The sequence below is a fragment of the Sturnira hondurensis genome, unplaced genomic scaffold (genome assembly GCF_014824575.4).
Source record: "Sturnira hondurensis isolate 20B ecotype Veracruz unplaced genomic scaffold, ASM1482457v3 Scaffold0002840, whole genome shotgun sequence".
Lineage (NCBI taxonomy): Eukaryota > Metazoa > Chordata > Mammalia > Chiroptera > Phyllostomidae > Sturnira > Sturnira hondurensis.
In genome coordinates this window covers 33,520,580-33,664,758 of record NW_028075471.1, presented here as the reverse complement: position 1 = coordinate 33,664,758, position 144,179 = coordinate 33,520,580, and the positions used below count along the sequence as shown (strand labels likewise).

At 43.0% G+C, this 144,179-nt stretch overlaps 3 protein-coding genes, 1 long non-coding RNA gene, 1 other non-coding gene and 1 pseudogene across 17 annotated transcripts; 2 read left to right on the top strand and 4 right to left on the bottom strand.

The window, feature by feature from the left end:
• Positions 1-78,422: 78,422 nt before the first annotated feature.
• LOC118983601 (uncharacterized) lies at positions 78,423-83,328 on the bottom strand. 2 transcript variants are annotated; one of them, XR_005065750.1, is made up of 3 exons: positions 83,155-83,328; positions 82,334-82,430; positions 78,423-79,584 (listed from the first exon to the last, which is right to left on the bottom strand). It is a non-coding gene; the product is annotated as an uncharacterized LOC118983601 (long non-coding RNA). The 2 variants fall into 2 exon arrangements; XR_005065751.1 differs by lacking the exon at positions 78,423-79,584 and adding an exon at positions 81,343-81,772.
• Positions 83,329-84,885: 1,557 nt separating this feature from the next.
• Positions 84,886-115,652, top strand: NFE2L3 (NFE2 like bZIP transcription factor 3). Of its 4 annotated transcripts, XM_037041262.1 has the most exons (6): positions 84,887-85,718; positions 107,512-107,682; positions 111,109-111,192; positions 111,659-111,742; positions 112,535-112,618; positions 113,317-115,652. In XM_037041262.1, the coding sequence occupies exons 1-6, from the start codon at positions 85,146-85,148 to the stop codon at positions 114,571-114,573; spliced, it is 2,253 nt and encodes a 750-aa protein (XP_036897157.1). In that variant the 5' UTR covers positions 84,887-85,145; the 3' UTR covers positions 114,574-115,652. The 4 variants fall into 4 exon arrangements, with proteins under 4 accessions (XP_036897160.1, XP_036897158.1, XP_036897159.1 ...); XM_037041265.1 differs by lacking the exon at positions 107,512-107,682 and having other exon boundaries at positions 84,886-85,718; XM_037041263.1 differs by lacking the exon at positions 111,109-111,192 and having other exon boundaries at positions 84,886-85,718.
• Positions 90,660-90,750, bottom strand: LOC118983704 (uncharacterized; annotated as a pseudogene).
• On the bottom strand, positions 102,847-103,025 carry LOC118983739 (small nucleolar RNA SNORA23). The gene has a single exon (XR_005065792.1). It is a non-coding gene; the product is annotated as a small nucleolar RNA SNORA23 (small nucleolar RNA).
• Positions 115,653-118,677: 3,025 nt separating the features above from the next.
• On the bottom strand, positions 118,678-129,262 carry HNRNPA2B1 (heterogeneous nuclear ribonucleoprotein A2/B1). 7 transcript variants are annotated; one of them, XR_005065749.1, is made up of 14 exons: positions 129,063-129,262; positions 126,179-126,214; positions 125,970-126,080; positions 125,646-125,792; positions 125,171-125,381; positions 124,935-125,036; positions 124,776-124,856; positions 123,845-123,907; positions 122,505-122,624; positions 122,135-122,257; positions 120,971-121,054; positions 119,902-120,129; positions 119,482-119,614; positions 118,678-118,952 (listed from the first exon to the last, which is right to left on the bottom strand). XR_005065749.1 is itself a non-coding variant. In XM_037041269.1 (12 exons), the coding sequence occupies exons 1-11, from the start codon at positions 129,066-129,068 to the stop codon at positions 120,993-120,995; spliced, it is 1,062 nt and encodes a 353-aa protein (XP_036897164.1). In that variant the 5' UTR covers positions 129,069-129,262; the 3' UTR covers positions 118,678-118,952; positions 120,971-120,992. The 7 variants fall into 7 exon arrangements, 5 of the variants coding, with proteins under 5 accessions (XP_036897164.1, XP_036897163.1, XP_036897161.1 ...); XR_005065748.1 differs by lacking the exon at positions 119,902-120,129; XM_037041269.1 differs by lacking the exons at positions 119,482-119,614; positions 119,902-120,129.
• Positions 129,263-129,420: 158 nt separating this feature from the next.
• CBX3 (chromobox 3) lies at positions 129,421-139,750 on the top strand. Of its 3 annotated transcripts, XM_037041273.1 has the most exons (7): positions 129,421-129,517; positions 129,903-130,053; positions 131,490-131,540; positions 134,685-134,827; positions 136,840-137,002; positions 138,141-138,235; positions 138,584-139,750. In XM_037041273.1, the coding sequence occupies exons 3-7, from the start codon at positions 131,517-131,519 to the stop codon at positions 138,708-138,710; spliced, it is 552 nt and encodes a 183-aa protein (XP_036897168.1). In that variant the 5' UTR covers positions 129,421-129,517; positions 129,903-130,053; positions 131,490-131,516; the 3' UTR covers positions 138,711-139,750. The 3 variants fall into 3 exon arrangements, with proteins under 3 accessions (XP_036897168.1, XP_036897169.1, XP_036897167.1); XM_037041274.1 differs by lacking the exons at positions 129,421-129,517; positions 129,903-130,053 and adding an exon at positions 130,175-130,367; XM_037041272.1 differs by lacking the exons at positions 129,421-129,517; positions 129,903-130,053 and adding an exon at positions 130,176-130,330.
• The last annotated feature ends 4,429 nt before the right edge of the window (positions 139,751-144,179 follow it).

Here is a 144,179-nt window from a genome sequence, read left to right as displayed (position 1 = left end):
ATCTAGACCCCCTGCTTGTTTACCCATCTCCCCACACGTCCTGCTTTCTAATAAACACAGATTGCAAGCCCTATGCAGGCATCTTGTCCATGTACTTCACTGTACATTTCATTTATTGTATGCAGGTAGAATGTGCTTAATAAGTATTTTTTTACTAACTGAAGGGGCAAGAGAGAAGGTTTGGGGGAGAAATTCCTCCCAGCACCTTTTAAATTACACCCATCACTGCAGTCAGTTCTCTCAAGGGGCAACTCAGCCAGCCCTCTGAGGAAGCGAGAGTTAAACGATAGCTTCCAAGTACATGTAGTTTTAGAAACTACAGGAAAAGAAAATACACTAGACATAGTTCCAGGTAATGAACTGGGAGTTGTGCGGGGAGAACAGTGTGAAGGGATGATCAGAGTCATGTTTCTGGTTAGAGAAGGAAGGAAAAACATTGAATACCACGTGCTATTCCAGAGAAATACCAAGAACATTCAGATCTTTCTTTGCACACTCCAAAAGGAAGAGCTGGGAAAAATAATCCTCAGGAAGTTTGGAGCTTGTTTTGACCTTACTTGTGAAAAAGCGTAGAAAACAGGGCGGTGCAGATAAACAAGCCCAAACTTCCCCCACCCCCAGTTCAAAGACCATTCACAACCCATTTGACTAGAGTTACACTGGGCTGCAAAGGTGGGTGTGGGGAGCAGTTTAAAAATTGAAATTTGTCCAGAGGAAGTAAGAAACAGTGCCCCCTCTTCAAAGTAATCAAGAAATGAAGAAGGTGACACGAGACAATCCATCAAAGGCACCCAACCGTTTTCACTGGAATCCAAGGCCATTTGATTGTCACATGTGAAAAGTTGCTCAGGATGACACCAAGGAAAGCAGGGAGGCCCAGAGTTTCCTGCTGTGGTCTAAGGAGGAAAGTGGGACAGTCTGGTGGAAGCTTGCAACTCCAACAATGACCGCCATGATGAAGGACAAAGCCACTGGTCCAAAGAAGACTCTTGTAACCACACTTCATTGCCCTTCCGCCTGGTGCTGGGCAGGGAAGGCGTGAGCCTTGAGCACTATGGGAGAGAAGCTGAGTGGTTACATGGACTAGTTAATAGCCCCAAACGATCTGTGATGGTTATTTCAACTTCAAAAGATGCTAGACAACATTCTCCACCAAAGGCTGTTGAAGATTATAGACAGAGGTGTTTCTGAATCAGGACACAGACTGTGGATATGGCTAAATACATCTGTGGGCTGAAAGATGGAGCCCTGTGGAATGTGAGGAACTTNTGAGTGGTTACATGGACTAGTTAATAGCCCCAAACGATCTGTGATTATTTCAACTTCAAAAGATGCTAGACAACATTCTCCACCAAAGGCTGTTGAAGATTATAGACAGAGGTGTTTCTGAATCAGGACACAGACTGTGGATATGGCTAAATACATCTGTGGGCTGAAAGATGGAGCCCTGTGGAATGTGAGGAACTTGGAGGCCAAATCTAGGCCAAATGCCCCCATTCTGCCACTTGTTAGCCATGTGGCCTTGGGCAAGTTCCTCGGGATGACCACGCCTTCAGTCACGCATCTCTAAAGTAGTGATGGTAATATTGGCATCATGGGGTTTAGTGAGCATTATAAGAGGTTTAGTTATCTCCTAGCACATAGGAGGGGTCCGGGAAGTTGTAGTTCCCTTCTCTCTTGCTTCATGGAGATAAGGGATGAAAGAAGCCCTGACCAGTGTGGGCCATTTGGTTGCGTGTCATCCTGTGAAGTAAAAGGTCACTGGTTCAATTCCCAGTCAGGGCACATGCCTGGGTTGCGGGCCAGGTCTCCAGTTAGGGACACACAAGAGGCAACCACACATTGATATTTCTCTCCTTTTCTTTCTCCCTTCCTTCCTCTCTGTCTAAAACTAAATTTTAAAAATTTTATTTATCCACTGAGCCACATCAGTCAGGGCAATAAATTAAAAATCTTTAAAAAAAAAGAGTTGAAAGCAAATCAGAGAGAAGAGACCAGAACAATGAGAAGATGGTACAATTTCTATACATGAGACAGACAGGAAGGGCTTGGATGTATCTAAGACAAAAGTTTTAAAGCCATGGAAGGGACAGATGTGCAGGTCAGAGCTCTGCTCTCTAAACCTTCAAACCCTGCAATGTGAGAGTATGATTTCAAGTTTGAAAAGATTAGCTTTTGGCTCAATACAAGGTAAGTATTATTTGTAGAAAGCATTACCCCAAAGCAGACACAAAATGAAAATAGCAACAATAGACATGGATATCAATTTGAAAATGATGGCGCAGTGACTGTGTGACCTGAGAGTCCAGGGCCAGGCCTGACCTGCCACGAAACGCCCCACAAGGTCACTGCAGAGACAGAATGTGGGGCCGTGGGTGGCCCCTGAAGCGACTCAATGTCACATTGGTGATTATTGTTTTATTCCTTTTCCATTTCCTGAAAGCAGTAAGACCTCTTTGATAATATTTTAATCACGTGCTCTAGGTTCAGATTTCTTTCTTCAAAATAGATCATTTGAAACCATTTGAACTTGTTTGTGTCGTTGCTTCAAACAACATCTTATTTTTCTAATACTGCTGATTGCTCTCCTATTTGGTAGTCAACAAATCTTGTGACTTCTGGGTGTTCTCCTGTTGGATATTTTTATTTAGTAATTGTATTTTCCAAAGTTACTCTCAAAATTGGTTGTACCAGAATTAACGATACTGTCATCTCAAAGATTCGGGCTGTACTTCATTTTATATTCAGCTTTTGTTTATTTAAACATGATCCCATCCTTAGTTCAATCCATGCATCCAAACCATACCTGGAATAATCATCTCTCAAGTGGTTATATCGTGGATGTACTAATATAATGGATCACATTCTCAGGGACATTAGCACAGCGTATACGTATAATCATAATAGTAAACTACTGTACACAGAGACATCACTGATGAGGTCATGAGGAAGGCACATGCCCATCACTAACTCCTCTCCCCACAGCCCCTTAGAATGCTACCGTCTTTTCCTCTGTATATAGAAACAAAGCAAAACACTTTAAGACTCCATTTTCTGTTTGATTCTTTCCGAACCCTTAACACAAAATTTCTTGAACTAAAAATTGTCTGCCACCTTGGTTAAAGCATCTAACAGGGAGGAGAGCCCCTGGGTGCTAGACGTTGAGCTGTTCTTTCATTTCACGCTCCCGTTACGGGACCCCCTCACCCCACACCCACCCCACTCCTGGTGACGTGCAGGGAACAGAGCTCACGGACCTCACTTGAAAATGTACTCAAATCGATGCCATCAATGGACGAACAAATAAACACACGTGGTATTTACACACAATAGAATACTTTCAGCCTTAAAAAGGAAAGTCTGACACATGCTACAACATGGATGAACTCAGGATATCATGCTAAATGAAATAAATCAGTGACCAGAAGACACAAACTGTATGATTCCACCTATACGAGGCACCCAGAGCAGTCACATTCGTAGAGACAGAGGGTGGAACGTGCTGACCAGAGGCTGAGGAGAGAGAAGTGGGAAGCTGTTGTTAAACGGGTACAGAGTTTCAGTTTTGCAAGATAAACAGACTCATGAAGATTAGTGCCACTGCAGTGGGAATGTACTTCATGTTACTTAATGTACTTAATGACTGTACGCTTAAAATGGTTACAATGAAATCAATTTTACGTTATGTGTATTTCACCACAATCAAAACTGTTTTAAAAGATGGTTTCAATGTACTAAAGTTGCACAAAGGCGTTATCTCCATGACAGGCTATAGCATCTGCATTTTTCTCAGACAGCCACATTAGCCACATGGCTTCTCAAAGAAAATGTTCCCGAGAATGCCACAAAGTGTGAACATGAGTGAGATATAGAAAGGCTCCTAGGGAAAGACAGCAGGTCTCTGTAATTAGAAAACTCACATTTAAACGGATTTCCATATTTTGAATATATCAAGAAACTGATTCTAAACTTTACATGAAGAAGCAAAACACCCAGATTAGCTGTCACTATGCTGAAGGGGGAGAACAGGGAACGGGAGGACGGGCACCACCCGATTTCCAGGCTTTCTGAGCTATAGTAAGCTGGTCAAGGCGGGGTTGGTGAAAAAACAGCGGGCTAGATCAACGGAAGGGCGCAAAGAATCCGGAGAAGACTCCCATTAATACAGCCCTCTGATCTTTGACAAGGGAGCAAAGGCAATAACACAATGGGGAAAAAGGACTTTCAACAAGTGGACATCCACAAGGAAAACAAACAAACAGAACAAAAAAAATGCAATCTAGACATGGACCTTACACTCACTGAAAAAACAAATAACTCATAATGGATTATAGACTTGAATGCAAAAGGCAAAACTCCCAGTAAATAACACAGGAGAAAATCTAGATGACCTTGGTTTTGGTGATGACTTTTGAGATACAACAGCAGAGGCACAATCCATAACAAAAGAGATGGTAAGCTGAACTTGATTAAAATGAAAACTGTATGCTCTGTGAAAGACATGGAGAGAACGAGAATACAAGCCAAAGACTGAGAAAAAATATTTGCAAAAGACCTATCTGATGAAGGACTATTATTCAAAATACGCTCAGAGCTCTTATAGCTCAACAATAAGAAAATAACTCAATTTTAACTGGGCAAAGGATCTGAACAGACACTTCGCAAAAGAAGATGGCCAATAAACATGTGAAAAGATGCTCGGTATCATGTGTCACTGGGGAATTGCAAATTAAAGTGAGATATCACAATATAGCTATTAGCAGGGCCAGAGCCCATAACACTGACAACACCAAAGGCTGGTGACCACATGATTTCACTCACGGGTGGGATATAAAACTGAAACTCATAAGCACAGACAGAAAACAGAAAGGTGGTTACCAGAGGGAAGGAGGAGGGGGCTTATAAATAGTAAAGGGAGCCAAATATATGGTAACGGGAGAAGATTTGACTTTGGGTGCTGGGCACACAAGCGATATACAGGCAATATATTATAGAAATGTACACTTGAAATGTATGTGACCCTATGAACCAATGTCACCCCAATAAATTTAATAAAATATCAAAAAAGATTGGTTAATTTTGTACCCAGGATAATGCTAGATTCTTTAGTTTTTGAAGGGTGTGGAACTATTACTCTGCATGATGCTGGATACAAATAATAGTGGATACAAGACATGATACTTTTGTCCAAACTCATGGATCTGGATGCTTTATGTAAACTATGGGTTCTAGTTAAGAATAATGTATCCAGCCAGCCCTGGCTGGTGTAGCTCAGTTGATTGAGCGCGGGCCTGCAAAGAAAAGGATCGCGGTTCGATTCCCAGTCAGGGCACATGCCAGGGTTGCAGGCCCGTTCCCTGCAGGCCAGTTCCCAGCAGGGGACGCACAAAAGGGAAACATACATTGATGTTTCTCTCCCTCTCTCCTTCCCCTCTAAAGATAAATAAATAAATTAAAAAAATAAAGTCTATTATTTTTTTCAAGTATCCTTCTGTCACATGGCTGCTGCTGATAACCCGCTGCAGGTGCTCTCTGTCCTTCCCCTAAGAGTGGAGGAGAAATGCTGCTCATCTCTGATCGTGTCTCCCTCCCTCCTTCCATCCCCACGACAGGTCATCTTTACCCCAAATTATGCCTCATTGCCTGTCTTCCTTTTCAGTTCTAATGTCTATTCTAAACAAAATATCTCTCGGTTTTGCCTGTTTTGGATCTTTTGATGAAAGAAGTCATGCTTGCCTTTCCTCTCTCATCCTATGACTTTCCTTTTCTTATTCACCGATGTGTTTTTGAGATGCTCCTACATTAACCTGTAGCTGCACTTCATTCACTTTCTCTCACTGCAGCATGGTTTTCAACTGAATGGGCATACCACAACCTATGTCTTTATCCATTCTCAGGATGGTGGTCATCTGAATTGTTTCCAGATCTTCGCTGTGAACATTCTTCTCATGGCATCTGGTTGTATGGGCACAAGTTTCTCCAGATCCACCTCAGAGTGGGATTACTGGGTGCACACGCATTCAGCTTTACTCAGGTAATTCAACTTGTTTTCTGAAGTGGTTGCACCAATCTATAGTCCCATTCTATACATAACAGTCTTCATTGTGTCCAACACTAACCGTTGTCACACTTTTAAATTTTTGCTCATTGGGTGGATGTAAATAGTATCTCACTGTGGTTTCAATTTCCACCTTGCTGATTACTAAGGTTAAATGGCTGTTTATATGTCATAGGCCATTGGCGATTCTTGTGTGGAATTCCTGTCTGCGCCCTGTGCCTACGTTTCCATGGGACAGTCCACTTTTTCTGCTCTCTTCTTGTGCACACTCCATACATTCTGGATCTAGCCTTCTGTCAGTTATCCGTACAGATATCTTCCCCCAGTGTGCAACCTGCCTTTTCAGCTTCTTCTTGGAATCTTTTCTTGGACATAAATTCTTAATTTCAGTGGAGTAAAATATATTCATCTTTTCCATTATGGCATGATTATTTTAATAAAAGGTTGTGATACATTTCTCTTAACTGGTAAGCCATTTCTTTTTTTGCAGCCTATGTTCCACTGAGGCTAAGCTATGAGGCTTAGTGTCCCGGGGAAGACAAGGCCAAGTCCCACTTAGGGCAGGGAAGGAAAGCAGAAGGAAATGATGTGCGGGGGAGTTCCCACTGTGCAGGATGAGGAATGAGAAGCCCTTCCAGGGGAGGTGATGGTAATGGAGAGAGATCTGGGGAGAATCGGGTAAATAAAAGACTACACCTGAAACTCTCAGGGACTAGGCACTGCCTCCTCCCTGGACCTTACATGGACCGTAAGATTACGACACAGAGCAAGAGAAGCTGGAATAGATGGACCCACACTACGTCTTCTGCAGGACCGCGAATGAGAGTCATTTCACAGGTATTCCCTTGCTGAGATTAGGCCAAAAGAGGCCTGAGCCTCTCCTTGTAGCATGAAACAAATTTACATGATGCTGTGGGGTCTCCAGTGCGGAACAGACTTAGCTGACCACCGAGGGCCAGCAGGACCGCCACAGTGCTGGCATGGCTGCTGTCACAGCGACCCTCTGCAGAGAACACAGAATAGACCCTCTGGGCCAGTCCTGGATGGAGAGCGAGAAGAGAACCAGAGAATCTGCAGAAGCAGCGAGGGCCCATGGGTCGGTCAGCCGAAGGCAGGCTCCCAGCTCCTGATCAGGCTGGGATAGGCCCGGGGTTATTCAGCTGCACACTTCTGCATCCACGGGTGCAAACAGGATGCCTGGGGGGATGAAGTGGAATAATGTGCAACAATGAGGAGGCCAACGCAGGTGCCAATGACGGCACAGCACCAGGCTGCGAATTAGCCATCGCCCCTCATTGCTGTGGGGACACATAAGCCTTCCCTCTATCTGGCACAGTTTTGGAAAGGAAAGCAGGGGAAAGAAATAGCTCTCATAGGGAATTGATTCTTGAACTGGATTGACTAAAGACCAGGTCAACTGGACACAATTTGAGAAGTTAGGTTTCATTGTCAAGTCTAAGTAAACCCTCCTCCCCCAAGCACACAACCATCGGCAGGAAGGGGCCTCAATCTGAGATGAGGGCACTTAGAGAAAATAATAGAATTCTAGTCTGCTTATTACCATGGTCCTTATTGTCTGTGGGGAAGCCAGGCATGCAAAAAGATCACCATGCCATTTAAACATAGCAATAGAGCCATGGACTGCACACACAGTCTATAGTGGGGGCAGAAGTAGCTACATGACTTAGTTTTCCATCATTATGTAATAGTATTACCACAACCTAAGCCATTTAAACAATACACATTATGATTTTACAGTTTCTGTGGGTCAGAAGTCAGGGCGTGGCCTGGTTGGGTCATCTGTAAGGCTTCAGTCAAGGTGTTGACCAGGGTGGGCCTCACCCAAGGCTCAGCTGGAGAAGGATCTACGTCCAGGCTTCCGTGGTGTTTGGCAGCGTGCAGTTCCTTGTCGGATGCTGGACTCAGGGCATCAGTTTCCTGCTGACTTTCGGCCCCGGGCCACCTCAGTCCTGCCTGTGTGTGCCTCCTCAACATGGCTGCTGGCTTCCTTCCAGCCAACTAGGGAAAGAGTCTCTCGGCAAGACAGACATCACAGTCTTAGGTAACGTGGTCGTGGGGGTGACATCCCATCCCCTCTGCTGTATTTTATTGGTTACCCTGGCCACAGCTTCTTCCCACACTCAAGGGGAGGGAATTACAGAAGGACACACATACCGGGAGACAGACTGAAGGAGCTACCTGAGTGTCGATCGCCATATTCCGTAAGACAGGTCGGTGGGAGAAAACATGCCAGATGTAAATTCTCGGAGGAGACACAGCCTGAGCCAGCTTTTGTAGAAGGTTAAGGACCCAGACATTGCTTGGCAGTCACAGAACCTCATGCAGCGTCTAGCATCCCGGGACACAACAGTAAATGTGAATGAATACTGGCATCAGGAGACAAGTCCGGTTAGCCCAGTACAACAGAAGATAGTGTGGTACATAGGACCAAAACAAGAAAAATAACTGTCGGCTCTCATCTCACTCACAATAACATTAAAGACCTTCCAGAGGCATTAAAGCAGGAGAGGCCACTGCATTAGTGTCTCGGCAAGACTCCCCGGGAAAGTGGAGTGAACGTCAAGGGCACTAAAAGGTCGGGAGATGATCTAATGCAGGAAGCTCCCCAAACACTATATTTGTACAAATGATAAATAGGTTTCAAGAAAGGAGAAACCAACGAATGTTGATGACTAGGGAGCTAAATTACATTAGAACTTTACACTGCGGTAGCATCTTTCATCTGGGATCCTGAAAAGCTTTAAGAGTAATTAAATTTGGGTGCTGCATAAAAGTAGATCCACTTTTTAAACAAAAATATGAATTTTATGCCCTTCGACAGAAGTAGCACATAATGCTCTCACAGATAACAAAGTGCAACCTGGATGGTTTTGTGGGTTTTTTTTTTTAAGAATGTTTTGCAATAGTTTCCAAGGTTCTAAATTCATAATTGGTTGAGTCTGAGGAAATGCAGGGTATAGCCACATTTCTTTCTGCACAATCAAAAAAAGACAGCAGTGTTAGCCCCAGTGGCGTGGGGAGGGACTGATGGTTAGAAACAATCTGGATGGAAAACTGCCACGGGTAGCAGGAAGCAGCCTGCTGGTCCAGGGAACCAAGAGCGGCAGAGAAGGGACTTGACCAGAGGTATGTAGAAGTAGCAGTTACAGGTTGACCAAGGAGCAAACCCGAGTCGGTCTGTGACTAGACATGTAGGAAACAGATTTTGGAAGAATGCTGCCATGGCAATGACTTATTGCAGCAGGACCGATGGACAATGAGCGCGGTGGGTATTCTCATAAATGCAAACATGATAATAAAAAGGTGCAGTTGTTAGGTTGTTTGGTGATGTCTAAAGGCTACTGGCAATCAGCGAAGATGATTGTTTCTGTTTTCCAGCAAGTGGTTTAAGAGGTTTCCGCAGGGTTTCCAAATACATGAAACCAGTACAAAACCATACGGTTGTGAGATGAGCTAAGTTAACATTCTGTTGAAATAGTAACAGCCTGGTTTACTTGAAAACACCAGTCATCAAAGGGCATCTGTCAGTGGGTGGGCAGTAGCCACAAGCTCTCTGTGAAGTAACCCTTTACAAGTGAAAGTGATGCTAAGGACATTCTTAAAGCATCTAGTGTGTCAAACCCTTTTCTGGTTTTACAGTATTTTAATGGAATATTTCTGCATCTTAAAATCTCTACGTTTATCATGTCGCTTCCACATCCAAGACACGCGCGTCCACTTTTGGTTGTGTTGGAGCGAGCACCTACTCCTGGCCGGTGGTCTCGGTACACTTCAAGATTGGGCCATCTTACGTTTTACGTCAAATGAGGTTCTGTGGGGCAATGCTGAATGCACTCAAGACCTGGGGTGTCTGTGGGAAGCCTGAGTCTCTTCCCAGGAAAGCTAACTCCCCGTTGGGAGGCTTAGTCATTCGAACGGGAAGTTTCATCTCCCAAGCCCAAGTCTCTCATTTGCTCCCTTCCATTTCTACTTCTCTTTCAGGTTGTGTCCACCAGCAGGATGTGGAGGTGGCTTTCAGTCCCCAGGTTTCTGGACAATAGCACAGGACCATCACATGAACAAATGGTGCAAAAGCATAAAACCCCTTGACCATCAATCTGTCAGAACAGAGCTGAGAAAAACAAAAAACAAAACAGAGCATGCCACATCTGAAAAAAAAAAAGCCCAAACCCCAAATCTTGCAAACTTGAGTGAAAACTATCCTTGTGGATAAGGAGGATGCAAAAGAATTGGGAACACAGACACCATTTATTCATTCATTCCTATGAGAAGAAATTACTTTTGAGTGAGTCAACTAAAGTAACCTGAGGAAATACTACTGAAGTTTAGACAGGGAGAGCATTGTGAATGGGGGAAGATACTCAGTGAAGTTTCAACTGTGTCCGACATTTGATTTATTACTATGGATTTCTGTCTGGGCATCTAACACACAAAGACAGGGAACCATAGCTCCAGTACCTATTACTGATCCAGACTCAGCCCTAAAGCCACGCCAGGCTCCAAGGTGTCTGAGTCCCATTCGTTCTACAAGACCCACCTGCACTGACTTGTTCCCCAGACTCCTCACCTATAAGGAGTCTACCTTTCTCTGAACTCCCTCAACATTTCATTTGCACCTCCCTCGAGGCGCTCATCTCTTTCTCCATTCTATTTCAGCAATTTGTGTACATGTCATATCCCCTTTCCAACCGTAAGTAACATGAGGCTCCCAGCACTGTGCCTAACACATGGTAGGTACTCAGTAAACGCCTTGGAACGAATCAACAGCCACTTAATATTTACCAAAATACATTGACCTTCCACTCTAAGCACCTCCATATCTAACTTTTGAACTGCTGCCTTTATGCTCACAAGAGCTGCCACAGTGCTAAATAACTCTGGGTTATACTGTGATGTTCTTGCTGGAGGAACACCCAAACTTCAGCCTAATTTGCTTTGATCCACTGGATCAAGACCACAGTTTCTAGAAAGAGATGAGTATGGGTCACAGTCATTAGTATTATGCTTTGTAATGATCTTAAGCCTCTTTCACATGTACCTTTTCTGTATGCAGTTTTGGAAGTTCTCCGACACAAGGAATTGTGTCTGTTTTATTGATGTCATTCTTGCCCACACAAACTGACTGCCTGGTAAGGATCTCTACCCACAATGGGCAAACATTTTCAATTGTCAAAACATATTATTTTATTTTAACACAGATAAGAAGCACTCCATTGTAAGGAACAATATTCCTTTAAACAATAGCTGTTGACTTCCTGTCAAGATGGCAATGTAGGATGACATGGCTCACCTCTTTGCATAACCACAACAAAATTATAACTAAGATATAGAACAATCATTGCTCAGAACCGACAGAAATCGAATTGAATGGAAGTCTGACAACTGTAGAATTAAAGAAACCACATCCATCTAGACAGGTAGGAGGGGTGAAGACACAGAACAGGCTGGGCCCACATCCATGTGTGGTGGATAAAATTTTGGGAGGCATATCCTGAGAGTGAGGAGTCCCAACCCCAAACCAAGCCCCCAAGCCTAGGGTTGCAGTGTCAGGAAGATAAGTCCCCAAAACTTCTGGCTGCAAAAATCAGTGGCCATTGAGTCAGTAAAAGAAACTGCTGGAGCCCCGAGCAGTTCCTCTTAAATAACCCACACACAGACTCACCTACTCAGACTCACTTCCTCTGGTCTCTGGCAATGGGTTGGTGGCTTGAGGGACACCAGTGCTATACAGGGAGAGGTGGAGGTGTCTGGCATCAAGCTGAGCAGAGGCCATTTTTCCTTTTCTGGGGTCTTCCCCCAAAGAGCTGGCATACTGGTGCCATATCTAAAATCCCATCAACCTGCGTAACACTGTTTCATTCCCCTTAGAAATGCTCAGAGACTCTGCCACACCCAACTTACTGGCCCACCCAAGCTGCTTTTCCATATGCATGGTTTGGGCTCTTGCTTCGCAACTTCCTAAATCCTCTCAAACAAGCAACAGTTGGCCTCAGTGAGCACCAGACCCAGCGCTAGCAGCCTAGATTCACAATTTGGCTTCACCTGGAAATCTCCAAGTCCAGCCCAAGTAGCAGCCATCTCAGATTGCTTTATAACTCCGGCAGGGTGGCCCTGGGGCAAAACACAGGTGGGGGCTGAACTTAGCCTGTACCACCTGGCAAACTCCAGGGCCAGTGCACCCAATGGAGAGCTACAGATCACGTCAGAGGACCACAACCCTGCCCTACACAGCTGATCTTCCATGAAGGGCGCAGGTTGGTGGTCAGTGGTCACAGCGAATTTTTGCAGCTGACTGGCCTGGGTAAATCCCTCCCATTGATCTGCCAACAGCAAGCAAGGCTCAACTACAAGAGGAGGGTGTACCCAGCCCACACGAAGGGTGCACCTCATGTACCCAGCTTGGATGATAGCAGAGGCTGTGCCACTGCATCCTACAGGGCACCTACTGCATTAGGCCACACTACCAAGAAATGGAGTCAAAGCAGCTCTACCTAATGCATAGACTCAAACACAGGGAGGCTGTCAAAATGAGGAGACAAAGAAACATGGCCTAAATGACAGAACAGAATTGCAGAAATTCAGAAAAATTCCAGAAAAAGAACTAAATGAAATGGAAATAAGCAATCAGATGCAGAGTTCAAAATACTGGTTGTAAGCACACTCAAGGAACTTAGTGAGGACCTTAACAGCATAAAAAAGATCCAGTCAGAAACAAAGAACACACTAATAGAAATAAAGAACAATTTACAGGGAAACAACAGCAGTGTGGATGAAGCCCAGAATCGAAACAATGATTTGGAACATAAGGAAGCAAAAACAACCAATCAGAATAATAAGAAGAAAAGAGAATCTTGAAGAGATTCTGAGTTAGGTTATCAGACTCAACACACACTTTTGCCTGACCCTTCAGTCCATAGGGTTCATTTCTACCTGCCTAGAGTCAGCAGTTTCAATTACTTTTTTCCAAAACTAAAAAATCTGCATACCTGGGCTGAATTTGGTTTGCAGGTTGGAAACTGAGGGTTGCAATGAAGTATTCTGTTTGTTAAAAAATACCCTGATAGGCAGCCTTCCCCATCGAAGTAAGCAATGCAGTCCGAGTCCTTCGCTCCTTCCTTTACACGAATCCATTTACTCTGGTTCACTTACAGAAGGTTACTGTGGTTTTTCCAGGAAACTACTGCCTGACGAGGGAGGCAAATTTTCTTGTGCACAAAATTAAGGATCATTTGTACAGAAACAGACATGAGTAACAGAATATTAGCTGTATTAATATCCTTACAATCCCTGGGCCTTCCCAACAGCGGTTAAGTGTTGCCAAACTAGCTTTGCTTTGTGTTGGCACAGCATATGCCATCCTATATAGCTCTTTTTGTCTTGGCAATGAGGCTGGTGCTGCTGCCAGAATCTAAAGGAAATGGGCCAGAGACAATAAGCCCATTCAATTGCATTAGCAATGTCGTCCAGTGGGGATTTTTCAATTTTTAAATTGCTACAAACTTTAAAACCACCCTATTTTAAGCAGGGGGACGATGTATTTTCTGAAAGAAGATGTTACATTTACCAGTGGAGTTCTGACATCTGTCCCCAACAAGATACATTATATTGCCAGGTTACTGGTCAGAAAGAAACAAGCACAGAAACACACCCTTTTCAAGAGGATACAAACATGAATTGAGATGGACTGGCTTTAGTCAATCAGCTGGTTAATCTGTGGGGCTTAAGCACCTACATAAATTTACGTGGCTGCTGTGCTATTGTTCCACTGGTTCCACACATTTTGTTTATGACAACAATGCATCTTGGCGAATGAATGTAAAAGAGGAATTTCTAGCATCAAAACTTACACCCTTCAAAAAACCCAAACCAAAAAAAAAAAAAAACCTTAAGGAATCACCTAGAAAAAGCAAAACCTGTTTGCTAACATGAAGTTTGACATTTGCTTGGGTTGGCAAAATCCTACTAGGGGGCAGGGAGGAGGAGGTGAGTGTTTCTGGTTTCATGGAGGGAGTTTCAGGTAAACTACTCAGAAGGTGGTACTTTTAGGCTACCCTGAATTCAAGAGAGTAGAAGAGCCCCCTGCTGGCTGCAGGAGGCAGAGCCTGGGCAGTCATTTTGAGTCTATCCATTTTCCCCTAATCTTCCATTTGGATTCATGCAACCAATATTTGTTGAGGCTTCCTATATCCCAGGCACTATTGTAGGCTCTGGGGATGTTGTGTTAAACAAGACAAACAAGATCTTTGCCTTCTTGAAACCCTTACCTTGCTAAAGGGGAGACAGAAAGTAAACAAATAAACATGAAATATAGTGTCTAGTAGGGACCAATACAACAGGGCAGGGGAAGGAAGTAGAGGATGATGCGAGGCGGACACTGTTTCAGAGGGAAGACTGAACACTTGAGCTGAATGAAGTGGGGGAGAAGGTTGGGGGAGGACTGTGGGAGGAGCATGCCAGGTGGGACACAGAGCAAGCTTGAGGCTTGGAGGTGAGCTGCCCTGGGCAGGTTGGAGGAAGATTCAGAAAGTCAGGTGCCTAGAGTGAGGGTTAAGAGAGAGGTAGAGGCCCTGGCTGGTGTAGCTCAGTGGATTGAGCACAGGCCTGCGAACCAGAGGACCGCAGTTCAATTCCCAGTCAGGGTACATGCCTGGGTTGCAGGCCAGTTCCCTGCAGGCCAACTCCCAGCAGAGGACGCGTGAAAGGCAACCATACATTGATGTCTCACTCCCTCTCTCCTTCCCCTCTAAAGATAAATAAATAAATAAATTTTTAAAAAAAAGAGAAAGAGAGAGGTGAAAGGAGCCCAAGGAGGTGGGCTCTTCCATGGCAGGGATTTTGGACTTTACAGAAACCCATGGGGGGAGGGGCGGGGGGAGTTGGATGGAGGATTAAGTAACTCCCCTTCCTGTTTCGAATGGGTCACTCCGTGTGCCACAGGGAAAATTACCCGCATGTGTGAAATCTGAGAGGCCCATCAGGAGGCTACTGACATGGTCTTTCAATCAATGAATTTTACCAAATTCCTGCTACTTACAATGAGGTTCAAAGAATCAGGTATGATCTCTGCCCTGGGGAAACAGCAGAGATACCCCGAGAATCAGTCTTCCCAGAGATAGGAGTGCGGGTTTGCTCAGCCGTGCAGGCAAGAAAGATGATGAGAATGATGATGATGCAGCAGAGGTCTTCAGCCGGCAAGCACCAGCTTGAGTCAGTTTAGCTTCATGGTTAAGAGAACGCGCTCTAGAACCAAGCCTCTGGGGTCATAATTCTGGTGCTGCCACTTACCAGCTGTATGACCTGAGGTGCGTGATTAATCTCTCTGTTCCTCAGCTTTCTCATCTGCAGAATGAGTCTAACAATAGTCCCTACCTCGTGGAGACGTTAGGAGGAATGTATCAATGTTATGTAAAACATGCCGAGATCAGTGCCAGGTGCTTATACATACTACACAAATGAAGGACCGTCTCCAAAGTCACACTGCCATTGTCTTTATTACTGCTGTTGTCCTGATGTGATGCGTTCATAGCCTCAGCAAATATCAGTTGTGAAAATGGAATTAAAAGGGCAAACGTTTCTAACCAAGGAACTTACAAGGATCGGTGGCCAGACCAGAGCTCAGACGAGAGATACGGGCATCCGTCTGGATTTCGCGTCCCTTCCTGTTAGGGCTGTCCTTGATGCCGGGGACAAGGACCGCAACAAGCAAGAGAAAGGTGGCTCTAAGAATGAGGCTCAGGAGACATGAGCGTAATTATGGATTAAGAAGGAGGCCGATGAAAGACAGGGCAGAAGAAGCAGGTTAGGGACAGAGGCAGATGATTGAAAAAGATGGAGACGCTACGTCAGATGCTGCTGTGAGGTAAGGGGATGACTAAGGACGCCTTTGGATGAGGTCCTGATGAAGTCATGGATGGAGTCATAGAAGTTTCCAAAGCGCATGTTACCCAGAAGGCCTCTGCCATGCACGGGTCAGGAGATTTTCCCTGCAGGGCCCACGTTTCATTCCCCAGGGAAAGTGGTAGGCTGGCAGTTCCCAGCTGCCTCATCTGGGGAAAGACACCATATCCAAGGCCATGCTCCTTCGCGGGGCAGCTTGCATCAGTGAATGGTTGACCTGGGAGTATAAAGACACAGCCCTTTCATACAAATAGGAACCACTCAGAAGGGTCACCTCACCTTCAGGACTCACCATGGAATCAGCAGAGGCCAGCAGAGTGACTGCGGCACAAGCCGACCCTTTCCCACTGGACCCTGCTTCCTCCCTTCCCCTGCACAGGCCCCCAGGAAACTTCCCACGGCTGATGCCCTGCAGAGCCCAACCACCGTGCTGACTGAAGTCAGCCAAAATAAAAATGACGACATCAGGGGATGCTTTGACACTAGGAGATCCATATACTAACAGTATCTAACAGATCTATGAGAATTGTTTCTTATAAATAAAAATTCTGGAAGTTAAAGGAATCAAATCTGAGGGAAGTTAGCAGGAATGGACTTTGCTCCAGATCCCTGGACTCATCAGACTTGCAAAAACAAGAGGATGCCATTTGCCTTTGGTGACAACAGAGTCCTGGGTTGGTGACCCGATTGATGGGGCTGTCACCCGCACAACCTCACAATCTCTTTTAATCTCCGCGTCTTGTCACTTTGCTGCCATCTGGAGAGAGGATTAATTTCATTTGTCCCCCACGGAGATTAATGCGTCCTCCTGCGTTCCAGCACACAGAGGGACACTGCTCTCTAACCCAGGAGCGCCGATCTGGCCTCGGCAGCTGCTTCAAGGCTTCCCTGCCCTTCATCCACCATCAGGAACACAGTGGTCTCCAAAAGTCATCCACATTTTCCCCACAGCTGGGGGGTGGGGGTGGGGTGCAAAATTCCCTCCAACTGCTCCCAAGAAAGAAGAACCTGTGAGGACTGTGCAACCTGTAAAGTCCTCTTTCATATTGTGCTGTCTCACGGGCTTCCCAGAGTCGAGAGAGCTCTCCACGAGCCAGTGCGGGGCAGGGGCAGGGAATTTCTTACTACGTAAGAGAGTATTCATTCATACAACTGGTTATAGTACCCAGCCTCTCATATTCTGGGACAGGCGGGAATCCTGCCCCCGAGAACCCTGAGAAATGCCTAGGTACAGAGTAGGTTCAGTGGATGTTCAATGGATGACTGAAAAAAAGGGTGCAAGGTAGATTATTAAAAAAGTAAATAAAATACTCAGCAAATATAGGTTATAAAGACAGCTGGGCTCCATGTAAATCCTGACTCAAGTGGACTCCCTTTCCTATTTCCTCAGTGCACGTCCATCCCTACAGCTCCCTCAGCAATCCATGGTAGGCACTAGGTAGAAACCTTTGGAATGAGTTACGTTACTAGGAAACCTTCTGATTGGGGTCCCAAATGCCTAGGCTCTTATAAAAAGACCTTCATTGGTGCCAATACTTCATAAGAAGGGGAACTGTTCAGCACAGAAGGTATGAGAGTTACAGGCAAAGAAAGAGAGAAACATTTTCTAATGAGAAGAAACAAATCCAAAGGGTAAGATTTTAAGGAAAATAATCAGTGTTCCACACTAATGGAACCGGTCTGTTAAAGCTCAAGAGTTTGGCCTGAGGGACCTCCATGAAATTGGCTCACAATTCATCATCATGAAGTGAAAATAACACGTTAGTGGTTCTCACTGTGCTGAGGACTTCACATGTGTTCTCATTGGATTTTCTCGATAACCCCCTGCCTTAGGTTTACTAGTATTGCCACTTCCTTTTTTCAGATGAAGAAACTGAGGTCTGGAACTGGTAAGCCATGCCACAGATACTTGACCCTGGACAGTTGGACCCTGAGGTCCATGCCCTTAACCTCTGTGCTGTACTGCCTCCTGGAAGCACACACACCACACCTTCTTTTCCCCCTTTGGACCCACAGGCACATCCACGTATTTATTATCTGGCTTTTACACTGGTTAGGAAAAATGCTCTTGGGCAACAATCACATGACCCTCCTTTAAGTCCTGTTGGTAACTAAGACTGCACCTCAGCTCTGAAGTTCTAAGGAAGCATATTTTTGTTAACATTATGGGTGTTTAAAACAAAACAAAGCACAACAAAACAAAACAGAAAATAGACTGTGTTTGTGGGCAGTGGTTTTTGTCTGTTCACAGCTAAACCCCAGGTGCCTAGAACAGTGCCTGGCACAGGACAGGCACTCAAAAATATTTGCTGAACTTGTGGTTAAACCAAAAATGATATGTACAGCACCCCCCACAAAGGTGCCACATAAATTTTACAGCACAATTAACATCCGGCCTGTGGGTTCTTGAGAGACCCTAAATTGCCAAGTCTCACTTTCTACTTGCCTTGTATTTTATATTAGAATTATTCTGTGAGATGCTTTAGAGCCAGGGGTGTCCAACCTGTAGCCTGCAAGCCACATGCAGCCCAGGATGGCTACGAATAAGGCCCGAGACAAAATTGTAAATTTACTTAAGATATTATGAGATTTTTTTGTGATCAGGTGTTGCAATGTATTTAATGTATGACCCAAGACCATTCTTCTTCCAGTGTGGCCTAGAGGTGCCAAAAGGTTGGGCACCCCTGGTTTAGGCAGCTTTGTGATGCCCCCAAAGTTACAACTTGCTAGGGGAAAAAAACAAGGACTAAAACAGAGGTCTTCTCAGGTGGCCTATGGCAAGGATGCAGATGGAGCAGATGTTTTCTTAGCCCCACGAGCCCAGGTTCAAGAGTTGCTTTGTTAATCACTTGGTGGCTTTGTATGAGGCGGGACTATCTCGTGATTAAGAGGCATGGGCTGAATGACCAAACTTAGGCATGTTTCTTAACACCTCTGAGTTTTTGTTTCCTCGTATGGACAAGCTGGGTACCACGGTACTTACTTCCATCAGTCAGCTTACAGTCGGGAGAGAAGAGCCACTCCAGACATTTCAAGGAGAGGGCACTTAACAGGGAGAATTGGTTGTCTGGGTGATGGAAGGGCAAAGAAGCCCGATAGGATGGTGAGGTGACCGGAGCTCTGCTGTATCTAAAAGCTGCTGCCAGCCCTCGCTGGTGTCCGAACAGGTAGTGAGGCCTGCTGGGAAGCCAGGGCTAGTGGAGCTGGATCCTTGAAGGAGACCCAGCTGCTCCTGGAGCTAACACCCATGTCAGACCAAGCAAGGACACAGAGCCTTGCTTCTTCCCCCTTCCTGCCCACCAGTCTTTATTTACCAGTGCCTCTTACTGGCCGAACCTCCCTAGAAGCCAGGGAGCCCTGGGAAGGTGGTACAGAACAAAGCAGGAAAGGGCAGAGAATGGATCTGGGAGCAGCTAGGCCAGCAACCAGCCCAGGACCTGATGGAGCGGCCGTGAGATTTAAATGAGATACTTAGCCCTGTGCCTGGTACGTTGCAGTGCTCCATGAAAGGTACCATGTGCAGACAGAGGGCCCTAGGCTAGGTGTGGGCAATAAAAAAGACGTGGACTGCACCACCAAGAGCGAGCAATCTGGTCACTGCAGCCCATTGTTAGCTATGACACCCTCAGGCCTTCTCTGCAGGCCTTTGGAGAGAAACTTCTAGGAGCGTTATCCCACCGTACTGTTTAGGGGACCAACTTCTGAGCATGAAACTCACCCCATAGGGGGCATCAGTGACGCAGAGAAGAACAGCCCAATGTTGGCCTATAAGTTCTTATTCTCCTAGAAGAAAAGTGAGTGTTAAAATGCAAAATATCTTTATGAGAGACATAAAATGATCTCTTCCTAAAATAAACATCAGCTCCATCATCTTCCCTGATAAGAGAGTGACTCCGTGAATGTTTCCTTTGTACCCCTGACTGCATAAAGGAAAGTACTGGACACTTTCCTAAAAAGCCAATGGCTTTACCACTGGAAGTTCAATTTAAGAAAGGGTTTTCTCAGATAAAGCACGCTGCTGACCTGGAGCTTGGTTGCGGGGATCATGACCCTGGTAATGAGAAGAGCCCATAGATGCTGCTAATCAGAGGCCAAGAATTCTTGTCTCTCCATCTCTTCTTTATCCAAAGCTTGTGGACTGACAGAATATTAATGATAGAACTCAGAGAATACACAAATATGTTTCATTAAGATGTAGAAACTACCCTCAAAACACCAAAGACAAACACTGCTAATATTCATCATTAGCAAGAAGATCAGGTAGGTTGAGATAGTGACTTGACCTTGGCAATGGAGCACAGCTATACCAGGGAAGCATCAGATACACCCTGCCTTCTTGTCCTGCCCCCATCTGCTCAGGGACATGTAGAAAACTGGCCGTGAGGGACTCTCATACTCTTCACTTTTGAACTAATAATGCCATCTTCCTTGTCAGGCATCCTGGAGTATTTTAATTAGGTGGGAAGGCACCAAAAAGTATAATCTGTACCTTCCATAGGGTGACTAAATGAAATAGCTGAGAGCTTTTAACTCATTTTCAAAGGACATGCATGAAAATAATATTTTATACAGAGACATAAAGGGGAAAGATGGGATGAGGGTCCAAAAATTACAGGTAACATTGAACTGGGTTAATAACCTCTCCCCCACACAAAGTAAATCAGCTTGACAACTCAGTGACTCAGAAGACACCACAGGGTCTGAGACAACAGAACAGCTTTGCCATTCTCAGTGCTGATCAAAAACCCTCCAAAGAGGAGAGTGCCCGGACACAACGAATTTCCTTCGGATACTGTTTCCTGGCTCTGTTTTTCTGGTCCCCAGTATAAATAATGTCACCCTTCCCATTAGTTAGTCTTGAGGCATGGCCAACCCATAATTGCAAATGCCTCCCCAACCCCCCCCCTGAGCATTCTGTTATATGGAGCTGTCAGAGAATTTCGTCCCCAAATTGTAATGGCACTCTTTGCTTTATTTAGGACTGGGTGATACAGGATGGATGCCCTTCTAGAAAAGCATGTGCATTTAAGATGGCAGAGCAAGAATGATTTATACAGGGAATAACTCCTAAGTCTGTCAAAGACCTGGCAGAGTCTTCCTGGGAAAACTAATTGCAACCAGTTCTTTCCACGGCTCAGAGACGAACTATCGGCACCCCTGGCTATCGTAAGATGCAATCTGCCAGCCTTCAGAAGAGAGGAAACCAGATTCCCCATCCTCAACATCTGTACATGCCTAATAGTGCTAAATTACCTGTAAGCCAATTACTAAGATTTGAATGTCCTTTTTACAAACATTCACTATTTTCCTTTGATCACTACAAAACCACACGACCTTTCGGATCCATTTAAGATGCATGCAAAGATCATTGGTCACCCTTCATCCACGCTGACAGGAGTGCTGTGAAGGTTGGGTCAGGGATGCTATTGAGTTCTTATAAAAGGTGGAGATGCAGGTTGCTAATCCAAAGGTAAAAGGCAAGGAAAGGGTCTGACCTGAACACGGGAGATGTTTCACCTGAGTTCTGAGAGTTGTCCTGTTTACTGACTGTCCTCCCTATTCTCCTTGTCGTGGTTCCTTCTGCCCTTTAGTCTGATAACCACACTGGACTCACTGCCCATCCACTTAAGTTGGTGGCACTGATGTTAAGAAAAGAGCCACAGTGCAGAGCATCTCCCGATGAGACCAGAGCCATCAGAATATCCCCGGGTTCTCCTTGGGACAGGCCCAAGTTCAATCCTGTCTGATTATCTAGACCAGTAGATATCAGCAGGGGTGATTCTCCTCCCAGGGGACATTTGGCAATATCTGAAGACAGTGTTGGTTGTCACAGCTGAGGGTAGGGGGTGGCACTGGCATCTGGCATGTAGAGACCAAGGAAACTGCTAAACATGCTACTATGCCCAGAACGGGCTCCCACCACAAGGAGTTGTCCCACCCAAAATGTCAGTAGTGCCAAGGCTGGGAAACCCTGATCGAGATTTTTGTCGAGGTGCGCAAATAAGACACTTCACACAAGTGTTTCTCTCTTCCAACTGGCACACACCCAGCACAGAAGCTACACCCCTACAGGAACTTGGTTTAAGCCCCACATTTGCCTGATTCAGCAGATCACACTTTAATAATGTAATTCAATTCTTCCTCATCTTTTTAATGTTATTTGGGCCCTTTAATATAATTTGGCAAGCTATTATAGTTGTTACAGCTGCTAGTTTTGCCCTCAATACTGATTTCACTTATGACCTCAGCCGGAATAAGATTTAAAGTTTGAGATGATGTAAGTGAATAAGGATTATTAGATTTATTCGTATGGCAATTTAAATAAGAAACTGACTGGCCTAGAATAAGTGGTAAATGAAAAATGCTAGTGATTTATAGACCTGTCCATTTTAAAGATTTATATGATGTGGGGGATGATTAAGTAAGAGACAGGCCTGATTATGTGAAATATGTAATTTTTGTAAATGCAATATTGGAAGCAACCTGCTAAACAGTGCTGCATAGCAACTCCCGGCTAAGCAATTTCCGTTCCACTATTATTGTGAACTGGTGTGCAGAGTCATGTGCAAATTACAGATGGAGTCCTGCTCTAATTCTCTATAGCTGGGTGGGTGTGTGGTTCCATTCCTCTATAGGAAAAGCATCTAACTTCAGGCTTGAAACCCCAGTCGCATCGGTACCCCAAAAGGCAGGGCCAGCTGGCAATTTCAGACCTGACTCAGGGACTGTGGGCCTGAGCATCTTCTCTTGTAAAGGTGTTGGCCAGTCTGTTAAGGTTGCAGTTCCTGGACTAATGAGATGGCCTGGACTTATGAAATGGAGACTATCCATTTGTCATATTTTGTGACACACTTTGGGGAAAGTACTCATGGCTGTAAAGTACTGCAGTCAGAATGAGACATGCTGGACACAGTAATGTAGTTTCCTTTCCTCGTTACGAATCCTACTCTTACCAAGGTAGCACCCAGAGCCTGAGCACAGGGAGGGCTCCGAGGGTATTCATGGGTTTCAGGGTGCCTCCCCTTCCAGGAACCTCAGGATACCCCAGGGAGCTGAGGCCCAGTGCCAACCTGAGGTTTTGTACCTAGTTCCAGAGTCAGCCAGAGGGTTGCTGTGGAGGAATGAATGATGGAATGAATGAATCGATTCTTATCTCTCAAGTAGGGGAAAATGGAAGAAAAGTTATCAATATTTAAATTACTTTGGTAGCTGCTTGGTACAAACAACAAGGCAAAACACCTATTTCTAAGAAAACAGAGAGACCTAGATAACACTTATATTTCTTCCACAAAGTGATTGCAAGACCTTGGGTAAATTGTCCACCTCTGTAAACTCAGGATTAGAGGTTCTTGATCCACTTCACAGGGTGGGTATCAGATGCTACAGGAAAAATGGAAAGGAAAGCCCTGCATAAAGCAACGGTCAACCTGCAAATGCAAATGGAAAAAGAGACTCAGAAGACAAAATGGAGGATAAAGCGGAAACAGGAAACAACTTCGTTCAATAAACGTCTGCGAAGGTCCACAGACTAACCAAGAGCAGTACCCCATGAGAACCTGGGGAGCGCAGGGCTGAGTTAGGGGGTTATCTAAACTCTACAGTGTTTTTCTGACAGATGAAGTGTTGAGGGTGAGTATAATTCACTAGTAGTCAAGGGTGTTGGGGTTGTAGCAAAGCAGAAAACTTCACGAAAGAAATAACACCTAAGCCAGCCCTTGCAGAATGTAGAGGAGTCAGACAAACAGAGACAGGAGACTCCTAGTCCACCCAGACATCTGACTAAGCTGACCCTGAGGCCCCTGTGAGGAGGTGAGGAAAATGTCCAACATGCATTCGGTGGGATATCAGGAACCAGGAACACACGGAGAGTCAATGTGGAGGAGAGTGACCCAACGTTCTGTGAATCTAGAAACTCTCAAAGTTGGTGGGGATCAGAAACTCTTATTTAAACCTCACATTTAAATCTAATATCTTTCATAAAATACATCAAAATTTTAATGAATTATAACAATTATACCATTCTTTCTCTGATATGGTGTTTGTATCATTCACAGATTAAATATAATTCTTTTTAACTTTTTTAATGTGGCCATGGATTTTTAATAGCTAATCAGAATTCCATAGCAGTGATTTTAGTAAGTTTTTTTAAAAGATTTTATTCATCCATCTTGGAGGGGAAAGGAAGGAGAGAGAGAGAGAGAAACATCAATGTATGGTTGCCTCTCATTCGCCCCCCACCGGGAACCGGGAACTGGCCTGCAACCTAGGCATGTGCCCTGACTGGGAATCGAACCGTGATCGTGTGGTCCGCAGGCCCGCGCTCAATCCATTGAGCTACACCAGCCAGGGTGTAAGTTAGTAAGTTTTTTTCCATTTAAATTATAACTATTTTGGTCCAGAGTCATGATAAACTGATTATTATTTCTGAAAGACATGGTGCCCATCCTGATTAAATGTAATGGCATAAGGAAAGGTTGATCTTATTTATAACAAATGACTTGACTCTTTAAAAATTAAAAAAATACAGCTGATATTTTAGCCCTGCATCTCTTTTAATAACCTTGAAATCTTATTTCCTGAGTCCCCAAGATTAAAAAAGTATCATAACAATCAAAGACACCTGGGCTGTCAAATTATGGCCCTCCTCAGTCAGAAAAGAGAAATATTTCTTGTTGCCAACTGGAGACACCACCATGGAGCAAAAAGTTTAGGTCATGGGAGAGAAGAGCACATTAAATAATAAGATGCATTTGTTTGTTAGGACTTTATCACCCTTTTTAAAGGCCTTCTTATCCAGCAGAGGTAGGTTTTAGATTTATTTTCTAGTTACTACATTAACAAATCCCCTAACATTTTCCTGATCAGTTTTATAAATTGATTAATAAGGTAATCATGGTTTGGGAAAGCTTTTATATACCACTTGATATTGATGTCATCTATAAAAAGACAGCCAACAGAGCACCTGATATCCAGTAAAGGCAGGTTCAAAAATTGCAGTCTTAGAAAGATAATGGAATGACCATGACCTCAAGTAGTCTGAGCCAAATAGCAACTGTCAACTTCTGATAGCAGTATTTGACCTCAGAGGCAGTTGACAGAAAGCAGCCTGAAACAACCATTTTCTCAAATTCTGTTAAGGATAATAAACCATGTTGGGTAAAATCAGCCACCTGAGTGAAGAAGCCCCTTGTAATCAATGACCCACATTTTAGATGGAAAATATCAGGCGCTAAAGGATTCTGGGAGTTTGTTGCTTTAGAATGAGTGTCTGCTAGATTTGGGGAGTTTTTGGGTTTAGTTGTTGGTTGTCCTTTTACCTTTTTTCAATTCATTTTAGTTCTTCTCAAGGGAAATTTCAACAAACATAAAAGTAGAAAGAACTCTATAATATATCCCCATCTACCCACCATGGGGCTGCAATATACCAACCTGGCCACTCTTATGTCATCGATATGAGAACATTGTATCATTTCATCCATAAATTTTAAATAAATATTTAAGTACATATTTTTAAAATATTTATGTATACATTTTTAAAAATAAACTTAAAAAAATACAAGCCCTGGCCAGTGTGGCTTAGTTGGCTGAAGCATCGTACCATAAACTGAAGGGCTGCGAGTGTGATTCCTGGTCAGGGAACACGCCTAGGTTGCAGGCTCAGCCCCTGGCTGGGGTGTGTACAAGAGGCAACTGAGCGATGTTTCTCTACTTTGCTCTCTTCCTCCTTTCCCCTCTCTTCTAAAAATCAATAAGCATGTCCTTGAGTGAGCATAAAAATAAAAATGAAAAGAAATGCCCTGGCTGGTGTGGCTCAGTGGATTGAGTGCCAGCTCGTGAACCAAGATATTGCTGGTTGGATTCCTGATTGGGGCACATGCCTGGGTTGTAGGCCAAGTCCCCAGCTGGGGGCATATGAGAGGCAACCGTACATCGAGGTTTCTCACTCTCATTGATTGATGTTTCTCTCCCTCTTTGTTTCCCTCCCTCCCTCCCTCTCTCTCTGAAAATAACTAAATAAAAATCTCAAAAAAAGAGAAACAAACAAACCAATCCAAAACCATTATCACCACTAAAAAATTAACAGTAATTCCTTAATTTCATCACATGTACATTCAATGTTCACTTTTCCTTATTGTTTCTTAAGTGCTTTTACAGCGTATCCCAACTGTCCAAATAAGGTCCAGGGCCCCCTCCCCCACTTCAATTTTCCTGGCCATTCACTTACTGAAGACACGGAGTCATTTGTCCTAGAGAGTCCCACATTCCGGGTTTTGCCCTCTGTGCCCTATTATTTTCTGAGAAGTGGTGGTTAGATCGAGGCCTGATTACATTCAGGTTGGATTTTTTGACAAGACCACTTTATTAGAGGTGTCATGTGCTTCCATCAAAGCGTCATGGTGTCTGGTTGTCTCTTTCTGTGATGTCAGAGGCCACTGATGATCGATGGTCTCTGTTAATAAAAGCTGTTTAGAGGAAAGCATTGGACCAAAACGTTTAGAAGATTTCAGCTTTTTTATTTTTAAAGACTAAAAATAATTTCATTCTCTGCCAGGCACTGTGTTCTACAGTACACAGTGTCTAATTTAATCACTATAATACCCTTATGAAGTGGTGCTGGGGGAGAATTTGAACCCCACCAGCCTTCCTCTAAAGTCCAGGCTTTTAGCTACCACAGAAACAAATCAGCTTGAGGGTCCCATGAGCTACAAAAGGAGAAACCCTTGCAACTCACATGAGCAGTTAAAAGAGGTGGAGGTGAAAGCGTAGCCAAAAAAAAAAAAAAGGTCAGATCTTAAAAAAAACACAGTACATATTTATCCTTTTAAACACAGATCAGAAAGAAAGAAGGAGCTCCTACCCTTTGCAACAGCGTGGATGGAACTGGACAGCATTATGCTAAGTGAAGTAAGCCAGGTGGTGAGGGACAAATACCACATGATCTCACCTTTAACTGGAACCTAATCAATATAACAAACAAGTAAACAAAATATAACCAAAGACACTGAAATTAAGAACAATCTGACAGTAATCAAAGGGGAGGTGGGAAGGGATAACGGGTTGGAGGGGGAAAGGATTTTCAGTAACAACTATAAAGGACACACAGACAAAAAGAAGGGCGGGGTGGAAGCAAGGGAGGGAGGTGGGAATAGCTGGGGTGGGGTGGGGGTGTGGTGTGGGGTCAATGCAAACAACTATAATTGAACATCAGTAAAAATAATTTTAAAAATAAATAAGATAGATCAAAGCACCAAATAACTGTTTAAAAAGTGGCAAATGCAATCATTGAGGGGACATATCACCTGACAAAGGTTGTGAGTCAGTTCTAGTCGCAGTGTCATTGCGGTACAGGCACGAAAAGAGGTGGAAGAGGTTCAGGACAGTGTGCACTGAACAGGGTGGAAATGGCACTACAAATGTTCCCAAAGTGACTGAATAGAAGCTACGATGCCCCGTTTAAAGCCAGCTCCGCCCTTTGCACAAATCAACTTAGAGTTATGTTATGCACTCTCAGTGTGCAAGAGTTGCCAAAATTAGAGCCATTTCATTAATCTCCCATGCCAGGGAGAGGTGGCTATATATATCACTCCCAGTTACAGTGACAGCAAGACAATAACATTACATTTCCACGGTGCATCAAATAGCATTTCTCTCAATTCATTTGCTATCAGAGTCTCTTTAAAAATATAACTAGAATGTCTGTCTTTCAGACTTCAACAAGACTTGCTTTGAGATAAACATCTTATTTTTTTAGTATAAAAGAAGAAAAGTATGGAAGCTTCACTCCAAATGACATTTCAAAGCAAATTTAAAAATTAATATTTTTTATGTTTGTCTCAGTCTGCTTGGGAATGGTGCTTCTGGATTAGGAGGAGAAAGAAGAGAAGGAAGGAAGAAAAGAAGGGAAGGAAGAAAGGAAGGAAGGGGGGAGGGAGGGAAGACTTAAACTTATAGTATTTAGGATGATAACTTTTATTGCAGTATTTAGGAAATTTAAATGTGTCAAAAACAATACTAGCTAACCAGATAAGAAGTGATGTTTTATCATTTGGATGCATTTTTTGAAAATAAAATGACTAAGCAAATTCAAAGTTTCTCCCTCTTCCTGTATCTTCATCCCACAGCTCACTTGAAATCACTGTGCTTTTGTTTAGGATTCTAGTTAGAATTTATAAGCTCTGATGGAGCAACCCCAACTTCCCCAACAGCAGTTATTAACAAGAAACTGTCATGGTAGAGATTTCTGTAAAGCATCCTCTGGAACAAGATTTTATTTATTTTTAGACAGAGGGGAAGCAAGAGAGCCAGAGAGGGAAATATCAGGGTGAGAGAGAAACGTCCATAGGTGTCCTCTCCTACTATCAGATGGAATTGAAGCCAAAACCTAGGCATGGGCTGTGACTGGCCATTGAACCAGCCACATTTTCCCTATGCAGAACAATGCCCAATCAACTGAGCCGCCCAGGTCAGGGCCCTTCCTCATTATTTTTAAAGCAATTTAAAATCAATCATATTTGATAGAAAAACAATGATCAGTTTTAATAGAGGATTATTAAACATGGAAACAGGATCTCCAAGACTGCATTGTAAAATAAAATTAAACACACACACACACACGCACACACACACACAGAGGCAGGAGGCAGAGCTGAGACTTGTGCTATCGTTTTACAGTTGTCACTGCAGCCAAGAAGTCTTTACATTGCCCAGATCCATGGATCTGGTTCCTTCCTCTCACACAACGCATTATGTTATGGGGTGCTTCTACAACCATTTCGTAAATGTTGCTCCTTGCAAACAGTCTTGCTGCTCTGTTAACCAGCTTTTTTGGTCTTAGCCCCATGAACCATTTCGTGTCACAGGATCATGAACATAAATTTCCATCACACTCAAGATCACTTAACTGTGCACTGAAGAAATCCTTCGGGGAGTAAAAATCCGCAAAGCAATACAACAGACAAGAAAACAAAGCCCAGCTGGTTCAGACCAGGATGCTCAGAACACTGGCTGCGGACAAAGGAGAACTCAGGCCCCCAGGCTGCCGCCCCAACCCTCCACCCCAACTCTCCTAGCCTACGGAACCTGGCGCATGCGCCTTGTTAACAGGCTCCGGTGGCACAGGGTAATGGAGTTGAAAGAGCAGGACCATCTAGTCTTGGGCAAATATTCTGCTCTGCTACTCACTAGCTGTGTGGTTTGGAGCAAGTGGCATAATTTCTCTTAGCCTCAGTTTCCCTGTCTGCAAAATGAAGATCATACCACCTTGTACAGTTATTGTGAGCACTAAACAGATACCACATGTATAGCTTCTTACTGTATGGTAGAATCTCAAAAAGTAGTATTTGTTATCATTTACCATCATAGCTCAGATCATTGTCCCAAATATGTAAGGGACATCACCATAGCAACAGCACTGTCCTCAGACTGATTATGTAGAAAACTAAATTGAAACACAAATTTAGATAATACCCATCCTTCTTTTAGACATTCTTTTAGACTTTGGGCTGTCTTCAAGTGCAACAATGTGGTTTATCTTGCCTATGTATTCACCGCTCCCTTCCTCTCTGTTCAGAGAACAGAAATTAAAATCTGTAAAGGACCACAGGTCTTTTGAAACCACATGGAGTGAACGGAGCCACTAAATGGTCCAGCATCAAAATGTCCATCACAATGCTGAAAACTCACGACCCCCCAAATTTCGTTACTAGCCCTCACATTCTGAGTTAACCAATCCATCCTAAATCCACACCTCTGAGGCAAACAAAGAAGCCAAATATAATACTTCCCCGACACCATCCAGTTTGGGATGCTGTTAAAATATTGGTGAGTTTTGAAGGTGGTGTGTCAAACAGAGACGTGACAGGGCCACCTCTGAAAGTCACACTTGATAGAGATTCCTCTGGAGAGAAAAACAGGTCAAAGACAGATACTCAGCGTGCACATTTCCTTTCTGAACTGCATGGAAATATCAAATACATGATTTCCCAGGTGAACTATTCATTTTGCTTTTTCTCTCTCCATAAAAGAAAATTTCTGGGATTATAAGAGTCTACCTACAAACTGACCTAACCTGAAGATAGAAAAAAAATAACAATAATAAAGATACAACAGTGAATTCCGTTGTTTCTTGAGGAACACACATACACACACCCTACACATACACACTTAGTTCACAAAAAATAAATTAGCCTATTGACAAAAAAAGAAATATATATTTCCCTGGGAAAATTCAACCCCTGTAAGGATAATGGTTGGGCATTTCCTTCTACCTTGTTATTCCTTAAACACAGCCTGTCAAATATTTTGCTTCTGTGGTTGCAGTTACCACCGGAATGGCACAGAAAAAGCTTTGAACAGACAAGGAATCTTTGCTGGATCCAGAATAAAAGGAGTCAGATATCCCCCCACTTTCCCAGGAAGGCTTATGACAAGGACCTATATGTGTTCTTGTGAGGTTGACATGGCTAAAAGAGAAAACATCTATAAGCAATTGAATTTGCTAGGCTTAGAAACGTATTTGTAATCAACACAAGATTATCAGTCACTCATATTTGGAGGCAGAAGAGTGGGGAGAGAACTATCACAAGACAGAAAAGACAAAACAGACTGACAGCACGCTCCCCTTTAAGAGGAGGGACATTCTGCTATGTCCAGGGGTTCAGACAGCCTCCACCACTGGGTGCAAATCAAAGGACCGAGGAGCTGCTACAACATCTTCCTGTGGGCTGTAAAGTCACTGAGGTGAGTGCCTAGAGTGGTTGGTACCTGGGGGAAATCTGACTAACTGGGCCGAGAAAGTACTGTCTCCAGCATCTGGTCCTCAGCTTATCAATCATCAAGCGTTAGTTCAAAACCAACTCACCCACTTCTACCTGGCTGGTAAAGAGCCCCTAAGGATTCTCACAGCATGTCCCCAACTGCCCATCACTTACCCACATCCAAGCTTAGTCCAGGAGACTTGGAAAGCCCCAGGTTTTCTGGTTAGGATCCACGTCACCCAAGACTGTCCAGGTGTGGTTTTAAGGGCGATGAGAATCTCTCTCTTGGGAAGAGCTGCCTCCCCCATTCCCAATGTAGCTTACCCATCTTCCCAGGCTACATGCTTCAGAGAACCCTATGTTGGAATTGTTCTGTCCAAAGCTTCCTCTAAAATGCAAATACATTAAGGAAAAATTTAAAAATACAGGATCTGTCCAGAAAAAGTTCATCCATTGTTAATATAATGAGAATGGTTTGCATGACAACATCAACATAACCTGGGAGCCAAGGAGAGTGGACTGGAATGCACATGTGTTCAATGATGACTTCACAACAATGATGACTTCACTGTTCTAGTCAGTTGGGGCAGTAGACACCACTGAATGAGCATGTGTACTGTGGGGCCATTGCATTCAAAATGACTGAGCAAGTAGAGCAATGAATCTGCATCAGATTTTGCATTAAGCTTGAACATTCCTCTGCAGAAAGTATTCGGATGATTCAGAAGGCCACAGCTATGGGCAACTGGTGATTGGCAGCTTCAACACAACAATGCACCCACTCACACATCACATCTCAGGAAGAGTTGGCGAAACATCAAATCACCCAGGTGACTCAACCACAACAGCCCAGATTTGGTACCCTGCAACTTCTAGCTTTTCCCAAAACTAAAATTTTCTTTGAAAGGAAAGAGATTTCAGGGGGAAGGATGGAGCATGGGAAGAGGGGACAGGTGGGGTGGGGAAAAGTGGTGGCAGGAAAATGGAGACAACTGCACTTGAACAACAATTTTTTTTAATAATAAAAAGAAAGAAAGGAAAGAGATTTCAGACCATCGATGAAATTCAGGAAAATATTATGGGGTAGCTGATGGTGACTGGGAGAACTGTGTAAGGTCCCAAGGTACCTACTTTGAAGGGAACTGAGACATGACTGTCCCATACACAATGTTTCTTGTATCATGTATCTTCTTCAATAAATGTCTCTATTTTTCATATTATATGGCTGGACACTTTCTGGACAGACTTCATATATTTTAGCCTATGCCATCTCTCTGAGGAAATGGGAGGCTGGGGGGAGGGAAGCAGGAAAGCTACCCAGGGAGAGGCAGCCTAAGTGGGGGACCCAGGAGAGGAGGGAGTCCCAAGGTGCTGAAAGAGAGGATTCAGGTGAAAAGTGATCAAAAGAAATGCAAGCATGAGAATTAGGTCAGATAAGGAAGGCCATGGTTCTCCCCATCTCTTCATTTTAGGGCCTGAGTAAAGTCCAGAAGGACCTAGAATAGGTACAGCAAGCTCTTTAGGAGATTTTTCATTTCTCCACACCTGGCCACATTTTCAACAGCCCAGAGGCCAAATCTGGTCCACCACCTATTTTGTATGGGTGAGCTAAATATTGTTTTTACTTTTTTGGTATTAGAGTTTTATTTCTTTATTTTTTATTATTTTTTATTTTTTATTGTTGTTCAATTACAGTTGTCCCCATTTTTCTTTCATTACTCTCCCTTGCCCTGCCCACCCCTCAGCTCCCACATTCAATTCTCCCTGCTGTTGTCCTTGTCGTGGGTCCTTTATACACGTTCCTTGACGATTCTTCCCCTTCTTTCCCCCATTACCCACTTCTCCCTGACCTTCTGGTCACTGTCAGTTTGTTCTTCGTTTCCATGTCTCTGGTTCTATTTTGCTCTCCTGTTTGTTTTGTTGATTAGGTTCCACTTACAAGTGAGCTCATATGGTACTTGTCTTTCACCATCTGGCTTATTTCACTTATCGTAATACTCTCCAGATCCATGTTTTTACATTTTTTAATGGTGGGCATAAAATTGAAAGAGTAATAATACTTCATGACATATAAAAATTATACAAAATTTAAATTTCACTACTTACAAATAAAGTTTTATTGGGACACAGTAACATTTATTTGTTTACATATTGCCTATGGCTGCTTTCTGAGGCTTTCAGATCCCTGATGCAGATAGTGATTAAAAGCATGTGCTCCGTAGCCAGTGGTCTAGGTGGACACAGGGGCACTTACTAACTTCTTAGGCAAGTCACTTAATTCCCTTATCTGTAAAGTGGGGACAAATCCTTGTAGACTGTAGGTAAGAACTCAACTAAGGGCCTTGCACAGGGTCTGGTCATAGTCAGCATTCAGTAAATGTTAACTATTAAGTTTTAATGTGATTAGACACTGGCACATAATATTATTCTTCCACACCTCTCTATGCTCTCTATACATCTTGTACTTGAACAAGACTCTGGAGAGTAACCCACTTCAGGGTGGTCAACACTGCCAAAAGATTTCAGGAAAAACAACTGCATAACAAGGGTTGACAATCATTTTGTACCAACCTTCAATCCCTTGAAATTCATCCTTGTATTTACTTCCCATGACTAGAGCGAAAGTAAGTAAATCATACAACCCCTTTAAAAGAAAAAGTTAATCAAGGCATAGAAGTGATATGACTCACAAATAATTCTGACAGCGTTACACTGACACAGGCAACATCACTAAAATGAGTCACTGCTTCAAAAGCTTTTCCACTGTTGCCAAAGCAACCAGCTGGAAGTTGGCTACTCTAGGGTGGAAGCTCTTGTGCTTTAATTCCAGAACTTCCAGTTTTTAAAGATACTCATCCATGTCATCTGAGGTATGTATGAGGGATTAAGTTAGAGAATAAACATTGGAAGGAACAAACTCAGAGTGCTTTGAGGGTAAAAAGGACACGGAAGAATTATTAAGGGGTGAGAGACTAAAAGAGGGTCAGCTCCTAATAAGGCAGCTGCGCTATCCTGCCCCCACCCAGAGGCTGACCTTCTAGGAACCACCAAGCTGCAAATGCAGGCTCATGGCCATCCCTGTCCATAGTTCTAGCCTGTGGGTTAAAATAAGAGAGCAAGGGACAGAATTTAAGCACCTAGGTCAGACAACAAAATAATAATAGCTCCCATTTTAGGAATTTTTACAATAAATGTGCCCAGCAGTCTGCTGAGTGTTTTGTATGCATTATCCTATTTAAACTACCCAGTCCAGCCAGGTGGGCCTCCATTTTACAGATGAGAAAACTGAGGATTAGGAAAATCAAAGAACATTCCAGAAGTCCCACCACTAGTAAGCAACAGAACTGGAATTTTTTAAATCTAAACTTCTTGACTTAGCAACACATGCACATGTACCTAAATTCAAAAGATGTACAGGGAAGAATGAGCAAGTCTCCTTTCTCCTATCTCTCCATGGAGGACATTTGCTACTGCTAGTTTCTTTGGGATTTGTCCAGAGAAATTTCATGCATTAACAAATGTGTGTGCATGCATTCTTTCACTCACAAGTGGTAGCAGAATAACCACACTAACAGCCCAATAGCTTGTTCCTTGCCCCAACCCTTAATACTATTTTTAGAGTTCTGTGTCAGTTGATGTGAAGTGGAGACTCGAACCATACCACCCAGCACCCAATCTGCACTAATAACCACCTTGCCACATCACCAATGGGCACGAGTGAGGAGGAAAGCAGAAGGTCTGGGTGCCAACCTCAGAGTCTGGGCTTGTAGGAATAATTCTCTGTGAGCATTTGCTGTTTGGGGGGCATGGTGTTAAATCCAAGGAGGGCCAGGCGTAGTCCTCCCCGCCATTCACTTGGAGTTAGGACACATCTACTTACTATCAGTCATGCCAGCAGGGTATTACCCAGCACAGACAGAAAACATCAGTGGGGCTCCGGGGAAGAAATCTTGGAAGGTGACAATCACTCAGAAGAAAAAGGAGGAAGCCTAGATGGGCTTGAAATGAAGAGAGGGTCAGCCCCTAATTCAGGTTGGCTGGGTCATCCTGTCCTCAAGCTGACCTTCTCGCTGCGCTTCTAGGAGTCACACTGCAACAGAAGTGGCAAATGAAGGCTGACAGCTATTCCTTCCCATGCTCCTAGAGAGCAAGGGATGGAATTCTAAGTACCTACAAAGGGAATGACCAAGGACAGTGGAGGCCAAGGCTCAGAAGTGGTTTGGAGGCCCTGAGGAAGGTGCAGCCCATGGTAAGTGGACCAGCTTTTTGGCCACGGTGTGACCACATGTTATTGGCTGTGGGATGTATTGCAAGAACTTTGCCATTAATAGTGGAAAATTGTCGGTGTTGTGTCCACTTTGAAGACACTAAGGTGGCTCCCCACTGCAGCAATTTTCAGAGGGTTTATGTCCCGTGCAGCCCCCAGGACAGGAGCTGAAGGTAGAAATCATTTGACAAGCTTTTCAAATCTTCCCATAGCAGAGAACCCCCACCTTGCCCTAAATAGTCTGAAGGTGCTTTGGGAGGAGAATGGCATACTTTTAAAATAATTCCCAAAGGCCCCACATAGCAACAGTGATCCTGAGAAAGAAGAACAAAGTTGGAGGGACCATACTATCTGATATCAAGCTGTACCATAAGGCCATAGTAACCAAAATAGCATGGTATTGGTATAAAAAACAGACACAAAGATCAAGGGAACAGAATAGATCCCAGAAATAAACCCACACCTTTATCATCAATTAATATTTGACCAAGGAAGCAAGCATGTATAATGGGCTAAAAATAGTTTATTAAATAAATGGTGTTGAGAAAATTGGGCACATACGTACAGAAAAAACCTTCTTATATCACACACAAGAATAAATTCAAAATGGATCAAAGACTTAAATATTAGACCCAAAACCATAAATTCCTAGGAGAAAACATAGGCAGCAAAATCTCAGACATTGCTCATAGCAATATTTAATCAGATATATCATCCCAGGCAAGGGAAACAGAAGAAAAAATAAACAAATGGGACTTCATCAAACTAAAGAGGTTTTGCACAGCAAAGAAAATCATCAACAAAATAAAAAGACAACCAACTGAACGGGAGAACAAACTCACTGATACATCTGATAAGAGATTAATATCCAAAATTTATAGAGAACTTATACACATGTCTCTTCCTCTCCCATAACACTTGTGGAACAAGATCAAATTTCCTCTAGTCACCTTAAATTATCAAAGGGTAGTGGCATTAATGAGGTCAGGGAGTCCCTCCGAGGCCCTTTCTTAAATCGTAGCAGGTAAAATGACTGACAGTCACAGAACAAGCTAGTGGAGTGGAGTGTCAGAGAGGACAAGGAAACCACATGGCCCTGCCTCGCGTTACGGTAGAGGAACTAAAGGTCAGATATGGTGAAGTATTTGCTCAGGGATGGGATCAAGACTTGAATTCAAAGCCTCTTTGATTAATATATTTGACTATACTGTTTACTCCAGATATGGATGACTGATTGGCCACATACGTAAAAAGAAACAAAGCTAAAACCAGCATCTACAGTAGAGTTTGCACCTGGAATGTGGTAGGCACTCAATAAATATTTGCAAATAGATTAACACCTTGTTTAAAAGATGCCTAACATTGGGTCAGATGGCTGTGAAGGGCCCAAGTCTAGTGCTTGAGGGCTTCTCTATGAAACATGGCCGATAACCAAACAACCGACACCGATCCCTTGTAGTGATAGCTAACACTTAGTGAACACTTTCTAGGTGCTAGGCACTTGCTCCACATACATAACTTAATCTTTACAACAAGCCTATGAAGTGGGAACTATCATTAGCACCATTTTACAGAGGAGGAGGCTGAGACGCACAGAGGTGAAATAACACTGGCCCTTACTTCACAGAACTTACTAGAAAAATCCAGGACAAGTATATTCTAACCGATGGCTGTTGGATGGGATTTCTTAGTGGGAAAGGAATTTAGCATCGTTAGAGCACTAGGCATTGGCTCCACAGGAAAAGTCATTCCAGGCTATTGAACTGGAGGTGGGATTGAGCTGCATCTTAAAACATAGGCCGGACGGAGAGATGGGAGAGGGGGCATGAGGGACAAAGAAAACAGCACAAACAAAGGCCAGAATAAAGAAGATATGCCCAGGGGCCTTCCTGCCTGGAATGCACACTGTGCCTCCAGAATTAGTGAAAAGTAAATTTGGAAAATATGAGGTGGAGTCAGGGTACTTAGGGCTTAGACCCAGGTGGGGGAGTTTGGCTGATTATTTAAGAAGCCCATCTAGTTGCTTGACTAGGAAATAGCCGAACAAGGGCATTAGCATAAAGAGTATTAGTTTAGCAGCTATAAGAAAAAAAGGAGAGAGCAGCAACTTGAAGGTCCCAGGACCTGCATTCATCCAGGCCTAGAGGCAGTAGAATGGAGAAAAGAAAGCATGTCTGTAAGACAACACTTATTTAAGAATAGGTAGCCTTGCTGAGCCTTCCTGCAGGCCAGGCCTGTGAGCTTATCTGCTGCTGCATCGTCACAGAAACTCTGGGAGGGAGTGTTATTGTCCCCATTTTAAAGAATTGAAAACCGAGGCCCTGACTCCAGAGACTGTGCAAGTGGTGAAATAAACAGATTCTGGCAACAAATCATAGGCCTGAACATCTTATCAGGAATGGCTCCTTTGACTAAATTCAAAGCCACTTGAGGGCAGTGAGGCAGCTGGAGTTGGTGAATTCTGTTTGGGGTTCACTGAGTCTGATCTAACAGTGCATTTATGCAGGGAGTTGAAAATACCAGATGAAGAACAGAGCTCATCTCTGAGCTTGGATGCAAACTTAAAGATGGAGGCTGTGGCTAGGAGGGTCCTTGGAGCCCTTCTCGATCATGCTTGACCTGTGCATCCAAAAATCTCATATAGTCCTGGCTGGTGTGGCTCAGTGGATTGAGTGCTGGCCTGTGAACCAAAGGGTCACAGGTTAGATTCCTAGCAAGGGCACATGCCTGGGTTGCGGGCCAGGTTCCCCAGTAGGGGACGCACAAGAAGCAACTGGACGTTGATGTTTCTCCTTCCCCTCTCTCTAAAAATGAAAAATAATTAAAAGTCTCATTTGACCCACATAAGAGTCCTAGAAGTAGGTAATGCTTCTAGGACTTTTGCGAAATAACACACTGAGAGTCAAGAAGCAAGCTGGTGGAGAAGCTGGGTTAGACCCCAGCTAAACACCTGCTATTCACAAGCTGCACACAGTGAGGATGTCTTCTGGTGAGACTAGGAATAAGCCACTCCTCGCACAGAACTGCTCCCTTCGGGGCCTTTCACTGCAGGCTGCGGATTCAAAGGAGTCCGAAAACAGAGTGGAAGCCTGCCTTTTGTGAAAGAGTTCTGGCTTTCGGATCCAGGTGCAGCCAAGAGAAAACCTTACCAGAGCCTCAGAGCTCAGTAACCTCTATGTGTAGGTTTTCTTCCCTTTTACTGAACATTCTTATTCCATGATTACACAACCACTCTCTTTAAAAGGAGACTTCATAAACTGCAGCAGGTTTGTCCCGGTATTGCAAATATTATTACAACTTCAGGGGCCTTCAAAGCATCTAGAAAGGTAAGTCTGCTGACTGACCAGCAGATGTCTCTGTTTTTCCTAAATGAATTGTGCTCCCTCTGTTCTCAGCCACTACATTTCAGATCTGATTAAAGGAAACCCTTTCTCAACTCGTCCCCAGAGATCCCCAAATGCTTTTGTCTAAAAGCAAAGAATTTCCTTCCTCCTTAATTTTTAAGTGGAAAAATATAATGAGACAGTTTCTATATCTACTAAAAAATCTGCATTCAAGTCTCATATACCTGTTTCTAGTAAGTCTTATAAAACAAAGTCTCTACTACAGAATGTACTACTCTCACTTCAGTCCTTACTAGAAATCCTACTCATTGTCACAATTTGCTAAATTGGCAGAAGTGGCCCAAGGATAAAAGTTTAAATTCTGGGCATTTAAAGCTTCTGAATGGACGACCTTTTGTTAATAATAAGCCCACCTTGAGTAGAGACAGTGCACTCTCTTTTGGAAGTCACTGTGATGGAAGAGATGCTGGAAAAGAGTTTAACCCAAGCATACAGACGGTGGAAGGGTGGTTACTAGAAGGCAAGGGAGGGAGGAAGAGGATGAAGAGGGTAAAGGGGTCAAATCCATGAGGCAGAGGGAGACTAGGCTTTGGGTAGTGAGCATGCAATGCAGTAGACAGATGATGAATTATAGAACTGTACACTTGCAGCTTATACCATGTAATTAATCAATATCATTCCAATTACCTTAATTTTAAAAACTGGATTAGTTAAAAACATTTTTAAAAGAGTGTAACCTCATGATAGAAGTAATTTTATATTTATAATATTCCCAAGGTACCATCCAAAGGTTCTATTACTCTTTCTTCTTGCTATGCCTTTTCCCCTCAAGAAATCAGAATTTTACAATTAAATAAAAAATCATTATTGCTACCTGCTGATATTTTTGTCCTGAAATAAATGGGGGTCCCTCCTTCAATAAATCCATGTGGGCCTTGAGAAATGGCTTCCCCAGGACAAAGCCAGGCAGTTCTGCAGGAACTCTCTCCAGTAAGCTTGCCCCTCATGAGGCAGAGAAACCCTCCCACTCAGGACCGCTGAAGGTCAAGGGCCAAAAACTCAAAACCCAGGCAGACCATTCACATCAAGATTCAGGTTTCTATAGTGACATAGTTAGACATCCTGACCACTAAGCCAAACTCACTGATTACTCTTTCATCACTGAAAAACACACATGCACACAAAGAGAAGCCCATTGGGAATAGATTGGCCCTCGGGGAAATAAAGTCTCAAGAACTTCCGATAATTACTCAGACAATCCAAGAATTCCACTTAAAATTCTGATCCAGTTCAACGAGTCAACTTAAATTGAAAAGCACATTTTAAGATGAAAAGCCCATCAGGAGTTTCAGCTCAAACATAGCTCTGGTCTTTTTCTAGCAGAATCTTGGCCTGAGCCTCCCATGACTTACCTCTCCTGTGTGTGGAAGAGAGAGTCACTCTTGCATGCAGCATTGATCCAATTATCCTATGCTAAGCATGTCTAGCTTTCACTTTTTCACTGTGCCCCATTTTCCTTTGTATTCAAGGTTAACACTGCACACCCCTGTCCTAGCTCAGACTGTACTAATGAATGACCAGAATTTACTGCCATGCTGGATGACAGGCCAGCTGTGCTATAGGTACCTCCTTTCGTGGAAATAACAATGAGAATGTGTCAATCAGCTGGTATTATGCCACCAATGGCATCTTACTATCACCTCCCCTTTTTTATTTTTAGCCGTGATATGACAGGTGAATACCACCCATCTATTTTGAATGCTGTTTCCCTTATTGAAGATTTTAGGGGAATTCAGAGCTGGTAAAAAAAAGTGTTAGCAATTGAGAGAGCCACAGCTCATGTTGTGGAGCTGGTCACAATGTTAGGACAGGCCTAAAATGACTCGGCGTTGCAGACCGCCCCCTTGTCTACACTGTTAGGGAGGGGGGAGGTGATTGGGGGAGGGTGTAAGGCCTCAGCTCTGTAGCTGTTGTATAAAAGAAACAAGCCTCTCCATGGAAAACCTGGCTTGTAGCCAAAGGGAAAACAGTTGGAGACCTAGCAGGGAGAAGTCTGGGGAAGGATGAGAAGTCATAGTCCAGGGGTCAGTGGGACCTCGTGAGAGCCGCCACCTACAGCCATGTGACCTTCAACGAGCCACTAAAACCCTTACACTTCTGTATTTTCATCTCAAAAAAGGGAATAACAAAAGCCATCTTGCAGGTATAATGAGGACACTTTTCTGCAAATAGTACATGGATACTTTCTTAGTAAATGTTTTAATGAAGTATAACACATTTATAGAAAAGTAGCACAAACTATACACTCAGTGACTTTTCACAAAGCAAACACACCAGATAGAGACAACATAACCAGCACCTCACTTACTTCCGAGAATAACCACTATCTTAACGTTTAACACCATGGACCAGTTTTGCCTGATTGTGAACTTCTTTTTTTTTTTTTTAAGAATATTGTATTGGTCCTTCTATTACAGTTGTTCCAATTCTTCCCCCTTTATCCCCCTCCACCCAGTACCCTCCTTTCCTCTAGCAAATCTCCACCCCAAGTTTATGTCCCTGGGTCATGCATTTAAGTTCTTTGGCTTCTCCATTTCCTATACTATTCTTAACCTCCCCCATCTATTTTGTATTTATCAATTATGCCTTTTAATCCCTGTACCTTTTCCCCCATTCTCCCTCTTACCCCTCCCGGCGGATCCAATAACCCTCCAAATGATCACCATGTCTATGAATCTGTTTCTGTACTACTTGTCTGTTGAGTTTCTTTTTGTTTTTGTTTTTTAGATTCAGTTGTTGATAGTTGTGAGTTTGTTGTCATTTTACTGTTCATAGTTTTGATCTTTTTCTTAAATAAGTCCTTTTAACATTTCGTGTAATAAACCCTTTGTGATGATGGACTCCCTTAGCTTTACCTTATCTGGGAAGAACTTTTTCTGCTTTTCCATTCTAAACAATGCTTTGCTGTACAGAGTAATCTTGGATATAGATCCTGGCTTTTCATCACTTTGATTACCTCTTGCCAGTCCCTTCTTGCCTGCAAAGCTTCTTTTGAAAAATCAGCCAATAGTCTTATGGCAACTCCTTGGTAAGTAACTGTCTCCTTTTCTCTTGCTGCTTTTAAGATTCTCTCTTTATCTTTAACCTTTGGCACTTTAATTATAATGTGTGTTGGTGTGGGCCTCTTTGGGTTCAACTTGTTTGGGACTCTCTGTGCCTCCTGATCTTGTGTGTCTATTTCCTGCCCCAAATCAGGGGAGTTTTCTTTCATTATTTTTTCAAATACGTCTTGCTCTTCCTCTTCTCCTTCTGGCATCCCTGTGATTCAGATGTTAGCACTTTTGGAGATGTCCCAGAGTCTTCTTACACTCTCCTCATTCTGTTCTTCTGTTTCTTCATTCTGTTCTAGTTGAATGTTTACTGCTTCCTTATGTTCCAAATTGTTGATTTGAACTGGGGCTTTCTCCCCTTCACTGTTGGTTCCCAGTGGACTTTTCTTTATTTCACTTAGTATGACCTTCATTTCTTCCCTTATGTTTTTGCCATACTCAATGAGTTCTTTGAGCATCCTTATCACCAGTGTTTTGAACTCTGCATCTGGTAGGTTGGTTATCTCTGTTTCACTTAGTTCTTTTTCTGGGATTTTGTTCCGTTCTTTCATTTGGGCCATATTTCTTTGTCTAACCAACTTGGCAGCCTCCCTGGGATTGTTTCTGTGTATTAGGTAGAGCTGCTCTGACTCCCTGACTTAGCACACCTGTTATGTTGTAAGGGGCAGAGCCTTAGGTATTTGCCAGGGTGGGGCAACCAGCTTCACCACTTTGTGGTGCTGTTGGGGGGGGGGCGGTGAAGAGGGGACAATGCCACTGCCTGGAGTCACTTCAGTCACTTCATCCACTTCCCGTATGTGACTGGAGCCCTTCTCGCTGCTGCCATGCTGCTGAATCCCAGAGTGGGTAGGTGTTCATACATTCTAGGACCATGCAGCCCCTTTAAATGGACTCTCCTGAGAGACCAGCAGTTTCTTCCACTGCCCCTACCTCCACTGGCTTTCACAGCCAGCAGTTGTGAGGCTTTGTCTCCCAGGTGCTAGAACCCTGGGCTGTGCAGTCTGGCCTGGGGCTGGGATCACTTGCTCCCAAGGTGTCCCTCCTGATTTTCACCCACCAAACATGAATGTCAGACTGTCCCTTCTGATGCTCCTGCTGCCACTGCCACTGCCACTGCCTCGGTGCCACACCGCGTCCTCTCGCCCCAGCACCCCAGCTCCCCCGCCCTCCTACCTGTCTGGATGAATGTGGCTCCTTTAAATCCTTGGTTGTTGGACTTCCATACAGTTCAATTTTCTGGTAGTTCTGGGTATTTCTTGTTTTGAGATCAGTTGTGATTCTTCTCGAGGTTGTGTGAGGAGGCGAAGCATGTCTGCCTACGCCTCCATCTTAACCGTAAGTCTGACTGTCAGCCTCTAAATGGAGTCTACAGGATGTACTCCTTTTTTTTCACTCAGTGTGATATTTCTCTGAGAAATATTCATGTTATGACAAGCAGTAGATTGTTCCTCCTCACTTTGTATAATATTGCATTGTGTAAATATATCAGTGTTTTTTAAATCCGGTTAAATCATAGTCCCTTGCAGTCTACTTCCTCCAAGGCCAAGCCAGGTGGCTTTTCTTTATATAACAGCTTTATGAAGAAGCGAGTCACATATCACACAATTCATCCATCTGATGAGTACAATTCAGCGGCTTTGAGTATATTCACAGAGTTGTACAATAATTACCACAGTCTTAGAGCATTTGCAACACCCCCAGAAAAGAAACACGTGGCTGTCACTGCCTACCCCACACCCCCCACTATCCACCCTCAGCAACTGCCAGTCTACCTTCTCTCTATGGACTTGCCTTTTCTGAACCTTTGACTGTTGATTTATACTGTGGAAAACATGCCAGGAAATGCCTAGAACACAAGCCAGTAAGCAACTTTGAATTTAAAATTTGTCTTCTTTTTATGTTCATGAATAAGACAATGTTCATGAAAGTCAAATATGGTTAAGAGATGAAAATTTCTAAACTCCTTTATCTCCCACTTAATATATGAAGAAAGATGAAGTGGGAAAGGGGTGAGAGAAGAGGGAAGACAAGCAGTCAGCTGCGCGCCCCCAAACCCCCCTTCCCTGGGCTCAGATTCCAAAGGGGAGAGGTGACTCTGTGAAAGGGGCGTTGAAGGCAGGTGGCATGGCATCCTCCCCTCTCCCTGTTAGTGCGCGGTCTCCTCAGGCCGCCATCCCAGTGTACGCGTGCACATCAGAATAAACGTAAGGTGCAGCACGGTCGGCCTGACACTCGCTTCCCCAGCTGCCTGTTACCCTGTAGCTTAGGCAGTACCCAGAAGTTCTCAGATGTCTCAGGTGACGTAGTCGGGAGTTGAGGCCCTGGCTAAGGAGCTAGTATATGTGTCACCACAGCAGGGGTGAGGAGCTTCCGCAGCCACGGGTCAGTGGACGGACGCTAGAACTGTCACAGCCAAATTTCAGGAGGATCCATAGTACTCCCCCAAAAAGGCAGGGTTTGCTCCACAGAGAAAGTCACCATGCCCTGAAAGAAGTATGGTTTAAACATTGGGAACTGCCTGGCTGGTGTAGCTCAGTGGATTGAGTGCAGGCCTGTGAACCAAAGGATCGTGGTTTGATTCCCAGTCAGGGCACATGCCTGACATTTCTCTCCCTCTCTCCTTCCCTTCCCCTTTAAAGATAAATAAACAAAATCTTTAAAAAACAAAAACAAAAAAACAATGGGAACTGACAGAATGGGGAACGGAGGTGCAACAACCACAGCTCACTGAACATCAACCAGCTCTCATCCAAGGTTCAACACCAGGCCAGGGCCATGAGGTTTCACAGGCCATGCGGCCCCTACAGAGATGGCATTTTGGAGATTTCTTGCAGTACAGTGAAACTCAGAAAGTCTGACCATTTTATCCAACAGATATGAGGATTTACCCAAAAAAGATGGTTTCACTTACTAAGTCAGAGACTAAGTTTAGACTTAAATATAGAAGTTTTTGTATACTTCATGGAATGAGGATAAAGAAGATCAGATCAGTTATAAAGAAAGATGCATTTCCTTGCATATATGAGTATCTTGGTATGAGTGGATTTGCAACCCTGATATAAAAGATGTTTTAGAAATTAAAGTGTTGAAAATGCCAGACACACAGGTACTAAAAGTAGATAATACTATTAGTATTATTATTTCACCAGCCTCATCATTGTTACCACTATAATAAGTCCCATAGTGCAAAGCAATTCTGTTCTCTTGGGCATATTAGGAAAGTACCTCCTAACATATTTTTGAGTCTGCATTTGTTCCCCTTCAAGAAATAATTAGGGACAGCGGTACTAATCCTACAATCTCCCCTAGGCCCTACCTTCACGCATGACCCCTCCTTCTTCCTCTGTCTTCTTCCATCCCTTTGTCTGACTCCTCAGCTCAAAGCATATGGGCTACTCCTTTTTCAGGGAAATGTGGTCTTTACTTAGTTAAAGAAAGAAATCAGAGGACCTCCAAGAAAGGGGAATTAGGTAGAGGGGTGTGTGTATGTGTGTGTGTGTGAGAGAGAGAGAGAGAGACTATGAAGTCTTCCCAAACTTTAGCAGAAAAGACAAAATGATGGTTACTTATGAGCATTGTTAATAGCAGAACCCCCCAAAATAATGATTTGCGGTCAAATTGAGCTTAATACATATTTGCTTAAATAAATCATTGCACACATAATCTGAATTATCAGAACTTCCTTCCCACTTCTGTCAACGAGCATCATGAATTTGTAATGTAACTCCTTCTCTTTTGCCTGAACTTTGAAGTCACCAAATTTTTATCCCCCAACCTACCTCACTCTCAACTCCTGCTGAGATGCAATATTGTTTGCCTTGGCAGATCCAAATTTTCTCTCTTGCTTATAATGCTCTTAAAGACACTTAAATGTCCTGTGCCCAGGGTTGCCATACACTCAGGATTTTCCACGACAACCCCAACATTGAATCTCTCCTCCATCATTTCCGCAAATTCATTCATATTTTTCCACACAATTGAACCTCAATTTTGGGTTCTGAAAATATGGTCCATATCTCTTTCTATGACCACTCACAGAGAGGCCACAGCAATTTTCCCAAATCCTGTGTAGAAAGAGAAGGGGAATGTTTAGGGGCAGATATCCGGAATCTCATCCCACTCTCCTCCCATCCCCTAGGGTGGCAGTTTAAAGGCCCATGTTGTGAACACAGCTGATCAGAAAATCAAGCCAAGAAACCAGAGCATTTAATTTACTGAGCTGTGACCCTGGAGTAGAATGAGTTACTTGGTGCTTTCGGTTGCAGACAGAGCCAGACTCAGCAGGCTGGCATCACCTCTCACTGCTGGCACCTCTGTAAGCAATGAAATCTTGCTCTGCCTCACTTTTCTTCTCCATCAAATGGGGCTAACAAGGGTGTCATGACACATAATTGCTGTTTATTGAGAGCCTCGACATCTTAGATGAAAGGTGTCAGAGCTGGGTAAAGCGTGTCCAAGACGAGTTATCGCTTTGATGAGTGGAGCCCAAGGAAGACTCATATAACGCACGTCACCTGAGAATTATCCTGCTTGCTGGGAAAAGCAAGGTTTCACTCTACAGAGGACTTGTGGGGATTTTTTGTTCTCACAGTCCTTGAATTTCGCTTCGGGTCTGAGGTTAGAGGAAGTTCTCAAACACAGGAGAAAATCCAACTCATTAGAACCATGGGACATTCCAAGCATCCCTTCCACATAGCCAGGCACAGAGTAAGTGCTGTGCCTGGCACAGCAGGAAAGTGCTCAGTAGGAAAAGTATTTACTCCATGGCCCAATAAATTACTCTGTTTGCTCTGTCTTAATGTCCATGAATTAGGTCCCAAGAACTAGGTTGGCATGACAATTTGAAATCACAAAAAGATGAAGAATCCTATAAAATTACATGGCATGATCATTTTGAGTACTAGAAAATGTTCACGCTCCATTAAGAATAATTTAGAGCCACACATTTAAAGCCTTATGCTGAAGGCTGAGCATAGAGACAGCAGCAAAATGCTATATGGTTCAAATCACTCGTATTTTTTGCGTCGGAAGAGACTCTAAAGTAATCTGACAGATTTTTAAACAATCACATCAAAACTTTCCTGTTCTCATGAGTGCAAACCTGAGGAGGCTACGCTCACATTCCAACAGTGATACCATTGCTTGAAGCATCTAAAAGCTCCATTTTAGAACCTTTATACAGAGCCCGAGGCCTATTCTTTTAAATATCTGCTACAGTGGCAAATCTTCATATTTGGAGGGTAAATCTGATTCATTGCAACAGCTAAAAACGCATTAGGAACAGATGGGTAATTGAGTATTCTAAGTTACAAACCGAAAAGAGAATGTGATGATGATGCGATGAGAATGAATTTTCTTATATAGCTGACAGACTGGCTCTAAAAGCAAATCCAAAGAAACAGTTCCAGAAATGATTTTTGACAGTTGATTTGGTAACTCTACTGTCTCCCCGACAAGGAACAAAACCGGCACGAAGAACACATCACAAGTGCCATTACGCTGAACACCCGTGCGTTAGGGTTTACCATTTACCACGCGCTTCAGCACAACAGGTCCCCCTCTGCCCTTCACAGCCGCCTGTGTCCCAAGTCTGAGTGAGGACCCACAGTAATATGGTACAGCCTCAAAAAACCAGCTATAAAATGCAATATTGAGACCATTTTTGCAGCGTCCTATGATTAATAAAAAATATTTTTAAGTATTCGATATTGAAAGTGTACCAAAAAATGTATCAAAAATCCTCAGTTTTGGTAAATCTCCCTAGCAGTTAAGGAAGTCTCCCCAAATCCACAAGGGCCTCAAGATAAAGTATATGATTTAGAGGTGAAGCTGCCAACTCAGAATCAGGAACAGGGAAATGAGCTTCCAGCAAGGTGATTGATGTGAGTGAAACTTCCACATCCTGTGTAAGGGTTGTTAAACCAACAGAACACAAGAAGAAAATAGGAAGTTAAGGACCACAAGAAATGTAAAATCCTAATTCCAAATTAAGTATCTTTGTTATTATCCTTGGAGTCATCATTCCTTAACATTTCTTACCTCCAATTGTCTCCTTCCAGAAACAATCATTGCATCAGAATACTGTTGTCCCTGCTTATCCAGTTTCGCCTTCCACAGTTTCCAATACCTGTGGTCAACAGTGGTATGAAAAAATTTCATGGGAAAATTCCAGAAATAAACAATCATTGTTTTAAATGTCCTACCATTCTGAGCATCATGACAAACTCTCACAATATCCTGCACCTTCCCAACTGGAACCCGGGTGAATTATCCCTTCCTCCAGCCTCTCCACATAGTGGATGGTCTTCCACAAGGCACTTAGTACCCCTCTTGGTTATCAGATGGACTGTACTGGCAATGCAGTCTCATAGTACTTGTGTTCCAGTAAGCCTTATTTTATTTAGTAATGACCCAAAGAGCAAGAGTAGGGATGCTGGTAATTCAGAAATGCCAAGAGAAGCCGAAAAGTAATTCCTTTAACTGAAAAGTCTATGTATGTATAGGACACAAATAGTACAGTTGTGATGACATTTGGATCAACCATGGACAACATGTACAAAAGTGTTTCCATAAGATTACAATGAAGCCGAAAATTCCCTGTGGCCTAGTGATGTCACAGCCATTTGAAGTTGCAGTACTGCGCAACTTAGGTTTGTGGTGCTGCCCCTGTAAACAAACCCGCTGCACTCACTGCCGGTCTATAAAAGCCCAGCACACCGCATTATGCACAGTGCATAACGCTGGATAGTGGTAGTGCATGACCAGGTCCCTGGTTTGTGGGTTACCAAACTATACTTTTATTATTACTGTAGAATGCACTCTTTCTGCTAATCAAAAAAAGTTTCCTGTAAAACAGCATGGCATGGTATGCCAGCAGCAGCCTCCTACATCTCATATTTACTGCAGCTCTTTTTTTGGGGGGAAGATTTTATTTATTTTTAGAGAGAGGGGAAGGGAGAGAGACAGAGAGGGAGAGAAACATTGATCAGTTGCCTCTCACATACCCCCAGCCAGGGACCTGACCCGCAACTCAGGCATGTGCCCTGACTGGGAATCAAACTGGCAGCCTTTCAGAAACTGGCACTCAATCCACTCAACCACACCAGCCAGGGCTACTGTGACTCTTAATTGCATAAATTTTCTGGTCTTTGATTTAATCTTGTGCTGTTTTATAAAGCTAATGTGGCCTAAGTGTGCAGAGTTTATAAAGTCTACAGTAGTGTATAGGAATGTTCTGGGCCTTCACATCTACTCACTCACTGACTCACCCAGAGCAACTTCCAGTCCTGCAAGCTCCCTTTATGGTACATTCCCTACACAGGTGCACCATTTTAATTTTTATACCATATTTTTACAGTCCCTTTTCTATGTTTAGGTTTGTCTAGATCAGTGATTTTCAACCATTGTGCTGCAAAAATTTTTAAAACATCCAATACCTGATTATTTAGTCAGGGGCACTGACCTCTTTCCCCTGAGACTGTAAAATAAAAACATGACAACAGCCAGCACAGCAATTAGCTGTCTGGTGTGAATGAATCAAACTGGTACCTGTTTTTGGCCAGGTTGGTAAAAAATACATTTTGGGGTGTGCTGCAGAATTGTAGTCATTCAATTATGTGTGCCGTGAGAGGAAAAAAGTTGAAGGTTGCTGGTCTAGATCAACAAATGCCATTGTGGGTGGTTGTCTCAGCCAGCGGAAAAATGACCTCTTGAATACCATTGCCCTTCAGCCTGAGAAAACCCAGAGAGCCCAGTAAATGCCACAACGACCCAGGCAGCAGATGCAAAGTTTGATACTGATGTGAAATGCAAGTTTCAGGAGAAATCTGGTTCAACTGCTGGAGAGATGAGCACTGTAGCAGGAAAAGCAGGGGGGAGAGAGCAGAAAACAGATATATCCTAGAGTTAAGAACAGGTACCCACTAACTACACATCAGCAGTGACTTCTAGGAGCATGAACAGGACAGGTACTGCCTGCTGATTGCTAAGAACAAGAAGAATATTTTTATGGATTATCACCTTACAATAGCAGGATCTAGAAAGTTAGCAATTTTTACATCAGGAAACACAATTAGGGAACCCTTTTGTTTTCTGTATTTCCCCAAAAAAGTGTTGTGTAGGAATTTCCAAATAATTGGGGCTTCAAGGAAAAATATCAGCATCCTGAAAGAAAAGTGTCATTCCCTTTTAAATCACATTTCTTTGCTCAGTAATTCTGGTTAGTTTAGAAAGACAGAATTAGAGAATCCCAGTCTTTAGAAAATTAGGAATAATATTTCTTTTCCAAAATATGAGAACAGGTCAGAAATAAAAATGTAACATTTTTCACTGATGCCAAAGCATAAGGCTGCAGCAGGAGCAAAGGCAGCCGGGGCATAAGGTAGGCTTATCCCCCAAATGTGGCGTGTGAGACCCTGGGGCCACATCCCACCTCCCACACAGGTAAGGGAAGTCTATCCACATAAGAGAAAGAATGTAGTACAGTGTGCTAACAGGGGTTAGGGGTGTCCAGGCTCATGGGGAGGGACATGGAGCATAGAACGAGCTGAAATGCACAGCTTCAGGGAGGCAGGCAGATGGCCTCATTCCCTGGGCAAAATGAGGTGCTAGGAACCCCAGGAAGAGCTGGGCAGCCAGATCTCAGGAAGGGTGGACAGGCAGAAGCTGAGGACTGGCCACTCTCTTTTCTGCAGTCTGCACTTTTTATGTTTCTTAAAACTCGGTATAAATTAAACAACTTTGAAATTAATTCAGATGTACAATACCAGCACCTAAGTTTTTGTGGCATTTCAGCACTCATCACTAGACTCCAAATTCCCAAGAAAGAAGCCAGCTCACGACTCCCAACAACAGCCATCTCCAGCCCAACCGACTGGGGTGGAATATCCTTGGGTCACTTAGCCAGTCATCTGCAGGTGGGAAGGGGAGTAGGACCCTGTGGACTCAGGGCAGGCAAGTTCCTCAAACTCAAGTGACCCCTGCAGCTCCGGGAAGTCCTGGAGGAACAAAGAGACAAATACCAGCACAGATTCTGACACAGGGGAACAATACAGGTACCCAGGGAGTAAAACTGGGGCACAAGAGGGAGGCTTAATTACAGGAAAAAGATAGCAGTCACTGAATGTGGGGCGCACAGTGAGGGGAGGGCTGGAGACACGGTTGAACAATCACCTCTCTTGCAGAGATCAGGCCCAGAGCTGCGCACGTGGTCGGAAATCAATGAAGATCCTTTGGCTGTTTAATTCATTAACTCAGTGGCTTACTTAGCTAAACTGGGCCTGCTGCCTCTCCCATGAAAACGTGGATCAGTGTGTGAGTGAGGGCCTCAGGCTTCCTGCACCAAAGTCACATGGGAGCTTGTTCAAAGTGCAGCTACCAGGCTCCAAAGGAGCCACAAGGAATCCAGAGCTCTGGGATCTCGGCCCAGGAGCCTGGACCACCCCAGAGGCTGCATGCTGTGGGCACAGACCATCGTGTTCCACTGGGAAGCTGTTGCATGTTGGACTGTTGGCCCTGAACCTCAGGTTAAAGTGAATTTTTCTTCAGTTGAACATAATGGAGGCACTGTTGGCATTCATACAAACACATCTGGTGTGTGAAAATAAAGGAAACCACACTTAAAACGGAGGTGGGAAGCCCTGAAGAGGGAGCTCCAATGGACTTAGGCACTCCTCGCAGTCTACATAAACATCAGGAAGAAGGAAGATAAGAATTATTTTGACAAGGGAGGACATTTTTCCCACAGGAATTTCATTTTAAAAGCAGGCCCTGCTTTTAAGAAAAGGAAGTTTCCTCCCTGCCCAGCAACGACACACCAACCACCGCTTGCAGCCAGTGAGAAGCCACCACAACCTCAAACTCTTGCTCTCCTCCAATTAACTTTAGCTCATAACAACCTTCCCCGGTGTCCTCCTAACACCATATAAAAGCTGACCTTGCCTCTGTGTCTTCAGACTTCCCTAAGGGTTGCCATAGCTTGCTTCTCCCAAACTGCAATTCTCTGCTATTCCTGAATGAACTCATTTTGCTGATAAATGAGTTTATTTTAGCCACCATTTTATTTTGGAGGTTGACAGGTGCGACTTGGCCCACTGAGATGAGATGTGGTCTGTGGGTGGAGGTTATCTCTCTGCCTGCCTGCTCACTTGACCGGTTTTCCCAGACTCTCTTTTACCCACAGGGCCCAGCTGCAGGGCCGGGCAGTCCAGTTCCTGCTGCAATTCCAACGGCAGGATCTCAACCCCACCCTCTACCCATTGTGCTGATCTCAACCCTACTCCTAATTAGTCCCTGAAGGTGCCCGGAGCCAGAGTGCCAGCCGTGAGCCCAGTGGGTCCACAAATCTCTAAGTCCCAGCCTCTTACCTACCCTTGCCATGTTGACCCAGACCCGAGGAACGGCTGCTGCCCTCATATTCCTTACTAGAGTCTTTTCTTCACTCACACACTTAGTGAGCACCCAACTGTACACCAGGTACTGAGTAAGCAAAGTGAGGGAGTCCTTGAATTCCCGGGGGTTTTTGATTCTCCAGGAGCACTGGTTGTTGTTATTGTTTCCATTTTCTGTTTTCATTTGATGATCATCTTTTTTTAAGCTGATATTCTGCCATATAATTCAGAGTTTATATTTATATTTGTAAATACATTCTTACCAAGTGAAAGCCAAACAATACTGTTATGATGAACAATGAAGGGTCCAAAATAAATCGAATAAGTTAAGTGGTTAGGATGCTGAATGTTTTGGGATCCACACTCAAAGGAACCTTGTACTACTCAGAACCACAGTCTCATTCTGCCCATAGACCCTCATTTGTATCTACCAGCTTGTGAAAGTTCATTTATTATGAATGTAGCAGTAAATGAACAGAAAGAACTTTTCTGATTCTCATTCTAGCCATAATGCAATTAGACACTCACTTAATGCAGATTTCCAGAATGTGGTGATACCAACTTTACTTTTGAATGAACAAGGCAATTCTACAGAGTTATCAAGAGCATTTCATTAAAACTGGCATTTCAGGAATGCTCAAGGGCAGAGTTGTAATTAACTATGAGTCCTGATTATCCTGAACTAGCAAATAAGGCCAAGCTAACAGGCATTCTCTGTGTTAGCATTGAACACGAAAGCCAAAGTAAATCAGAGTTGGACCCCAGACAACATGACCGATCAGTTTCAGAACAGCATCGTCTGTCACACTAAATTAATTCAGCTTCCTGGGATAATATTAGTTTTGCAGGTGTGTCTGTGCTGCATGTATGTATTGACTTTGTTTTTATAATAATATAATAGCTTGTGACTTCCGCCAAGATGGAGGCATAGGTGGAAACACTGTGCCTTCTCCCACAACCAAGTTTGACTATAACAAAGGTTTGGAGAACAAAGACACAGCCAAAGAACAGAAAATTGAATTATACGGAAGTCCGACAACAACTAACCGTTCAACTGGGACGGTAAGAAGGGCGGAGCCAGCAGCAGAGCAGGGTCGGGCAGGACAGATCCCCAGGCCTAGGCGCGCAAGTGGCCAGGTCCCAGTCAGGGTGTGGGGCAGACTGACCGTGGTTGCACATTCACGCACAGTGAGACGAACCATGCAGGCCCCAGGGGGCGAGGGCTGACAGCGGTGGCACACTCGCGTGCAGTGGAACGAAACGTGTGGGCCCCGGTGACGGTGGCAGCTGCCGCACCTGTGGGGGCCGTGGCGGAAGGCGGCAGATGGGACGCCATTGTTCCTCGTTGACCCCGCCCCCACATACAACGTCACAACCCAGCGACTGAGTTGCCCTGCTCAGGTGTACACCTAGGGCTCCGATCCTGCTACTTAACAGGCACGAACAGCCCAAAAGATGGCGCAAGAAGAACTCAAAGTCCCAGGGCCGATAACTCTAAGCGACCGAGAAATTGCCAGCCTCTCAAAAGCACAGTTCAAGACACTGTTTATCAGGATGTTCACAGAACTGGTTGATTATAGTCACAAATTAGAGGAACATATGAAGGCTAAACTAATTGAAATGAAGGGAGATGTCCAGGAAACCAATAGAGATGGAAAGGAAACTGGGACTTAAATCAATGGAATGGACCAGAAGGAAGAACAAAACATCCAAAGAGAAAGGAATGAAGAAATGAGAATTCAAAAAAATGAGGAGAGGCTTAGGAACTTCCAGGACATCTTTAAACGTTCCAACAACCAGATTATAGGGGTACCAGAAGGGGAAAAGAAACAGCCACGAGTCGAAAACATATTTGAACAAATAATAAAGGAGAACTTGCCCAGTCTGGCAAAGGTCATAGACTTCCAGGAAGTCCAGGAAGCTCAGAGAGTGCCAAAGAAGTTGGACCCAAGAAGGAACACACCAAGGCACATCATAATTACACTAGCCGAGATTAAAATGAAGGAGAGAATCCTAGAAGCAGCAAGAGATAAGGGGACAGTTGCCTACAAAGGAGTACCCATCAATCAGACTGTCAGCGGATTTCTCCAAAGAGACCTTACAGGCAAGAAGGGGCTGGAAAGAAGTATTCCAAGTCATGAAATCCAAAGACCTACAGCCAAGATTGCTTTATCCAGCAAAGCTTTCATTTAGAATGGAAGGACAGATAAAGTGCTTCTCAGATAAGGTCAAGTTCAAGGAGTTCATCATCACCAAGCCCTTATTATATGAAATGCTAAAGGGACTTATATAAGAAAAAGAAGATGAAAAATATGAACAGTGAAAGGACAGCAAACTCACAGTTTTAACAACCACACCTAAGACAAAAGCAAACCAAGAGGACAGCTAGATCAGGAGTGGAAACATAGAAATGGAGATCACATGGAGGGTTAGCAACAGGGGAGTGGGAGGGGGAGAAGGGGGAGAAGGTACAGAAAATAGCATAGACAGTAGATAGAAAATAGATAGGGGGAGGGCAAGAATAGTGAGGGAAATATAGAATCTAAAGAACTTGAGACACGTGGTTATAAACTAAGGGGGGGGAGAATGGTGGGGGAGGGAGTGTGCGGGTGGAGGGGAATGAAGGAGGGGAATAGAACAACTGTAATGGTATAATCAATAAAATATATTTTAAAAAAGAAAATAAAAAATAATATAATAGCTTGTACTCACTGAGAGCTTACCTCATGGTGGGCACTGTGCTAAGCACTTTCTGTGGATTAGCTCATTTAATATTCACAACAACGTTGTGAGTAGGTACTGTTGTCTGCATTTGACCAGTAGTGTACCGAGGCACAGACATTAAGTTGCCTAAGGATACAGACCAAGTAAGTGGTGGCTCTAGGATTTGAACCCAGGCAGGTCTGGCTCCAGAACCTGTGTTCTTAACCACAGCACTACACTGTTTTACAATTATATCATTTTATATATACATAATATGTATATATAATATGTATACATAGTATGTACAAACATAGTATATATATATATATATAAAGGGGGACTGGCATGGCATAGAACATATATTCCATATATAAATGAAAATATGAATTATGCAAATTGTGTGTGCAAAATTTTACATAACTTTGTATTTTACATATTTAAGTATTCACAGTAAAAATAATTTGTTCCAATATTCAGGTTGCAAGAATTTCCTTTCCTTTTCAATTGAGGTTTAATTGAAATATTATATTGGTTTCAGGTATACAACATAATGATTTAATAGTTGTATATGTTGCAAAATGATCACCACAATAAGCCTAGTTAACACAGAACTTCTTTCCTGGTTAAACAAAGAGAAAGTTCCACAGTCAGTTCAAGTGAGAGAAACGCTGGTTCAGTGGCTTCTGCTCCAGGGAACTGGCACGCAGCCCAAACTCCATCAGGAAGTGGCTCTGATACCCGCCTCAGCTCGGCAGGCCCTCCTGCTCCTCACGCCTGCCTCCCTCGCCTCACAGGCCAGCACCCCTCCTTGCTAGGGAGGTCCTGCTGTGTAAGGACCCCTGAACTCATCTGCTTTGATTCAGCGGAAGACAGTGCATGTTACTGCTCTGCCCAGGTCTCCAGTTCACCAGTGCAGGATTACAAAAGTGAATTATGCTATTAAAACCTCATGTCAAGGGAATCAGGAAGATGCAAGCAACAAATGCTGCTGTTTTGCTGCAGGGCCTGTGAATTACCATCTTCCCTTTTTGCAATCACAGAAATGAAGCATAATTACAAGTTAATGAAACTGAATTTTGCATGTGGTTTGGGAATTAAGAACACGGAGTTGAACGGGTCCTCAGATCATTCAGTCAGGAGTTGCATCACCCGTTGACAAATACAAACACTTTTACTAGCAGCCAGCACGTCAACCTTAAAAACTGACCCTCGGCGATCCCCATGCTCTCGGATAGAGTCCTGTCCTCTGCCCAGTCCCCAGCTTCTCAAGTGATGAAAGGTGGTCACAGTAGCGGTCCAGTGCCTTTCTGGTCCCTGGGTCACAGCCGTGGCAGTGTGTTCTTGAAGTCAGCTGTCCCTGTGATGATCTACTAATGGTTCGCCTTCCTGACGGCAGCTGAACAGGCAGCTTCCCTGGGGGGCCAGTCTGGGAGTGTGTTCCAGAGGCCAATGCTGCAGGCTGGAGCCTGCTTCTCCAGCCTTTCACTGATTTTTACGTTTCTAATTCCATGCATCAAGTTCTTCTTTTGCTTCAGATACTCAGAGTGGTTCTTGTGTCCTGGAAAGAGCTGTGCCTGCTTCATGTAATGCTAACAATCCTATAAGGAAGTACTGTTGTCCCTCATTTACAATATGAGGACACTGAGGCATAGGGAGGTTAACTAGCTTGCCCAAGATCCTTTTTAGAAAGTGGCAGAGCTGGGTTTCGAACACAAATGATCCATCTCTGCAGCTCGTACTCTCAAGCATACACTGCGTCCTCAGCATGCTGTCCAAAGTAGCAGGAATTAACGGCGCCTCACCAGGCTGGAATCATCTTTCTGACCTGATGTGATTCCACCTGCGATTAAAATTCCCAGAAGAGTCTGATTGGCCTGGCTTGGGCCTCAGATCCCACCCCTCCCCCTTGATTGACAGCTTCATCAAGACTAGAGTGGAGCAGGGTTAAGTTCCTCAAAGTAGTACCCGGGGTACCGTTTTCCAAGGGAAGGGAAAGGGACACTGAGCAGACCCAAACCACAAATGTCCACTGTAGGTACCCAAAGTGATCCAAATAAGATCATGCTCAAAAGTATCGTGGAAGAAAACACAGGCAAGTGAAAACTGCCCAGATGTTACATGGAAACTTGCCTTCATTCTGTCACTAAGTAGTCCCTTCTGGCTTTCTGCCTTCGGCTTGGAGGAGGCTTAGAGAATTTACATGAAGAATTTGCATGAGGCATTTAAATGAGAATTTACATGAGGCTTAGGTGCAACGAGAATTCAGGTTCATCTGCCACCAGCTGCTGCCACCAGCCGCTGCCACCCTGAGGCCAAAGTTCAACCCCAACAAGGTCAAAGTCACATACCTGAGGCACACTGGTGGGGAAGTCAGTGCCATGCCTGCCCTGGCCCCCAAGATCGGCCCCCTGGGTCTGTCTCCAAAAAAGGTTGGTGATGAAGTCACTGGAAGGGTCTGAGGATCACAGGGAAACTGACCATCAGAACAGGCAGGCCGAGGCTGAGGCAGTGCCTTCTGCCTCTGCCCTGGCCATCAGAGCCCTGAAAGAAGCACTGAGTGATAGAAAGAAGCAAAAACACATTAAGCACAGTGGAAATATCACTTTTGATGAGATTGTCAACACTGCCTGGCAGATGTAGTGCCAATCTTTATCAAGAGAACTGTCTGGAACCATTAAAGGGATTCCGGGACTGCCCAGGCTGTGGGCTGCAGCATCTCATGACATCAGAGAGGATGATAACAGTGATGCAGTAAATGCCTAGAAAGTGAAGAACCACAAAGGGAAATATTTCAGTTAAAGATCATTTAACAACCAAAAAAATCAAAAATAAATAGTCCCATATGGGCCTTGAAGGCCACTCAAGAAAGGTGTAGCCTTTTGTAAAACAAAATAGATATTGTCTCAAAGGTGCCGTGGAAGGAAGCCAGACAGTGAGGAGAAAATATGGCAGAGAGGTGACACTGAGGAGTGTGACCACTGGGTGCAGAGGTCACCCACATCGCACCCTGACCCTTTGCAGGGAGGACTTCTGGAGGGCTCAGGGTGAAGCCCCTGCAGAGCTTGGTGATGGCACTTCACATGCTATCACAGCAACTAGCTAGAGAATGTCCCTGTGCTAGAATTGAAAAGGCTTAGCAGTGCGCTGAAGCAGCCTGTTTGATAAATGAGAAGCCTGATCCCCAAACGCCCAAATCATTGCATGTATCTCTGGGTGCCTGAGGATTTCTTCCAATTCCCCGGAGATTTTGCAAGTTCATTTCAGGGGTATGTTTTATGGTGCACTTGAGTGGTTCCAACACGTCTTACTTAACATTTTTAAGTTTGTTTAGAGATTTTTTTCCAGACTTAAAAAATAAAAGCCCCTCGTTCTTTCTTTCTCTGTTCCCCGCCTTTCTCATATTCTTATCTCATGTAAATTCCTAACTGGTTTATGTTATAATCCCTTGCTCCCAAGACAAAAAAGGAAAACTCAGATTTTTAAAACCCCAGGCAAGCACTCTTTGCTGCTTTTACTAAGATTTTCCCATCATCCCCTGAGACTTCTCCGCTGATCATTTTCCTTGGCTATTCTGTGCTTCCTGTGGAAGGTTGATAACATGACCAAGAGTTGAGTGCAAAAACATGTCCCTGAATATCGCAGTTTCCCAAAATTCTGCCCTTTTCCTAGTTCAAGTTTCATGTTTTTACTTTGGCCTACAACATAAGTAATCTCCCAGCTATAAATTCATAAAACCTCAGTGGTGGAGTCTTGGCTCACCATCTGTCTGGTCATTCCCTGAACTGACCGACGTAGGAAGGTCTTAAATGTCATTTTGGGAAGACCACCTTTCCTAGTGATGAGACCAAAGGACCCAGTGTAGGAAGGGGAAGAGGATTTATTTTAGGTGAGGCCAGCCTCCTGCAGCAGTCAGCAAAGCAGCTTATCTCTAACCAAAGGGCACCAGTGCTTTATCTGCCTGTGTAGATAAAGTTGCCTCCAGAAAAGAGGCAGAAATATATGAACCCCTGGGAATTCTTTCTTCTTTTAGAATAGGAAGAAAGAAGTTCAGGATGGTTGGGTCTTNAGTGGTGGAGTCTTGGCTCACCATCTGTCTGGTCATTCCCTGAACTGACCAACGTAGGAAGGTCTTAAATGTCATTTTGGGAAGACCACCTTTCCTAGTGATGAGACCAAAGGACCCAGTGTAGGAAGGGGAAAAGGATTTATTTTAGGTGAGGCCAGCCTCCTGCAGCAGTCAGCAAAGCAGCTTATCTCTAACCAAAGGGCACCAGTGCTTTATCTGCCTGTGTAGATAAAGTTGCCTCCAGAAAAGAGGCAGAAATATATGAACCCCTGGGAATTCTTTCTTCTTTTAGAATAGGAAGAAAGAAGTTCAGGATGGTTGGGTCTTGCCTGCTATGCCTGGTAATTAATGAGCAGAGTACACTGCTATTTACCATAGTAGCTGAAAGAGAAAATGTGCAGGGGAATGAAAGAAGGCAAATAGTGTTCCTGACAATGGTGACCAATCAGATCTCTGAGAGTCAAAGCTCTCTGGACATTCAGGGAGGATTTCTAAAGCTTCCCCTAAGTTGCTAAACAATAAACTCCCCACAAAAAATAATTTTCATTAACAAGAGAACAGTAGGGCCTTGCGTGGAGACAGGAAATGATAAATGAGCATCAGGACTAGTCACGCTGATATAAACTATAACCACGGTGGCAGCCCTTTATTAGGAAGCTCTAAAGCCGAATCCCTCCTTAATGGGATTTTCTACTCACAGTTGTGCCCCGCCTCACCCTGGTGGAGGCTCAATTCATTTGCTCAGAGGTGAGGATAAGAAATCCTTCCTGAAGGGTGGTGCTGTCTTGAATAGCTATGTGACCTTAAGACTGGGCACTTCCCCTCTCTATACTGCATATTAAAAAAGAAAACAAGAAAATACATTTCCTGGTTTCATAATGATAGGGGATTTAAGAGTTGGAAAATTTTAGTTTAAGGAATAGTTAATAAGCTTAGTAATCAATGCCTGTATAAGCTTTTGTTCCAGGAACTGAAGGTATGACCCACCCTGACTCCAGGAGACCATAAGCAGTTCCACCTTTGTTCTCAGAAGGACCGCAAACAACTCAAGATGATATCTGGGCCATTGTGCTCCAGGGTAAGATGACTACCACCCAGGACACAGCTAAAGACCACTGCCTGGGGCACAGTTTAAGACCACCCCCCAGGACAGTAATGCTGAAGTTGTTTTTTTTTTAATCCAATGAACATTTCCCTGAATTTCAAAACCCCTCATCCCACCTCATTTATTACTTGCTATGAAAACCTTGGCGGGGAAAGAAAAGACAAGTTAATCTGTTAGGGTGTGAACCCGCCCCGCAGTCATCTCAGATAGCCAGTCATCTGAATAAAGCGCCCATAAAGATTCAATCGCTGTCATTGCTTATTGGGTTTGGTAGTGACAGGCAGCCTGAACTCCGATGTCCTTTCCAGTTTCAATATCAGAATCTCAAAAACAATCTTTTAATTTTTAAATTAAAATACACTGAGGTAATGCCCAAATTAAGAACATGTTTGGGGAAAACTCATCACTCTACCACATTGCACTACCAAAGCTACTTCGTCAATTTAGCACCCCCCCTTTATTTTTGCAAAGTATAAGTCATAATGTGCATGCGATCACTTTGTTCATAATCATAATTTATAACAAAAGCATATGTCATCATATTGTTGGCCCTGATTGAGTAGATCATTTCCCTGTTGTTCACCCAGGTTGGAAGTGTCCCAGTCAGCACAAGGCCACAGAGGTTTCCATTGGTTACCGAGCTGGGAGTTGGGAACTCTGCTTGGAGAGCATCTGCTACAACAACACATCTCCGTGACTCGCCCAGATGCAGCTTGTGGAAGTTTCCACAAGCTGGAGTTCCATCATAGAACTGAAACTCAGGTGAGAAGAATGAGGTACTTGCCTTAGGTCCAGAAACAAATGAATAAACCTCAACATGACAAACCTGACCCATAATTAGTTATGTTTCACACTGCTTGTCTTTCACATTTTGGTGACTAGCATTCAAACCTTTACTATGAACAACACTTTTTTCTTTTACAATAACACATTTTTTGTCATTCTCTTTTCATTGAAAAAGGAATAAATGCATGTGGTTTATGTGGTTTTAAAAAAATCCAGAGTAGATTACCTGAGTCCCCAGACTTCGGTCCTTTATTAAGAAGCAGATGTTGCTCATCGTTTCCTGTGTCCTTCCAGAATCGTTCTTTTCACATACTTACATGTGTGTGGCCCTTTCTGTTGTTTGCACAAATGAGGGCACACGCCATACTGCACTTGCTATTTTTGCTTGACCTCAGATCTCAGACTGATCCACCTTGGCATGTATAATCGACTCCATGATTTTTTAAAGAGCCGAATAGTTTCCCACTATACAAAAGCACTATAATTTATTTAAACCATTTCCCTATTGAGAGACATTTTCACAGTTTCTAGGTTTTTGTTTTTGTTTTATATTGCAAATAATGTTGTAACCATAACTTTTTTGGATAGATTTGGGGCAAGGAGAAGTCTAGAGTTCCTGAAAAATCTGAATGCAATGTAATTAATTCATTGATTGATTGGTTTCAATGAAATAATTTGTATAGATTCCAGAAAGGCATTTTATAAAACTTAATATTTCATTTCCAACTCTTTTAAATTCTCAGGAAAGAATTAAAAGTGTTCTAATTTTCACCCTTAATAAGGAAATAATAGAAGCTTTCCCATTAGAGTCAGGAAAAAGAAAAAGATGCCCACTCTTCCTGCCTGCTATTGCTTAGCATTGCTCTAGAATTACCTGTAAAAGAAATACACAGAGGCATTAAAATTTGCAATAAGGAGGTAAAATTATCCTTATCTGCAATGATGTATTTATGTAACTGGGAAAACACACAAACAGAAAACCAACAGAAGAGCTGTTAGAAACAGCAAGGGCATTTAATGAGATGACTCTCACACACTCCTGGTGACTGGTCGACTGGCACATCCCCTTGGGGACATTGGATGCAATTTGGACCATCCATCAAAATGAAGTGTGCACATGCCCACTAAGCCCATAAGTTCTACTTACAGAAAGGTATCCTTCAAATACACTGATCATGGGCTCAGAGACTCATGGCCCAGTAAATAGGTTTATGGTTGTTTGTGTGGGAAAGAATACAATAATTAATAATAATATACTATTAAACTCTGTGTTTCACATACTCATAACTGGAACCCTACTTCTGCCTCCCCCATATGTGTTTATCGACACAGATGCAGATTAGATGGAGATATGTCCACTAAAGCCTGTTCTATAACAGCAAAACAAGACTGGAAACAACTTGTTTTTTGCAAAAGGCCACCTATACATGTATGAGGTGGTATTATGTGATATGAGCCTAAAATATTTTTTCAAAGAATAGGCAAGACACATTTCCAGGGAACAAACCCTGGAAAGGATAAAGAGCTTTGTTTTTCCTCATATCCTTTCTGGGCAGTTAAAATTTGCCACCTGCCAGAAAATGCATGCTTTTAAATGTGACTTACTTTTTTTACTACATGCAAGGATTTTCTAACAGATCAATTTATTTTCATGAAACCCTTGATTCAACCAGGAGACTGCTATTTAGCTCAGATGGATGCCCTTTGTTCAGTGAACAAAAGCCTATTCACTGACAGGAGGGGGTGGGAAACAACACCTTAGTGTTTTGGTGTTTGGGTTGTCATGGCTGTGGTTACACTTGTTGTGTTTCATTCTTGATGGCTTTGAGATGGTATGACTGTGTCTCTCTACTCATCAAGTGGCTTTACAGGTCCAGACGGGCACTTCAAGTCCTCTGGCCTGGCACCAATTCATATCGTTGACTTGGTGCATCCTGTAGACCTGTAACCCAGGATGGCCTAGTTTTCCTGAGGGTCTTCAGGGACCCAGTCAAATGCAGTGACACTGACCCCCAAGAGCTTGGTCCAGACCAGGCCAGCAGGAGGGACAGAGGGACGGACCCTCAGCAGGTAGCAGTTCTACTTGCTTTGGCTGGCACCTCCTTTCACAGTGACTACCATCAGTGACAACACAGTCCCACTCCCAGCTTCCTTCACCTCAGATGTTCCCATCTGAAGCTCACTTCTAACATATGAAGGGGTGCTCGGGTAATTCTATGGGGTGGGGGGATGCAAAGAAATAAGGACAGGTGGTGTAAGCAACAGAAAAGTCTATGTTTAATAACAACATTTTACCTTAAAATCACCCAAAACTAAACTATATTGATCAGGTCCAAAGTTGTAGTTCAAGAGGGGCCAGGTTCTGCTGCACTCAAATCACTGGGGGGCCATCTTTAAGTGGAATCATTCCTAGGCTGCACCCCCAGAGATTCTGCTTTGCTGCAGCTGGGATGGGAACTGGGGATCTATATTTTTAAGATACTCCCAAGGTAATTCTGATGGGCAGCCAGGCTCGGCAAACATAGGTATATATTATTCAGTTATGCCCAAATTATTGTGAACCAAGTACAGTCTAACAAATTTGGATGTGACCCTTTGAGGAAAGAAAAAAGAAGTCCCGGGAAAAATTGCTATCATAAAAGAATTAAATTGATCCTCAAGAGTAAGTAAATTACTCCCAGTAAACACATTATAGTCACTGCATTAAGTAAAATGGTCTGCCTAATCAATAATGAAATAAGCAGAGAGAGGACGTTTCAACTCATGCAGGAGATATTATAATTCAAACACTCGCCTGGATCTGATAAATATTTCATGGCCAATTTTATTTCACTATACTTGAGAAATGAGCAAGGGCCTAGTTCCTATTGAGCAATACCAGGTGTCTGAAATGAACTGGGAGGATAAAGGGTTAGTTACTATGTGCATCTCTCTTTCAAAGCAAGTGGTATCAACCTCATAACTGAAAAATAGCAGGCTGTTCTCTTTCTTCGAGGTGGGCCACTGCACGAGGTCCTTTGCCTCTGGCTCTGAACTACAGCTCTGTGACCCCTTTGTGCGGAGTGACGATCCTGTGAAGCTTCCCTTTCCCAGGAAAGGCCAGGTCTGTGGCGGTCTGGTGCTGGCAGGACCCAGGCCTGGTCCTCCTTAACTTCCTCCTGCAGAGAACCTTGCAAAACCTCAGGCTCTTTTCATTTATCAACTTGCAGGACCACAGCAAAACTACCTGCTGACAGTAGGTGAGTTGCGCACGTGCGGAGGGCGAATACACCTCGTGGGTTTCCTGCTCCGTCCGAAATTGAGGAAGATGTTTTGTAAAGGATAAAATGGAGCCAGCCTAGAAGGTCTTCAGGATTTGACAAGTTTATGGAGAGATTATCTCAATACAAACAAGATATCTAGATTGTTAAAATCAGTTGTCTGGGGGGTCTCAGAAAGTTGCAGGACAGGGAAGTCCAATTAATTTCACTTGGAAATGTACTAAAGAGACTGGAGTTATTCTGAGAAATTGGTTGTTAGCAGTAAAGCCGAGCTTTTTCTTTCTTCCTAAAGAAACAGGAACTGTAACAGGACTTTTCACCCATCTCCCTGACCCACTTCACTGCTTACCCAAAGTATTTTATTTGGTGTCAACATGTATGAGACCCTCCCACTGATTTTAACTGGGACGCCACCACCAGCCACTAGAGGTCGCATTGCATGAAGACCTGGGGGCTGCCCTGGAGGAAAAAGGAAGGGGCTGGGAATCCAAGATTAAGTCACAGACTCTAAGATTAAGCCTCTGAAGCTGCTCTTCTGGACACAGTGTCTCCAGAAGAGAGAAAACTGAGAGAAGAGAGAAACTTTCAAAACAAAAGAGAAAAGTAAAGACAACTGCACAGGGTGTGTCCCGACAGTGCCCCCCACCCATTCGATGCAGGCTGTACAGGGCTGGCAGAGAGCACTGTTGCTTGAAGAAGGTGTCCTTCCATTTTGGGGTGGAAAAAAAGGGTCTCTAGGCAAAATGTTTGAAAAAGAGGGTAAGGAGCCTCTGCCTCGGAGTGGAGCCACGGAAGAGCAATGACACAGAGGCCAGGGGCAGCCTCCCGATCCATCAACCAGGAAGGAGGGTTACAACCCTTTCTCTGATCAGCGCGTTGGCACATCAGAGGATATGGGAAACGAGCCACCAGTGGGAACTTCTGGAGTTAGCACCCCAGTACCAATGCCTTTATCATAATCTTGGCCCTAGGTTGTCCTTCCCTTGTGTGTGCATTTTGAGGCAAATAGTTGTATATATTGAAGTTCTCATATTTTTAAAAAGATTTTATTTACTTACTTTTAGAGGGGAAGGGAGGGGGAAAGAGAAGAAAACATCAATGTGTGGTTGCCTCTTGTGCACCCCTCACTGAGGTCCTGGCCCAAAAACCCAGGTGTGTGCCCTGACTGGGAATTGAACCAGCGACCCTTTGATTCATAGGCCTGCACTCAATCCACTGAGCCACACCAGCCAGGGCAGTTCTCATATTTCTATAGTTAAAACACACAGGAATAGATGAATGAATAAATTGGATACTAAAAACATATGATTGTTTGAGAATCAGATGAGAACTCAGAGGTGAGAATTGTATGAAAATCACATACAAAATCAGAGCCTTGACTCTTTACTAAGCAGGACAAATGCCTTCAAGTTGGTCAACACAAACTTCTCTCTCTCTTTCACACATACACAGTTTTTCCCATAGTTATTGACCTCCAAGATTTTTATTTCAGGTGAGATGACAAGGCACACCCGTGTAAGAAGTAAAGCTCCATATAAGGCAGAATGTGACCAGAACCTAAATGGCATGGATGAAAATCATGTGATTTACATGGATGTAAATCACCACAGTAATCTAAACAAAGATACCATCAGTAGGAGCTGAGGTTACTACTATGGTGAAAGGTTTTATAGAAGTGGGACTTCAGCTGAGCTCTGAAAAGAATTTGGTTAAACATACGGGAGAGGAGACAATGAAGGTTTACCTGAGAGGTAACCACAAAAGGACAGTGAACAGAATAAGAGGGCTGAGTGCAGGATAAGACAGATGTCTGCCTGTCACTCTCCACTGTCAGTGACAGTGCACAAGAATGGTCCCCAGGTTATCTGCTCATTCTACTTCCTCATTTCTCTTAATCTCAATTCCCAAATTACTAGCCCCAGTACAACCCTGTTACATCCTCCCAGAAGCCTGACTGGCCAAGTCCAGGTTTACAAACAAAAAGAAAAGGGCCAAAGGAGATCAGTAACTTCTTCAAGGTTACATGTTAGTAAGCAGCAAGCTGGACTCCACCCAAAGTCAGTGGAGTGCAGAGGCTGTACTATTGGGCTGGCCAAAAAGTTCAGGTTTTTTTCTGTGCAATGCCTCCAGTTGTGCTTAGTTGTCTTGAACGTCATTTGAAACAATTTTGTTAGATTGTATTGTGACAGCTGTCATATCAGTGTGCGTTTAAAAAAACTTTATCAAAATTGGTGAATTTTCGTATAGCCACTTTAATATTGAAGTTTGAAGAAAATATGCAACAATTTTCAGCATATTATGCTTTATTATTTCATGAAATGCAAAAACACAACTGAAATGCACAAAAGAATTTGTGCAGTGTGTGGAGAAGGTGCTGTGACTGACCAAACATGCCAAAAGTGGTTTGCAAAGTTTTGTGCTGGAGATTTCTCACTGATGCTCCAAGGTTGGGTGAACCAGTTGAAATTGATAGTGATCAAAACGAGACATTAACTGAGAAAATCGACATTATACCATGTGAGAAATAGCTGACATACTCAAAACATCTAAATCAATACATTTATTGGTGAAAACAAAATATGTGTCTTTACAGAAAAAACTAAATGGACTTTTTGGCCAATTCAACATTCACTTCTACAGCACTGAATAAGTCCGTGGCGGGTGGCCAATAGTCAGCACTGAGCTGTATAAAGCTCTCAGGTGTGTCCTTGGCTTGTGCAATGTTTAGAAAGGCCGAGTGACTAGATGGAGAGGCTGGCTGCAGGACCAGCTTACTTCCCATTCTCCTTCCCTCCCTGATTCACAGATTCATGCAACCTGCCCCAGCTAATGGGGCCTAGAGGAAAACAGAATGGAAAAGAAGGCATCCTTTTCTGAAGCTCTTCTAAAAGAACATTTTGCAAACAAAGACAAGAGTGGAAGATACTAAGTCTTCAAGGTTTTTTAAAGGGTGTACTCCAACATCTGAATCCTCTGGGGAGCTTATTAAAAATAGAGCCCGGGGGGAGGGAGGTGCCTTCTGAGCCTCCGGGGTGGCCAGGGAGTGTAAATTTTTAACAGGCTCCCAGGGGGGTTGTCATATACACTAAAACTTGAGAACTACTGAATGGTGCTTTTCCGTTCATCTAGTTTTCCCTTCTTGCAATATAATGCCACATCTACTCTAAATAAAAAACCATGTAACCATCATCCTGTAATAATACTTCACTTGTATCTTAGAAAAATATTTCACTACTTAACTTTCTTTTCTCTGAGCATTTTTTATTTTTGAGCTTTAGATGACCAAACTGTTCAGTTCTAAACACTCTCTGGCCAGCACTAACATCAAAAGGACATCATTGTAATCCAGCTCACCATTCATTTTCACCATTCATTATCAGTCTGTTATGACCAAGGAACTGATTGGTGGCATTGAGAATAATCTTTCACACTGACCAAAGATCGGGGTTCATTGAGCCACAAGACATATTTGGGGGCCACAGGCAGCCATTCAGCCTCCTTCTCCTGCCTGTTTCCTGGAAAGTTGGGCAGGAGAAATCCCTTCACCTCTGGGAAGTAAGGGGTGCCCAGACCCTTGCCCCTGACCTTGGGAAAAACTTGCACATCTCCATGCCTCTTCCTTTGAAGTTCAGTGTGCCTGGAGTGGCCTTCCCTGCCCGCCACACCCCTAAACTCCTATTCATCCTTCAAGTCCCAGCTCAAGTAGCAATAAAAATAATAATCATAAAACAGTTTTCCCTCTTCTGTTCTGTCCTAGCTTGCTATAATTTCCCTTTACAGCATTCCTCAAAGTCTGTAATGGTAAATTTATGTGATCATTTTATGACTATCTCTATGCAACTTGACTGAAAGCTTTTGAGCACAGAGACCAACTGCTTTTGCTCACACTCGTATTTATAGCCTATTACCATGTCTGGCACATAGTAAGTACTCAATTAATATTATGAAGTGAGTGAATTCATAGGTTCACATTTACTGAGTACTTCCAATGTGTCAGGCACTGCGCTAAGTGCTCCTCATACATGTCAATTTAATCTTCCCAACAACCTTCTGAGGTCGGTATTATTATTACCTCTATTGAATAGATAAGGACATTGAGGCTTAATGAGGTTTCGAGGATTTGCCAAGGTCACACAGCTAGCAGTGTGTTCAAATATGAGTTTGTCAGCCTCTAGAACTCAGCTCTCAGTCATAAAACCATATACTTCCTATTTGAAATAGTCAACCTCCCTCATACTAGAATTTGTTGTTTCCTCCATTGTTTTTTCTCATAGCATTGCAGCTATCCTCCTATTACCACACTTATCACATTGCATCATCAGATTAAATATGTGTCTGTGAGCTCCATGCAAGCCAAGTCTAACTAGCCAGTCCGTACCCGGTGCAATTACAATACTGCACAATATGTGCCCGGTTAATCTCTCATCAGTCTCTCTCAATACGTGATTAGGACCTTACGGCAAAGAACACACATCCCATTAATGTGGGTGGACTAATTAACCAAGTGAACAAACAGAGAGCTCAGAGGCAGACCAACCAAATGAAGAAATGACGCATGAGATAAGTGACAATGGGGAAAGGATGGAGCCGGTTTACACAGTTACTCACTGAAAAAGGAAAGAAGTTAGACCCATATCATCCACCATACACAAAAGTTAATTATTAATGGTGTAGAGAGCCCCGTGTCAAAACCAAAACTTTTCAAACACCAAATGATGAGTAATTGCAATGCTAATCAGGGAAATAATAATTAAGACTATGATAAGATCATCATTTCTAGCCCTAGCTGGTGTGACTCAGTGGATTGAGTAACGGCCTGTGAATCAGATGGTCACCAGTTCAATTCCCTCTCTAGGGCACTTGGCTGGGTTGCGGGCCTGGTCCCCAGTGCTGGGCCCATGAAAGGCAACCACACACTGATATTTCTCTCCCCTCCTTCCTCCCTCCCTTCCCCTCTCTAAAATAAATCAACAAAATCTTTTAAAAAAGATAATCATTTTTATACCACTAAATTGGCAAAAACTATGGAATCTGATTATACTGAGTGTTGGCAAAGATGTGGATCTCTAGAAACTCTAGTAGGTATAGATATTAGCAAACCATTTTACAGAAAAGTTTGGCAGTACCTAATAAATCATGTTACAGTTATACTGCAGCATATTATACATATTATACGCACTTAAAAAAGTGAATGAACAGGTGCAGCCACTGTGGAAAACAGTATAATTCCTCAAAACATGGAACTGCCCTATGATCCAGCAATTCCACTCCTGGGTGTAGACCCAAAAGTGGCGAAAGCAGGAACTGAATGAATGTTCACCCGTGTTCACAGCACCATTATTCACAAGAGCCAACAGTGAAAGCAGTCTAAGCACCCATCCATAGAAGAATGGATAAACAAAATGTGAGAGATATATGGATGCACAGTGTGTGTGTGTGTATTATATATAATATATATGCTACATATAGCATATTCAATATTATTCAGCTTTAAAAAGGAAGACAATTTTCCTACATGCTGCAACATGGATGACCTTTGAAAACCTTATGCTAAGTAAAATAAGCCATTCACAAAAGGACAAATATTGTATGGTTCCACTTATATGAGGTTCTGAAAAGAGTCAAATTCGTGGAGACAGAAAGTAGAATAGAGGTTGCCAGGGGCCGAGGGGAAAAAGAACTGAGGAGTTGGAGTTTAATGGGTACAGAACCTGTCGGAGAAGACAGAACGGCTAGGAAGCCGGATGGGGTGTCGGTTGCACAACGATGTGAGTGCACTTAACGCCTCAAAACTGTACACTTAAAAGTGGTTAACATGGCAAATTTTATGTTATGTCTATCAACCACAATTCTGAAAAATAAATGAGCAATGTATTTTACTCATCCTCCTGCCAATGAACATTGGGGATATTTCCAGTTTTGTTTGTTCATTTGTTGGTTTTTGTCACTGGTCCATGTCTCCTGATGCATGTGTGTGTCTAAAAATGGAATTGCTAGGTCAACTTTACTAGGCCAAGTTGTTTTTGCAAAGTGGTTGTAGTAGTTTAGACAAATTATATCATAAAATAATAATGTATAAAAGATGTTCAGGAACTGTTAAATTATAGCCAAGAGGATGTAGGTGAATGTCTCAGTTAACCAAACCATGTACAAGTACACTGCCCAGAAAAGAAAGCTCCACCCAGGCAACAGCGGCTACATTTCATTCCTTTGCTGGGCATCCCTTTGAAGAACCTTGGCTAATTGATGCCAGCAAGTGGTGGACCTCCAGGGTGGTGGAAGGTCTGGATGCTCTGAAAGGCTGGGATGGCTGAATGAGATGGGGTAGCAGTTTGGAGATGTGCTCAGGGCTTCTCGGAGAGTCTGGTTCGGAAGCAGAGCTACTGTGCTTTGCTCTGCTGAAGGACTGTTCTCTTTCCTCCGGGAAGTTCGTTCTCTTTGATTAAGTGAGAACCTCAGGATCCAGATTTACAAAATCAGTCTGAAGAGGAAAATGACAAGTTGGCAGACACATGAGACCCAACTTCAACGATTAGAAAACCTATCTTATAAAAGTGGATTCACTCTGGGGAGTTCCAGAGAGCAAACCAGAGGGTTAGAGGCTAGAGGGGAACTTTACAAACCTGGATCTCAGCAGACACCCACAAGATCAGTTGCCTGTGAGACCCTGGGCATTTCTTACCATCTAGAGGGTCAAAGACTCCAGAACTGGAGGCTCGGGAAACTAGAGAAGATGACAGCCAAGGCCCCTCCCCACTCTGTGATGATGATTCAAATGCGTCCGAGTGGTAGGCACCTTACCTTCCAGTAACAGCGTTCCGACAACATCTGAGTTGGGTTTTCTGTCTAATTAGTCCATAACCCATTCTGATCCTACCTGGACCCATATTAGTCCTTTTTACAGAAGTTGTGTTCCCTAGAGAATTATAACAGCAGCCAAGTCTTAGTTTTTACTATTCAAAAATTAAGCTATGCATTCCACTAATAAAAAGCCACTTCAAGCAGATGCCTACCCCCCCCCCCCCCCCATATTCCAGATAGGTCACACTTGGCTACCTCTTCTATGAATGCGACTTTTCAAGATTTCCTCCCATGAGCGTTTTAAAGCACTTCCATATTCCACAAGCAAAAATTCTCCAATTATATTTTAAATGATTTTTATTCAATTTATTAAGGTGACATTGGTTAATAAAATAGAGGCTCCAGGTGTATAACTGTATAAACACATCATCTGTATATTGCACTGTGTGTTCACCACCCCAAGTCAGGTCTACTTCCATCACCATTTATCCCCCTGTCCCCTCTTATGGAAGGTCACAAGGTACTGAACTTGAAGATTTATATAAACAGGACCTGGCCAGTGTGGCTCAACTGGTTTGGCGTCTTCCCACAAAGAAAAAGGGCTCTGATTCAATTCCAGGTCAGGGCACACACCAGGGTTGCAGGTTCAGTCTCCAGTCCGGGAGCGTATGAGAGGCAAGTGACTGGTTTCTCTCTCACATTGATATTTCTCCCCTTCTCTTTCTTCCTCCTTTCTCCTCTCAATAAAAATAAAACCTTTTAAAAAAGATTTATATATGCAGCTGCAGGCTGTCTCTTGATACTGTCCAATGTAGTTATGAAGCAGGAACCACAAATAAGCCAGCTAATTACATGCCACTTAAAAACCACTGAATGAAGGCTTAAGGCTGCTGAAAGGTTCTGATCAATACTGACTCACGAAAGCAAAAACCCATTTCTACACTTTAAAAATCTACAACTGGCAATTTTTAAAAGGCTGGATCCACATTCATTTATTTTGCAAGCTACACCAGGGAAGCCAGATGTCAGCCCAAGCCCTGTCTGATGGAAGGAAAAAGGCTTCCAAAGTCCTCCACAGCTGATGGCGGAGCCCAGTGGACTCTCTTTGTCCCATCCCTGCCACCATCTGGGTGGTGTCCCTGTGAAATGTTCTGCCGCTGCCGCTGGCCCCGGCATCATGCTGAGTCAGAACAGGTGCAGGAATTAGGTAACCGCTTTGTACCCACATTTGACTCTTTCAGCTCCGAGCAAGTTGGCTCAGGTGTGCTTCCTCCTTTCATCTGCCATTGATTTTTCCACCCCACAGTGGGTTGGCTGCCCAGCATTACTGCATGTTGCTTCATCACTGTCATTTGATGAATTACAGACAGCATGTTTGAAGTTGTCCTTTCATTCTCATGGGGCAACTTCTTTCTGTTGTGGAGTCACTCCCCCCTCAGAAGACATGGTCTGGGGCACTGCCTAGACATCGCCCTGAACCCTGTGTCTGGGGCTGTCATAAAGTGGGGCAGTCGTTTTTGGCCTTGGGAGCATCTCATCACCTTTCCCCTCACCCAGAGTGTGAAGTACAGAGAAGCAGCCGGGGAAATAAGAACTGAGTCAGACTTACAAAGAACTTAGCAATGAAAGTGCAAACTCCAGCATTTCAGGTTTTCTAAGTGGGCACAACCAAATGTGCTTTTAAGGTTAATGGTGATTCTGACTTAGGGGCTGGCTCTCAGGATCACATGGGGACTGAGGATGCTGCTGATTAAGGAATATCAAAGCAAACTATCGGAAACCACCAAGGCTTAGGAGATAGTCATGGGGTTTGCCCTTTGCACTCCAAGGTGCTCTGTGACCTCATAACAGAACTGTCTGAACCAAGGGCTGGTTGAGGAGGCGCTGAGCGAAGGTAGAGGGACATAATCAGAGGTGAGAGGAGGAGAGAATGAGACTCCCAATATCCAGGATGCTTTCCTACAGAAGCCCAGAGCTGAGATCATGACCTTGAGAGGACATAGCAAAGGTGAGAAAGATGCAGGAGTGCACTGGCAGGGTTAGAAAAGAAGGTGGCTGCATTGACATTCTTTTTAAAAAATCGTTTTAAATGAAAATAAACATATATTTCTGGAGCCCAATTGGACAGGACTAGATTCTTCCAAAACAAAAATGGAATGGGTACAATAGAGAGGCAAAGGGCTGTTAAAAGCAATCTTGGTCCGGTGTTAGCCAATCTTATAAAGAGAGGAAACAGATCCCCAAATCACATGGGGCAGGGGGTGGAGCTGGAGTTCTGCACTGGGCAGGCTGGTGAGGGGCTGGGGCTACAGCTGGGACAGTGAACATGCAGAGCCCCTGGACACTGTGACATGTAGGCACTCGGCTCCACTTACCTGGCAATTTCCAGGCACTCTCCCTACCTGCCTTCACCAAGGTATTATTAAGAGAAAGGAAAGATGTGCTTAATGATCCTAGGAAAGGCTTTCCTTTTGTCTGGAATGAGCCAAATCTTTTCTCATGCATAAAATAAAAAGGATAAACAAGTCAAGCCCTGACTGCTATGGCTCAATGGGTTGGGTATCGTCCTGCAAAGTGCAGGGTCACTGGTTCAATTCCCAGTCAGGGCACATGCCTGGGTTGTGGGCTGGGTCCCCAGTTGGGGGTGTGTGAGAGGCAACCAATGGATGTTTCTCTTACATGTGGATGTTTCTCTCCCTCTTTCCTCCTCCCTTCCCCACTCTCTAAAAATACATAGATAATTTCTTTAAAAAATATTAGAAAAAACAAGCTGAGTCATATATACACACATATACTTAGTATATATATATACACACTATATGTATATATACACATGTATATACTTAGTGTGTATATGGGTGTGTGTATACATATATGTGTGTATATATGTATACACACACACATACCATACTTAGTATACTTAGAAACTTTTGTGACTATTGTAAGGAAGACAGGATGAGATACATGGGAACCAATAGCAACTTCCAAGGAATAGTGAGAATTATAAAGAAAAAAATTTGTTGTCAAATAAACTTGGGAAATACAGTGCAAAACAAAGCTAAACAGGTTTCTTCCCTGCGGAACTTCCCAGGGGCCTTAGTATGCGAGTGGGCTCTGGAATCTGAAGCAATGGGTTCATTGCAGGCAGCTTTTCCCACATTTTTTGGTCACAAGCCCCTCCCTCCCCCTCTTTTCTTCCCCTTCCAGGGCACATAAACTTGGTTGCCCAGAATGGGGCTGCTTTAATGTTGACTGAAAGTAAAATGGTTTGACCACCTTGACCTCTATGAAAGTGTGCTATTGGACCCGTATTGGGGAAGGCAGTGATCCTCAGCGGTGGCTAAAATCCACAGACGAAAAGCCCACAGGGAGCGTTACTATGTACGGATCAGGCTGAGGCCAGCTGAAACCACTGATGAGTCCTAAGCCCCAGAATTAAAAATAGGTGTTCAAACAAAACATTCGTACATGAATGTTCATAGCATCACTGCCCACAACAGTCAAAAAGTAGGTGAACAGGCCCTGGCTGGTGTAGCTCAGTGGAGTGAGCACGGGCCTTCGAACCAGAGGATCGAGGTTTGATTCCCAGTCAGGGCACATGCCTGGGTTGCAGGCCGGTTCCCTGCAGGCCCACTCCCAGCAGGGGACGCACGAAAGGCAACCATACATTGATGTTTCTCTCCCTCTCTCCTTCCTCTCTAAAGATAAATAAATAAAATCTTTTTAAAAAAGTAGGTAAACAAAGGGTGGCGTAGCCACACAATGGAGTATCATCCAGTCATAAGAAGGAACGAAGTTCTGGTACATGCCACAATGTGGATGAACCTTGAAAATGTAATACTGAGTGAAAGAACAGGCACAAAAGGCCACATGTTATATGATTTCATTTATAGAAAACATCCAAAGTGGAAAAATCCATAAACATGAAAAGCAGAGTAGCGGTTGAGGGGGATGAGGAGTGAGTACTTAATAGGTACAGGACTTTTTTTAAAGTTGAATTCATCGGGGTGGCATTGGTTAATAAAATTCTATAGGTTTCAGGGGTACAATTCTATATCACCCGTATGTTGAATTGTGTGTTCACCACCCAAAGTAGGTACAGGATTTCTTTTGGGGATGAGGGCAAAATTCTGGAGTCAGACAGTGGTGATGGTTGTACAACACTGTGAGTGTGCTGAACGCTACTGAACTGCACATTTTCAGGTGGCTAACTGGTAAACTTGATGCGTGTTACCGGAGAGAGAGCGAGCGAGCAGCAAGGCAGGGTGCACCTCCCCAAGTGGAGCAGCAGGAAGTCCACAGCACTTCCTGTCAGGTCCTCTTGCCAAAGGATCCCACCTGAGTATGCCCCTAGATCAAATTACCACTTTATAGGGAAAAAAGGGGGGGGGCAGAGAGAACATATTGAACAATCCACAGGGTTGCAGTCAGCAAAATCCAAAATGAGGGCCTTCTAAGGAATTAATGGCCAGGTTCCCCCCAAACAAATAAATGTGAAGATTAGAAAGAAAAAGAGGGTGGGTGAACAGTCATTTCAAAAGGTTTATAAGGCCTACCATCCAAATGCAATGTGGCAACCATGTTTATATCCTGATGTAAAAAATCAACCATTTTTTAAAAAGCATTAAAAAAATACTCTGGTTTCTCTTCAGAGCACATAAATCTTTTGCATTTTGCTAATAAGAAAACATTAGACAACCTGGGAAATTTGATTACTGACTAGATTTTTGATGATAAAGAAATATTAAATTTGTAGGTGTACTGAAAATGGCATTATGGTAATGGAAAAAAAGATCTGATTTTTAGAGAACCATACTGAAGCATTCATGGATGAGAAGTCATGTATAGGATTTGTTGTAAAGTAAATTCATTGTAAGGAAGGGGACAGTATGAAAGAAAGATTAGCATGAATTGATCATTGCTTAAAGCTGGGTGTTCTATCTAATTTAGTATTAAGTTTTAAAATGTCCATAAAAAGATTAAAATATATATATATTGCTGAGCAATGAATGAAAAGGACTTACTCAAGAAAAAAAAGAAATGAAGGAACGAAAGTCCTGGACATGGGGTACTGGTGAAGTGTCCAGTAGATGGAGGCTGTTAGAATTGTAGGATCAGTATATTCATACTTGCTTTCCATATTTTCTGCTGTATTTTAGAAAAGAAAATACCATTCACATAAAGCAGAGTGGAGGTTACCTTTAGAGTCAAGGGAAGTCAAAATAAAAGCTAGGTTTTTTTTGTTTGTTTTTATTTGTATTTATTGTGTAGTGTTTCGGTGTTTTGCATGCATGAATGTCTTGTTCACAAACCTCTAATAGCTTCCCATCCCACTCAAAGTAAAATACAAATTCTTCACCATGGTCTGTGATGTCCAGTATGACTTGGTACCTGATGCGGCTCTCCCTACTGCACAGGCCTCCTCACTATCCCTTGAGCACAGTTGGTACTCTTCTGCCTTTGAACTTGCTATTCTCACTATCTGAAATACTGTTCCCTCCAGCCAACTGTGTGGCACTCCATTCTCCCTCACCTCCTTCAGGTCAGACTTTCCCTATCCATCTCCTTACATAGAACGGGTGTGTGCTCCCATATACAATACACACATCATCACTCTCCTCCCCTATATTCCGCTCCCCCTCAGCATTTGTTATCCCCAGACAAATGATTGTTTGCTGTCTCCCTCAAGTAGATTGCAAACTCCATTAGACCTGGGGATTTGTTTTATTCACAGAAAAATGTCCTCAGAACAATGTCTGATACATAATAGATGCTCATTAAATACTTATTGAATGAATTGAATAAATGAATGACTGTAGTCCACACCCAAAGCCTCTTAGGTAGACATATGCCCGAGTATCTTTGGGGATTGAACTATGTATTCCTACAGTGGTCAGAATGCTCCTGGATTAGCTGGATCTAGTTAAACTGGGATAAGACGCCTGCAGAGCAGACAATGCCTTGCAATGAGAGAAGAGGTGCACCTCTGTCCATTCTGACCTGTGAGAGGGGCAGCTGGAGATGGCCTCGGGCCCTGCTGAGGCTGGGGTGACTGTTCTTTTCCTGAGAAGAGCGAGATTAGATGAAGGTCCAGCTGAGTGGCGGTGACATTGGCTGGAAATAAACTTGGAAGAAATCACATGGCTGGATGGAGTGTTTTAGGGTCACAAGCATGATGTGGAGTCAGAGGCTACAGATGGTTCAAGGTTCCCAAATGAGTATGTTTTCAGGGGAAAACTGGATGATACACACATGGATTAAAAACTGAGTGTCAGACATCCCACTGAGCAATACTCTTTAGTAGGGGAACTGGACCCTGAAAACCGACAAATTCATTTAAAATAATTTCACTCCTACCCAAGATGACTTCTTGAATGACTGTTCCAGTGCTGTTTAGAGTACCCTGGGTTTTCTCCACAGGAATCCAGGCGGCTAAGACTCTCCTTTGGAACTCAGTTTAGGCAATTGACCATATGTCAGAAGCTGGGCGGCGTCTGTTAAACCTCTATCCTCAGACTGCAATGGAGCTGGGTTTCCATATGTAACAGAAAAGAAGTGTGCTTATTTGCTTAACAAACAGCATAATATAATGTAATGGAAAGAATGGAACTCGAAGAGGGGAATTGTATCATTGTCTCAGCTGCTTGCTTCCAGAAAGGCCCAGCAACAAAATAACTGATTAATAATATGAATGGTTAAATCAGTCAGCCAATTCTGCCAATTAAAAGATTTGTATGGAAAACATTTTGGAAAAGTAAACAATCCCTAGTTGAATGGTTTTAAAAATGAAGTCATTTCTGCACTTCCAAGTTTTCACATAGCAAAGTATCTCCTGACATCAGCCAGTTTCTGCTCTGCAAGCCACCTTGCTGAATTTCACTGACAGTCATCCCAAATAGTCATCCCTCGGCAGTGAAAAGGGTTTCCAGCAGGCTCCCAAAGACAGGGACAGATGGCATTCCAGTGGGGGTCCTCCCACCTCTCTGTTTTAGCAAATATTGACATTTTTGCAGGAAACAGATCCAGGTTCTGTTTCTTCCCAACTCATCTTGGCAATCCTGAAGGTTTGGAGGGACACAGTTTCACATAATTGGGAAAACGTACTTGCCACTGAATTTAAAAAGATATACGCCACGGAGAGTAGTGTGCATCTTTAAATGATGCTTGCAGGAGCCATGAAGTAGTAAACAACACCCTGTGATCACAAAGCACTTCCTAACAGAAATGAGATAGGAGAGAAAGGGAAAGAGGAGACAGCTGAAGGAAAAGGTTCTCTGAGGAAATTTAAATTACTGCATGAAACTGCTTTAAGATCCTTTCTAATCTAGGTGTTAGTAATAGCCAGGTTATATTAGTTTTACTCAGAACATTGGAGGCTATTTACTGAAACTTGGAATTAGGGTATACTGTTAAGAAAACACGTATACAGTCCTTTCTGAGGGTCATTTAACAGAATATACCTCAATGTTTACCTTAGTTACACCTGCAAAGGCCCTAGTTCCGATTAAGTTCACATTCTTTTGGGGTGGATGTGAATTTGGAAAGGAACTCCAAATAGACAATATTTGCTCAGCAAGCAAAAACTCTGATTACTATTTAGCTTTTTAGAAGGTGGGTAGAAGGCAGGCAGGAGTTTTCAGGGGGCCTGGAAGTCCCTTGTATTGCCCAGGGAACTCTGCCTTTGGTCTTGTAATTTGGGAACCAGAAAGCTGCCGCTGAGTTAGGATCAGAAAGAGATTCTGGGGTGCAGGAAGATAAAACTAAGAATTAGAGAAAGCCAGCAGGGACAAAGAAACAGTTAAGCAGTAATTGGCTAATGGTGTGATTTTGTAATGAGAACATTAGAGCTGCTATCAAAAACACAAATATGCTCGAGGGTGATGATTAAGCAAAGGAGAGAAATCAGGTGCTAAACTAATCATCAGTTTAGATAATAAAAAACCCATCAAATTTATTAAATAATGATCAGGGTTGTTGGCCTCGAGATAAGTTTCTTATAAGCAAAGGAGCAATGAATCAGTTTGCCTCCACCAACTGTTTGTTGCACTCATTGCCCATTACGGGTGCTTGGGTCTTCTCCTTCATGGGTGACCGGTGACTTTCTTCACAATCCAACCTCTATGCTGCTTCCCAGTCAGCACAGAGTGGGAAGTGGAGGAGTGAAGATCAATGTGAGTGTTAGACTTTCAAAATGTCATCAAGAGGTACACATGCTAACAAAAAAGTAAGCTGCATCACAAGTCAGGAAGTGATGTCTTTTAGATTCTTCTTCCAGTTGGAGATTTATTCAGGGGTAGAGACTATTATCTTTTGCTTTCTTTTTCAAAGCCATATGGTGGAGCTTTGGGGACCAAAAGTCTCATAAGTCAAGCGAGAAGACTGGAGTTCGGTAGTAATCTAACACCATCCTCATTCGTTGCCAGGACTTTCAGAGACACTCAGAGCAAGAAGGGAACTCAGAAATCTGTCCAGTTCAAGGTCTCACTGTGCAGGTGCAAGGCCCAAGGTCCAGAGACATAGGTGTCCTTTCCACATGACTTGCTTGGCCCAAGCTAGGATTAGACAAGGCCCAGGAATCCAAGCTCTTTTCATGATCAGCATCACCTGCTCCAACTGGGTGGCATGTTAAAACACCCAGGCTTGTCAAGCTTGAACAAACGACTCAAGTTTGCATTAGTGTGTTGATTCACTATGAGGGGCTATACACACACACACATATATATATTTACACAAAAGAGCTAGATACCCAGGAGGTACTGAGTAAGTGGTTTCTGAATGAATGGAATGCACAGTAAGACCAAGGGACAGTGGCCCACCAGATGTGACAAGAGACAGCTTTCAGTGCTCTTCTCTTGGTTTTGGGAACACGCCTGGGCCCCACCTCTTCTGCAGGTAGGTGTGGCCATGCAGCCAAGTTCTGGCCGATGGCATGTGGGTGGAAGTCTTGAGGAACACACAGCCCAGATACTCCCAGGCTTGGTCTTCACTCTCCCTCTCCGTCACCAGCTGACTGGAGAAGACACTGAAGACAGAAGAGGGCAGGGCCACTATAAGGAAGGGGTGTGTGTCCTCAAATGACCCCAAAGAGCAGACTCCTCTGATCCCAAACCCATTTTGAACTGTGAAGTGACAAAAAAGTAAACTTTTTTTGGATTAAGCCACTGAAATGTGGGAGTTGTTCATAGGTGGTTAAACAGAACCAGGTCCAGATGGTTTACGGGTCTAACACTTGGATGTGATGGACAGGACAAAGGTTGACAATGGTAGTTCCCCTCTGCTCCCAAATGGGTATCTGCTGCAAACTTGGAGACTTCTCACTCCCTGCGGAGCAGCCTCATCCCAGGGTCCCCTAGCCCTCGCTGCCTCACGTTCTACGTAATTCCCTTTCTGTCCTCTGCAGCTCTCTTACACGCACACACAGTGACTGCAAACTCCAGAGCCTTAACCTGAATGTTCAGTTCACACTACAGAGTCAAGGTAGGAGGCAGCAAAGCTACTTAGCTTGTGAATTCCCTGGCATAGGCCTGACCTTCAGGAAATCTATTTCTCACCTGAGGAATCTTAGGCTCCCAAATCAGTGGTGTGCATTTCAATCTGTGCACCCCCTACTTCCCTACTGAGACTGCACCTCTTGTCTTGAAAGTCTGCATCCCCATGACTGCCACCAACCAGCTGCTTGATATGTGTCATTGAAGGAAATGAGGCTGGCACAGATGAATGGGATTCAAAACTGTGCGAGAATTACCAAAGAGCTGAATGTGAGAGGGTGCCCGAAATACACAGTTCGTTATTTTAGTGTAACAGATCAAGAAGAAGGAGCATCGTATGGAGAGACAAAACCCATACTCCACTTCCCCTGAAGCATTGCAGAGAAGATACAGTTTTAGCAGATTTGACACTCTCAAAAGCCGTGGAAAGAATGCATTGATTATAAGAGAGCATTTTCTTCCTTCATGAGGAGGAGGATAAAGCAATAAGCAAAACAGCGCAGAGGAGGGGAAGGCTGCAGCGGGAAGGGGAGAGACTGTGGGTTTGGATCCTGACTCTGCCATTTACAAGGACATGTCCTTGGGCACAGGGTGTCATGTCCCCGGGCCTCTGTGTCCTCATCTAGACAATAGCAAATGGTGGTACAATCTACTTCACAGAGCTGCTGCAAGGAGGAAACGAGTTTATGCATGAAGAGGGACCAGCACAGAGCCAGGTTCAGGGAATCGAAGCTTCTACATTGCGAATGCTACGTGTGAGCCAACAGATGGTGAAAATCATCACCACACCGTGCAAAACAACTTCATAGCCAAACTTCCCTAAGACTACAGACTGACAAAAGAAAAAGGATAAACTTCATCTTCATTAAGTGTCAGTGAATTCATCAGATTGGTATGAGATGGCAAATTAGGTCATTCATAAATCAGTCTCGCAGGAGCCTTTAGCAAAATGTCTCAACAAGTGCAGTCATTTAAATTCTAGTGACTCTGCCTGTTTTGAAACTGGACGTGAATAAATCTATCTTAATACTATCTTATTCCTAGATCATGTGATTTTTATCTTAATATATGCTTTGGCTTTTTAAATAGGCTATTTTGCTTCATCCTGGAATTTCTACCACAGATTCAAATTTCCTGTGACTAATCTTAGCAGAAACTTTCTAAAAGAAGGATGTCAAGGTCCAGAGCCGTTTTCCTTCTTCCTGAGTTTGGATAGATACTTAACAAAAAACTGCCATGGGAGAAAGCACCTGTGCTCACCTAACCCCAGCTCACCCTAATGGGGTGAGCCAGATCATTATATCTGGGGACCAGAATTACCATAGGGCAATTCTATGGTAATGGTGGTGCTTCATGGTTACAAATTATTCATTGAATATACCTGCGGTCTCATTTTTAGTGTTTCCTTCCACTAGTCCGATGTCCACTTCTCACATAAGGTATGTTAGTTCCCTAGGCTGCAGGGAATTTAGTGGCTTGAAACATCTTTTATCTTGGCGTCATTTCTGGGTCAGAAATCCATGTGCAACTTGGATACATCCTTTGGTTCAATCAGATGTAGCTAGGGCTACAGTTATCTCAAACCCCAACCAGGGAAGGATCAGCTTCTAAACTTCCTCAGTGGTTGTTGGCAGGCCCCAGGTTCTCACTAGCTGTTGGCCGAAGATACCAGTGCTTTGCCACATGAGCTTCTGCACAGGGCTGCTCACGGCATGGCATCCTCTCCAAGCAGAGAACAAGAGATAGAGAGGGAAGGTAAGTGCTATGGGCTGAATGTCTGTGTCCCCTCCAAATTCATATGTTGAAACCTAATCGCCAAGATAATGGTAATAGGAGGCAGGGCCTTTGGGAAAAGATTAGGTCGTGAGGACGGAGCCATCGAGAATAGGATCAGGGCCCTGATGAGCAAGCCACTGAGAAATCTCCCTTGCCATTTCTGCCATGTGAGGACACAAGAGGTCAGTAGTCTGTAAGCCGAAAGAGGGCCCTCACTAGAACCCAACCATGCCGGCACCCTGCTCCAGGGCGTCCAGCTCCCAGAACTGTGAGCAAGAAGTCTCTGTTGTTTACAAGCCACCCTGTTCTACAGTATGTTTGGTGCAGCAGCCCAAACGGACTGAGACAGTGGGCAAAACAGGAGCCACTCAGAGTCGTTTTGTAACCTAACCCTGGAAATGACATTCCATCACTTTTGCTGTGCTCTCTTTGTTAGAAGCAGGTCACGAGGTTCCACCCACACTTGAGGAAAGGGGAGCCCTGGAAGCCATCCCAGACCCTGCCTACCTCACAGAAACTCCATTTAAGGCCATGCTGAAGCTGGAGAAGGACCAGCTTTTTGGTTGGTTGGTTGGTTGTTTTGCGTACATTTCCAATCTGCTGTCTGTCACAATTTTTGTAAAATAAATAAAAATTAATTTCTAGAAAAATAAAATTAAAAAGACATAAAACAAACCCATTGGTCACATGTTGAATGTCATAACAATTTCAAGTTGTTATAAAAATTTCTAAACAGTCTCCATCCTATTACTTGCTCCATCTGCACCACATATGCATGGTGGGCTGGTGGGTCGGCATCGGTTTTGGACTATCTTTTGTGTAGCGCTGATTAAAGGATTTTAAAAAGACATGTGACTCTTTAAGGCTTTTACATGACAATGGTTTGCACTATTCATTTGCCTATTCCTGGATGGAGGGATCCTCGAAAAAAAATCATCTTACTCTACTCTCTGTATTCCTAAAAATGGAACCTTTGTTACCATTGATGTCAAGGGTGTGCGGGATTGAGTCTCCTGTTTAGTATTTTACCCTACAGTCTTGTGTGTGCCTCCTTTCCCTTTTCACCAGGATGTAAGCTAGAATTAAGCCACACCTCTAAACTGAGCTGTCCGATGCTCGATTATCAACTCACATTTTCAAAGGTCAGCCCCCTCTACAACTAATGTTAGAAAAGAAGTTTGAATACCCTTCCTAGTCTATTCAGATCCCTCAAAACATATCTCAAGTGTAAACTCCTCAATTCAACTGAAAATAAATTTTTTGAGCACCAACTCTGTGCGAGATTCTGGAAGATACCATTTTCAAGAAGGCACCGTCTCTCTTCTCACCTGGTTTACAGCACTTCTTTCGCAGTCATTTACATCTCTTCAATATTCTGGCATTTGAGAGCATTCTCTCCCTTGTTTCTAGGTGTTTCACCCAAACATCTGTGGGTGAAACCATAAATTTACCCAGCAGAAGTATCCATTCCACATCCTTCAGAGCCTCCGACACGGCATCAGGCAGTTGAGCAGGGCCTAAGGGAAAACATGAATTCAGCTGACATTCACCAAGACCAGAATCCAAATCTCCTGTCCAGGGACTAAGTGTTGTGAACAGGGCTTCTGTCCCAAATCTCGCTAATCTGGCCAGCCTCTCTCTTAATCCCTCATCCAGCTTCTTCGCCACCCCTAACACATCTACCAAGACAAAGCAGAAGCCAGCCTGCACCCCCGACTCTCACAGGGCAAACTGAAATCTTGTGTGAAGTTATCATAGCATCCCCAAGAGAAAGGAGAAACCCAGGTGGAGCAAGGGGGCATTGAAAACAACTTCCTGCCAGTCCTCCTGGGGCATCTCCTCCTTCCCCACCAAGCAAGGGAGTGCAGTTAGTAGAACCTACATTTGCAAGCCCAGCGCCAGGGAACTGTGCGGGCACAAAGGTGCGCCAAACAGGGTTTTTTTGCCCTCAAGAATTTACAATGGGCAAATCACACCAATCTTCAACTAGACTACAAAGTAGAAGGTGCCAAGTGTTGCACTGCTGACATATGGAGAAAGCACTGTGGGAGAGAAGATGCGGGAAGTGATTAACTTCAAATGGTGAAAACCCAGAGGATCTATCTTTGGGTTAAGCCTTAGAAGATGGGTACTACAAATAGTGGGTAACACTCAGACAGCACTTCCTACCTACCAAGTGCTGGTGGTCATGGGCATCTCATTTGGGACTCACAACAGGTCTGCGGGGAAGGTGCTATTATTAGTCCCATTTTACAGTGAGGAAACAGAGGCAGGCAGCATGAGCAATTTGCCCAACATCCAGGCTACTAAGCGGTGGAGAGAGCATGTGAACCCATACAGACTAATTCTAGAGCTGGTGTTCTTAACCCTAGGAGCAAAGGAGACGATGAGGGAAGGCCTGGCATCGCCCACCACATGCCCAGGGAACAGTGCGGAGTCTGGGCGGCTGGAGCACGCGGCCTGAGGGGGAGGACTGCTCTGGGATCCCAATGGCAGCTGTGGAATCCATGTCAAACTGGGCTTTACATGCAATGTTTCATCGGAACCACCACATCCCCGTTGGACAGCTACTAGTTTCCCCATTTTACAGGTAAGAGAACTGAGGCACAGAGAAGCTAAGGAACTTAAAAGTCACACGACTGGCAGGTATCTGAATCCAGGGATGAGACTCCTGAACCCCCTAAGGGGACCCAGTGAGTCCTCATGTGGGTAGAATCCCTTTGCAACCCGCCTGTGCTTTGACTTTTCCCCTAGTCTACACATCCGGTCCCTTCCCACTCGTACTTCTCCCTGACCCCTGACCCCTGACTCCCACCCGCGCGTTCAGATCGACTGCCCAGCCTACCCGCACAAGGTTGGGTGCCACTTAGCGCCCACAACTCCTGCTTCCCAGAGAGCTTTGCGATCCCCTGGAATAAAGAGCCTTTGAGCAGGAGAGTCTTGTCCCGCCCTGCGGAGACCCCTCCCACCCGCGCCAGCCCCAGGCGGTAGTGGGCGTGTCCCCGGCGGCTGCGCCCGCGGCCGGGGCGGGGCCTGGCGGCGCGGATGCCCCTGGCTGCCGGGCGGGCGGGCTTTGAGCGCAGGTGGCTCCTCCTCCGTCTCTCCAGAGCCCCAGGCACTGTGCCGACCTGCGAAGGATCGCCTTTGTGCCGGGCTCCGGGAACCCGCGACGGCCGCTGCGTGTCTGGGGCCATTGTTTCGCTTCTGTCTCTTCCGGGCAGGTGTCGGCAGTGCGCAGGGCCTGCACGTGGCACAGAGGCGGCTGTAGTGCTGGGACCTGCGGACGCCAGCAGGGGCGTCCCCAGGCGTGCGTCGGGAGATGAAGTACCTGAAACCGTGGTGGTCCGAAGGTGGTGGCCTCTTGCATCTCACCATCCTGCTTAGCTTGGCGGGGCTCCACCTGGATCTGGACTTAGATCTCTACCTCCTGCTCCCGCCGCCCACCCTGCTCCGGGATGAGCTACTGCTCGGGGACTGGCAGACGAATCCCGCGTGCGCGCCCAGCCCCTTCCCAGCCTTGGGAGGGTGGGGGCGCTCGGACCACCTGCACCCCAAAGGCCGGGAGCCAGACCCCGTGGCAGAACCCGAGGGCCAGCTGTTCCGGGAGGTGCGCACGCTTGGGGTCCCTTTTATCCCCCGCACCCGCGTGGATGCGTGGCTGGTGCACAGCGTAGCGGCCGGGGACGCCGACGGGGCACATGGGCTGCTCGGCGCCGCCGCCGCCGCCGCTTCTTCGGCGGGAGGAGTCGGCACCAGTGCTGACGGCGGCAGCCAGGCTGCGCCGGGAGGTGGCGAAGACCCTCGAGCAGCTCCGAGTAGCCCCTTGGAGGAGGAGGGGGCACCGGCGGAACCGACGGCTCAGGTGCCAGACGCCTGCGGACACGCGAGCGAGGTAACCGGAGCGCGCGCGGTGCGGGGTGAGCTGGCCAGGAGCCCTGGGTGGTGTGAGGAACCTGGGGAGGGGGCACACTGCGTACTTTCCACCCTCAGCCCCAAGGGGTCTGTAGGTTCGCGGACGATTCTGCACCTCTTTTTGTGAATCTGAATGAAAGCTATTAGGCTTTTATAGGCTGTTGAGAAAGAAGTGGGTGAAATCATCCTTTTCGTCGTCGGGGACACCTTTCTTGTGTTTGATGGCTATCGAGCATACTTCGGGGCTGGGGAGCTGGGAGGAGAAGGGATGCTGGTAATATTGTTGCCCGCTGCATTTTTTCAGTACCTCTTGTACACCGAGACGTCTTTTTTTTCTGGAACCCTTGCCCGACTCGGAGGACCCGAAGGAGGCCTTGGCCTCCGGAAGGACGCACGTTTCTCTTTAAGAACTACGCTCCCGACCTAACGCGATGGCTCCCCGCCCGGAGTTTTAACTCAGTTGCAGTTCGTTTTTGCTGCTTTCCTGGATGAAGGAGCGGTGGTCAGTGTGCAGGCAGAGGTCAGCTGGCAGACCGTCCCGCGGTGACCAACCTTCCCCTTGCTAACAGTGCGCCTCCCTTCTAGAACTTGTGTAATCGCTTATGAGCATGAAACAGGAGCCCCGACAGTCACCTAGTGACTAACGAGTTCCCTTTGGTTTATCGGTCAAACCCTTTGGCTTAACTTTCTTTTGAAACGGAGTTCACCAAGATCTGTTGATTGAGCTATATGTGTGGCTGCCAACGGCCCTTCCAGTATAAGGGCACTGAATATCAACTCTCCCAAACCATCTTATGCAAAGTTTCTTCCAAGGGATCTTTTTAATCCCTTCTTGGCCCACACCTCCGAATTCACAATTGATATTGATCAACGTGTTCCCTGGACGTTGCTTTTGGAGTGCAGTCTTATGCAAAATGGGAGTTGGGGCTAGACTGGTTTGCTGCTCCTCGGAACTGCGGTTTGTGTAGGCAGTTGTGGAACGAGCTCCTCCACCCTCTCCTGGAGGGGTCATTGTGCCGAAGGGCCTGGTGGTGATTCACTGTTATGCAGATCCGATCCCTTCCTCTTCCTGGGGACGGAACACCTGGGGTGGGGGTGGGGATAGTCTTGGTGGGCTCCTATCTGTTGGGAACTGGGGAAGGTTCTTCCCACCCACTCGTCCAATCTGGATCCTCCCCTCCGTCCTCTTCCCTCTTCTACCTCCTGATGAGAGTTTCTTGCTGCACTGCTACCTTTCCTGATTCAGTAACATACGAGGTGAAACCCAATGCCCGATGCTCTACCAGATGGCACCCTGCCCTCCTCACAGCCAAATGCCAACCAGCTGGCCAAGTATGCAGGTACCTGGCAAGAGAGGAGACAGTTCACTCTGCAAGGACTTTTCCCTCCCCCTCAGAGCATCACCTGGTGGATACCTGTTTAAACAGGCAAGCCTGTCTTGTGGGAAGCTTCTGGGGCCTAGGCCCAGCCAGACCTTGGCGTCCCTGAGCCCAGCTTTCCCAGGGAGGAGGGTGAAGTTCACATGGGGCCATTCTGGTGGTGCTTCCCCGGCCAGGTGTGGATCTGCTGGACTTTGGTGGCTGTGGGCGTGACCTGGTCATGCTAATTTCAGGGAAGATCAGCTGTGGAGCAAATTACAGTTTTCACAGCCTGTTCACCTTTATCGGTGGTGCCTTTTTTATGTTAACCTTGTGAGGTACACGTCCCTGGCAGCCTTATATCCAATTTGTACATAAGGCAAATAGAGACCCAGTGAGGTTAAGGAACTTGGCTGAAGCCACACAGTGTGAGTGCCAAAGTGGGACTAGAACCTGAGCTGACTCTCAAAGTGGCACATTGGTCAAGCCCCTGAGCTCTATTCAGGGTCTTTGGACAAGCATGCAGCTGAAATGGGGTGACACCCTCCTGACCCTAGGCCCACTGTTTCTCAATGCTGCACTGACTTTTAAAAGCAGATTATACCATTCATAATGCTGAGATTACAGTTTGAAGCCATGGCTGGGAGACACATAGGCTGGGAAGATGACACCGGTTTTTCAGTCCACAAAACTGAGTGTAGGGACATCACTTACTAATGTGTCCTCCTCATATAGGTCTCTCTAAGCCTCACTGTTTCATCAGAGGGTAACGCTTACCTCCGGGCACTGTGCCAATTAAATGGGAAAAACACATGTGAAGTGCCAGCCCAGTGCTTGGAATGTAATTGGTGTTCTCTTATTTCTCTCCATCCTCAACCCACCCTCCTTAACCCATCCCCACTCACTGTATTTCCTTTTGTCTTATTTGCCTGTATGTCTGGCTCGGTTGTTTGTTTGTCTAGGGGGTGGGGTGTGTTGCAGCCAGACTGTCCGGTTTGGAGTCCCAGCTCTGCCACTTAGAGCTCTGTGACCTTAAGACCAGTTTCCTAACCCATCTGTGCTGCATTTTCCTCACCTGTACATCGAGAATAACAAAGGTGTCTACCATGTAGGGTTGTTGTCAGAAATAGTTCATAACAACCCAAGAACCGTGCCTGCCTCGCCTTAAGTGCTTAATAACTTGTTAGTTAGTGTCGACCGAAAAGAGGGGGGGGTGCTTTGCCCCACAGACCATCCTATAGGTTTGTCATGGTGCTAAATAGATCATTCTAGTGGCTTACATTTGAGTTGTAGGAAACTCTGGTTTTGTAGTACAGTTTTCCATACTTGTTGTATGTGTGCAAAAATATTCTGGAGTAGGGGGTTTTCCAAGTATCAGAAGAAGTATGGCTTTGGTTTCACTTCTTAGTGTGGCTCTTCACTCTCCGAAAACAGTCTGGAATTCCCCAGGGCCGACACGCTTCCCTTCAAGACCACAGCCATTCACTTGAGACCCATAAAGCACTCATCCTTCAAAGCAACATGTGGGCGCAACAAAGAAATGAATGGTTTTTGCCGAATTGAATGTGTGAAGCTCTCTGGAGGTAGAATGGCTACTCACAGCAAGCTTCAGGATTTCAGGGAGCTGTTACCACTGTGAAACTGAGAGGCCGTGGTCATCGTGATGTGGCTTCATGCCCTGGGATGGGCACCCCCTGCCTGGTGAGGGATCGGACAGGGCCTCTGGGTTTACTGCCCATGGGACCGTGCTTCAGGCCACAGGAAGAATCAGATGTGGCCAAGACTTGCTTCTAAGAGAAAAGGGAAGAGAAAGGTCCTTGATTGTTAACGGAAAAATTCTTCCTTTCGAAATCAAAGAGAGTCCCAATGCCTCGGCAACTGCAGAGAGATGAACTCTCAAACATTTGCCCATTTTTCACTCACGATCAGGACACAGAAATGGTTCCGTAATTGCACACGTCATAGCACTGCCAAGCTTCACAGGGGGCTCTTCGTTTTGCTCACTGAAGGACACAGTGAGCAAAGGTGACCCTTGTATGGGAAAGAATGACACAGGTCACAGTAGTAGTGTCCTGGGACTGCCAGAACAAAGAACTACACACTGGGTGGCTGAAACACCAGATCTGTAGTGTCTCACAGACGCGAAGGTGATGGCAGGGTTGCCTCCTGCCCAGGGCTGGGAGGGGGCGTCTGCGCCAGGCCCTGACCCGTGGCAGTTTGCTGGCTCACTTTGGCAGCCCTCTTCCCCAGTCTCTGCCTTCATCTTTGCTTGGCACCTCCTTGTGTGCATGGCGGTATCCAGATTTCCTTTTTCATAAGGACACATCATATGGATTAAGGACGGACTCTATTCATCTTAACTAGTGACATCTACTGCACGTCAGTTTCCAACTAAGGTCACATTCGGAGGTACTGAGGGTTGTGACTTCAGTGTATGGGTCTTGAGGGCAACAGTTCAGTCCATTTCACAGTTGCCATCTATCTCCCTTTTCCTGGCAACTCTTGGGGCGTTCAGCTTGCTTAGCAAGTGGGCTCCAGCTGTTAAAAGCTAAGCTGTTTCTGGAAGCAGCTGGTCTGGGTGTAGGATCTTTTGCAGCAGGAATAGGTATATGCTCGTAAGCAAATCCTTATTTTGGTTTTTTCTGCCTTAATGTGCAGCGACCCTGAGGAACCTTATTTCACCTTTTCTCCAGTCATTCCTCAATTGGTGGGTTGCAGACATACCATCTCTGCAATGTCCCTTGTGTTGTTCTCTCCATTCCCCCTACTTCTCAGCTCAACTGAGACATCAGGGTGCAGGGCCCAGGCCCTGACTCAGAAGCAGGCTAGCCTGGTGGTCCAGTGCTCTGGACTGGAGTCCAACCAGCTGGGGCAGCTGCAGGACTCAGCGCCACCCCTGACGATTGTATGATCTGGGGGATACTTCGTAACCTCTCTGTGCCTTGGTTCCCTTCTCTGTAACATGGGGTGGTAAGTGTTACCTTTGGGAATTGTAAGGATTAAAAGAGATCATGCAAGCTCAGCAGGGTTGGTACGTGGTAAGCCCTTGATAGCGTTAGCTACTGCTATTGATTCTGCCCTTGGGGCTCTGTAATGCCCCTTGCCCAATTTATTTCTGTCTGGTCTATTGCTAGGTGCAGATTTCCAAAACATACCTTGGTTCTCTGCACTTCTATTTGGGAAGCCTCCACACTAGCTCCTCATTATTTACCAATTCGATATTTTGTCATTCGAGGCTCCTCATGTGGCCAGTGTGACCTTGCTCCCTCACTGCCCTAGCTGAGTTCATGTCCCATGATCCTCTGCCTGGAGCCTACTTTCTAGCTAAAACTTTCTTCCTTCCCTTCCCCTAGACAGCCTCCTGCTTTCCTGCCCCTTACTCTTATCTTTGGCCAGAATGCCTCTTTTCATTCCTCCCAAGGCTTTTATTGCTAAATTCTCACACTCATCTCAACTGTCACCTCATCTGCAACCATATCCTGTTCTTTCCTTCCACCCTTGTTACACTCTGTAGTATTTCTTTTATGGGACTTGGCATTCTCTACTTTTTTTTTTAATCTTATATTATCCTCTCGTGCCTTTAAGAGCCAGCCCTATACTATACTCATGACAGCCCTCTTAAACTGAGAGGGAGCACACTTTGTGGCCTGCCGGATGGATGCACTCTGCTTGGAACTGCAGTGGTCTTGAGTGTGGAAACTGGGTCTTCATTTTAACCCTCAAGTGGAACCCAGGATGGGGTGAGGAGCTCAGGCTGTTTCAGCCATCGTCTGCTGAGCACTCACTCCTCATTCATCCCTGCACAGTGGTTTGACACCATGAGCTAGAATGTGTGGTGGGTCCTTCATGGCCAGAGTCCAATTAGAGAGTAGGTCAGATCCGAATGCTGATGGGCCATCTGACCATTTAATGCCAATTTGAGTGGATGGGGGCAGCAGGAAGCAGACTTTCAGGTTGGCATTATAATTAATCAGGTGGTGAAACAGGATTGCCCCAAGTTACAGAGCAAGTTAGTAACCTCGCCTGGAACAGAACTGGTCACTGTTCTTAAGCAGTGAGTACACCATACCTCCCACCCACTACAAAACGATGTGTTGTAAAAACAAGCTTCTCCCATTCTGGGCAGCCTTTCGATATGAATAGTTTATTCTCAAAATCTAGTTAGGCAATTATGTTGCTATTCAAATACACTAGTGGGCAGCTGAGGCTGATGAGGCCCTGGTACACACCTGGGTTTTTTGGGTGAAGTTGCAGGTGGTGGTGGGCAGAGTACAAACAGAGGCAGAGAGGCCTGACCCACGGGCACAGTGGTGTGACCTTTTGAGATTGGTATAACTCAGTAGCAGTCAGGATTCTCCAGAGAACAGAACCTATAATATGAATATATATTATCAGTACAATATGAATGAATATACACATATATACATGTACACATGCGCGCGTGAGAGCATTTTAAGGCAGCTGTAGTTGTGGAGGGTGACAAGTCCAAACTCAAGGCTAGTTGGAAACGCTCAGCAGACCTGAGGCAGAATTTCTTCTTGCCCCGGGAACCCTCCATTTTGCTTGTAAGGCTTTTCAGCTGATTGGATGAGGCCCACTCAGGTTATCGAGGGTGATCTCTGTAAAGCCACCTGGTTTGGTTGTAGCTGTCAACCACATCTACAAAATACCTGCAACAACACCTAGGTTAGTGTCAGAGCCACTGTGTACCATGGCCTAGCCACATGTCGCGTTAGGACAGAAAACTGACCATCACACCATCCTGGCCCCACTGCTACCAGGCGACCTTCGTGAGAGGAGATCACCCTCCTTCTGGAAGTTGTCTGGTGAGAATGAAATAGCACTGCATTTAAGGGCTGGTACAGTTCCTTGAATGTTAACAGATATTCAATAGACGATCTGCCCTTATTACCCCAGAGCTGGGGCTCTTATCTCCAGGAAACTCCTGTCCCACTTGGTCATGCTGGGACCTGCTTTGATGTAACAGGAAGCCTTCTGTCCCCAAGGGTGCAAATCATTTGGGAAATGGTCGGCCAGAGTAGGGAGGCTCCAAGTGGACAATCAGACAGGAAGAGGGAACAAGATGGGCAGGAGGCCTTGGGCTTTGAGGAGGCAGGTCCCTTCTATAAATGTTCTGTACATTCCTGAAGTATGAGGACTCTTAATTATAACCATAATGCCATTAGTACACCTAAAAAAAATTCAGCATTTCTTTGGTATCATCAAATATCTAATCAGCCCTGGCTGGTGTAGCTCAGTGGATTGAGCGTGGGCCTGCGAACCAAAGGATTGAGGTTCGATTCCCAGTCAGGGCACATGCCTGGGTTGCAGGCCAGTTCCCAGCAGGGGACACACGAGAGGCAACCACACATTGGTATTTCTCTCCCTCTCTCCTTCTCTTCCCCTCTAAAGGTAATTAAATTTAAAAAAATCTAATCAGTGTTCAGATGCCCCAGTGATCCCGTGAGCAGTTTTCCATGGGTGGTTTGTGGGATTTGCAATACGTTGCACCGTGGCCCACTGTTTTGCATGATAAAACGATATGTATCCAGGAGATTCATTTTTCCGCGTGGAGTCAGCTCTTCCCACCACGGCCGTGTGATGCGGTGGGAAGCAAGTGGGATCATGTGTGGGTTGTCGTGGTGGTGCTTTTGGGGTTCTGGCAGGAAGCAGTCTTTGCCCTAGATGGCTCCCATGAAGGGACTTATGAATGACTCCTTGCAGGAGTGGTCGGGGATGGGGGAACCCAGAGACTACCAGCAGGCAGGGGTGGAAAGAGTGTTACCAGAGCCTAGCGAGGTGAAGGAGGGGCTGCTGCTACAGAGAACATTTGCTCACCCTCCAGTCTCCTGCTCCCTCTTCCCACTGGGTGAACCCAGCCTGAAGCCAGCCAGCACAGGAGCCCAGGTAGGCAGGGAACACCTTCTGGGGGACATCCATGGTTCTAAGAGGGGCAACGAGTAGCAGGACAGTGCCTGAGGTCTGGATCTGAAGGACAAATGCCTGCAACCGAGTCCTGTTTTGGTCACTTACTAGCTCTGTGACTTTAGGGCAAGTTGCTTGACCTCTCTGTGCCTCAGTTTCCTCCTGTAGAGGAAAGCTGAGCAAACTCAAGTGGGATCGTGAATGTGGTGCCTGGCTCACAGTGAGCGCTCAATAAATGTGAGCTGCAATTATTATAAACTGCTTTTATAAGCCAGCCAGGCCAAACAGGACACTGTCTCTATCTGGCTCTTTGCCTCTCTCTAGACTTGATGGCTCCAGCTTGCCTCCTGCCGAGGGACAGACCTCAGAATTCTGTGGCCTTCACCTCTGTCCCTCTGATGTCATTCTTCTCGAGGCACCACACTGCTCTGTCTTTGAATATTCATCCAACCCTAAAGGTCAAAACAGGTCTCAGTCCTTCTCCCCCAGATGACTAAACGAAAGGCTCAACTAAACCAGCTGGAACTGTCCACAAAGAGTTTGTTCAAGGGTCAAGCTCAAGATCCCACGATTCAGGTCCTGGCACAGTGTGATAAGTGCAGACTTAGAAATCATGTTGCCTGTTAGCAGACCTTCAGAGATTTTAAAATGAAGAGAAAAGCTGTGCTCCTTTCTTCCCCTTCCCACCACCTTCAGTGACTCAGAACCTCCAGCAAGGCTTACATGAGGGGCAAAGGTACATTAACAGTGGGAGGAGAGGTGTCATAAGTTCACAGCCCAGTAGGAAAGGAAAGATCCAAACAGTTGTAATTTTAGATAGAATAGGATACATGAGATGAGAGGAAACCTAGCGGCCATGGGATTTTAGAGACAGGAGAGCCCAGTTTTGGCTGAGGGGCCCACACAGAGAAGGTTCTGGATCCATGCAGAGGATGAGGTAGGCTGCCATTGCGGAGGGTGGGGGAGAGGGGCGCGGGGCGGGGGGGCGCTTTCCAGCAGGGGGCCCAGCTCAGAACAAACCACTGGGTTCTGAGTTGTGCCCAGACACCCCAGGTCACCCCAGCTCTCAGGTTTATGGTGGCTTCTTATGGTGAGTGTGAAGACTTTTTTTTTTAATTGAGTCCCAGCCTCCTAAGAGTAAATATCACCTACATACAAATAAAAAGTAGCTTAATGATGGGTTTGACCTACCCATTCTTTAAATTCAGAGCATGGGCCATAAATCTCCAGTGGACTTGTAAAACACATGCACTCGTATCCCGGCGCCATGGTATTGAGTTGAGAAAACAGGAAAAGGGAGCGAGCAGTAATTACTGGCTCCCAGGGGCCAGCCTTGCTTTCTCCTCGCATTCTGATTGTGTTGCCAGAGGTTAGTCATTAATGGCAAGTCTTCAGAATTAAAAAAAAAAAAAAAAGTAGAGAGGAATAGTAATTAGTGGCTACATAGCATCTGAAAATGTGTAAAGTGCTTTCTTAAAATGTGAGTTAGTATCTTCACAGATGAGAATACTGAGTGTCCAAGCGGCACCGGATCACAGGAAAGTAGGATGGGTTGTTTTACTCAGCAGTTTTTGGACTGTAGTCCTAGCCACAACACTTTTGTGGAGATAAGATTGAATCCTCCACCCCTCCCTGCCTTGAGGATTCGTGTCTCTGCTCTCTCCTAGCTGTCACATATTGGGTTCTGTGGACAGGGGCCTCAGACTGGGTTGTGTGTGCGTAACGTGTATCAGGGAGTGCCCTTGGGAGGTACAGCAGTGCAGGGGAAGACAGGAAAGCAGGAGTCAAGCTGCCATGCAGGCTAATGAAACCAGGAGCTTCACAAGTAGCACGCAGAAGTAGCACGCATCACAATTGTCCCACCCTGGGCAGAGATGGCCAGGCCTTTACACCCTCCCTGCCCAGCCGCAGGAGGGATGTGGGTGCCCTGGGAAGGGTGTGGCCTTAGGTGAAATGGCTCTCAGCACAGCTGGGTGCGCTCTGCCCACAGGTCCCCAGCAGCTGCCACAAGTCCTTCCTTGGGGCATCCAGGATGCACAGCTCTTTGTGCATGACACTAAGTGGGGAAAATTCTCTCTCGTCACTTCTTGGAGCACATGTTTCTGTTAGCTTTGTAATAGGGTTGCAATAAATGATAGTTGAATGGCTACGTGGAGGACTAGCCAAGGAGGTATTTACTGACTATGTAAGGCTGTGCAAGTTAAAATATCTCTCTTCCCTAGATGTGTGGAACACAGCCAACACTTCATTCTACCTTCCAGGTTTCTTATTGTCCCCTCTTTCCCCTGTGGCCTCATAGATAGAGTGACCATTTGGGACAGTGTTGTTGAATGCCTGTTGTCCAGCTTAATCACGAATAGCACCTCACCCTCTCTGAACTGGACTCGTTTGATGCAGCTGCTTGTTTGTAGACCACTGGAGTGTCAGAACTGGCAGGGGCCCTCTCGGGACTTGGCATTCAGCCCTGCAGCATTTAGCGCTGCCACGCCTGGCCCGGGTCTCACCTTCTGCCTCTCCTGCTTCTCCCTATGGGGCCGAAGAGATAAAGGGAGTGACTACGGGCAGCGAAGCTGCAATTTCAGCCTTGTCCAGGACTTTGATCCTGGGCTTTTGTAGCTCCGCCTGCCTCGTCTTACAAGTAGCCAGTCATTCTCTTGTTTAGAATCCGCCTCCAGCTGCAGTCCAGAGCCCTGCCCCCTACTGTCTTCGCAGTCAGTCGGCCACTAATGAGCCAAATATTAAGAAACCCAGAGTAGGTGGGGTGTGAAGAAATGGATATGCCACTGATGACAATGTAAAGAAGAGCAGTATTTTTGGAAAGCTGTTTGGCAAGCCCTTCCAAAGAGGTTGAAAACATTGCCAGCATAGTTTAAAAAACAAAGACAAACAAATAAACAAAAACCTCCTGGTGCCTGTAAAATTCAAGGAGAATTCTTCTCAAACTTTCCAGTAAGGAATCCGTACACAAACCTTTTCTGGTCCCAATTCTGTTCTCAAAACCAGCATGACAGTAATAACCAAAATATCTAAACAAAGCAAAACAAAACACGTCAAAGAAACCCAGGAATCCTGATGCATCTTCACGCAAAATACAGCTGTAACAGATTGTCCTCAAACCGAATGGCTAAATATAACCAACATTTATTGTCCCAAGGTCTCAATGGGTCAGAAATTCTGTGACAGTATACCTGGGTGGTCCTCACTGAGGGTCTCATGAGGTTCTAGTCAAGATGTTGGTTGGGTTACATTCGTCCGAAGGCTTGACTAGAGCTATAGGATCCACTTCCAAAACGGGTCCCTCTCTGGGCTGTTGGCAGGAGGCTTCAGCTCTTTGCCGAGAAGACCTCTCTGCAGAGAGCGCGGAGGTTGCCCTCACTGTGAGCACTGGGGTTTCACCAGAACGAGGGATCACTACGAGCAGGAGGAAGCCCCAGAGCTACACTGGCAATTCTCAACCCTTTTCCTCTCATGGTGCACATAAACTAGTAACTAAAATTCGGCAGCACACCAACAAAAAAATTTTTTTTCCAATCTGACAAAAAAAAATACTGGCATCGTAGGTGTAATTTTGATTCACTCACACCAGACGGCTATCGTTGTGTTAGCTGTTGTCATATTTTTATTTGACAATCTAAGGGAAAACTTGGCATGTTTTAAAAATTCTGGCAGTGCACCAATTGAAAATCGCTGTGCTCCACTTCCACTGCCACATCATTTTACTAGATTCAGTTCACTAAGTCCAGCACCAACTCAGTGGGCAGGGAACAAGGCTTCACCTCTGGGAAAAAAGAGTGTGAAAGACTCTCTTTGTGCCCTTATTTTCTTTAATTTTTTTAGATTTTATTTATTTATTGATTGATTTTTAGAGAGAGAGGGAAAGGGAAGGAGAAAGAGTTAGAGAAACATCAGTGTGTGGTTGCCTATCACGTGGCCCCCACTGGGGACCTGGTCTACAACCCAGGCATGTGCCCTGACTAGGAATCGAATTGGAGACCCTTTGGTTCCCAGCCTGCACTCAGTCCACTGAGCTACACCAGCCGGGGCTGTGCCCTTAACTTTCAAATCACCTCACTTTCTACTTTAACAACACCATTCAAAAATAAGAAAAGATACACCTGCTATCGAAATCCTCAAGTATATTGCATCCACCTGAAATATCTTGAAATAAATGCTCTTAATTTTTTTCTTTCAGAATCAGTTCCCTCTGGTATTGGGAGTTCACATGCTCTAATGTCTCTCATCTTCAAAGCAAAACCCTGCTCTGACCCATTTCTCCTCTTCATGGCCAAAATCCTTGAACAATTTCACTGTATACTGTTTCCAGTCTGTCACCTCTCATTTACTCCTCACCCAGTGTCATTTGGTGTTTCCCCTAAACTGATTTTTCAAAGGCCACCAACAGCTTCCCTATTGGCAAATCTAGTGGATACTTTTCTGTCTTCACTTGTGCCACCTCCAAGCACATTCAACACAAGTGACCACTCCATTCTCCTCGAAATGCTTGGTTTCTGAGACATTGCCTTCCCCCCTTCCCCCTACAGTCCCCGCACCCCCCACCTCACTTCCTGTCCTCCTCGGTCTCTTCTGCTGGCTTCTCTGAATGTTGCAGCGCTGGTGTTCTGGCCTTCTTGCTTTGCACTCTCCTGCTGGAATCATACTACTAGTCCGTGTGTGTGTGTGTGTGTGTGTGTTGGTGTATTCCCCATTTATATCTCCACTTTAAATCTTTGCTCCAAATTCCAGACGTTGTGTCACCAGTATAATGGATATTTCTACTTGGCTTGTCACACTTCAGATTTAATTTATCCACCAAGTTATTTAAGCCAGATCCGGGAGTCATTCTTAGTTTTTCCCTTTCCTTTATCTCCCATTTCCAGTCCATCAGCAATTCCCTAGCTATTCTTTCGCCACAATATGTCGTGGATTCCTCCACTTCTCTGTCATTACCAGTACCTTCTTCCAGACTGTCATCCACTCTCACTTCAGTTACTGGCATAGCCTGCCTGGTCCCCCCACTTCCACTCTTGCATTGCTGCAGAGACCAGATGGGAGGTGGTGAGTAAACATGACCTGATCATAGTACTGATCAGTAAGAACAGGACTAACACGCCAACAGAGAAATGGGCTAAGGCTGCAAACAGTTCACAGAAAAGGAAATACAAAAGCTTTTAAATTTGTGAAAGAGATTCAGCCTTGTGCTAATAAGAGGAATACAAATTAAAGTAACAAAGACTTCCAGCCAAGATGGAGGAGTAGGTGGAAACACTGTGCCCCCTCCCACAACTAAATTTAAAGACAGCGAAATTTTAGTAATAAAAACACAGCCATAACAGTGAAAATCGAACTGTATGGAAGTCCGACAACAACGAACCACTCAGCCAGACCAGTAAGAGGGGCGGAGTCAGCAGCATAGTCGGGTCGAGCTGGAAAGATCTTTCGGTCTGACCGACCCAGGAGTGGAAGCGGCGGTGGAGGCGGTTGGTGGATCCCAGGCGTGGGGTTGTGACAGACGGACCCAGTGAGGGCACAGGGTGGCTGGCTGACTGCAGTTACACATTTGCACGCAGGTAAACCAAGCAAAGGAGCAAACAGTGAGACAGACCACTCAGGCTAGGGCCCCAGTGACGGGAAATAGAGCCTGAAAGCACCAACTGGAAAGATTTTCTCTGGGTTGAGGGGCCAAGAGAGGCTCCCAGGCTCACAGAGAGTTTGTTGGAGAGACCCACAGGGTCCTGGAGAGTACACGGGCCCCCGCACCTGGGAACCAGCACCAGAGGGGCCCAATTTGCTTGTGGGAAGCCGCAGAGGGGACAGAAATCTGAGAGAGAGCAGAGTGGAGCAAAGTGCCATTTTTCCCCCCTCTCTGACCCCACCCCCACATACAGCATCACAACCCAGCGACTGGATCGCCCTGCCCTGGTGAACCCCTAAGGCTCCGCCGCTCATACATAACAGGTGTGAACAGACCAAACACTATGACTCAAGAACAGCTCAAAGCCCCAGAGCCTATAATCAATTCTAAGTGACCAAGAAATAGCCAATCTTTCAGATGCACAGTTCAAAATACTGGTGATCAGGATGCTCACAGAATTGGTTGATTTTAGCCAAAAATTAGAGGAACATATGAAGGCTAAACTGATTGAAATGAAGGGAAATGCACAGGAAACCAATAGTGATGGAAAGGAAACTGGGACTCAAATCAATGGAGTGGACCAGAAGGAAGAAAGAAACAAACAAACAGAAAAGAATGAAGAAACAAGAATTCAAAAAAATGAGGAGAGACTTAGGAACCTCCAGGACATCTTTAAATGTTCCAACATCCGAATTATAGGGGTACCAGAAGGGGAAAAGAAACAGCCATGAGTGGAAAACTTATTTGAACAAATAATAAAGGAGAGCTCCCCCAGTCTGGCAAAGGACATAGACTTCCAGGAAATCCAGGAAGCTCAGAGAGTCCCAAAGAAGTTGGACTCAAAGAGGAACACACAGAGGCACATCATAATTACATTAGCCAAGACTAAAATGAAGGAGAGAATTCTAGAAGCAGCAAGAGATAAGGGGACAGTCACCTACAAAGGAGTTCCTATCAGACTGTCAGCTGATTTCTCCAAAGAGACCTTACAGGCAAGAAGGGGCTGGAAAGAAGTATTCCAAGTCATGAAATCCAAACACCTACATCCAAGATTGATCTATCCAGCAAAGTTTTCATTTAAAATGGAAGAGCAGATAAAGTGCTTCTCAGATAAGATCAAATTCAAGGAGTTCATTTTCACCAAGCCCTTATTATATAAAATGTTAAAGGGACTTATTTAAGAAAAAGAAGATAAAAAATACAAACAGTGAAAGGACAGCAAACTCACAGTTATTAACAATCACACCTAAAACAAAAGCAAACTAAGGACAGCTAGATCAGGAGTGGAAACATAGTAATGGAGATCACATGGAGGGTTAGCAACAGGACTGGGAGGAGGAGAAGTAGGGAGTAGGTACAGAGCATGAGTAGCATAGACGGTAGGTAGAAAATAGGGGGGAGGGCAGGAATACTATGGGAAATATAGAATCTAAAGTACTTGTGACACATGGACATGAACAAAAGGGGGGGAATGGTGGGGGAGGGGTGTGAAGGGGGAATGGGACAACTGTAATGGCATAATCAATAAAATATATTAAAAAAACAAATTAAAGTAACAATGAGATGCCAGTTTTCATCTACAAATTGACACTTATCCATTGCTGGTAGGAATTTAAATTACCACCAATATCTTTGAAGGGCTTTTGGGTAGAATCCGCCAGATAAAAAGTGCACAGATCTCTTCACCCAGCATAAATTCTAGGGATTTCTGTTACTTGCACTTGCGTGCAAAGAAGTATTTATGAGCACATTTCGCTGTTGTTTGTTGTACAAAAATGTTGGAAACAACTAAATAGCCATCATAAGAAGCTAAATGAATACATTCTGGTAACAGGCAAATGAGCACAGCATGGATATTATCTGCGTCTTGAATGCATTCTTCTCTGTTCACACAGCTCTATGTGGGGGTCTCAGCTACACTATCTCCTACCTTAAGAGAGAAGCCTTCCCTGACTGACCAATCTAAAGTGGATCCCTTCTTCTTTCACTTGCCATAGAATTCAGTTACTTTATTAATTTGCCTGTATGTTTGGCTCCCTCTCCCTTTGGAATATAAGCTCTGAAAGGGCAATCTGTGTGTATTTCTCCACTGCTACGTCCCCAGCATTTAGTGCAGTGTGTGGTACTTGGATTAATTGAACGAGTGACTGTTGGATCTCCAGTAAAAGTCCACATGTCATCCTTACTGGTGAAGCATTAAGAGGAATGGGAGCATCTTTTGTTATAATAATTAGCCTTTTGTTCATAGTTTCTGAAGTAGCTCCGGTATTAAAAGGGAAAAGGTGTGTCTTGTTATTTTTATCAGGCCTCTTTTAACCACATCTGATTTGAGTTAATCAGGTGGCTTTTGGAAAGCCCCCTCTAAGGGTGGCAGCTGGTGCCAGGGAAGCAGCCATGTGATTAGAAGTTTGGAACTTCAGCCTCAGACCTCTAGGTGAGCTGAGACAGCAACTAGAGATTGAGTTCAATCACCAAGGCCAGTGATTTTTTTAAAAGATGTTATGTATTTATTTTTAGAGAGAGGGAAAGAGAGGGCAAGAAGCATTGATGTTGTGCAAGAGAAACATCCATCAGCTGTCTCTTGCATGCCCCCAATTGGGGACCGGCCCACCACCCAGGCATGTGTCCTGACAAGGAATCCAAGAGGTGACCCTCCTCGGTTTGTTCACCAAGGTCCAAGGCCCATTATTTAATCATTCCTGTGTGATGATAGGCATGATTATCCATTGAAAAGGATGGGGTTCAGAGAGCTCCTAGGTTGGTGGATGGTCAGGAAGCTGGGCACACCCATAGAGGGCATGGAAGCTTCTTCCCCCCTTCCTACCTACCTTGCTCCATGCTCCTGGTTGTTCCTGAGTTGCATCCTTCTATAATAAAACAGTAATTTAGAAAGTAAAATGTTTTCCTTAGATCTGTGAGCTGCTCTAGCAAATTACTGGAATCCAAGGAGATGGTTATGGGAACCTCTGCTTTGTTTAGCCAGTTGGCTGAAAGCACAGGTGACAACCTGGATTTGGCATTTGGCACCTGAAGGAGGGGCTGGGCAGTCTTGTGAGACTGAGCCTTTAACCTGTGGGATCTGATACTATATCCAGGTAGATAATGTCAGAATTGAGCTAAGTTACAGACACTGTTAGGAAGGAAAATTTTTTCTTTCTTCCCTTCTAGATTTCTTTGGCTTGTCTGATAAATTGATAAAAGGCAGATTAATAATAGCAGGTAAACAAAAGCTGAATACAATATATACCTCCTGTGTGCATGGGCCAGACCCAGAAAAACCGAGATTACAACTCCCTTGGAAATGGCCTAAGCCATTACCTTAAGTACCATACTCAATTGAAGACAAAAGAAGATATTGGGGTGGGGAGAGTCAGTTTTGGGAACCTTCCAGGAAAAGAACACTGAAGAAGGATAAGGTTGTTATACCGATTTATCATTGCCCTCTTATTTTATTCATTGATTGAATTTTATGATAGAATCACCCCCTTCTTCCTGGAACAACGAAGGAGATGCCCTTACAAATGGAAATTTCACTTATACAGATAAATGTCTTTTACAGGGGTAACTTCTGCTTGGTTTTCATGGCTTTTCTTAAGCCTGCTGTTTCTTTTTGTATTTTTGAGAGAGAGATTAAGTAGCTGTTATGCTTATTTATGCATTAATTGGTTGATTCTTGTACATTCTCTGACCTGGAATCGAACCCACAACCTTGGCATATTGGGGCAGCACTTTAACCAACTGAGCTACCTGACCAGGGCTAAAGACTGCTGTTTCTTAAAAATAACCAGACTAAAATAATCCTACATCCAAGAGACATATTTGGGGGTGGCACGTTATGCTCCCCAAGGACAACCCTAATGGTATCACAGAATTTCTTGGTGTGTGGAGAACACACATTTGTGTGGTGGTGGTATAGTAGAATATTGGGACTAGAGACTGTGTTTTCTTCTGTATCATTATGTCATTTATACCATTACTGAACATTGTTCTAGAAGCATAACCAAAGCAATTAGACAAGAAAATTAGACAAGAAGTTTAAATGCTGAAAAGGAAGAGGTGAAGATAATTATTAATGCAGTTGATGTGACTATTCACTTTGAGGGAAAAATACAAATTAATAGAAGAATAGTTATGGAGCAACCCATTGCTGTTGACCTTGGCCAAAGTGATTTTGCTGTGTAGGAATTTTTTTTTCCTGTGTGGGAATTTGGAAGCTGGCCAGTAGTAAATTATGTCCAGTGAGATGACACTACAGCAGTACTATGATCCCAACTTATTCTTTGGCTGCATGATGTTCGCGTGGATAGCAAGGTCTGAATGCAAAACACTACTGTCGGACCCAGATCAATGAATATTATGCACACATTAGCTGTGTAGGAATTTTTAGGTTAATGTTTTAATTTTCAAAAAAAATTGCAAGAGTAGCATATGTCCTTTACTCAAATGTACCTCGTTGTGCCCCATTTGATTTACCTCATTTTCTAATTATATTTATCTCTGTTTATACATACAGTATATAATTCTTTTTGTTCTGAAACATTTAGGAGTGAATTGAAGCCATTGTGCCCTTTGATACCCAAATATTTCAGTGTGTATTTTCTAAGAACAACGAGTTCTCTATAACTGTGGTAGGCAGTTACACAGACATAAGCAGAGCAAGGACAATAGGCCATGTTCAGAAGGGTCACCAGGGTGTCAAGTCCCAGGTGCCTAGCATCAGGCAAAACTGGGAAAACAAGGACCTTGCCCCCAGGGGAACTTTTCCTCTGCTCTGCATAACTCTGATCATGTGGGTTAGACCCCTCTAAACAAGGAGGTCAGAAAAATTGCCCTTAAGCATTAAGTCCCCAGGACAGTGAGGTTCTAACTCACATCAGGTACATCTAGGCCTTAGTTGTGCTTCAGCTCCAGGTCCAGAAAAGCAGCAAAACCAGAAAAGTGACACAGTGGGCAACACCAGGACCAGCTGCATTGACTAATGACCTCCTGCCCTTGTGCAATCAGTGGAGACCACTAACCTGAAAGGACACACCTGGAAAGCTGATGACTATTCTGTTGAGATCCTCCCCTGAGGCCTGCAGACAGAGGACTCCGTGGTCTCTTCGTCCCTGAAGCACCCCTGGCCCTTTCCCTCCTACTCTTAGTCGCATGTCACCCCGCCCCCCAGCACACCACAGGCGAGTTACCTTTACTCTTTTTTTTCCCAAGCTCCAAGGGCCCTTCTTTTGCCTCTGTTACTTGTTTCCTGAGCCCATTCCTTCTACAGCTCAATTCTACATCTGTGACTTTTAAACTTTCTCTTACAGTTCTACGCTTGGCTCTGAATTCTTTCTTAGCCAGAGCTCAAGTGCTCAGGTTGTTGAGCTGAAGTCTGGTCTGACTCCATTGCTCCAGCACCTGGTACCATCTCTTGCCGCCAACATAACCAATACCAAAATCAGGAAATTCTCCAAAAATCTAAGACTAATCTGTGGTGTTCAGATTTTATCTGTTGTCCCAGTAATGTCTTATATAGCTGCTTTTCTCCTGAACCAGCATTTACCCCAGGACCACCCATGGAAGTTAGTTATCAAGCCTCTTCTTCACGTTTAATCTAGAAAGAATTTCCTCAGGCTTGAGATTTCTTGACCTTTAAAATTTGGGAAGAGCACTGATCAGTTACTTTGTAAAACAGACCCAATTTTTATATGTTTCCTCGTGGTTACATTGAGATTATAAATGTAGGGCAGGAGCACTACAGAAGCAGTAATGTGTTCTTCTGTGTACATGATGTGGGTTTGTCTCCATATTGTGGTATAGATTTGACCTGTTGGTATAGATGGTATTTTCCAGGTTTCTCATGCAGTGTCATTTTTCTCTTTGTAATGAAAAAATAATCCGTGGAGTGATACTTTGAGACTAAATACCTTGTCTCTCATCACATTTTTACTCCCTGGTTTTAGCATCCATTGATGATTTTCTAACTCCATCATTCTTCTATATTTATAAGTGGCATTCTACTGTAAGAAGAGGTTTCCTTTTTTTACTTGCTTGTGTACATTCCAATGGAGTCACTATTTTTAACACATTTAATGAGTAATGATCCATTGATATGATAGGCTTTTTAACCTAACTGATTCTTGCATTAAGAATGCAGCCACATAAAGTTCTTTTCTTCCCAAGGTTTTAGTGAAGCCATCTTGCATACTTTTGTTACCAAACTCTCATACACTCTAAAAAAATTTCCCACAAAGTCTTCCCAGACTAAAGTATACTTGATCTCTTTCCTTATGGGCTTGATCTAGTCCTTACTTACCTCTATTATTGTTCATTAATATAACATTATAGATGACATGGTCTCATGTTTGCAAGTTCATGGGTGGGTGCACATGTGTTGCATTAACTCAGATACTACAAATTAACTGAGGGCATCTTGGTTCATGGTTCTAAAATAGGTCATGTCATTTAGGGATTAGAAGCTCCTGTGTCCACCAACAGCAAATTTCATAAATGATGTTAACTGCCCTGGGAATCCAGAAATTTGAATTTGATTATCTTCAGGCCTAACAATAGAAACTTTGCCTTGGCAAAAAAGAGAGGTCCAAAGAGTAAGGACCTTTTCCTTCCTTCCCCCAATTTAGACAGGAGTCAGCACTGTAGTTGCAGGAAAGAGCAGGACTGTAGCATCTCACCCATTGGAAGTCAGATCCCTACCAGCACAGTCTTGGGATGTTGTCTCTAGTTTATCTACTCAGCAAGTACCTATTCAGGGTCTGGTATGTGTCGTACAGCCAGAACCAGGCAGAGTCCCTGCCTTCAAGGCTAGCATTCTAGTGGGACAGATGGACATCAGAGAAACAAATGGGATAGTATATCAGCTGAATGCTGTGGGTGGAAATTAAGAAAGATAAGAGAGATAGATACTGGTGGGAGAAGGGGTTTGGGGGGTTGCTTTAAAAGAAAAGCGAGATGGTAATATCTGAATAGGGGCCTAAAGGAAAGCTATAGGAGGGAGGAGAGAGAATCAGTCAGGGAGAGCCCTTAACCAGCTGGAGGTGGGAGAGTGCTTGGCGTGCCTTAGGCTGAGCTTTGTTTAGAGATAGTAAAGATAAAAGGTCAACAAAGGAGAAGTAGTTTGTGAGTTAGGAGAATGAAGACAGAAAGTACTTGGATGCCAGGTGAATTACCTGTAGTTTCCAGGAGGGGGGGTAACTAAGTGAATGTTGTTGAAGGGTCAAGAAAGGTGAGGATGAAGAACTGGCCAACCTAGGGAGACCCTGATGAGCTTTGCAGCAGAGCCACACCAGGGTGGGGCCACAGTCCTCTCTGGAATAGGTTCCAGAGAGAATGCGCTCACTCCAGATAACTGGAGGATTTTGCAAGAAATGGGAAGGACTCTAAAGAGAAATGGAAGACCCAGGGAGGGTTTTTAAGACGGGCGGTGTTAGCCTGTGTTAATAGGCTGATGACGGGGAAACAACTCTTGGTGCAAAAAGGAGGGTAAAGGAGAGGGAGCAATGTTCTTGAGCACAGGAGCTCCTTGTAATCTGGTACTTGCACGACTGGCCCGTCGAGATTGAGTATATGTCACAGAGAGAGTTAGGTACATTAAACAGAGAGGCAGGGAAGAAGCAAGTGGGCCACCAGCATATCAGCTTCCTTTTCCTGCTCTGCTTTGATTTCTCCTTGCTTCTGGCATCTGTGGGTTTCATTTCCTTGACCTTCACGTGTTTGTTTGATCAGATTAACATTTCTGTGGTTTCCAGCGGGTGTGGTGGTGTTGTCCTTTGAGTTAGTCCAGTGTGCTATGTCTCTGGAAGAGAGCAATTAAAAACAGATCCTTTGAAAGATTTTGAGAAGCCTTGGTTAAGTTAAAGGGTAAAAAATTATACAGTGATTTTAATAGCACAGTCCAAAGTGTCAGTATATATAGTATATGTTGAATGATAACTATTTGAATGTTTAGATATACAAATTATCTAGCCTTTCAATTATGTAAGGCTCTTCAAGTAAATTAAAAGGTGGAAGGACTCATCTGGGTAAATAAGCATAGTTGAAAATATCTATGAAGATGTTAGTTTGAGCTTTGCTGGTAACTTTATTTTCTTGGAATAAAAAAACCTATTTACCCTTTTCCTGTGTATAAAAGAAATAAACATTTGTGCAAAATATTCAAACAGCCCAGAAATGTATAATGCGACGTCAGCTCTTTTAAAACACCCCGCCCCCAGGTGCTCCCAGCTTTCAGACAGCCACAATGAACACTTTGTAAGACTTTCCAGATTTTTCTATGTGCCTTTGATTAGTGTTTGCTTGTAAATTTACCATTTGATCCACTTTTAACAGAAAACTAAATAAAAACTGCAGACAACAGTGCCTTCCAAATCTAATAAAGTTTACAAGTTTAGGGGCCTTATATTTATGTAATTTAAATTCTACAGATCAGAGCAGCCGATCTCACAGTGAGTTCCTAAAAAGGGCCAGACTCCAAACTGATCTTTGTTTCAGAATATAACATTTTAAAAATTTTTATTCATTTATCTTTAGAGGGGAAGGGAAGGAGGGAGGGAGAGAAATATCAATGTATATGGTTGCCTCTCATGTGTCCCCCGCTGGGAACTGGCCTGAAACCCAGGCATGTGCCCTGGCTGGAAATCAAACCGTGATCCCTTGGTTCACGGGCCCACACTCAATCCACTGAGCTATACCAGCCAGGGCCAGAATATGACGTTTCTTTAATAATGAAATGTCAGCCTCAGCTTTCAGCTTGGGTGCTTTCATGATCCCTGAGCAGTAAGTACAATGTAGTTCTAAAGATTGTTTGACTTATTGGATAAAATATGCATTTCTGCTTAGCACATTTTGGGGTACTTTTATAGGACAATGAGGTATTAAGAGCTCTGGGTCCCAGTTCCCAGCAGGAGGAAAATGAGCAAAGAGTATCATCAGCCCAGAAGGAAAAATCACTTCATCAGAAGAATGAAGATGAAAATAAAATAGCAGATAAACCCGAGTGGGAGGCAGAAAAGACCACCGAGTCTAGAGAGGAGGTAAGCATGTCACAATCTCCCAGACTTACCATTTTGGCATCAAGGTAGATTTTGTAAGGCTTTGTCAGTTTGTGTTGAGAATGAATGAACTTTGTATGTAAGTATGACCTATTTTAAGCAACTCTGATGTATGAAAAATACATGCTTTTGTTTTATTGTGGGAGTGGTTGTTTGGTTTACAAAGGAATCAGCCCATAGAATTAGGTATCTCTGATTAAACTGAAGATAATACATGTGTGTGTCTGTGTACACACCTACACCCCTCCCTGAACTTGCCAGCAGGTTATGTTAGTTGCATTTGCCATGGCAAGGGATAAAGAGATGGCTGGCATCCTGCATCTGGGAATCCTCACCCAGACACATGCACACAAATCACCCTCAGTACCAGCTGGGGCTTGGGCTCAAATCCTCAGTCTCCACTGGGCCGTGCTCCATGGGCATCATTTTGTACCTCTGGCCTAGACCAAGGTCAGGCCCAGTGGGGACAGCCTTCTTGACTCCTCTATGTCTAATCACCTTCTTTGGTGGTGAGATGATATAGAAGGATGAATTCCAGGATCCGGGCTGACAGGATGGGATCTTCCTGCAGCCTGTGCTTCCCTCTTTCATTTGGGCCATACTCTGATTTCTACTCAGCCCTGCTGAGGTCCCAGCGAACAAGCCTGGCTAAGGCTCCAGAGATGGGCGCGGAGGTTCCACAGACTTTAAACCACTTACCAGTTCACCTGAAAGGTGACACCTTGAGGGTCTTGTCCTGCTGGTTTTCTCAGCCATGATTGCCCCAGGTAGAGCTTGGGGCTGTGCCTTGAACACCCTCGGAGGATGGAGGGTACTGTGCCTTGGACTTCTTCAGACACCCCATTGCTGTCTCCTTGGCTGTGTAACATTAAATCAGAAAACAGCTTTGCTCTCTTTGCCCACCCTCCATTCCCAACCCTCCAGCCTGTTCTCACCCGTTGAGGGGACCAAGGCCTTCCCTATACCTGGAGTGAAGTATCTGGGGTGGTCCTTGTGATTTCTAGTTAATGAAATTAAAAGAAAAAACATTTGGAAGGAGGCATTTCAGCTCACTTTCCCAAGAGCCTCACAGTCACCTTTTTTGAGGGAGATGTTTTATCGCAGTGTTATCACTTCACTGTTTTCCAGATTTATGCTATTGGTTCAGTTTTCTCCTGGGTGTGCCTTTGCCTTGACTCCCTCACTGGGCTTCCCAGAAAAGCAGGAAGCACGTGTTTTCTACTTCTCAGAATTACCTGAATTAACTAACGCACTGCTAGATACATAGTAGGCACTCATTAAATGCCAATTATGAAGAGATAGACGAAGTGGGAAGCTTTCTTAGAAAATCTGAAATACAATTTAAAGTAGGACAAATACCAATTTGGACAAGACTTCCCAGGAACACATTAATCACTCAAAGCAAGGCATTTGTGCCTCAGTCCTTGAACTTGGGCTTGGCTGCTCATTTGCACCTCCAATTTTCGGGTCTGTGCATCTTGTTAGATTAGTATCCATTTATTCCTCTACTGAGATGTGGTGTTCTTACAGTTTGTTGAAGTAGTACTTGTTTCCATTCTTTCTGGTGATAATCCTGGGTGATAACCAGGGCAAATGACATAATTTGGCCTTCTTCTCACCCAACTGCAGGCCCACTGCAGACTTGGACTTCTGGCTATTAATGGAAACTAAATACACTGTATGTAAATTAACTGGTCTGAAGAGAATTCCTCCTTGCTAAAGACTAGTTGAGTTTATATTACTGTTTTGCTTTTAAAAGATAGGCCTTATAAAGTTAAATGTGTGTGCATGGTATTCTTTGAATACTCCTAGTAATCTCTATTCAATATGAAATGAATTCTTGACCCAAAATGGAACTGTGTTTGTATTTTATGGTAAGATTTAGAAGAGTCTGACTTATAAAAAAAAAAGAAGAAGAAGAAGAAGACTGACCACTTCCTGGCAAATGAAATCTAACTGAAAGTATGGAGTATGTCTTTTGGATTAATTGTAAGAGTAGCCAGATCATCCATTTCTGTGCAAGATTTGTACCGAGCTGAACAGGAAAAATAAAGCAGTTAGATTTCGAAATGGACTAACCAATTTCTATGAAAACAAGTGCCTCAAAAATTGTTCTGTATAATTTAAATGTGGTAGACAGAACTCTGCTGCTTAATGAATTCGTATAGAATGATGTATGCTCTACATCATTCTACTGAAGGAACCCAAAGCCAGATACAGTGTCTGGTCCACACTACCATTACTATCAGGAACCCTGAGCCAAGAAGGCAAAGTTTAGAAAATGATATAAAAATTGGTCCTTGCAGCCCTGGCTGGTGTGCCTCATGGACTGAGTGCCCACCTACGAACCCGGAAGGTCACAGGTTTAATTCCTGGTCAGAGCACAAGACTGGGTTGTGGGCCAGGTTCCCAGTTGGGGGCACGTGAGAGGCAATGAATCGATGTTTCTTCCCTTTTCTTTCTCCTTCCCTCCCTTTCTCTAAAAAATAAGTAAAATCTTTAAAAAAGAATACTGGTCCTTGCAGAGGACAAACAGAAAACTGCCCGAGAGTTAGTCAGTGACCCTTGATATGTGGGATCCCTACAGAAAGAGCTGTCAGCAAAGGTGAACTCTCTGATAGTCCCAGGAGAGATCAGAAACCATGTAGGAGGAGTAATTTTTGAAGTTTATGGCAACATATTTCCAAAACTAAAATGATGTTATGACTCAGATGAAAGGAATATAGAATCCCAAGCAGACTAAATACAAAGTCCCAAACATATCAAAGTGAAATGGCCAGATAGCAAAGAATTTAAAAAAGTCTTTAAAATTACCAGAGGAAAAAAAAGATTGGCTATGAAATGACAGTTTGCAAACAAACCAATAGTAAAGTACTGAGGGGAAACATTACACATGATAATCTTGCCAAATAAAATACCATTTAAACATTCGAGCAAAATAATTCCAGGTTATGAAAACTAAGAGTTTACTACTTGCAGCCCATCCAAAAAGAGCTATTAAAGGAGTTATTTCAGCAGGAAAAGAACTGAACCTTGAAGGCAGGTGATGCAACAGTGAGTAAAGAAGTTATTAGTAAAACATTTTAGTACATCTAAATACATATTTGACAGTAAAGTTAGATAATTTTGTAGCAAATTTGGAGTGTCAGCTGTGGAAGAGCAAAATAAGATGAAGCTAACAATTCTAGGCAAAAATTATATGAAGGATAGGGCAGGAATGGGGAGGAGTTTTAAGTGGAAGGCTTTCATTAAGGAAGGATATGTGAGAATACTGAGTACCTAAAAGAGGGGTATAAAAACCCAACATAGAGGTAAGACCTGGTTGTCCTTTCAAGATAAAACCTAAAGCCCCAGGCAACCACTTCAGTGTTTTAATGAATGGTGCACCTTTTGTGTTTTTTTTTACAGAGGCATCTAAATGAGACTGACACATCTTTCTCTCTCGAAGACTTCCTTCAGTTGCTTTCCTCACAGTCTGAAAATTCACTGGAGGTAACTGGTCTGATTTACTTTAAAAATAGGCATACCCTACTATCAAGTAACACTGTATTTCACTCCAGCTATTTTTTTCCCTTTCCCTTTTTTAAGATAGGGAGAGAAACATAAATGTGTGGTTGCCTCTCACGCCTACTGGGGACCTGGCCCACAACCCAGGCATGTGCCCCAACTGGGAATAGAACCAGGGACCTTTTGGTTTGCAGACTGGCATTCAATCCACCAAGCCACACCAGCCAGGGCCACTATAGCTATTACTATCAATGATCTTCCACAATGTGAATTTAAACTGTTCACAGCAAAGATGAGAGTTGCATCTTAAAAAGTAGTAAAATAAGTAGGATTATAACAACGTTAGAATGATCCAATAACATGGAGCTCCAGTGGCACAACCAGTTAGCACATGGTACTTACACAACTGCCTTTTAGTTTAATGAATGGTGCACCTTTTGTGGTTTTCTAGAGACATCTATATGGGACTGACACATCCTTCTCTCTTGAAGACTTACTTCAGTGGCTTTCCTCACAGCCTGAAAATTTACTCGAGGTAACTGGAACCTTGGCTTTTATCTTTACAGGAAAATATGAATGAATACGGTTCTTCCACCTGGAGGGGACATAGTTGTTTAAATATAAGTATCCAACACATAATTTTTTAGGCTCCCAGACTTAGGGTTACTTTTAACAGAAACACTTCAACTTTGGAAAATTAGCCAAATATGTATACTGTTCCTTCAAGCAATAATCACAAAGGCCTAAGAAAATTTATATAATTTATACTGGATCAAAATGGCAGTCACATTTGACAAACTGAGGCACCTTTATTTTTCTGGTAGCATTTGTGTCTTCATTATATTTTATTGGTCTGATTTACTTGAAAAAGAGGGAGACCCTCCGCTCAACCAACACTATACTTCTCTATAACTATTACTATCCACAATCTTCCACAATGTGAATTTAAATTGCAAGCAGCAAGGATGAGAGTTATGTCTTACAAAGTAGTAAAATAAGCTCCAACTGGTGTGGCTCAGTGGATTGAGTGCCGGCTTGCCAACCAAAGAGTCACAGGTTCAATTCCCAGTCAGGGTGCACGTGTGGGTTGTGGACAAGGTCCCCACTAGGGGGCATGAGAGAGGCAACCACACATTGATGTTTCCCTGTTTCTCCCTAAATTCCCCTCTCTAAAAGTAAATATTTTAAATGCGGTAAAGTGTTAGATTATAACAATGTTAGACTGATCCATAACATGGAGCTCCAGTGGTGCAGTTAGCATGTGGTACTTACACAGCTGCCTTTTAATTTAATGAATGGTGAGTGCACCTTTTATGTTTTTCTACAGAGACATTTAAATGGGACTGACACATCTCTTTCTCTCGAAGACTTACTTCAGTTGCTTTCCTCACAGTCTGAAAATTCACTGGAGGTAACTGGAACCTTGGCTTTTATCCTTGCAGGAAATACCTGCACTCACCTCTGTGAGTAAATATAACTTTTACACGTGGAGGACATAGTTGTTTAAATATAATCCAATGCATCATTCTTTAGGCACACAGATTTAGGATTACTTTTAATAGAAACCAACTTTGGAGAATTAGCCAAATATGTGTATTATTCCTCCAAGTAATAATCATGAGGGTCTAAGCAAACTTATGTAATTCACACTGGATTAAAATGGCAGTAAACACTTGACAAACTGAGGCATATCTGTTTGTTCTGGTAGAATGTGTGTTTTCATTATACTTTATTGGTCTGATTTACTTAAAAAAAAAAAAAAAAGACTGTCTTCTCAGCCAGTTCTGCTTCATTCAGCATAGCTGTTATTTTCCACGATGCTCCACACTGGATTTGGATTGTTAACAGCTAGAATTGAGAGTTGTTTATGAGAATGATTTAATAACAAAAGCAGCTTTTTACTAACCTAATTTTCAAAATTGCCATGATTGGGTTCACACAATGTATTGAGTTGCCTGTATTATTTAACTGTAGAAAGCTATTCATAGCCAACAGCATGTCCCTACTTGTATAGAGGAACTGACAAAAATGAGGAATGAAAATACTGTATTAGGTACTAGACATTGAAACTGGGTTATATGTATTAAAGTGCTTTTTCCCATTTTTCAGGGCATCTCACTGGGAGATATTCCTCCTCTTCCAGGAAATATCAATGATGGCATGAATTCTTCGGCACACTATAATGTAAATATTAGCCAGGCTATAAGTCACGATGTAAATCTCCATGAGGCCATGTTACTGTGTCCTAACAATACATTTAGAAGAGATCCGGTAGAAAGGACTTCACAGCCAGGAGAGCCATTTCTGCAATTGAGTTCTCATACCACCAGTCCTGAACAGACCCTTCCCAGAACTAATCTGACAGGATTTCTTCCACCTGTTGACCATCAGCTAAGGAATCTAACAAGCCAAGACCTTCTATATGACCTTAATATAAACATGTTTGATGAGATAAATTCAGTGTCTTTGGCTACAGAAAATTTTGATCCACTGGAAGTTTCTCACCTTTTTGAACCAGATTCTGATTCTGGGCTTCCCTTAAATTCAAGACACAATAGTACCTCTGTCACCGAGTCTAATTCCTCTATGTATGAAGGTGCTATAGGTTCTAGTAGTGACCTGGAATCTCCTTCCCACTGTGCTTTAGAAGGGGCTGTAGGAGGCTACTACCCGGAGCCCAGTAAGATTTGCCACACAGATCATAGGGGTGATTCCGGTTTTCACCGGAATCTTGCATTTCAACATGTACTCCATAACCACACTTACCATTTACAGCCAAATGCACCAGAATCCACTTTTGAATCTTCTTCATGGCCCGGGAAGTCACACAAAGAAAGAAGTAGATACCTCAATGACACGGACAGACATTTAAGCCGAGATGAACGCCGTGCTGAAGCTCTACACATCCCTTTTTCTATAGATGAAATTGTTCACATGCCTGTTGATTCTTTCAACAGCATGCTAAGCAGGCACTACCTGACAGATTTACAAATGTCACTCATCCGTGATATTAGACGAAGAGGAAAAAATAAAGTTGCTGCTCAGAACTGCCGTAAGCGCAAACTGGACATAATTCTGAATCTAGAAGATGATGTATGTAACTTAAAAGCAAAGAAGGAAACCCTCAAGAGTGAGCGCGCCCAGTGTAACAGAGCTATTAACATAATGAAACAAAAGCTGCATGACCTTTATTGTGATATTTTTAGTAGGCTAAGAGATGATGAAGGTAGGCCAGTCAATCCAAATGAATATGCTCTTCAATGCAGCCATGACGGAAGTGTTTTGATTATACCCAAGGAACTTGTGACCTCACGCCATAAAAAGGACACTCATAAGGGAAAGAGAAAAAGTGAGAGAAGAAATTAAAAATGGATCCATTAATATGTATAAAGTGATACATGGATTACAAACCATTGAAACTGCTTCAAGGTTTACCTCAAGTGTTAATGTATCTTTTAAGTACTGCTACTTGAATCACTCAGTTAACTATTATTTTGAAGCTTATGTGGAGAAGTTTAGGACTTTAAGATCAGACTTGTGGGAAATCTGGAGAAAGCCCACTTTTCCATGAAGTCCTCCTGCATTATATGCACAATTTATAAATATATACAAAGAGTAGGGTGACATGAAAATTTCAAGACTATCCAGTCACTTTGGTAGATATTTTTTAGTAAGATGGCCACTTCAAAAATAAACACTGGATGTAATTATTTTAAAACATATTTTTGACTTGAAATGCAAAGTAGCCTTAACGTTCTCATTTAGTTTGTAAGCACTGTAGTGAGCTTTTCAAAAGCTATTTTAAGTGTTGTGAATACTTAACTTAGAACTTTTTCTCTGTGGAAGTTTTATACTTGAATTTATTTTTTAAAAATTAACTTTTCCCTTATATACAAAAATTCTAAGCAAATTTACCTTGGATATTTTTCCTCCAAAATAGATCCAGGAACAGAGGTAAATATCTAGCAAATACAGCCGCATGTTGGTAGACACAATCCAAATTGACACCAGTGTAGTTCATTAAACTGATATGGGGAATCCACATTTGGATTTAAAGAATACTGTATGAAAGAAACTATAAATGGCCAAACTCTAAACCATGGCGTCAAAAACAAAAATTGAAATTTTTGCATTAGACTCTGCCCAGATGGCTCAGTTGGAGTATCATCCTATACACCAAAGGGTTTGGGGTTCAATCCCTGGTTGCCTCCCAATCGATATTTCTCTCTCCCCCTTCTCTAATCAGTATACATACCATTGGATGAGGATGTTTTTTTTAAAAGTGCATTAGGCTTTACTGGCAGAGAACAAAGACCTCTAATGTCATGGGTTTTAGAGAAAAGAGCTACCTGTGTATAGAGAAACGGACCTCCTGGGCAAGTAAAGGCAGCCTGCAGGGACAGCTTGATCTGTAACATTGGTGTCTCACAAAAACATTGAAAACCGTACATGGACACAAACCAACTAGAGGAAGAGTCAACAGAAGAGCACAGCATCTATAACCAATGAACTGGAAATACTGAAACCATATGAAACGGGGGAGAGAAAAAACAAGTGGAATTGAACTAACAAGAACAGTGTTTTGATGTCAGCTATCTCTTACCATAAGAATCATTTGCCCAGTGATGTTGAAATCACAAGTCAAAATACCAGGTTGCAAAAATGCAGTATTTTATAAGTGAATTTTTATAATAAACCTTTTTTCCATTTTACATTGGGTCTAGACATTTCTTTCAAGCCCTGTATTTTGCCACAGTAATGCTGCTTCATTCATACATCCCTCTTCTGACCAGTTTTGCACAATTATCACTTTAAATGTTGAAAGGTGTAATCAGTTGCTAGATGTCTTAACCCTTGGTATTAGGACACTTTACCACAGAAATTATTTCAAGTCTACAATACAAAATTATACAGTATTTGGCTTCAAAACTATAAGGAAGCCTTATTACTCAAATACTAATTGTCAGACTCCCCCAAATCCCTGTCTACAAAAACCACAATGAAATATTGGCAGAGAACAAATTGGCAGGAGGGAAAATACACATAGTGGAACTGTAGGACTCAGCATTTTAAACAAAATTTGTAACTAGGTCAATTAATGAAATTAGTTCCTGGACACCACACCCAAGTCACACTGATTCAGAGGGTAAACTGAAGCTGTTTACTCAGCCATCCTTGATACTACAAGTTTTAGCAGAGACATCTCTTTAAGATTTCATTCTGAACTCCATATTTAGATTAAGGGACTAATAAAGTTGACTAGACTGTTGTACTAGGTTCAGTAGTCTTAACATGCAGGTTTATCCTGAAATTGAAGGGAATGTTAGGACAAAAAAGAACCCTTCAGAATTCAGGAACTAATTTCCAAAAGGCCAGATATCTAATTGAAGTTGTATGCACTTTACTATTGAACCACACTCTTCACTTACCTGACCCATTCCTTATTAATTTAATGGCAAACCAGAGCAATCTTAACATAAGCAATTAACAGTTCCATCAAACCAAGTTTGTGCACAATGTGTTATTTGGTGTGACATTAAATGAACCAAGGGGCAGCATGAGATCTAGATCCTTAAGATGAGTAACAACTTACTCTTTTACTAAGTGCAACAGTTTGTCGAGTTAGTCTTTGGACTCCTTGAAGTACATTTTCTGGTGAGCATCTTTTTCCACTTCTCAATTTACAGACTAACCCAAACCTTAAATTCCATTTTAAATTGGTTTGAACACAAAATTAGTCTTACCTCCCTACTACAGTATTCCTGACATCCATCACAACCATTTGCTAAAATAACACCTGTGTCAACACAAGGCCCTGCTAATCAAGTGTGCATAATCAAATGTATACTCACAAGTCTCTGAATACTTGGTTTGTTTCCTATCAAGGCTATAATATCCAGTTCAATACTAACCAACTTTCAGAACCAAGCCTCGAGATGCCAGCATGATTCACAGAATTCATTACAAGAATTTAGTACAAACTGACTTACCTGGGTTAGCCTCTCCCCACCCCCTGCCCCCCATTTTTTTTGGTAACCCATTGATTCATCTAGCCCTAGGCAAAAATCATTCGCAGTACCACTAGTGCAACGCTAAAATTTCAGTGTCAGCCATCTGAGTACTTCAGTTTGCTTCTTGTTCTTAGCGGACTACAAGAATAGCCAAAACTAACCCTGCCAACTGTCAGGCCATTTGGGATGCAAATTTACCAGTTCGTCTAGTTAATCCAACTACAATCTTGAACTCTGGCCAAAATCAAACTGCTTCCAAATCTGGATGGCAAATACTGAGGTCACAAACTTATTGGTCTAAATTTTAAGTAGCAAGATGAACATTTTTGGTACCCCGTACCAGCAACTTTTATAACCTGTGTACAATTTCTAAACATGCACCAAAACCCTTTTCAGGGGCACAGACCTTTCTCCCTTCATTGTCATGAATTACAAAGACCCATTGGTATGTCATTTTAGAACTCGCACCTTGTCACACATGATTTTGTATGGTTAATTCTTGCTACCAAATGTCCTTGGACAGTAGGAAACCATTTTTAAAGACACTTTGGAGAAAGGATAGGTATTGTTTTGTAGTTCATGAAAAGGTGTACTTTTGGTGTTGCATTGTTGTGTATGCCATGCAAGGTTGAATAGCCATCCTAAAATTACCTTTACAAAGCTTCAGTCATAAAATTCCCCTTTTAATAACCTCTTTCAAGTTAATGTGTTAATTTGCTATTTGTGCTGGTTAACAGTTGGGTACTTTCACTGTGCCAACCTCATTGTCAATCTAGACACTTAGAACCTCCAAAAATATTGAGGACAAGCCTTCCTGAATTTTCTTGAATGTAGCTTTTTTAAAGCAAATTGCTCATTTTTTGTTAGCCACCACTGGTTTGACTTACCTGGTACCTATCAAAACCGAAAGGTAAACCTTGCTGTTCCCTTCATTTTTTAAATTTCAAGTAAATGCCCAAGAAATCATTGCTACTCAACTTTGTCCATAATTAACCCTTTATAGGAAGGTACTGTGTGATCTGCAATATTACTTTGAGGAACTGGAATGACAGGTTGTCTGTGCTTTGCATAACCACTAAAACTTGGACCACTCTAGCTGATTAAAATCTCTAGTATTTTAGAACTCCACCAGTGATTAACACACAAGGTCAAACCAGAAAACTAGCAGCATTCAAACGCTGAATATACAGTGTATAAAGAATGGCATTTTTATTAGGGACAGCCAATAATGTCCACACTGGTCTTCTCATGTCTATTAATATTGTAAGAAAAATGGCAATGTGCACAGCTTTGTCAAACTGCTTTAAAAATCTTGGGGATGGCAATTCTTGAGACAAGTGGATGTTTATAGAACAAGATTCACACATTTTATGTGTAAACATTACACCAAGTATTTGGGTACAAAAGTATTTATTTTATAAACTTTATATTTAAAAATAGAACTTTAATCTGTCTACTCAACAAAACCTAACTTAAGACATGATACATTTATCTCTCTTGTTAATTTATGTTATTTCTACAAACAATACTCAACTTGTAATTCTTTTTATATTAAGAACCTATACTAAATGAGGTTTATATTTTATCAGAAAACATTTCCCTTTAATCTTAAAGAGTGCTTTTTAAAATGAAGGCACCAACAAGAACTACTTTCAGATGATACAGAATTTCTTATTTCTTGAAGATTCTGTGGTTGACCACTTCTTCATTAGTTACCTGCAGCAAGACACCTTCCTGCCAAAGGAAAAAGAAAGTATCTGAAGAAGTTTATCATGTTTGTCCAAAGAACCTAAATAACTTCAGTGGTGGTCTTAGGATCAAAGAAGACTCACTGGTGCATACAGTAGAATATGCCCTGATTATCATATTCCTGAAAAGGCAATTAAAGCCAGGCAATCAAACTGATGACATTTAAGAAATGAATTTCAGCAGCCAACCTAAATCTCTCCTATAAGGTATGGAATTGGGAAAGAATTACCACATTCATACCCCAGTGTTTAGCACTGGATGCATACAGGATTTATAATGTAGACAGACACTGGAAGTATAAACTATTATCTGAAAACATTCAATCATTTTGCCCTACCTCTCCTTAGCCTGATCCTGATAGCATGTAAAGCTAGAACCATATCAAATAAAACAAAATTGTCTTTATTTTTAATAAAAACCCCAGTTCACTCAAATGCTTGATCCAAGAAATGTGAATACACAGGGTGTAACAATGGGAATGATTTATTGAACTTGCAGCCTAACTTTTACCTACCATTTTACTACCAACACCACTGAAGGAACCAAGAAAAGCTTTATTAATCACTTGGCTTGCCTCAGCTGTTGAAATGAAGCACTTTACAGTCTTTGTGGCAGCAGAATATACTTGTCCATGGTTCATATCAATGCTAAAATTCCAGCAGGGAAGAAAATGATATGTTAAGCACCCGAATCTTCATAGAGGGGGAGGGGGGTGGGAAAGAAAGAAAGGGGGGAACAATCAAAATAATTTAAGTAAATGACAGATTGGAAAACAGGGTTTATAAATTACTCTCTTGAGTTTATGAAATTGTTAAAACTCAATTTATAGCTATGTTAAACTACATAAGAACCACTATGCTGAAAGACCATTGAAGAGTATTAGTTTATCTTTTGGGGAGGAAAATTAAAAAAGGAAAAGTAAATAAGATCTTACCTAAAGAAGTTTAACTGAAGCTTAGAACTATTTGCTCTACACCCTCAGCTTTCGTTGGCATCCTTATAAACTACTGTAGTTAAAGCTTTGTAGAAACAGCACAGTTTTTTAAGACTGGCTGAATTTAGTAGCCGTCAAGAGTTTTCTTGTACTAGACCTGTATCCCTGAAGAGTACCTCGCTGGGGTTATTTCCTTTCCTTGCATTGAAGAAGCAGCATCTAAAAGATCTAAAAAGGTGTTTCTCCTTGCAGAGATATCCCTTAAGTTATCTAGGTAATTTAATCCTCATGAATTGCAGACAACACACTTATATCTGACCAGCATTTATCTTACACAAATACAACAACAGCTTTGCAATGGACCTTAATTATACTACCCACTCCTTAACTTATTTAAAATAAAAAGTCTATAATTACACAATTTCCTTTAGAATTATTTTATTAAATCATAAATGTACAACAGCTTCTTAACTCTACACACGCACTTAAATTTTTTTAAAGGAAAAACGTTATGTCTTATTACACCATGATCCTGGCTAATAGCTTTTCAAAACTTTGAGAAAAATCTTAAAAAAGGTTTCACATGTCACCTGAAACTTACAAATTTAACATTATCAAAGAAGGAATGCTTCTACACTCTTACAAAGACCACTAGAAATAAACAACAATTAAAAAGCTAAGAAACTGTCTCAAAGGCATTTTTTTACAATCCTTCCTCCACAGTAAGGTAATGTTATTAAATAATCCAATCCATTCACAAAATGGCTCTCTGCATCTGCTCTGGTGTCTTCTGCCATATCACTGCATACTTATGCATGACTGAGATAAGTTTCCTTAACATTGTTATTTCGATAACCTGAAGCTGTTCTGTTACCTCTGGGCTCTCATCCTCTCCTATTTATACAGTGAAGCCTGTTTCAACAGAAGTAAAGAGTAAAAAAAAAATAGGTTATGAAATTATCCATCTAACCAGATTTTAAGGAAAGATAACATGATCCTAAAAAGCTTTTACTCCTGACAGCTAGGTCTCCCCAGACAATAATAATGTAAAAACTCAAAAGCTACTTACCCATTGGCAAATAGGAAGAAGCTTAATATCGGCTTCTCCCTCCATAACCCCCACTTCCTCCACTTCCTCCAGGACCATAGTTTCCTAGAATTGATAGACCAAAAGAAAGCAAACTTACTACAATTTCCCATGATTAGCATAGTTAAGTTACTAATCCTATGGGACACCTATCTATACATGCTTTAAAACAGATATAATCCATTGTTTCCAATTATCTTGATTACTTGGGAAATTATTCAGATTCACAGATATTGCATTTTCCAGTGTATCACACACACTTCTGCCCACATTTTTAAAGGAAAACTAAGGGTGCATCTTATACATGGGTAGTGCTAATTATTGTTTATGCTTTAACAGTGTGACTCTAGAAAGCAATGATACCCACATGCAAAAAATACCCTGGAATACAATTAACCAATTGCTCCTAAATATAAGTGAAATTTAAAAAAACTTTGTTTCCTCCCCTGAAAGCCTGGGCCAAAAAGGTGGGCGGTGCACTAGCCACACTGCAAAATTGGGTTAATCTATTTGGTGCTACTAAAAATTTTCTCAAGAATAACTTATGCCCTGACTGGGTAGCTCAGCTTGTTAGAGCTTCACCCCAAGATACCAAGGTTGCAGGTTCAATACCTGGTCAGGGAACATATAAGAATCAACCAATGAATGCATAAATAAGTGGAACAAATCAATGTTTCTCTCCTTTCCTCCCTCTCAAAAGTATCAATAGAAGTGAAAACAAAAAAAATTTGAACATTCATGATTAACTTTTAGAGAGATAACACATGCACACTTTATACCACTTTGCAATGTCCTTAGCAATTTTATTTGGCTCTTAACCAGCTAAACAAAAGGAAAAAAAACACCCCACACAAAATATCTCAACTACTTCCCCAATTTCTAAATACAGATTCCCGTTATGAATACATGAAACATTTATTCTTGTATTATTTTCCAGATGAAGTAAACCTACTTTTGTCCCACCTGTATTCTAAACCACTTAATGTCTCATCCATCACACCAAACCCAAGTTCATGTTAACAATTTAAAGTATTTCCCACAAATCTCGGTAACCCTAAAAATCGTATTGTCTTTCTCGTTTCAGATGTCAGAAAACTAATTTTTCCTTTAATCACACAAAATAATTTTAAGAATGTAACAAATTACCTCCACCATATGGTCCCCCCATGTTCCTGCTACCACCAAAATTTCCACTCTTCATTGGACCATAGTTAGAAGGTTGTTGGTTGTAATTCCCAAAATCATTATAATTTCCACTTCCATAATTTCCTGTAAAAAAGTTGAAATACAAATTTTGCATAATGAATTTCAGAATACATTAAATGAGTTACACATGCTAAGTATTTAAAATGCATCTCCCCAAAAGAGCAAATCAGAATAAACACACAACACCTATCTACAATTCTAGTTTTTTAAGGCAGCTATTGACAACAATGAAATTAAAAAAAAAATCTCATTAATAAGTCATCAATTCCACTCCAAATTCCCACATAAAGGATGCAGGTGAATTTATTACCTCCTCCATAGTTGTCATAACCACCTCCGTAGCCCCCACCCTGGTTGCCATATCCAGGTCCTCCACCACCATATCCTCCTCTTCCTCCTCCATAACCAGGGCTACCTCCAAAATTGCCACCTATTATAAAATAAGCCTTTAAGTAATTACTTAATATTTTCAATGCCATTTGAACTGTCTTATCACACCCACTTCCAGCTTTCTAAAACACATTTTTACGAGTAAAATATTTGTCCTAAGAAATCTCTTTTGGAATAGCCTCTAGGGCAAAACAGGATATACCCGTAAAACATTTGTGGATGGGGACTATGTACATACATCCAACTGCATAAAACCTTTATGGAGATAAATACCAATTAATATTGTTGCTCTACCTTAACACTAAAGATATTAAGGGTCCTATTAAAATACCTTAAGATACTACTTGTATTTTGCATTAAGGGTTTCGAGGGCATATGAGGTATAAGGCAAACAAAGTAGAAGGGCCAGCCCCCCGGCCCCACTGGTCTCAAAGATTTCAGCACCCAACTCAGGTCTCCTTATGAATTACCATGTTTCCTGATAATATGCTTACTACCCTTCACCTGAGTAGAAATGAGGGGAGGACCAGATATCAGCAAACTTATAAATTCAAATAATTAAATCGGTATTGAATCTCACATTACTGTTAATACATGAACTTTCTCACAAAACTTAATTTGGATTCAAAGCATAGTTGGAAATATACATGAAACTTGATTATTGTAATGAGTGACAAAAATCAAAGCCTTTTACTAGCTCAGTTTTAAATGTCTTACTAGAACATTTGCCAGCAGATTATCAACCTTTACTTTGTATTCCAACAAAAACATCTAATGTACCACTTGATATTCAACAATGGCCAACAAATCAGCTGGACCCAGGAGCACCCCTTATGTATTTTGGAAATGTTCCTTTTGGTTACTTTTGGGAAATTATCCTGGGGGAACTAATCTTGTTAAAGGCTGATCACCACTCTGTTATTACATATACCTTACATGTTAATCATGGTGATATTAAACATTCTATACTTTTCCCAGGAAATGGTTCATAAAGTATCACATCTATGTCCATTTATGCTCAATGCTTTTGCTAAACAAACAGGTTAAGCATGATGGCATCTTTCAATTCTCATTTAAAATCCATCCGAGTAATTCTGGAACCTGTAACACATGTAAGTAACCTCTTTTCTCTGAATATACAAGAGCTATACACCTACGTTCTCTATAAAAGGTAAGAATGTAAGCCATTAAAAAAACTAGACACACACAGTGGGAACAAATTTTTAAAGTCCCATAAATCAAAATGTGTAAAAAACTGACCTCCAGGTCCTCCTCCATACCCATTATAGCCATCCCCAAATCCACGACCACTGCCGTAGCCATCTGTTAGGGCAGAAAAAATTAGTTAATATAACCTATTCAGTCCTTTTTCTACCTTTCCTCCACATTCTCCATTAAACTATCTATGGATGATTATTAGGAATCATCTCCCTTTACACTGAACACTAGAATATTACTAATTTATTCTTAGAAATAAACACAAAAGTATAATGAATTAAATCTCGCCATCAGGATAACTACTCAAAATTTGGGAACTTGGCACGCCTAAGTTTAAGAGATTTCACTTATTTCTATACAGGAATGACATTAAATAGGACCATGGAAAGGTTTTCAGGTTGGACCTTATTTTACTTAGGAGAAACATTATTTAAAGTCTAAAGCAAAAAAAGTTTACTAAAGATACAGACTTTCAAAAAGCTCACAAGCAAAGCTTCTATGGTATTTTCACTCATTAAGCGTATCCGATAGTTTTTGAGGTGGTAGCAAAGTCATTTTGATGTAAAGACCCTAATGAATTTGATTATATTTTAGTTAAGATTCAATTCATTTTTGGGAAAGAGGGGACAGGAGAAAGGGAGGGAGAGAAACATCATTGTGTGGTTGCCTCCACATGCTCCCAACCGGGGCACCTGACCTGTAATAGCCCAGGCATGTGCCCTGACTGGGAATCAAACCATCAACCCTTAAGTTCTCAGGCCAGCACTCAAACCACTGAATCACACCAGCCAACGCAAGATTATCTTTTTAACTACTACCTCTTGGTTGGCCTAATCAGAATACTCCACCTACTTACAAACTCTTAAAAAGAACTTCTTAAAGTTAGCTCAGATTTCCTGATTCGAATGAAATGCAAGTCACAGTTTTTAAGCAAGCATATTTACCCTCCTAACATTTAGAACTTAAAACTTACCAGATCCTCCTCTAAAGTTACTTCCTGGGCCTGGTCCAAAATTTCCACCGCCACCGCGTGAGTCTCCAAAACCAAAGTTACCTACAACAAATGGCCTAATTAGTAACAAGTTATTTACACAAGTAAATTTTTAAAAGAAAAAAGTGGAATTAAAGTTACCTCCTCTTCCACTTCTAGAACTTTGAACTTCCTGCATTTCTTGTCTAGACAAAGCCTTTCTTACTTCTGCATTATGACCATTGATGGTATGATATTTCTGCACTGAAATGAAAAGTTCAGACTCCATTAAATCAGACATACCATATCAATATTTACTTTTAAATAAAATTATAGGCATTAACATACCCAAAATATAATTTATGAAAATGCACACATCTAGGGGCTTATATACTTACACACAATCTTATCCACAGGATCATGGTCATCAAAAGTAACAAATCCAAAGCCTCTTTTCTTTCCAGACTGTCTATCAGTAATTATCTCAATGGTATCAATTTTTCCATACTCCTCAAAGTAATCTCTAAGATGATGCTCCTCAGTATCTTCTTTAATACCGCCAACAAACAGCTTCTTCACAGTCACATGAGCCCCTGGCTTTCCAGATTCCTGTAGTAATAAGGGGGAGGGTAAGTCATCATGACAGAAGAAATCAAACATAATTGAAAGCATCTTTGGGTACCATAAATGACCTCTATCCTCCTGGTAGTAAAGACTAGTGTCTTTGTAAAAAAGACACTAGAGCCTTTTCAAAAATAAGTGAATATATGACAACCATCAATAGCTTTAATAAAAGGAGAAAACCCACTGAGCCAGAATTCAAAAAAATTATCTCAAAATTACATCACCCTCACAAAGTCATACTATGCTCACCTCTCTCGCAACAGCACGCTTTGGCTCAACCACTCTCCCATCAATTGAATGAGGTCTTGCAGCCATGGCGGCATCAACCTCAGCCATGGATGAAAAAGTTACGAAACCAAATCCTCTTGATCTTTTGCTTGCAGGATCTCTCATTACCTTTAAAACCGAAGGGGAAGCTTTAGCTTTCAATCTGCTTACATGATGAATTAAAAGCAGTTTTTAATGAAAAACAGACTTAAAAGTAATTTCTCCAGGATTCATTTAGCATTTTAAACACAGTAGATCAATAATTAAAGGATAGTACGTGAAGGCACTTTTATATATTTAACGTACCACACAGTCTGTAAGTTTCCCCCATTGCTCGTAGTAGTTCCTCAAACTTTCTTCTGTGGTTTCAAAGCTCAAGCCACCAATAAAGAGTTTACGGAATTGTTCCTTTTCTCTCTGCAAAGGAAAACACCATTTCAATTTTTATTTACATTTTCTCTTGTATATGCAGGGAATTAAATTCTTAAATATAAGGTGACCTGCTGGCAGAGTACCTTTTTCCTCTCCAAAGGAACAGTTTCTAAAGTTTTCTGGAGGGGAAAAAAAAAACTTACATCAAATTTAAACCATATGTTAAACTGTATATTAGTTGTGTTACACCAAAAATTGCGTCAGCTGAACTACACACGTTTCAGTCATAATGCTTGATCTAAAGTCACTTGACATTTCAAATACATTTAATACCAGTTAGGGGGGAAAAAAACTTCCTGAAGATAAAGGAGCAAATTTATTGCCTGGTCATTGAAGGGTTGAAGGATTATCAGAATGTGTGTTTAACCCTACATCCTAGAACAGGTAAATTCGCTTTACTCAGTTTTAATGTTTTTAACAAAAAATAATTGGTTCCTTACAAACCAGTTTATTTACCGTTTCAGGATTTAAATGGTCTATTAATTCTCTTCATTGCTCCCTCTGGTGGAGGTTCTAATATATCACAATGAAAATCATACTTTCCCTGCTTTACCAATTATTGGGGGTAAAAATTTAAATGTTCCATATATGTAACAAAATATCCTTAAAATTCACCCTTCTGACCAATGATGACTGATTTTTATGACCAACTAATGCTAACTACACCTTAAAAAATATTAACATTATTACTTTGGGGGCACTCACATTTTGGTACTTGTGACAACTCAGAAAAATCTGAATTGCTATGGGGCAAACAACTATGGTATACATCAGCATATACACTCACCGCAATCATCTCACTTTTCAAAAACTGTTTAATGACCACTGTGAGTACCACCACTTACCCTTCACTGATTCATTTAAAAAAATAAATCGGAATGCTCAAATGTATTAAACTTATTGGCTATCTGGCAAACTACATAGTATATGTGCCTCTAGTTTTACAAGCAAAAAGGAAACAAACCCCAGCTGAACTCTTTCAATCCCCATAAATAAGCAAGCAAATATGCTGCATTGACAGTACTGTATGAATTTTGGGCTTCGAGTTAAGGAAGAATTGGTGGTCATTTATTTTCCAGGTCACTAAATTTTAAAGTTTTGTTTTAAAAATATTCAGAAATCAGAGTGAGTCTATTGTCCAGGACGAACAGCTTTGTGTGTGTGTAATACAACTAAAACATCCAATGCAATTTTCTATGTAACAGGAAAAATTTTATTCCCAGGAAATAGCACTGACAGCTCTCAACCCAGTTCTATAGAGGTCTCTCCCCTCCATGCATGATATTCTCCCATCAACTTAAAAAATTCAATAATTCAGAGTGTTTTCCTGAAGTTAACTGCTTTCAGGAATCTGAAAAAAATCTGAAGATTAACAAATTATCAAACTAATTCCTGATACATTTAAATACCAAACTATCAAAGTCTGTTAGTTATCTGCCATATTGACATTTGGATTCTTAAGCTAATCTTACTTATTCCACATACACAATTGTTAGAAAAATACATTTAAAACCCGAATAAATCATTGAAATTAAATACTTTTTTAACAAATCACAAACAAAAGCAAAAGCTCATTACTTACCTCAATTTCCTCCAAACTTACCCGATGTCCACTATCGATTACAAAATTTTATAAGCGTGCTTAAGGTCAAAGAAAACACCCCAGTAGAGCCCCCTTCCCAGACCTTATTATGCTTACCAATGTAATCATCAACCACGATTGCAAACACAAATGAGAAAAGCAAGTAACAAAGTTCAAACACATAACGTACAGCCTAACTCTGTTGTACACAGCAATACATGCACTGAGAGCTGAGCCGTGTTTCAAGATTAAGAATAGTCATTTTTCACTTCGCTTCCTTACAATTTTTAACTGACCGTTATAAGGATCCCCGGTCTTAAGTAGTAAAAAGTTAACTGTATTTCTTGGAATACGAAAAAATTGTACGCTTCAAAAGGAATTACTTCTGAAACGAACACCCCCCCCCATAAACCTTTCCCCACTCATAATCGGCACTCAACCGATGGCCTCCTAATTTTGATTCTATGTCTAAACCTGAGTGCGAGACAAACTGCCTTTTCAGTCACCGCAAACCCAGAAAAAAACCGTTACTCAAGCTAAGGGCTAGAAGACAAAATGTTCCCTTTGTCACTTGGGTGGCAAAGAACTGGGCCCGACACCCTAGGTCGTTCTACCTAGAGGCCCGAAAGCTCCGCGAAGTAGCGGGGAAGGCCGCCCCCCCCCCCACCCCGCCGCGGCGGCGGCTGAACGCAATGGCGCCATTTCATCGAGAGGAAGGGAGCGCGCCTCTAATGTGAGGTGCGCAGGGCTCTAAAGAGCAAAGCTCACAAAACACTCGGAATCCACCTCAAAACCGCATGAAATCGGCCCAGAAGAAAGGAAAATCGTTAATCACTTCTATTCTTTGACACGGGAGTCAGACTAGTAGAAATCGGGCAGCAAAAAAGGAAAAACGCGGCGAGGAAGGAGGAAAATGAAAATGGCGGCCGCCAAATCCGGGGAGGGGGGGAGGGGAGGCTCCGCAGCCTCGCTCCGGAGGTCCTGAAGCCCAACCGAAACGCTCACACGCAGGGCCGCCGGGGACCCCTAACCCGCCTGCTTTAGAAGAGGTGGTAAGAATCCCCCCGGCGCGCCACACCTTACTAAAGCGCCGCCGCGTCCGCCATGTGGAAGAGCCCCATCCCCCAACCCCCAGCAAAGGGAAATGGCGCCGGGAGGCTGAGGGTGGGGAAAACGCTGCACAAACAGGCGTCCGCAGACGACCCCTCTTCCTACAGATCCTGAGACCCGCCGACCCCCTCTTCAAATCTACCCGGAAAGCAACCACTTCTGAAGTGGCCCCATTTCACCGCCGCTCTCCCGCGAGACGGGTGGCGAACTTCCACAGAGGCGCTAACGGCCTCGCCATGCCCTTTCCAATAACTCATTGATTTCAAACCCGTTACCTCCATCGCGGACTCAGTCGCTTCAGCCCGATTTCCCGCAGCCGAGCGAGATGAGACAGCTCTCCGCGGTCGAACGCGAGCCGGACTCGTCCTGGCGCTGTAGTAAGAACTGCCGCCGCTGGAGAAACAACAACGCTAGCAACACCTCCAAACGGCGAGCCGGCGCTGCTGCTACTGCCGCTAGAGCCGCTGCCACCGCTTTTCTAGAACCTTCCCCCAGCCCCCCCCCCCGCCAAAGCGTCTTTACGTCAGGCCGTTACGTAAACGTCCTAACTGCCGCCAATGGCGGGATCGCTCTACGCCCTCCTTGCGCCAAGTACGTACTACCCCTTTATACGGCCCGCGGAGGGCTTGACGTCACTTGCGTAAGTGGGGTTAGTGAATTGCGAACGGCTCGAGTCAGCGTATTTCCTTCTCTGGGATTTGAGTCCAACCCCCGCTTTAGCGCAGGGCAGGTGAGAAACGGTCGCGCAATTTGAAATGAAAGCTGTTGGGTGGGCCTTAATCCACAGTGTAGGGTTCCAGCTCCTCAGCAGTGCTTCCGATAATGCTCACCCCTCGCGTCCTCCCGCCGTGAAAATTCCAGCTTTCCCACTGCGCTTTTCCTTCCCCACCCCGCTCCCTGGAGCACAGAACTGATTCGGTCCCTTCAGGGAATACCCGAAGCGACTTCTTCTCAACAAATTACGCTTCACACTCCGCTAGCCTAACCCTGGCCAGTACCTTTGGGCCCCAGCCTCGGGGGCCCGAAAGGGGTACCATTTTTCGTTCCCGATTCTTCCCCAACTAAGTTTTCTTCACCATCCCCCTTCCCGGGCTGTGGAAACAACCCACCCCCAGAGCGAGGAAGTGGGCGGAGTCCGATTTTTGGCGCCAGCTCTGCTGCAGCGAAGCAGAAACGCCGCCGCGGAGGAGATCCCGGTCGCTGTCTGCGTCCTCCTTCCTTCTTCTCCCTTCCCTCGGGGGACCACCAGCCGCCACCCCGCGAACTGTAAGTGCCGCAGTTGCCACCGCCCTTGCCCTCAGTCTGTGCTCCGGCTCCCGGCGGGCCCAGCGCGGCCTGCAGCCCCTCCCCCGCCGCCGGGCGCGCGCCGGCCGGCTCCGCCCCTCGCGGTCTCCCAGCGTGGGCGGTGCCAACCCCCTTCTCGCAGCAGCGGCCCCGCGCGCGAGTCCCCGGCCCCCTCCCCCTCGGATGTGGCTGGAGCTGAAGGCGTGCAGGGCCGTAGACGCGGTGGCCTCGGGATCCGGAGCAGCACGGAGGCGGTGAAGTCGGTGTCTTTCTTTCTTTCTTATTATCTCGCGGGGGTGGCGTTTAAGATGCGCCCCAGGGACCCCGTACCCTGTTCCCAGCTCCCACCCGACCGCCGAGGTGGGGGGAGGGGGAGAGAAGTGGGGAGGCGAGCGGAGATCCCAACGCGGGGCACGGGGAGGGCGCTTGTAGTTTGTTGGGATAAGAATGCCCTTCAGAGGGTAGAGCTGTGGCGACAGCCGCCTTATTTTTAGACAAAGCGCATTTACTTCTCCCCTCCCCCATTCCGGATGAAAATGAGAGGCCCGTCTCCCCCTCCCGGGTTTAGTCGGCTACTGGGGCCTCTTCATGAGGGCGGTGCATTTTCTCACGCATTTTCGCTGGCCCCTGTCCGGAGGCTGCAGCGGGCGCTCCGTTACGTGGCCGCCGCCGGGAGGGGGGAGGTGCGGACCCGGTGGCGCAGTGCCCTTGAACCCCCGCGCCGCGGCCTTTGTTTCTCCCCGCGGATACGCTGACCACGAGGCCCAGGCTGCGGGGTTGGGGGGCGGGGCCGGGTGCTTCAGCTTCGTTAGGCGGGGTGGGACTTGGGTCTCGGGGCGAGGGGATGGACCTGCCGAGGAGGTGGTTTTTGTTTTTTTTTTTTAAGTGGTACGAAATGGGACTGAGGCATCCCAGTGTGTTTTTCCTTCAGTTTTTTAACGAGGGACTGTAAAGAGGGAGGGTTTCCAAGAAGAAAACATGTTGGAATTACCCAGGTGACTTCTAACGACTATTAGAGGCCTAAAGGAAAAATTCACGGTAGTTTACTATTTTGATTGGGTACTTGCTTATTTTTCAACCAAAATATTTGGCCATTTTGAAGTAAATGCTGTATAGGGAATTTGGATTGGGAAGAAATTATCTACTTATTTTTTTTTCCCTGTAAAGCTGTCTTAAGGACCAATGTCTCGAGTAAGGTTTCTAGACCTATTTGATTAGAATGCTGATACACTCTCAGGCAGTATAACTTACGAATAACATATCTAATAACAATGAAGTTCAGATTTGCGTCTCTGAATTGGTATGCACGTTTGATAATATGTACTACAAAGATGGGGATTGGAATCCAAACAAAACTTGTGTTTAGTTACCTTTTTGTGTCATGCAAACTTCCTTTTAACTGTCATGCATTTTTCTAGTAAAAGCTCTTCAAGTCTGCAATAAAAATGGCCTCCAATAAAACTACATTGGTAAGTTAATAAAAACCTAAACATGTAAGGATCTAACTCTAATGTTTCCCCCCAAAATTGTAATTTTGCATATTAGTGGTAACAAATGTACATACATTTATATTCCCTAGTGCCCTCCCCCCCCAATGTTATAGGAAGAATTGGGGGGCGAAAATGAGATCATTACATTGAGATGCTTAATAGACTAGGCTTAATAGTATCTTAATTAAAATAAAGGAACTTAATCTTGATAGAATAGCACAGTATGAATGTTAACTCTATTTATCATGAAATGAAAGCACAAATTTATGTGACTTGGAAGACTATGTTACAAGCAAGGACAGACGAAGCAGTAAAGGCCTTGTTGATTGGCGTACTATCACCTAACTCATTGTGTACTGAATTCTAGAGAAATCAAGTATTTGCAGTATTGCCCAGTTTAAAGAAAAAAAAGTACCTTGTACAGTACATTGGCCCAAAACTCATTGAATCTTTCAAATACTTGGGTACTTTGTCATATTTCAAATTTACTCTAAAATACAGAAGGGACTTAAATTTAAATTGTAGCTTTTTTTTTTAATATACAGAATGTACCAAATTGCATCTATGTCCAGGAGAGAGAAGAGTAGGCCTTATGGAATTTCTGAGCAGTTAAATTTTTTTCTCTCCATCAGTTTTTTAAACCAAAAGTTTGTGTTCTTAGGTTTCAGTAAACACTAGAATATTCACGAGAGTCATGAAATTCAAAGTTATAGTTCCCACAGTATTTAATTCTAACACATTGCATTACTAGTAATCGCAGGCATGTACAGGTGAATGTTAATATGCAAATAAAGGAAAGCATTTGGTTTTGGTCCATAAGTTCTCCCCTTGGATTTCATATGAAAAAGAGCAAGTTTGTACTTTATAATTTGTGTCATTATTAGATTGCACATTTAAATGAAATATCTTGGGAAATAGGAAATAGAAAAAGCCTGTGTGGTGACTCTGTAGCACTTATCAAAGCCGATAGTAGGAACAGCACAAAGCATATTCTGTGCCCCTTTAGAGATAAACTGTCCTTCAAATTCCATAATCAGTAAACCAAAGTGTATATAATTGAATTGGTTTTATGATTACCTGGGTCGAGGTATTGGGTGGAAAAGGAACCACCTCTGCCTGGTGCTTTGAGGATGAATATGGAGAAAGCAGATAGATACGTCTATTAAAATTAAATTGCTTTTGTACACAATTTTTTAAATGATTTCATGTGTGTTAATGGTGAGATAATGGTGCTATAACTTAAATTGGGAAAGTGGGCGGATTTTTTTTAAGATAAGCACTTTAGCTCATGAGTCCTATTGCAATACATCATTTTTTTATGCCAGTTTTTCTTAAGCTCAGGGTTTATCCTTTTCATTTTTTTTGTCATCCTCTTTATTCTGTTAATCTTCTACCCTCACAGACCTAGCTGTTTTGTTTGTCATTAGGATCAATATCTAATAAGCTTTTGTCTACATCAGCTGTTCTTTATTGTCTCCACTACCATACCTACCTTCCTTGTACTGTACAGAAGCAGAAAATTACCTGACTGGGTGCAGTGCCAAAGTAGACAGAGTGAGTGTGTGTGTGTGTGTGTGTGTGTGTACACTTCTAAATGACTACATAGTTTTAATGTTCTGCAGGTTTGTGTCATTGCTGTTATTTTTTTCCTGCAGCTATATTGAGGGACAGTTTTAGTGACTGGATGATAAAAGACTAATTTTTTTATAGCACATGTTCTAAGATGAAATGAATATAATAACAGTTACAGTCCCCTTAGTCCCTTCTAATTAACCATTTACTTTTGTGGGGGTTTTAAAATTTACTCATTTTCCGTCTTCTTATAATAAATCTGAGTGATTAGAAAGTAGTGAATTGAGCTTGGTCTCTTCTGAAATAGTGTTATACTTGAAAAAGCGCACAAACTAGGCCACAGGTGGCAAGTGTAAGGCCCTCAGGCTGAATCCAGCCCTCCACCTTGTTTCATCCGGCCCTCCACCTTGTTTCATCTGGCCCTGCACCTTGTTTCTACCAGGCGCCAGGGCTGAGCTCCTTGCCCCTTGCCCCCTAATTAAGGAGTAGTTACATTTATACAGTCCTAAAATTAGATTCAGCCCTTTGAAGGCAACCCCAGGGCTGATGTGGCCCCCAGTGGAAATGAGTGACACCCCTGCTCTAGGCTAAAACTTGTTTAAAGTGAATTTTGTTGGCTACCAGTTTAAACTCTTGAGAGACGAAGAAAGGAGGGTTGATTGTTTTTTCCACAAAATTAAAATGATCCAGCATTTCTGCCTCTTGAAATGACAGCATTATAGCTTTCTTCCAAGTGGTCAGTAACGTAACATGTCAGCAGAAATTATGGAAAAAATTATCTTTTTTTTAAACTATTCATCTCCTTGGTTGACCCTGCAATTGACATCAGGATACTGATCCATGTTTTCATTTTTTGTAGGTAACTTTTTTTTATATTGTTGAGGCTTTTTTAACATGTTTGAATTGGCAAAGGTGGTCTTCAAGTTTGGGGGATATTATGATTTCAACCGGTATCTGGTTCACTTAATAACGCCCGTCACTTCTTTCTCTAATATTCTGATACTTCCTAGATTAGGGGTGTCAAACTTATTTTCACCTGGAGCCACATCAGCCTTGTGGTTGCCTTCAAAGAGCCGAATGTAATTTCAACTCCTTAACAGTTGAGTAGTTACATTTACACAGTCCTAACATTATTTTGGCCCTTTGAAGGCAACCGTGAGGCTGATGTGGCCCCCAATGAAAATCAGTTTGACACTCATGTCCTGATGTTTGTTTTTGCAACTGTGTTGTAGTTAAAATCAGTGAAAACTAGTAAACATGGTTTTGTAGGCTGCATAGAAATAAGACCAGGGAAAGATAACAGTATTTTCCACATAATGTTTTTAATTGTATTTTTTCATTGAAAGGTGGTAGGTGATAGGCTTAAGCTAAACTAGCAGAGTTAAGTGTTTCTTTTATGGTTATTTGTTGACTTTTTTCAGAAGGTGTCTACCCAGGGATATAAAAGTAAAAGTTTAGGTGTTAAATTCAACAATAATATAAACAATTTAGCCTTTAAAGTGTATCCCAAAATCAAAACAAAATGTTTCTTGATTCTTTGTCTTGTTTTAGCAAAAAATGGGTAAGAAACAGAATGGGAAGAGTAAAAAAGTTGAAGAGGCAGAGCCTGAAGAATTTGTAGTGGAAAAAGTATTGGACCGACGAGTGGTGAATGGGAAGGTGGAGTATTTCCTGAAGTGGAAGGGATTCACAGAGTAAGTAAATCCCTTTTATTATCTGTTTAACTGTACTTCTTAAGTGGTATTTAAAACTTGTTTTTAACTTGATATCTTTTATTAGTTTTCCCATAGGTTTCTTTAAATTTAGAGATATCTTTAATGCAGGGTAGCTTGTTTGAGCTCTGTTTGAAAGGAACCAAGGTTTTAGCCTACAGTTTAGCCAAGCAAATTTAAGACTACTTGATAACCTTGGAGAGTCAAATTTACCAAATTACTGTATAGTTTACTATGTAATGCACTTAATGTAGCTAGATACTGTACTAATTAGAATATCTAATCTGTATCACTTATCTACATAAAGAGGGCACTAAAAAAACAAGGGAGCTATATAATGTAGACCAGTGGGTCTTAAACAGGAATGCTCATTATGATCTAGTTCTCACACTAGGTTTACCGTGTCCTAATCTCGAAGAAGTCAGGCCTGGGCTTTTTTTTTTTTTTTAACTCATTGGTTTCCTCTTGTTCCTTGTATTAGCTCTTGTGTCATAACTGCTCTTAATATTAAGCTGCCTTGTGAATAACTTATGTAAGTTATGCAGAAATTACAGTTAGTATTTTTATCATGTGCTAATCTGTTTGGATTTTTCTGTTTTACACCACAAAAGCAGGCTCCGTGGGCAGTGACGGTTGATAATGGCTAGGTAGAGATCTACAAATATTTGTGAATGGTGGAGATGAGGAGTACAATAGTCTAATTATTAGGCTTTAGCTATCTGATTTACTGCCTCTGCCATTCAAATTTTAAAGCAATCTCCATAGCAATTTGGAAAGTATGAGTTGAATAGAAGGTTTAGGTTTTTCTATTATATCTTTCCAGTAACTTCAGTTGAGTTTAAGTATATATTGTAAGTTTGTAATTTTCCCCTAGATAGCTGAACCAAGCAAATGAGTAGAAGTATTTTTAAATTAGATTTAACCAGTTTGCTAAAGAACTGATAACCTTGATATGGTGGACACTTGGTTTTATTGCTTGTTCATAAACCCAAGGGACAGTAAAAACTGAGTGTCCTACCCGTTAAATATTAGGAAACTAACTCCTCCCTTTCTCCCCAGACTTAAGGCCCCTAGAATGGTTGAGAATCTGCTATGTGGTGTACAATGCATTAGGGAATATAGAAGGCTGTATTGAAAAGAACACTGCAGAATGGGTGCTCCACTTTAGCTCTTTTGTCCTCTTTACCCTGTAATTTACCTTTGCCAATTTTGGGGTCTCAGAATATCAGAAGACCAAGTTGTAACCAGAGGTTAATAATTAGCACTGTTTCTAGCACTTGTAAAGTGATTGATTTCATTCGATCTTGTTCTATAAAGGCTTTTGGGATCAGAGCACACAAAGTTCACAAGCCTATCACTAATGAATGATCTTACTTTCACTTTTGCTAATGGATATTTTCTTTCTAGTCCTTGTTTATGGGCCCTGAAATTCAAATTTTATTATTTCCATTTCAGTGTGGGTTCTCCACCCCCACCCCCACCCAACCAGTAAAAACTGTATAAAACATTATTGGTTAGCCAGCCACATAGGAGGCCGGATTTGACTTTCGGGCGGCCGACCCTTTCTTATCACTTTTCACAGTTTGAGCACTCAGCAGAAATTGAAGGTACCGTCCCACGTTTGAAAATGCTTCAGGATTATTTTAAAGCACATTGTTGGAGGCTCTTACCCTTCCTGTATTCTGATTAATCTGATAAAGTTAATTTAGTGTGCAAGTTAGGAATCACAGTTTTTTAAAGTGCTTCCAAAGAAGTTCTGAGGTGGGTTGTTTCTGTTAGAAATTAGGTTCAGTTTACTTGTGAGTAGTGTAGGCCCCTTGGGTAGGGACCATGAAAGAAGACAGAGGAGGGAAATACAATCAGATTATGTCAAGAATGTGAGGCATAGGGGAAAAAATGGTTAGCACAGAGGGCTTTTCAGATATAAAATAAATCTGGATGATGGTAAGCTATGTTTAATTGAATGAACTCTTTTTATTTTTAACTGAATGCAGTGCTGACAATACTTGGGAACCTGAAGAAAATTTAGATTGTCCAGAGTTAATTGAAGCATTTCTTAATTCTCAAAAAGCTGGTAAAGAAAAAGATGGTACAAAAAGAAAGTCTTTGTCTGACAGTGAATCTGATGATAGCAAATCAAAGAAGAAAAGAGATGCCGTAAGTATAAAATATTGCTCACAGAACTGGCTTTTTGTAAAGAGTCGATAGCTTGATTTTTTAAATACTTTTAGAATATTTAAAAGTTTTAGTACTATTAAAACATTTAAAAGACTAAGTGCTTAGTATTTAGGACAAAGGAGATAGACATGACTTAGCCTACTTTGTATAAATGTAGTGTTTATGCCACTGTAATGGTTGTAGTGTTACTTTTTTGTAAGTTACTTAAAAATGAACTTTTCGGCCAACCCAATATCATTATTTTGTAGATGATCTAAATCACAAAGAGGTGAGCTTGCCTAGAGCCACACAGCTAGAAGGCTAGAACCATTATTCTAACCATCCTAGGCATCTGACTTTACAGTCTGGGTGTTGATGTAAAAATCTGGGTAGAGAAAAGAAATTTGTTGATAAAGGCAGCTCTTAAACATTTTTGGTGTCCAGAAAATTACTGAGGATCCCAAAGAACTTTTGTTTATGTGGGTTATGGCTATAAATAACTAGTAAAAATTAAAATATTTGTGTTTTCATTTAAGAAGGACAAAACCTATTTCATGTTGTTCATAACTAGTGGTGAAAAATAAGAAAATGTGAGGGGTGGTGTTTTACATTTTTGCAGATCTTTTTATTCTCTGGCTTTGTATTTGATTTGCTGTGCTGTGTTCAGTAGAGGCATGTCAAGACAGTCTAGAGTTACAGATACATGAAGTGAGGGGACCTTATGGATAAACAGACACCACCAAAAGGTCTCAGGGATTCCCAGTAATCTTCAGACCATACGAGAATCGTATACTTATTTTACAAGGTTTCCTATGATTGTTTATAATTAATGAATCTTGCACTTGACAGTTTTTATAATTATAAACTGATTAGCATTATCAGAAATAAAGGGATTAGTACGTTAACTTTCGATTCAGAATATTTTAGACATTAAGATTTGTTTTTTCTGCTTGTAAGATTAATGAAAATTACAATGTATTTTAGTACTAAATATGCGCTATGTTCTAATCATTTCTGTTTCACTACTGGAAGGTTTATATTTAAAAGGTATATATCATGGAGGCAAATTGGAAGGTAAAATTGTTTGCTATGTGGAAACATTTATGTAAATAATCATTTAACCTCTCTTACTAAACAGGCTGATAAACCAAGAGGCTTTGCTAGAGGTCTTGATCCTGAACGAATAATTGGTGCCACAGACAGCAGTGGAGAATTAATGTTTCTCATGAAATGGTGAGTGTGTGGGTGATTGCTGTTACATTTATAAAGTATGAACGGATGGGCATGCTTTAAATTTTGTGAGGCTTTATCTAGAAAACGTTTTATAGTTTCCATCATTAGATAGAGAATAGTTACCTGATTAAAGGATGATTCTACTTACTTTTGCTAATGATATTTCAAAGCAAAGATTAGCAAACTGATCTGTTTGTAAAATGAAATTTTATTGGACCCCTGGCCCAAGTGTATCCTCTTAAAGAATTAAACAGTTTTGATTAGATTGTGATTTCTTAAATGAACAATTCTTATTTGACAAACAGGGTTTAGACTTTTAACTGAATTTTTTTCCCCCCCTCACAACAGGAAAGATTCAGATGAGGCAGATTTGGTGCTGGCAAAAGAGGCAAATATGAAGTGTCCTCAAATTGTAATTGCTTTTTATGAAGAGAGACTAACTTGGCACTCTTGTCCAGAAGATGAAGCCCAATAATTGTTTGCATTGCTTTTTATATATATTTATATATATAAAAACCTGGGTCTTGGATTTTTGATTTATTAGCGTGAAGAAATAACTACATTCTAATAAAAATCAAGTTTGATATGTTTGTTTTAAAGTAGTACTGGGGGCGTTGTCGTGGGGGGTTGCATCTATAGCACTGGTTACTTTGGAACAGAAGCTTTCTGTAGTTGCTTCCTTTATCGGAAAACATTTGATACCATGGTATATTCTTTCCTCTGCATTAGAGAACAGCTTTTCTAAATGTTGGGGTCAGCTTCCATTGTTGTTACTCAGTCAGAATTTTTGTTTAATTCATATATACTTAAGGATCATTGTGGGTTTTTTGTTTATTTGGTGGGAGATGGTTGGTATGTATACATATGTAAATGGGTTTCTTTTTCTTTTTTTTTTTAACCAACAGAAAAACAGCATTTCACAACCATAGATAAGCTCATGCTTCTGGGCTGCCATCATTTTCAGCAATCTAAGAAATCAATCACTTCAAGTTAAATTGAAATTTTTCCTGAAGCTTTAACCTTTGAAATTAAATAATTTGTAATTAATTGGGCAATTTAAATATAATGTAAGCAGCTTTGATTGGACAATTTAAAAGCAGCCATACCAGAATCCATGGCCATATCTACAATTATAAAGGCAAGTTTATTTGCAAAACTCCTGAAAGGAAAATTTTATCACTACCAACAACTTCCTCTGCCAAAAAAGAAAACTTAGGCAAACCCTGGTATATTTTAATTAGGCAGGCAAGAATTATTTAAAGGTTTCATCTAGCAAGCCATTCTTTTACAAAAGTTAACATTCTTGTGATATATTGACTGAAAGGTTATGATCATGGAATGTGTAAGACTTCTTCATGGAAGCCTAATCAGATCATTAGAAACCTTGGCGATTTAAACCTGCTGAAATAAATGGGTGAACAAACTTTTGTAATCTAAAGTCTTGACCTGCATGTTGTACTCCAACTCATTCCTTACATGTAGGCTCTGTCTCAGTATTTGGGTTACCGGTTCAGTAGAAGCCAGGAAAAACAATGACTTTGTAGTAAACAGAATGTTATTCAATTGTATATTGTTTACTTTATTGTAAATACTGGTAAACAGTGGTCAATAAATAGTTTTATATTGCTTTATGTGGTTAGCCTCTTTGTCTGATTACCTTTGTCTGTTTTGTAGTGGGAGTGGAAATACCCATAGACATGTTTCCACAAAATGTTTTCTTGTGGGGAGAGAAAGATGAGTTTCATGTTGACTTTTGGTACTTAGAATCTGTTGTAGTTTGTTACAACTGCCATCCGAGAAACATCCTACAGGACCAGTCCTGTAGTGCTCCATCTGTTTCTGCCCATTTCCAAGATCTGCACAGAGAAAAGGAGATCATTTCACGATACATACAAACACTGAGTTACCGTGTTGTATTCCTGAAACTAACAATGTTTGTGCCAGTTATACCTTAATTTTAAGAAAAATAATTATACCTATGCTAATATTTATACCTTTTCTCCTAACAGACACCTGCACTACTCTTAATAATGGGTTGTTAGATGATACAGGCCTTCTGTCCATATCAGATTTAATTATCTCACCTTCAACTTTAGTAATACGAGCATTTCTGTAAACAATTTTATTAACTCTCTTCATGGTGTATTTGTTTCTTATTGGTGCTGTAGAAAAAAAGACCACCAACTTAATTGCTTAAAACAACAAATTTACTATTTTAACAGTTCTGGGGGTCAGTAGTCTGAAGTTGGTCTCGCTGGACTAACCAAGGTAACGGGGCTGGTTCCTTTCAAGGAGGCTCCAGTGGCAGAGTCTGTTTTCTAGAGGCCATCTTCATTCCTTGATTTCTTTCTGGCATTTTCCATCTTCAAAACTAGCAGTGTACCGTAGTCTTTCAAGTTACTTTACCTCTTGGAGCCTCCATTCTTCATCTGTAAAATGGATACGTTCTGGGTTTGTGTAAAGAAAAAATACGGACTTGACTGGTGTGGCTCAGTGGGTTGAGTGTTGTCCCATGAGTCAAAATGTCACCAGTTTGATTTCCAGTCAGGTCTGCAGGCCAGATCCCCATTTCGGGGTATGTAATGGTGTGTTTCTCACACGTGAATATTGGGTCCAGAAACCCCTTTTCAGTAAGGAGTTCCTTTTCTAGTAAGAATATTAACAGTTAAGGGTTTTTTTGCACATATTTTCTCCCACTGTTTGTAGTTTGACGTGATTTATGATTTAAATTTTCATTGAGTCATCTTTATAATCATCTTTAATCAGATTTTGTTGGATATTGTGATGAAGGGTTTTTTGTCATTGCTTTTAGAGAGAGGGGAAGGGGAGAGAGAAACTGCAAAAGAGAAGCATTGATGGGTTGCCTTCCATGTGCCCAGAGGAGGTATCAGACCCACAGTCTAGGTATGTGTCTTAACTGGGAATCGAATACACAAACTTACAGTTGTGGGACAGAAGATGGAAAAATTGGCATAGGTGCTGCTGGTCACCACCAGAACCAATAAGCAGGGACAGGGGCTGACTCTTTGTGGGCACTTTATTCAGCTGTCCCACAATCTGAGAAGATGGCAGGTCATGTACCCTAAAAAACTGTCTTACATTTCATCTCAAACTGACCCTTTTTATAAGGAGAAAGTAAGTGCGGGTATAAGGGGGTTGGAATTGAGGGAAAAGTTTAATCAGATAAAAGCTGCTGTCCAACAATCTTCCTAGCATTCTTTCGTGTGTTGAGCAGTGATTCTTTATCTGTGCCCTGGGCAGTGGGCTCCGTCTCACCGTGGAGCCTAGTGGCTCAGGCCATCTTGATCACTTGCAGTCCTCCTGGGGCACAAAGGAGGAACTGCTTGTGATTTCTGGAGTCTAGGTGGGTTATACCTTCAGGTCATGAGACAATAGCTTTTTACATGCATTAATTACTAGGCTTATTAACTGTTATTTAAAACAAACTCCACCCTGGCTGGTATGGCTCTGGATTGATTGCCAGCCAATGAACCGAAAGGTTGCTGGTTCGATTCCCAGTTGGGACACATGCCTGAGTTGCAGGCCAGGTCCCCAGTAGGTGGCATGTGAGAGGTAACCACACACTGGTGTTTCCCTCTTTTTCTCCCTCCCTTCCCCTCTGTCTAAAAATAAATAAAATCTTTAAAAAAAAACTAAAATTTTCCAACTCTTGAGTTCTCCTATGAGGTATACCCCAACCAATTGAGCCATACTGGCTAGGTCATAGTGAAGGTTTCTGGCTTTTGTTTTCCAGTGTGGACATTAATAGCAAAGTGAAGAACTCAGATGTGTACACAGCCAGGTTTCCCTAATCTTACGGATCAAAAAAAATAATCATACACCACTACAAAAAGTTAACCAGCAGATAAAACTTAATTCATTAAGGGCCTAGATCTGTTTGAACACCTGGACAAATTTTGGTTTGGCAAGATCCCCAAGTTTAATACCCCTGTGTCAGAAAGGGACACTGACCTGGAGTTTATTATAAATGAGCTGTGATTAAAACCTCTGAAGTTTTAACATTGTGATCCCTCACTACTCCCCGCCCCTGACCATGTGCTTTCCTTTTGTAACTGAAGGTAAGTGAATGTCTCTTTTTTCTGAACCAGAGATTGGTTCTCCATGATTCTGACCAGACCCCGTGCCGCACAGGGCGTTTGTGTAGTCAGCACCACAGAAGGTGGTGGAGAGGTGTAAAGATCCGAATGGGGAAGTAGTCCTTCAGGGGAACTGTTAAGACCTTTAAAGGTATTGTCTCCCAGTCCTTACAAGTTCTTGAACATTAAACAGGCAATGAAGATATATGTTGGAAAGAAAATGTGAGGAAGTTGTGAGCTTGAGCTTGATCGTTACATTTTCCTTTTCTGTTTCTGTCGCACAAAGAACAAACAGCTCAGGTTCATTTTGTTTGTCTTCAACATCCCACCAGGTGTCTGGCTGGCGTCATATGTATTGGTTACATTCCCCGGAAGGCTAATAAATAGTGCTTAATTTTACTTTTAACACTTCTCTGTGTGTAGGTGTGTGTTTTAAGGAATAAAGCTGAATGGCTGTCTTACGTTATATTTTACGTATACATAATTTTTGTTTGATTAAACGTATGAAAATTGGGTGTCAAGCAAAAGATAAGAATCTTTAGAGTGGAATGTGAATGGTATGTATATTTGTATGTAGCCCATGTAATCTTAGTCTCTTAACTTCGTTGAAAGGAGCTTTCCCTGAACATGGGGAACAGTTTTTAAAACTTACCACAATTTTAATCAAATACAATCCATTAGGTGATTTGGTGTAATCAAGGAAGTTGTCACAGGTGCCAGTCTATCTCGTTAATAATACAGCTTGATCTCTCTTCTGAGTATAGTCTCCCCTGTGCATATGCTGCACTTCTCAGATACAACACAATCGTTAACTTACCTCTTAATAAAGAATAATTAAGGAGGGGGATTCAGGATTGTTGAGGTTTTGGGTGGGATTTTGTGTGTGTGTTCTAAGCACTTACGGTGAAAGATTTCTGCAGGCAATTGTATAGATCCACTGGAGAAATACAAAAACAGAACTTGTATTCATTTGGAGTTTTTATTTTTTCATTACTCATGTTTTTGCTATAAAAGCGAATGTAATGAAAAGCTCCATGAGCACATGTGAGACTTATTTAGTTCCTGGAAGAAATACCTAACAGTTGTTGACTACTGTGCTATATGTATTTTTCACACAGAATAGCCCTGTGGTAGGTATGATGGACCCTGTTTTACAGGGGAGGAAACTAAAAAGGTTATAGAAGATCAACACTATTTACTGGAACTCTAGGGCACTAGCTTTTGATGATAGAGGAGAACTGGTTAGTGTTGGGGACCGCCCTGCTTGGTTTCAGGAGCTGAAACCCCCCATGGCTAAGGCTGAGTGAGTGACCTTCGGACGATAAGCCACTAAGGAAACAAAGCTTATCTCCTTGGCAGGAGCGCTGCTTCTGCTCCTTTTTCTATAACTGGCCTCCAATGCTTGATCAGTTAACCAATGACTGGAAAGATTTCTCAAGGGGGGCATCACCTAAGACAAGCATGATCACGTAGAGGCCCCAGGGAAGTACTTGGGGGGTTATGGAGAAAGGAGGTGATGGACCCTCCCAGCCAGCTTTGATGAAGTCTGAGTGCTCAGTCTGCAAGAAGTCTCCGAGAATTTGGCTATCTGCCGCCTCTGCCTGACTCAAGCCTGAAAACAATGACAGAGGGTGGTGCAGCCTTGTGCTGGGAATGGTGGATTTCCCGGGGTGATCGGGCACAAGAAAGAGTTCCTAAAAGTCCTTTGAAGCCTCCTTTGCTAAGAGTGCTTTCATTCCTATGATAAGGGTACGAGCAGGAAATGAGTATGTCTCCCACAGTTTCTGCAACCCCCTTTCCTGCCAGACACTGACTCAGACTAAGCCCTCAGATTTCTTAGAAATGTT

Excerpts from the sequence above, each read along its gene's own strand:
- HNRNPA2B1 (XM_037041269.1), bottom strand. Across the intron at positions 122,258-122,504 it reads TTATGACAACTATGGAGGAG|GAAATTATGGAAGTGGAAAT; the intron begins GTAATAAATTCA and ends ACTTTTTTACAG. Across the intron at positions 121,055-122,134 it reads GGGGGGACCATATGGTGGAG|GAAACTATGGTCCTGGAGGA; the intron begins GTAATTTGTTAC and ends TATCAATTCTAG.
- CBX3 (XM_037041273.1), top strand. The coding sequence starts at position 131,517 with ATGGCCTCCAATAAAACTACATTG. Across the intron at positions 131,541-134,684 it reads CCTCCAATAAAACTACATTG|CAAAAAATGGGTAAGAAACA; the intron begins GTAAGTTAATAA and ends GTCTTGTTTTAG. Across the intron at positions 137,003-138,140 it reads CAAAGAAGAAAAGAGATGCC|GCTGATAAACCAAGAGGCTT; the intron begins GTAAGTATAAAA and ends CTTACTAAACAG.
- NFE2L3 (XM_037041262.1), top strand. The coding sequence starts at position 85,146 with ATGAAGTACCTGAAACCGTGGTGGTCCGAAGGTGGTGGCCTCTTGCAT. Across the intron at positions 107,683-111,108 it reads CCACCGAGTCTAGAGAGGAG|AGGCATCTAAATGAGACTGA; the intron begins GTAAGCATGTCA and ends TTTTTTTTACAG. Across the intron at positions 111,743-112,534 it reads AGCCTGAAAATTTACTCGAG|AGACATTTAAATGGGACTGA; the intron begins GTAACTGGAACC and ends GTTTTTCTACAG.